Below are 144,179 nucleotides of genomic sequence, written 5' to 3'. Positions count from 1 at the left end.
GACCTCACTCCAACTCCATAACCATAATTCGCGTAGCCTTGCCATGAGCACATCGGCCAGACAGGTGTTTGACATCACTCACTAGATAGCACCTCACAACATATACAAGTGTGAGTGTTCCCAAGCCACTCCCTGAGGTAATACAACAGGATTAATTTACATATATGCATACTGCAATCCTATGACCGTTGTTGGCATGTCAGTGTATGTCGTCTTGATTGTTTGCTTTAAATTCTTCTAGGGTGTTTTCACACATTTTAGAGCTTTCTTTTAGACTCTGCTCCATTTTCTTCAAGAGTTTGACTGACGTCGGACTGAGTTTAAAAGCTGTTTTATGTTTTCTAGTTCATACCACAAAGCAGGATGTGTCAGTTTAGCCAGATAACTTAAGATCAAGGTCAAGTCTGTCCATTAAAAAAATAATTAAATTAGAGGCATTCCTATTGGTTGAATCCTCAATTTTGGCTTCAGATTTCTGGCTCACTTAAAAACCCTGCTTTATGGTACATACTCCCCCTGGTGGGTTCCAGGTGGGCAGGAGCTCTAACTGGTTCTTTGCATGTGTTGTTGTTGTGCCCCAGTTGGGCTTCCCAAGTGGACCCCAACATTACTGTCAAATTTAACCTCACACGCTCCCATGGTCACATGATGCTTTTTTTCCTCTTTTTTCCCACATTATTTACTATTTTAAGTTGTGGTCTAAAAAAAAAAAAATACAAATCTTGTTTCACTACCTTTTACTGTTTGAGTTTTGGTAGCCATCGAGAAGAACATAATAACAGAAGAAGGCCATATATTGTAATTACACTTACATATTTTCGCATATACTTATTTATCACAGTTTTATATGGTCAAGATCAGAGAGCAGAGTCAAGCTATCCCATAGTACCACTCAAGCAGACAGGGTTAAGGATCTTGCGCAACGGTGGTAGCTTAGCAGGACCTCACCACTCTGTGATCAATAAAGTAATCATTTAACCACTGAGGAACCACCGTCCTATGACTATGAGTGGCACCAGATTATAAGGTACATTATCAATAAATGTCTATTTTTGGTCTATTTTCATACAAGAGATGCACTGGATTATAAGGTGCATTATGCAACACTAGTAAGGAACAGGGGTGTCGCCATGTTTTCCTTTTAATTAAAAAAAACTGTAAAGCTAAGCTAAGCTAAGTAGACAAAACTGTAATTCTTATAAAAAGAACATTTTCTTTCAAAGTGAAATAAGCACTGGATGTTAATCTACACAGATGTCTCTTCTGAAAACTGTTTGTTTGGGAGAGTGAAGTGCTTTAGTTTATTTACAGTAGCTTAGCATTTCAGATTTCCAGATTTCCACTTAGGCGATTGGTCCTACAGAGCTTTTTTTATTAAGGTAAACATGCAGGCTACAGTCCAATATACTCGAAAGAAATAGCATTTAGTGCAATTAGCGAGTAATGCTAGTGCTGCTGCAGCAGAGCTAGCTAGGGTTAGCCGCAGGCTACAGGGATGATAATACACACCTCTGAACGGCAAAAGAGCTAGCGCTTCGTGCAGTTAGCAGCTAATGCTAATACTGCTCCAGTCTCGGTGCTGGAGAACTAAACTGAAACTCCTTTATAACTCTGTACTTTAGCAGAGTGCCTTTATTTTGGGAAAATTAAAGGATTTTAAGTGCACCTTATATTGCGAAAAACACAGTAACATTAACAGCCCCTCCTCCTAATATAACACTCTATAAATACAACTTCTACCTTGCTCATGTTTTCACATTAAGTCATAGCCTACTCTATAAACAACCTACTTAATCTACTTAATATACCTTAATCTAATCTAATTTTAATCTAATATCTGGCAATAATTCCCAATTCAATCGCACTTTTTGCAGACAGTGAACACCAGCACAAAGTTCTTTATTCTATTCTATTCTGTTCTATTCTTGATTAATCACAAGCTAATGGCATCTGTAATCAAGCATGTTGCAAAAAATATGCACAGGAAGTTACGGAATACATGGTTTTATTGCATAAAAACAAACCTGCCATAATGTGCTCCTCCTCTCCCACTTAGATCCCAGAATCAGCCATGCGTGCCACTCAAGTGTGAAGTGTGAGAACACCTTTACATTCCTGAGATTCTTTCTTGGAAAATGATTAGGTCTAGGTGGAAGAGGTGTGGCTGGTTACGCTCATTAACACTTTTAGGCAAAGCAGTGGAGAGCAGTTAAAATACCCCAGCTTTGAAAAGAAAGCCACAAAACCATACTTAGAGCTGTCATGCTCTTCATGTGGTTTATCACATATCTAGCTTTAATAGAGAACAAACCACAGCATGCAGTGTGATTTAATTCACCACAACCTGCAGTATTAGTTTAAAATTGTACTGTATACACTAAAATTATGCCTTTTCTTGATCTTATACGTCAAAAATAAGCATAGAATCTTTACTGTCATTATATGTGATACAGAAAGGTCAAAAGATTCACAATGAACAATGTCTACTAGGGGTGTCACGATTTCGATATTTCATCGAAATTATGTCATGGTCTCGAGCCTCGAAGTCGAAAAGAGGAGGCTCTAATTGTTCTATTATTTTGTACATCACTGTTCCTGTATTTTTTTATTATTCATTTTGTTATGTTGCGCATTGCTGTTTTAATAGTGCACACTTCTGCTACCAAATAAAAGCCACTAGATGGCATTACATATATATCTTAATTAAATTATTTAAATTTGATCATTAGTTTCTACTGTGGTGTATTACAGATCACTTGTATCACTTTGTATCACTTATATCAAACCGGCCTTTTGAAATAAGCCTCTCTGCTGTAAGAAAAAAGAAAAAGGAAAATCGAGAATCGAATCATGACCCTAAAATCGGAAATGAAATAGAATCGAGGATTTAGAGAATCGTGACACCCCTAATGTCTACACAAGCAGCAGAAATGGTGATATAACTAAATACCTGTTGTCAGGGTGAAAGTGTATGAATTGCAGTGTGCAAAAAAAAAATATGCAAGTACTACTACATTACAACATAACAGTTATGATATACACCAGTAATGGAATATGAGAAAAGGTAATGTCTATACAGCTGTGAGGTAAGTGGGCACTTAGGCTATGTTCACATTATCAGGCTGAAGTGACTCAATTCTGATTTTTTGCTCAATGTGGCTCAGATCTGATTTTTTTATGACTGTGTGAACGTGCCAAATGCAGTTTTCTCAAAGCAAATCTGAGCCACTTCCATATGTGGTCTTAAATCAGATATGTATCCGATCCATGATGTGAACTGTCAAATCAGAATTCATGCGTCTTTTTGCTTTTACGCATGCGCTACGTGCTTCTCTCTCATACACACAAACACATCTCTTGGTGCAGCTGTGCAGCTATAGCTGCAAAAACAGCAAAAGCAAACAGCCTGTCCTTTTTTCACCTCCTCGACCTGAGCATGTACTTCAGACCAACTGTTTGCAGGCAGTAATCAGGCCTGGTTGTGGTTAGTAGTAAAATTAATCTCAGCTTTACATAAAGTGTGATTAATCATACTTAATTAATTAATTAATTTATATATTTACTTTATGTTATGTTTTTTTGTAATGTTCAAGTTTGTTTCATAATCTGAAAAATGTAAGTATAACAATGCAAAAATAAAATAAATCTTTAAAGGGGCAAATACTTTTTCATATCATATTAGCAGGATATGTGCAGCGCTGCAGGCTGATGAAATGCATTTAACTAAAAACTCTCAGCACCGGTGTTCAGGGTCAGTACACCAAATCTACTGTTCTGAAGCTCTGAAATTCACACAATGTAACCCATTTGGAGAAATGCCACCCCAGCAGAAAGGTCCAGAAATCTCGGCTCGTTTTGCAGGCTGACAATCTTTTGTCAGCCTTTTCCAAAAGTCTGCTCCAAATTTCTCATCCTAGAAACAACGGAAAACTCCATTCCATAAAAACATGACCTGTTTAGAAATTGGAAAGTGGGCTAGAAGTAGGCCAGATACGTAGAGACAACATATATATATATATATATATATATATATATATATATATATATATATATATAATGAGTTAAATCAACGTTAATTTTTTTCGTCGTTATGTGTATTGAAATAACATTGATCTCTGGCGTCAGAAGTAATGAATTTGTGCACATTGATTTTGGGTTGATTCAACATGGATTTAATGTTATGTTTTTTATGTATTGTTTGTAAGTACTGTCCTAATTTGGTTTTGCCTCTGAGTTCGACTAGCCTAAGAAATATATTTAGCTCTATCCGGATGGGATTAGTTTCTCAGGGGGTCCTGGGGTAATTTTCTCTTTTATGGGGAGTCCTCTGTGATTTTATTCCTGTCCAGAACAATCATGTATGTGTTTTTTTAGACGTCCTCTGAGAAAATTACAGGTTGAAATACCTACAGTTTTTCTCTGAACTCCGTAGTCCTCTGATGATTTTATTCCCGTCTGGACGCACATCTCTAAGTTTTTGTCACCTCGCTTTTAATAAAAAAGCTATTTGTCCACTGCCATGCACATAATCACACTTTAGACTTGCGTTTCCACGGAAACCCACGTAAACACAACAGCGAGTGGAAATGGAGGAGTTACTGAACGCGATGTCATGTGACCAAAAAAGCCAAAAAACTCACTGGTCCATCTGTTCTCTTAATTGCAGTCCGGATGCAAGAGTTTTATCACTGAGTAAAAGTGTAAAATATTTTCAAAGAAGTCCCCCTGAGAAACTAATCCCTTCCGGATAGGGTTTAGGACTCTATGTTGTCCTGCCGCTCAAAAGGATGGTCTGCCCTAATGAAAAAAAATATATACTTAATTGTACTTAAAACATGTTGAGAAATGTCCTAAGTACGCTGTAAATATACTAACAGATTTATATACGTACTTAAAATATATATTATGCTTTCAAACTTTGATTTTAAAAAGTACAATATAGTGTATTTTTAAATAAATAGACTACCAATAAGTACACTTTTAGTTTAATGTAATTCAGTAAACTTCTACAATACTTATTTCCAAATATACATTTGTACATTTCTCGCAAAGTGTGTTAAAAACAACTGTTACAGAACTTCACTTAAACTACAATGTATCATGTAACTTTTTAAAAAGTAAATTAAATTACTACGATTAATTAAAAAATTAAAGTAAATTTGTAACATGCTAAAAATTGTAGTACAGTATATTAAAATATATTTTCATACCCAACAAAGTATACTTGAAGTGTGCTACTTACAAAGGACAGGAACAAGAGGCATATTTGTACTGTAATGTAAATAGATCACATATATTTAACATCAATTCTTAGTACATTTCTAATATACCTGGTGTATAATAATATATGATAATATATAATATAATGATACAGTTGTAATACGCATTAAATGTATTGTAATATTACTTTAGTTATTTAAAATAGTTCCATTTTAGTACAGTTAAGTACACTTAGTGTCACACCTCCCAATGCTTCTACTTACTTTTCCACCTTCACAAACTCCATCTCCCAGAATGCACCTCTCAGTCATGTGTCTCAGCCAGCCAATTAGCACCTGATTGTTAGATCAGCTTCACCTGTGTTCTGAGTATGTTTGTCCTGTTCTTTTTTTAAGTATTGCCCCTGTTTATCAGCTGCATATTGAGTGTTGTTTCTTTGTTTTTCCTGTATGATCTATTTTTTGGCTTATGTCTCTTGGCTGTTTTGTTCTGGTTCAGATCCGTATTTCTCGTTTATTGTTTACCCCTTTTGGACTGTGATTTGGCTATGGTGTCACTCCTGTTTGTGGCGTCACACTTAGCACAATTTAAGTAAGACTTTTGTACTATTTTTATACAATGCAAGTATAATAAGTACAAAAAAGTTGTTCTATTTTATCATTCTTTAAATATACTGATTAATAATAAAGTGGCTACAAGAACACTTTAGTGCACTATAGCATAATGATGCTTAGTGTACTTTAATCTACTTTTTTCACTAGGGTGATTGAATGTGCTTCTGATTTTGACTCGTGCAGCTAAAATGGATAATCAGATTGATAATTGGATTGATCTCAATTAAGTGTTTGTAATAGACTTACTGAATTGGATTAAAACCACAATTCACCCCTGTCTTAAATGTCAGAAGTTCAATACTAACTAATGCTCATGAGGCAATATTAAAGTGACAGTCTGTAAGTTTTGATGATTTGGGGATTTTAAAAATGTATAATTTATTCAGGGTTCATTCATAAGTCTTTGCTATCAGGGTTTAATTTGAGGTCTCTCGGGTATAAGCTCTTTGTGTTCAGTAAGTTCAGTTCAGCAGGCCTTAAACCTAATGTCCTGCATTCTTCACTGCATGCCTCCAGGCCGTGTGTTTACATAGCACTGTGATTATTCTGTAAGAGAGCAGATCGTCTGCACACTAGTCGTGACGCTGCTTTTGTCTGTCAGGTCTTTGTGTAGTAGAGGAGGGGCAGATGTGGCACGCTGTACTCATCCTGCTGAAGAACGTTCCCCGTCCAGTCCGGCGTGTAGAGCCTCATGCCTGATCAAACTGCCATTACTGAGGATTCCTCTTTTTCTAGTTCCTCTTCTGCAGCTCCGCTGAGGACATACCGTCACGCTTTTAATGCAGCACTGTGACATCAGACCTGAGCATCCCCACCCAGTTTAGAAACAGGACCTATTTTTAGACTGTGAGAGCATTCTTAAAGCTGCTGTATGACCCTATGAATATATTATTTTTTTCCCAAAATCTATTCAGATCTAGGGTTGTTTTTGGCCTATTTGTGTCTTTATATGTAATAATAATAATATGTAATATTTTTCCCCATGATTCCGTTCATGTTCTCTGCATTACAATAATTATAGAGCTCTAGTATTTTTAAGAAATAAAAATATATGCCAATATATTCTATTGTTTTGGTTACATACAAAAGCTTTTTACTACTGCTTTCATTAAGGCCAAGAACTGTACGTACTTATGGCTACTGTACCCATAGAAGCCTACTGTAAGTGCTCTACTATACTATACTATACTATATTATACTTATATAACACTTTTTATACTTATACTTATATATTTATATACTATATTATACTTATATAATACTTTTTGTCTGATTCTTTGTTCTGTAAAGCTGCTTTGTGACAATTGTAAAATGCACTATATAAATTTATTTAAATTAACCAAACTAAACTATACTAAACTATAGTATGCTAAACTATACTATACTAAACTATACTAAACTATACTATACTAAACTATAGTATGCTAAACTATACTATACTAAACTAAACTATACTAAACTATACTATACTGAACTATGCTAAACTATACTATACTAAACTATACTATACTATACTAAACTATAGTATGCTAAACTATACTATACTAAACTATACTATACTATACTAAACTATACTATACTAAACTATGCTAAACTATACTATACTAAACTATATTATGCTAAACTATACTATACTAAACTATACTATACTAAACTATGCTAAACTATACTATACTAAACTATACTAAACTATACTTTGCTAAACTATACTATGTTAAACTATACTATACTAAACTATACTATACTAAACTATGCTAAACTATACTATACTAAACTATACTATACTATACTAAACTATACTATACTAAACTATGCTAAACTATACTATACTAAACTATACTAAACTATACTTTGCTAAACTATACTATGTTAAACTATGCTATACTAAACTATACTATACTAAACTATACTATACTAAACTATGCTAAACTATACTATACTAAACTATACTAAACTATACTAAACTACACTATACTAAACTATACTAAACTATAGTATGCTAAACTATACTATACTAAACTAAACTATACTAAACTATACTATACTAAACCATACTAAACTATACTATACTAAACTAAACTATACTAAACTATACTATACTAAACCATACTAAACTAAACTATACTATGCTAAACTATACTATACTAAACTATACTATGCTAAACTATATTATACTAAACTATACTATACTATACTAAACTATACTATACTATACTAAACTATGCTAAACTATACTATGCTAAACTATACTAAACTATACTTTGCTAAACTATACTATGTTAAACTATGCTAAACTATGCTATACTAAACTATACTATACTAAACTATACTATACTAAACCATACTAAACTATAGTATGCTAAACTATACTATACTAAACTAAACTATACTAAACTAAACTATACTAAACTATACTATACTAAACTATACTAAACTATACTAAACTATGCTAAATTATGCTATACTAAACTATACTATACTAAACTATTCTATACTAAACTGTACTATACTAAACTATACTTCACTAAACTATACTATATTAAACTATATTATGCTAAACTTACTAAATTATACTATACTAAACTATACTATACTACACTATACTATAAACTATACTATACTATATTAAACTATATTATGCTAAACTTACTGAATTATACTATACTAAACTATACTATACTACACTATACTATAAACTATACTATACTATATTAAACTATATTATGCTAAACTTACTAAATTATACTATACTAAACTATACTATACTACACTATACTATAAACTATACTATACTATATTAAACTATATTATGCTAAACTTACTGAATTATACTATACTAAAATATACTATACTACACTATACTATAAACTATACTATACTATATTAAACTATATTATGCTAAACTTACTAAATTATACTATACTAAACTATACTATACTACACTATACTATAAACTATACTATACTATATTAAACTATATTATGCTAAACTTACTGAATTATACTATACTAAAATATACTATACTACACTATACTATAAACTATACTATACACACTATACTATACTAAACAACTGTACTATACAATACTATACTATACTATACAATGGCAATACTCTACAGACATCTTGCATTTAATAAATTAAGTTAAGCCTTGTTGAACAAATTAAAAGGTTTTAGTTGAATGTACTTAAGAATTTATTTCAATGCATTAGAGTAGTAATACATAATTATTAGTGCATGATACTACATATTTTTTTAGTTTAAAAAATGTTGGTCTTTACTTACAATAGTGCTTGACTAATGTTAACCTGACAAAACAGTTTATTTATAATCTCCCATTAATATTTATGTACTTATGTATAGAAGAGTTAAATTAATACAGTACCGTTGAATGAAAGTAATACTATTTACAGTGTAACTTGCTCTTATAGCCTACAACACTGAAACAGCAAGGCTCTTAACCATATATGAAACTTTTCACTCCGGTGCTGAGTTTTTTTTTTGAAGTTGCATGAATCCCCTCTTCAGAATAGTCTAAATAGTTTAACAGAGTAAACTGGTTTAAATTGGTGTACATTTCTGTAATATTACTTTATCGCTTTAGTCTACATGATTCTTTCACTTTCTACATTTACATCCAAGGTTTTAAGCGGATGTTCTTATTGTCCAGAGTGACTTTAAAAAGTGATTTTCTTTACTTAAAGCCCAAGAACAAAAATACCAGTTATTACATGGTGCTGCTTTATTGTTATTGAGGAAAACAAAACGCATGAAGTTTTGCCTTCTATTCTTTAATCTTTTGCTTCAAACTTGTTTAAACAGCTTTATTATTTAAGTGCTGATGAACACAAAGCAGTAACTTCACAACAAGCAGATGAAATGAGCTTTGGTGTTATTCCCAGGACACTGCTTTAGTAAATTATTTCTTCAGTTTTGCATTTTTCACACAAAACATGCCACATAAAAAGCTACACTGAAAAATCTTTTGAAAAATGTAAAGTTCCCCAAACATTTCTCAGCCAGTGCATATGATCATTTTAAAATAAATTATGAAATAAGAAAAATCAGCATAACTTACAAGTGTAAACAGCTTGAGATAATTGGTGACTTAATTAATAGCATATTAAATATTTTACATCTCATCAGATCAGTGAGTAAAATATTCTCTACAGCGTTTCCACAGCTCAGGATTCACGGCTCCTGAATGGAGCAGGTTTTTGCACTATGTGACTGATTTACTAGGTGTGTGTGTGTGTGTGTGTGTGTGTTCCAGGAGCCAGCAGAGCTTTATGGAGAGGAGGTGGAAGGACGTGAGGGTGGGGGATTTTGTGAGAGTGCTCTCCAATGAGATAATTCCCGCAGACATCCTGCTCCTACACACCTCCGACCCTAATGGAGTGTGCCACATGGAGACGGCCAATCTGGACGGCGAGACTAACCTCAAACAGAGGAGAGTGGTGCCCGGCTTCTGTGATACGGTGAGAACATAGTGGACACCACACAATTCAGAACACGACAAAAAATCATAAGAAAAATACAATAAAAATATTAAAATGGATAAATATCCACTATATTCAATTTTTATTCAATTTTATTTCATTTATATTCTTTATTATTATGATCTATATTGCTATCTATCTGTCTTTCTCTCTCTCTGTCAGTCTATCTGTTTGTCTACGTGCTTGTCTGTCTATCTAACTACAGTTTATTGCCAAAGTATTTGCTCGTATGCCTTCGCATGCATATTACACTCATTAACTCACTCATTAGGACTCCCCCTATCACTAGTGGTGCCCCAACACACCAGGAGGGTGAAGACTAGCACATGCCTCCTCCGAAACATGTGAAGTCAGCCACCGCCTCTTTTCTAACTGCTGCTGATGCAGCATCGCCGAGTAGCATCACAGCGAGCTCGGAGGAAAGCGCAGCGACTCGGTTCTGATACATCAGCTCACAGACGCAGCCTTGTGCTGATCGACATCACCTTTTGAAGTGCTGGGCTCTCTCAGGGCTCCGGTACAGCTACACGAACAAGATTCATACCAGTGATCTTCTGATCACAGTGGCAGCGCTTAGCTAGCTTGACCACTCTGAGCCCCCTGAAGTCCCATTCTTAATCAATAGATTGTAAAATTATGTTGACCCACCCTTTACAGCTATAACAGGTTTAGCTTATCTGAAAAGGCTTTCCAGAAGGTTTAGGAGTGTGTTTATGGGAATTTTGACCATTCCTCCAGATGTGCATTTGTGAGCCAGACAGTGATGTTGGAGGCCTGTCTTACAGTCTCCACTCTAATTGATCCAAAAGGTTTTCTATATTAGGCTGAGGTCAGGACTTTTGGTATGATGAAGCATTAAGAGTTCCTTTCACTGGAACTAAGTGGCCGAGCACAACTCCTGAAAAACAACCCCACACCATAATCCCCCCCTCCACCAAACTATCTATCTATACTATATGGATAGACCTTGCTTGGCATTTTATCTGTCTGTCTGTAACACCTGTCTGTTAACCTCTCAATAACAGCAGCAGTGTAGTGCTGTGTGTTTCAAAAAGACAGCCCATACAGTGTATCTATCTATCTATCTATCTATCTATCTATCTATCTATCTATCTATCTATCTATCTGTCTGTCTGTCTGTCTGTCTGTCTGTCTGTCTGTCTGTCTGTCTGTCTGTCTGTCTGTAACACGTGTCCATTCACCTCTCAATAACAGCAGCAGTGTAGCGCTGTGTGTTTCAAAAAGACTATCCATCTATCCATCCATCCATCCATCTATCCATCTATCCATCTATCTGTCTGCCTGTCTGTCTGTTCATCCGTCTATCTATCAGCTATAAATCAGTGGGAACTGCACTGTCATACCTAAACTGGTCTCAGTCAGACTGAGAACATGTGTTAAAGATCAAAGGCAGCCCCCTGTAGTGTACATTCTCAGTGTATGGGCTGTCTCACTGACACACACAGCACTACACTGCTGCTGCTGTTATTGAAAGGTGAACAGACAGGTGTTACAGGTTAGCTGACCACGCCGTTCATCTTGTTAGCTTTCACTCTTTCAGATGCTATTGTTTTCTCACACTCGGCTGTTGTTCCATTGTATAATATTGTAAAACTATTGTATGACCATCTCAAAAAGTCCTTAAGCTGTTAATCAAAGCACTTTAGGCTCTGTCTAGATCTGGGCAAATGTCAAATATGCCAACTATACAAATACGTATTATCTTTTGACCACCGCAATCTGCAGTCAAGTGCGTCAGGCTTAAGAAATCTGTGTGTGTGTGTGTGTGTGTAAGAGAGAAACAGAGAGAGAGAGAAAGAGAGAGTAACAGATGAATTGGTCAAATGGTGAAATTTAAATTCAGATTCTGGATTAGTGTTCACCTTACAGGAGTTTTTATCATATAATTTAGATTTATTGCTTTATACATTTGGGTCAAGTCAACGCCATTGTGAGCGATTATACTTTTGTGTTGGTGTGTCTGCATCACTTTGCAATTGCATCACCAATACAGTATTAGGGCGGCAGAGGTAGAAATATGAAGGTGGGCTGTATTCCCTCAGCAGCCAGAGTCAGAGTAAGCACAATTGACTATGCTCTCTCTGGGCTGGTAGATGGCTCCCCTCATCTCTGTCCCCTCATCAGTCCCAGTGAGATGATGATTAATGGTCTAGTTTGGTCAGGTTAATTACACTGTATACTGCAGTTGTATAAAACAGCATCCATCAAACTCAAACAGCAACATCATACCCTATGCAGGTCAACCAGATTAACCAGATGAACCAGATTAATCAGATTGAGCAGTCTTAACTGGCCTTCTATTTTCAGTTGGATTTCTTAACCTCATAGTGAGTCACAGTTTTTAAACATAAATCTTAACTAAAGTCAAGGTATCAGGATACATCTTGTATTTTATGATGCCCAGCTTTAGTTCAGTGATTGCACCTACCACAGTGACTTCATCTCCCTTGAACTTTTCCACAATTTTGTCCCTTTACAACCACAAAATTTAGTTTATTGTATTTTATTGAGATTTTAAAGGATAGACCAACATAAAGTGGCTTTGTAGAGTGGAACAGTTGCAATCTTTTGGGGTAGGTCTCTACCAGCTTTGTGCGTCTAGAGACCTTTTCTAAACATTTTTTTCTATTTTTCTTTGCAAAAAAGCTCAAGCTTGCCTTGTACAGTTCTGGAAAAAATAAGAGACCATTTAAAATGATGAGTTTATTGATTTTACCAAATTGAAAACCTCTAGAATATTTAAATAAAGAGGACAATGGAACAAACCAAGCTGAACTGCTTGAATTTTTGCACCAGGAGTCCCAAAAAGTGTGTGAAGACTGGTGGAGGAGAAGATGCCAAAATGCATGAAAACAGTGATTAAAACCAGGGTTTTCCACCAAATATTGATTTATGAACTCTTAAAACTTTATGAATATGAACTTTTTTTTTTGCATTATTTGAGGTCTGAAAGCTCAGCAATTTCTCATTTTCGGTAAACAAATGCTCTAAATGGCAACATTTTTATTTGGAAGAAACAGAATAGAATAAAACAATAATGTTAATATACCTATAAATGGCAAACTGTATTTAGCTGTATTTAGCCCCATCCATCTTCCCACCTTCCCATTTTTGCTTCACTTCACAATGATGTGCTACTTTGTTCTGGTCTATCACTTAAAATTTGACTAAAATCTCAATGAAATCAAGGGGTCACTGTACATATGGTTCAGTTTATCAGCATACTGTAATGATGAAATCCATCTGTATAACACTGTAGCTGTTGTTAACTGCTGTGGTACTGTTGTGTGTTTCAGAACTCCACATTTGAACCCCTGAACTTCAACAGCATCGTTGTTTGCGAGAAGCCTAACGACAACCTCAACCATTTCAGCGGCTTTTTGTGAGTATCAGAGCGTCCTCAACAGTCAATTTCATGCACGATCAACCACGTCCAGCCTCCGCTGCCTCTCTCTATTTGCCTGATCCATACCAATGAACGCCGGGCGCAGTGTCCGAGCTGTGTGTGTTTTTTGGCGGGCCGTTCCCTAACAAGGGGAAAGTGGTACCAGCGGTCAAATTACCGTCACGCCATCCAGAGGAGAACGTCCGGGGACGTGCAGGCCGTGAACTAGGCCAGGAAAGCAGATTTAGCTGCATTGTGCGCGCTGGAGCAGCTGGAGTAACTGGGTTATGGCGTAGCGGAGAGACAGCGTGACGCTGGGCTTTGTTTAATGTGGGCCTTTTCCCCTCTCCTCAGACTGGAAGACAGTAAGGCCGCAGTAACTTAATTAGCCTGCTCGTTACGGCCCTGAGAAGTGCATTTGTCTGCGTTATGGGGTGGTACGAGACATGAACAGTAATTAACCCCTTCACCTCTAACAGCCCATATGGACCCACCTTTCCAGTCCTTACTGTCATTACCCACATCACTTACACACTGTGCTCACTGCAGCTGTGAAATCATTTACAACAACTGGGGAATTAGAAGTGGAGATGACGTGATGTCAATTTTACCTCAGTCTTTTCCAACAAATGAAATATAGAGCAATCAGATTCATCAGGACAGGTGGACAGTGTACATTGAATGAACGGGCAGTAAAATGTGGGGTTTCTAAACCTGTAAGGCAAAGGAGTAGAAAAAGATAACCTCAGACTGAGGTAATGGTGCATAGCAACAAGATGGGAGGGCTATAAAAGAAAAAAAGAAAGTGCTTGTAGTTAAACATACCTGACTTAATAAAGCTTATTGAATTTAATGAACCTTATTTGAAGGCCACCTACATTTTAGGCTTGATATATATATTTTTTTTGTAAAGCAGTATTTGGATGTTCTTGACAAGCTTATGCTAATACTCGCAAAATGACATGACAATATCGTAATATAAGTTTTAAAAATGATTATATGGCCCTCAAACTCAAAAGAGGTGAAAGTCAGTTTTTTTCAAAACACCTTCATTCAGCAGAATTTAGTAGACATGTAGACATATTATGTAGCAGAAATTGTCTTTCATGCCTCATATAACTGCTTTTTCCTGCCTCTCATAAACCATGTCTATGAAATATTGTAATATGTAATATTTAACAATCAATTGTAATTAATTACATGCAATATATATATATATTATATAGTTAGGTTTTTTTTATAGCCTTATATATTTTCTATTCTTCTGTGTTTTGATTTGTCTGAGTATGTTTCTTATTGTATTGTGTTGTTGCTGCTGGATGCCTAAATTTCCTTAGGGATAAATAAAGTATCTATCTATCTATCTATCTATCTATCTATCTATCTATCTATCTATCTATCTATCTATCTATCTATCTATCTATCTATCCATCTATCTATCTATCTATCTATCTATCTATCTATCTATCTATCTATCTATCTATCTATATGTTAATGTCATGTTGAGAGTAATAGCATAAGCTGTTCGTGAATGTATAAATATTGCTTTATAAATGCATTATTCAGTGCTTAGTATGTGTTTTAAATTCCCTATGTAGCACTTAAAAATGATGGGTTTCTTTGATTTTACTAAATTAAAAACCTCTGGAATATAATCAAGAGTAAGATGGATGATCACAAGCCATCAAACCAAGCTGAACTTCTTGAGTTTTTGCACCAGGAGTAAAGACATAAAGTTATCCAAAAGCAGTGTGTAAGACTGGTGGAGGAGAACGTGCCAAGATGAATGAAAACTGTGATTAAAAATCAGGGTTATTCCACCAAATATTGATTTCTGAACTCTTAAAACTTTATGAATATGAACTTTTTTTCTTTTCATTATTTGAGGTCTGAAAGCTCTGCATCTTCTTTGTTATTTCAGCTAATTCTCATTTTCTGTAAATAAATGCTCTAAATGACAATATTTTTATTTGGAATTTAGGAGAAATGTTGTTTGTAGTTTATAGAATAAAACAACAATGTTCATTTTACTTAAACATAAACCTATAAATAGCAAAATCAGAGAAACTGATTCAGAAACTGATGTAGTTTCTGATTTTTTCCAGAGCTGTAAAGTTAGAATAAAATACAAAAAGGAGAATAAAAAACAATGTCCAGGGAAATAAGTATTAGCTAAGGCCTTCCCTGTCCTCTGGATCCTACACACAGCAGCAGGAGGAATTTCCATTTCACTTGATGTCTGAGAATAAATGTTTGAGAGAAGGAAACCTCTCAAAAAAAAAAGCCAGATAAACCAGAAGAGGCCCAAACTAACACGGACATGTCGCATCAGAATTGGATGTATTCTGGTACTGAAATGTGTGTGTGTGTGTGTGTGTATCTATGCTGTTGCAGGGAAAAAGGCAATAAGAAGACAGGTTTTGGCATTGAGAGCCTCCTGCTGCGTGGATGCACTGTCAGAAATACAGCTGATGCCTCAGGAATAGTGGTGTACGCAGGTACAGCGCCGTTTCCACGCATTCTCCATTCTTTTTAAAGACACAGAAAAAAAGTTTTTTTCCTCAGCCCAACTGTAGTCAATCTGCCAAGCCATGTTTGACGACTGGCTGCACAGGTTACCCAAACCATCACAGTCTTGCCTCAGACCATGTTGAGATGTTGGATAATTTTAAAGGACTGACATAATATGATACAATGTTATCTGTAAAAACGCACAAGAGTGCTTATATTAATGCTAATCCAAATAATTGCACATATATTTGCATTTCTTATTAGCTATCGTATTTTCGCACTATAAGGCACACTTAAATTCCTTAAATTGTCAGTTGGTCTTACGTATAAATCTTACCAGTCAGGTATTAAGGAGCAGTAAAGCAACTCTGCTAAAGTACAGCTTTATACAGGAGTTTTAGTTTAGTTCTCTAGCAGTATTAACATTAGCTGCCAATTACCGCTAGCTCTTTCGCCATTTAGAGGTGAGTATTATCATCCTGTAGCCTGCTGCTAACCCCGGCTAGCACTGCTGGAGCAGCATTAACATTAGCTACCAACTGTGCTAAGCCCTAGCCCTTTTGATGTTCAGAGGTGAGTATTATTGGCCTGTAGTCTGCTGCTAATCCTAGCTAGCACTGCTGGAGCAGCATTAGCATCAGAGGTGAGTATATCAGCCTGTAGTCTGCTGCTAACCCTGGCTAGCACTGCTGGAGCAGCATTAGCATAAGCCGCTGACTGTTCTGCCGTCTAATAAAATGTCAAGTTTTGGGACAGTTTTAAAACAATTCTTCAAACCAAATCAGGCTCAAACCTGGCTTAGGTTCAATTGGTGATTCTTTTAAACAACAGAATTTTGTATTTTACTCATGTAGAAAACTGCTCATATGCTGGAATGAAAGGCAAATCAACACCTGCCAGGAATATTGGCATTATTGCACTAGTGTAGGAACTAATGGATTTCACACAAAAAACATCAAGTCCTCAATGCAACTGTTAAACATTTATTAACTGGCTGAAGCTAAAAGGATGACGATTCAAAACAGACCTCAAAATCTACCACAGACAACCTGGAGAAATGCAAAATTCAGCTTATAGAATGCAATCTCCTGACCTAAATATAGAATTCATATATTAATCATGAATAAACCTTAGGCAAGCTGTGCAGAGAGACAGCATGAGAATATCTTAAAATTAGAGGTCTAAAAAGTGTGGATAAAATTCAACTACAAGAACTGAAACTGAGCTTTTTAGCTGCTACAAAAAAGCCTTAGCTGTGATTTATGCCAAAGGGGGTGTTACTGACAGAAAATATGAGGCTGTTTACTGCTACTCAATAAATAAATAATTCATAAATAAATAAATAAATACAAATTTGGCAAAGTGTTGCATAATACTTTTGCATGCAACTGTAAACTGTACAATTTCTTGTTGTTACATTTGTTTAACGCCTCTTATTTAAAAATATGATTTATTTCATAAAACATACTTGGCTTATTGTGCTTGCTGGTGTAATCTGTAAATAATACATAATAAATTATTGATTTATAAATACATCATGTAGTTCTTATAATGAAGTATATGTTATTAAGTCTGTAGGTAGGACGCTTTCAACTAAAGTTTTAAACCTATTTCTGTTTAATCTATGATAAACTGGATGGTCCAACATGACTCTGATACGTATACTGTATTTTTCGCACTATAAGGCGCTCCGGATTATAAGGCACACTGTATCAATAACCCTCTATTTTCTCGTCTATTTTTTTTTTATTCATAAGGCGCACTGGATTATAAGGCACATTTTAAGAGATACTATAAGGAACTTGTAATTCAGCAGGTTACAGGGGGTTACTAATTAAATAAAGTAAAGCTAAGCTAATAAACAAACAAGTTTAGTCAAGTCAAGTGAGTGCGGTTAGTGGGTAATGCTAATGCTGCTCCAGCAGTGCTAGCCGGGGTTAGGAGCAGGCTACATGCAGATAATACTCCCCTCTGAATGTGGAAATAGCGGTTAGCAGCTAATGCTAAATCTGCTCCAGTCTCGGTGCTGGAGAACTAAACTGAAACTCCTGTATAACTCTGTACTTTAGCGGAGTGGCTTTACTGCTCCTTGCAACCTGACTGGTAAAATTCATACATAAGACGCACTGGATTAAAAGGCGATTAAAAGACAATTTGTGGGAAAATTAAAAATTTTTAAGTGCTTTATTGTGCGAAAAACACCGTACTAATTTACATTAAAGTATGCAATGTTTCTCTCCTCCTTTCTGAAGATTTGAAAAGGTTTGTTCTGATATTGATGATACAGTATTTCTTGATTTTAGTAATTTCCCTATTCTGCTAAAAATTACACTCACATGCCAAATGTCATGGGACAGAAACTAATGTTGTGTCCACTGACTTTAACTGTGTCTCGTGGAAGCCAAATAATGCTGAACTAACCTTTAAGATATGTGTGTGGGTGTGAGATCTCCTGCATTAATTGCGAATGTTTGGATTTCTGCCAGAGTGGTTTCCATGGACAATTCTAGCCAGATGATGCCGGTCACAATAATTACCACCCACTGCACTACTGTCCACTGTGTGTAGATTGAGGAATGTTAAATGTGGATTGAGAAATGGAAAGTCTCATCTTATCACCTCACCTAAACTTAAGCAACTTATTCAGGGGTGGTCGTTCCTGAACAGTGCCCTGAGGTAACGAATTGGATCAATTCACACACTGCTATCCCATGAGATTTGGCATGCCAGTGTATAATCAGCCCTAATCTGAAAGGATTGATTAGTTGATTTGGTTCCATGTTTAGATCCATTATTAGCTCTGCCTAACAGACAGTGTTCATTCATTACAGGCCACGAGACCAAATCCATGCTGAACAACAACAGGCCGCGGAACAAGCGCAGTAAACTGGAGAGGAAGATGAATATAGAGGTCTTCTTCTGTGTTCTGCTGCTCATCTTCATGTGTCTCATCGGAGCTGTGTGTAAGTGCAGAGGAAGAGCAAGAGGAGGAGGAGGAGGAGGAGGAAGTTCTCTCTGCAGACACTTTACGCTGCAGATCACTAACACACACACACACACACACACACACACACTGCAGCAGAGGGAATGAAAATGTAAAGAAACGCATCACGATCGGACCCCCGGTCACAAAGTGGGGGTCCGTGTGAGCAGGAGAAGCTAAAAGCTGTGCGTTTTATTCAGCCTGAGCCTCACAGCGTGAAGGATGATCCCGCCGCAGATAAAGATACAAAGTGCTTTTATGACCTTGTGTAGAAAACTCATTCTACAAGAGCCAGAGCTGGGAAGGACAGGACAAGATACCCAGAATAACACACACACACACACACACACACACACATAAACACTTAAAAACACACATGGACACACAAGTCTCTAAAGAAATGGCAAAAGATTAATCTCTCTCTTTCTCTCCCTCTCTCTCCCTCTCTCTCTCTTTCTTGCTCTGTGTATCAATACCTCTCTCTTTGTCTCCTTCTCTTTAACTGTCTCTCTGTCCCTCTCTGTATCAATACCCCTCTCTCTGTCTCTTCTTATCTATCTCACTCTCTATATATCAATAACTATCTCTCTCCTTCTTTCTGTCTCTGTGCAAAACAATATCTATCTCTGTCTTTGTCTCTCCCTCCCTGTCTCTCTCTCTGTATATAAATACATATCTATCCCTCCTTCTCTCTTTTTCTTTCTCTTTGTCTCTCTCTCCCTCTCTCTTTGTCTCTCTCTCTCTCTCTCACACACACACACTCTTTCTCTCTCTCTCTCTTTCTCTCTCGCACTCTCACTCTCTCTGTCTTGTCCTCTCTTGCTCTCTATATATCAATACCTATCTCTCTCCCTCTCTCTATGTCTCTTTGTAAAACAATACCCCTCCCTCTCCCTCTCTCTCTCTCTCTCTTTTAGGTCATGTGATCTGGTTGGAGTCTTTTTCAACTATCCCAATGTACTTCATCCCAAACAGTGACGGGACGTATACCTCCTCAGCTCTGTCAGGTGTTAACATGTTCTTCACCATGATCATCCTCCTGCAGGTACTCACTCTGCCTGTATCTGTAATAATCTCTTTAGGTTCAATTTTTGATGTAAAAAAAATGATCTTTTACCTAAAAAAATATAATATATAATTTTTTTATCCTCAAAACTAGACTTTATAATACAATTACTAATAATAATACAATCACAATCAAATTCTAAACAATTATCCCACAGCTCATTTTCACTCAGCATTGTGATTGGCTAAGACGTCCCAATATTGCATAAAGTGTTCTTCCACCACATACACAAGTAACCCTGCAATGCTGCTGTAATGACCTTCATAATAATCTTCATTTAAAGTATTCTCACACTGCCTCCCCACGCAGGTGATCATCCCCATTTCCCTCTACCTGTCGATCGAGCTGGTGAAGATGGGTCAGGTGTACTTCATCACTCAGGATGTGGATCTGTATGATGAGGAGAGGGACATTCGGATGCAGTGTCGTGCTCTCAACATCACAGAGGATCTGGGCCAGATCCAGTACATCTTCTCAGACAAGACCGGGACCCTGACTGAGAACAAAATGGTGTTCCGCCGCTGCACCATAATGGGCACTGAATACCCCCACAGTGAGAACGGTGAGTTTAGCATAGTCCAGTGAGCAGTTCTAGACTCTCTCTCTTTGTTTTATGGGACAGTCTGCACAATCTATGGGTGTAAAACATGGAAGTGTTTCCTTTAAACAGCTGAGAAAGGTTTAAATACAAAGCTAGCTGAATTGATAAGTTAATCTCTTTGATTTATTCTTCCTTCCATTGTCAGAATTATCAAACATTGTATTAGAGGTATACCTTTATAGTTACTAAATGTAAAAGTATAAATTAATAATAGTTTTTATTTTCTCCACAGACGTGTAAGCTGGCTCATCTGATAACACTTTATATGCTTTCTTTTGCCTTTGAACTCAAGGTTATACTCACTCACACATGTTTAGCAGCCTATATACATATAAAAATTAAGCACATAGCCAATATATATATATATATATATATATATATATATATATATATATATATATATATATATATATATATATATACAGCTCTGGAAAAAAGACCACTTAGGAGACCATTTTACCAAATTGAAAACCTCTGGAATATGATCAAGAGGAAGATGGACGAGCACAAGCCATCAAACCAAACTGAACTGCTTGAATTTCTGTACCAGGAGTGGCATAAAGTTATCCAAAAGCAGTGTTCAAGACTGGTGGAGGACAACATGCCAAGATGCATGAAAACTGTGATTAAAAAACAGGATTATTGCACTAAATATTGATTTCCGAACACATAAAACGTTATGAGTATGAACTTGTTTTCTTTGCATTATTTAAGGTCTGAAAGTTCTGCATCTTTTTTGTTATTTCAGCCTTTTCTTATTTTCTGCAAATAAATGCTCTAAATGACAATATTGTCATTTGTTGTCAGCGGTTTATAGATTATAAGAACATTGTTCATTTTACTCAAACATATACCTATAAATAGCAAAATCAGAGAAACTGATTCAGAAACTGAAGTGTTCTCTTCATTAGTTCCAGAGCTGTATATATATATATATATATATATATATATATATATATATATATCTTATAACCGTTTATTTTATCAGTTCTTATAACAGTTTTTTTAGGAACTCAAATGTTTTCCTAATGATTTATTAGTGAGCCGATTAGTATGATCAGTGTGTTAAAGCAAGGCAAACAGCAAACTAGCCCAGTCCTACACAGGTCTGCCACTGCTCCAACACACCTGATTCAGCTCGTCAGCTAATTATCAGGTCTTTTGTGTGAGGAGTCCCATGCTGGAGTAGAAAGAGGCACACTGTGCCGTGCTATAGAGCTCTACAGCAGTGCACAGATGGATCTGCCCAACTTCTGTTTATAGCCTTTCCCCAAATGTTCTCACCTACCTTTCACTTTGAGAAGCACCGCGGCTCTGCAGCCTAATCGCCTGCTCTGGCTGATAACACCTTCTCCTCATGCTCTGCAGCCACACGCCTGGCCCTCCTGGCAGGGGAGACAGACGCGGATGAAGAGGTTATTTACCAGCAGAACAGACGGCCGCCTCTTTTCTCTTTGGAGGAGGCCCAGGACGGCCCGGCACGAGCCAGCGCGCGCCTGCCCGGCAACAGCAGCCTTCACAGGTCAAGGGTCACAGCAGGAGCCTCCAGCTGCATGGCCTTCAGCAGCCCAATGGTGAGATATACTATAGAGTTCAGTGGAACCCAGATATTCAGACTGGGTTTTAGACGATTCTCAGATACAGTACGTTTGTAGAGCTGAAGCTTCACATTCAAGTTGCTCACAGTCCAGTGTCTAAAATCTGTGTAAAAAAAATACATCAGAAGCCAGAGTCTGAGAAAACACAATTGGCCACGTTCTCTCTGGGTGGGTGGATGGCACAGGTGTCTGTTGGATGACGTATTGAAGCTGGGTATCCGGCACTTTCCTCTGAGTGCAATTGCTGCCTGGTGATGCTGTATTAGTGTTATTTGTAAAAAAAAAAAAAAAAAAAGGTACTGGCTGACTTCACATGTTTTGGATAAAGCTAGGCACTAGTCCTCTCAATACATGGTGGAGACGGGGGATGGGGGAATGGGGTTGGTGTGTGTGCTCACTGTGTACCTCTACCTCACTCTACCTCCAGCTTAGTTATGTTCTGTAAGCACAGTCTACAGTGTGACTCTTTTTTAATATGCAGGTAATGCAATTTTAGATGTTAAATTACATACAGTCATATGAAAAAAAGCATACCTCAGGCGACTCTGTTTGTGGCGTGCTTGCAGAAATGGCTTCTTTCGCATCACTCTCCCATACAGCTTCTCCTTGTGCAAAGTGCGCTGTATTGTTGAGTGATGCACAGTGACACCATCTGCAGCAAGATGATGCTGCAGCTCTTTGGAGGTGGTCTGTGGATTGTCCTTGACTGTTCTCACCATTCTTCTTCTCTGCCTTTCTGATATTTTTCTTGGCCTGCCACTTCTGGGCTTAACAAGAACTGTCCCTGTGGTCTTCCATTTCCTTACTATGTTCCTCACAGTGGAAACTGACAGGTTAAATCTCTGAGACAACTTTTTGTATCCTTCCCCTGAACAACAATGTTGAACAATCATTGTTTGTTTATAGATCATTTGAGAGTTGTTTTGATGAGCCCATGATGCCACTCTTCAGAGGAGATTCAAATAGGAGAACAACTTGCAATTGGCCACCTTAAATACCTTTTCTCATGATTGGATACACCTGGCTATGAAGTTCAAAGCTCAATGAGGTTACCAAACCAATTTTGTGTCAGTAAAAAGTAGTTAGGAGTATTCAAATCAATAAAATGATAAGGGTGCCCATACTTTTGCACCGGTCAAATTTTGGTTTAATGCATATTGCACATTTTCTGTTAGTACAATAAACCTCATTTCAATCCTGAAATATTACTGTGCCCATCAGTTATTAGATATATCAAACTGAAATGGCTGTCGCAAACACCCAAATATTTACAACTAAAAATGATTAAGATTAAAAGGGGTGCCCAAACTTTTTCATATGACTGTATATGCTGTTATCACAATTATTTTGATTTGCTTATCGTATTATTATCAGGTGTAAAAATCAAGCACATAACCAATAAATCTCCACAGATTTTTATGGCTCACCATAAAAAAACTCATTGACTTCCACGTGTGGTTCTGTCAGGTCGACACCTTTGCCATAAGTCAGTTTAGTGAAATTTCTTCAAGAAATGAGTTTTCATGGCCGAGCAGCTGCACACAAGCCGAAGATCACTGTGTGCAATGTCAAGTGTCATTTGGAGTGGTGTTAAGCACGCAGCCACTGGACTCTCGAGCAGTGAAAAGTGTTCTCTGGAGCGATGAATCACGCGCCACTATCTGGCAGTCTGATGGACAGACATCTTGTGGTTGCTAGGAGAACTCTACCTACCAGACTGATGGAGGAGCAATGATGGGCTGGAGTTGAATGGGTTGAATTAGAGGACGAGTAAGGTAGAGTGATATAGAGTGATATAGAGAAAGGTAGAGTGAGGTAGATTGATGTAAAATAAGGTAGAGCGAGGGAAAGTGAGGCAGAATGAGGTAAAGTGAGTTAGAGAGAGTCAGAGCGAGGTAGAGTGAAGCAAAGCTAGGTAGAGCACAGTAGAGTAAAATAGAGTGAGGTAGAAGGAGGCAGAGTGAGTGAGAGCGGGGTAGAGAGAGGCAGAGCAAGGTAGAGTGAGGAAGAGTAAGGTAAAAATTTATTAGAGTGAAATAGAGTAAGGTAGTGTGATGCAGAGTGAGGTAGAGCGAGGTAAAGTAAGGCAGCTTGAGGCCCAGTGAGGTAGAGAGAGTCAGGGCGAGGTAGAGTGAGGCAAAGCTATGTAGAGTGATGTAGGGTGTGGTAGAAGGAGGTGGTTGAGTCACAACAAATTAGAGTGAGATAGAGGAAGGTAAAGTAATGTAAAGTGAGGTAGAGCGAGGTAAAGTGAGGCAGAATGAGGTAGAGTGAAGTAGAGAGAGTCAGAGTGAGGTAGAGTAAAGAGAATGAGGTAGTGTGTGGTAGAAAATTGTGTAAAGAATAAAAAGCATGGACAATCAGACACTTACAAATATTGTTTTACCAAATATAAAAATCTAGAGGACAAGGCCGTCACCAGAGAAGTTGGTCTTTCAGTTGAGCATGCTTACCTGTTAAGCTATTTTCAGGATGTAGTGATAGGGGAAACTGCTGCTGTTTACAAATCTAGACCTAGCACACACAACGACACAGTGAGCACATGTGCCCAGAGTGGTGGGCAGTCATCACTGTTAGGGTTAGGAGCCTTAATAATGGGCCCAACAGAGACAGAGGCAGCTTGCCAAATCTGGGTATCGAACTCATAACCTTGTCATCAGTAACATAGTACACAGTGAGCGCTGAGCCACCACTGTCCCAAAAAATGTTTGTTATAGAGCTGTGTAGAGTGTAATGATCCTTTACATTGGTAAAGACTTTTACATCAAGTGAAGATTGCTTGTAGAATCAAAAAATATATGGCATCACTGTGTAGAAAGTGTAGAAACCTGTCATGGAATTATCTGTTAGAAGACTGACTGGCAAAATGTAAAACAACTAAGACAAATATTCCTATTATTTTTTTTTTATATTTTAAATTTTTTGTTCCATTTTCTACCCATTTTACAAGGCAAATTACCCAACTCACTCATTGAGACTCCCCCTATCACCAGTGATGCTCCAACACCAGGAGGGTGAAGACTAACACATGCCTCCTCCGATAGATGTAAAATCAGACTTCGCCTCTTTTTTAACCGCTGCTGATGCAGCATTGCTGAGTAGCATCACAGCGTGCTCGGAGGAAGGCGCAGCGACTCGGTTCTGATACATCAGCTCACAGACACCTCGTGCTGATCCACATCACCCTTTGGAGTGAGGTGGGGGGAGAGAGCGCCATCTAATCACCTAGAGAGAGCAAACTGCATGCACAGGCCTTGAACCAGCGATCTCCCGATCATATTGGCAGCACCTTAGTCCGCTGGACCACACGGAGCCCGAAAAGTTATTTAATTTTAATTACAGAAATATATGGTGCTTTGAATTCTATTTTATGGTCAATAAAATATTTAGATTCTCATGGTAAGTCATAGATCATCCCGTTTATAACGACCCATAGGAATGTAGTAGTAACTGAAGAAACACCATTGCAATATATTTGAGTCATAATTTCAGACAGTCAGAAAATTACAATCAATTCCTGCTGCACTAAATCATTTCTGAACAAGCAGTACAAATATAAATATTTCATAGCGCCTGAATCTTTCCCCGGCGACTCGTGTTTGTGTCCCGAATCGATAAAGTAATCATCGCCCCCAGATTTACTGAGGGCACCCAGCAGAGTGGAGCTGTGGTGAGCTGTGATGTTTACGAGAGGTACTGGCAGGTGCGAGGGGCTGGCGTGGAGCGGGCCGGTCTCTGTAAGCGGACGGATCCAGCATTAGCGCTCTTTCTCCCAGTCTGTGCTGCAGATGGTTGGGCAGCTTGGTGTGAGTGGGGAGCGCGGGGATGCTGGCTCCGAGGCCCTCGGTGTCTGTGTGCCGACATATGGGCCTGCTGCGGTGCATTAAACATGGCCTACTGCTACCCCACAGCCTCCTCCGTCCCACAGCACCTTCCTGCCACTCCGTCGTACGATATTTCCGCCGCGGGGAGCCGTATGACACAATGTTGAGATGCGGTGATGTCAGCGAGTGTGTGTTTTTGCCATAGCTGACCGCTGAGGCTGTTGGCCATCGTCGTCTTGGACAGGAAGCGAAACGTCTTTCCAGACCAGACTGCTCCAGCTGATGGAAGCTACGCTTATTTATTATGCTTTATTTATACTCACCCAGCGCTTTATTGGGAGTGCTGTTACTGTACTGGATTCAGCCTCCTTTTGCATGAAGAACCGACTTGGACCTTTGGTTCTGAAAACTTTCCAAACAAATATGTTAGATTCTTTATTAATTTGATGTGGTATTTATAATATTATTAAGACTTTTCACACCTTAATCACATTTTATTTCCCGTCATGCATGCTTTCAATCTGTAATTAGAGCAATTAAAAGTAAAGGGTGAACAATTTTAGTGAAAATTGCCATTTTATAAAAAAAAAAAAAAACGTGAAAGACCTAGAGTTGCAGACAACTTGAATTGTTCAAAATGATTATATGTATGCCTAAATGAGTGCTATCCTGAAGTAGTCTTCTTGCTTGCACCCCGCCTCCCCTGATGTGCATCTGCCTAACTTGGCACCTCATTGGCCAACAGATTTGATTGAAGCATTGTTGGAAAGGGAAGGTTTTACAAGCATTGGCTGTATGTGTATAAGTGAGCATGTATGTACAATAGAAAAACAAAGTTAGTTTGATTTTTGGTTATTTAAAAAAATAATAATAATTATATATATATATATATATATATATATATATATGTGTGTGTGTGTATACTCTGCCTGACATGCAAGGGTAGACCAGAAAAACTCATTAAAAATTTATTTTCCCATTTAGTGCCTAGAGGAAAAATCCACTCGAGCCAAGTTTACTAATTAATAATTCATATCCAAATTATACATTGTTGTAAAATTTTAACAATGTTATATATTTAACACTTCACATCTCTTCACTGTAGAAGCGTGGGTTAGTATAATGTAAGTGTGTTTAATTGGTCAGTAAAGTATTCCGTTACTGATTATACTGTTGCTGTCACACAAAACTCATGTATGTCCATAAAAGGAACGTCTTAACGTTCAGTGAAAGTCATTCCATTCCCAGTCATTTTGTATAATTTCTAAATGTTTATTCATAATTACATTATAAAATAATTGTACAAAACAACTGTCAGTCTCTAATTATGTCAGAAATCACTTTAAAAATAACTTTAAATCCTGAATTTAAGAAAAGTGGCCATCATTCTGCAATGGGTTTTCTGAACGAAAGAACGAAAGAAAAAAAAACTGCACAGGACTAGGTTTAATCCCATATTATAAAAAGTAGGGTTGTCAGTGTTCAAAGCATTAACATTATAGTAAGAACTGCTAGCTAATATCACCCTGGTTTACTGGAAGACTCAGGGTTCCTCAGTGTAGCACTGTTGGGAGGCATTAGCCGCTAACCGTGGCTAGCGCTAGTGGTTAGCTGCTAATGCTAATGAGGCTACACCGATCCTTAGTGGAAGTAAATGGAAGGGTTTTACTCTCTCTTTTCAGGAGAGAAATCTGTGTAGATCTACATCCAGCACTCATTTCAATTTAAAAGATGTATTTATTTATGTAATTAAGAATTACAGTTTTGTTTATTTAGCTTAGCTTAGCTTAGCTTAGCGTTACAGGTATCACCACCCAGCAGCAGGACCTGCTGAAGGAAAACATGGCGACACCCAGTTCCTTACTAGTGTTGCATTGTGGGCATTATAATTCAGTGCACTTTATAGTGAGAAAAATACAATATGTATTATTATTATTTTATTTACTACTTTCTAATCATATTGATTAAGGAGCTTACATCACATCGAAAACATTATATAGTCAGATTGTGCTTGTGCAATGTATTTGTTTCAGATTTTAATCATCTTTAATGTGTTTTTATTCTTATTCTGTTTGTTTTTGTTTGTTTTTCGTCCGCTTGTACAGGAAACGGAGGTGGTTCCAGACGAGACTCTGCTCCACCTGATGGAGAACGAAGAGGACAAGTCCTACCTGGACTTCTTCCTGGCCATGGCCATCTGCAACACCGTGGTGGTTTCCACCGACACGGCCCGGAGACAAGGGGTGAGAGTGTGCAGACGCAATGACCTTGCTTTTACCGCTTTTACCAGGCGGGGGGCGGGGCTACGGCTCTCACAATCTGAGTCACGATGCAGAAAAACGACCCTCATGTCAGAATAATAACGCTAATGGCACACCATGCAAATGACTCCTCCTGCACACGGAGTACATGTGTCTCGGAGCCCGACGCCCCGAGACATTGTTATTACGGCCCCTCGTATGACTAATTCTGCCTCGGCCGGTGGTAAACAGCTCACTGGCACGGTGAATAATCAGGAGATTTAAATTCGCTCACAAGCAGTCATAGATCTCTCGTCCTGGGCAATTACAACTTTCTCCAATTAGAGCGACGCTCCTTCCCACTTCACCCCTTTCCTCGCCTCTCGAATGGGCGTGAACTTAATACAGGAAGGTTGGAGGAAGCCGCTTCCCTCTCGGAGCTGGTCAGGGCTAATTTCCTAAATTGCTCTTGAGGACCCGGACCAAAGCACTTTGTCCAGAGAACAAATTATTTTTGGCCCCGGAACTGTAACGTTGAGAGATTCATAGAGGGAATCGCATCGTCCCTAATTAATCTGATTAGCAGTGGTGCATGATTGTATCAGCCTGGGTCCATCAGAACCAAAGTGGCCGTCGCACCCTGTAGGGAAGACGCAGGAGATTAGCCACCGGCCAGACATCCCAACTTCACTAACAATAACCCCGTTATTGGCTGATTGGTTCCAAACATGGCTGCCAATTAGTTGCAAACTCAACCCTGAAGTAAAATCAGAGCGATTTCTATATCTGAACTCAGTGATCTCTATTTGTATTACGAATAAGATCACACGGCTGATACTGAACTGAACTAACGGTTATTAAAGGATCCTAATACTAAACTATAAGCCAGTAGTTTTATAAACTGTCACTATATAATGGCATGGCAAAAGTCATGGGATAACACCATGTAAACTGTTCATAAAGTGTTACCTCTAGAGACAGCTTGGAAATACCCATACCTGTATTTGTATTGTAAGTTGAGGTGTTGTGAGGTGAGTTGTAAAGTAATAAGAGTGTCTAAAATTCTTAAATATGTGATCATAATGTACAGCTGTGGAAAAAATAAGAGACCATTTAAAAATAATGAGTTTCTTTGATTTTACCAAATTGAATTTTTGCACCAGGAGTAAAGGCATAAAGTTATCCAAAAGCAGTGTGTAAGACTGGTGGAGGAGAACATTCCAAGATGCATTAAAACTGTGATTAAAAACCAGGGTTATTCCACCGAATATTGATTTCTGAACTCTTAAAACTTTATGAATATAAACTTGTTTTCTTTGCATTATTTGAAGTCTAAAAGCTCTGCATCTTTTTTGTTATTTCAGCCATTTCTCATTTTCTGCAAATAAATGCTCTAAATGACAGTAATTGTATTTGGAATTTGGGAGAAATTTTGTCTGTAGTTTATAGAATAAAACAACAATGTTCATTTTACTCAAAACATAAACCTATAAATAGCAAAATCAAAGAAACTAATTCAGAAACTGAAGTCTCTTATTTTTTTCCTCTTCCTCTTATATTCACAAAGTTTTAAGACTTCAGAAATCAGTATTTGGTGGAAAAAACGTGGATTTTAATCACAGTTTTCATGCATCTTGGCCTGTTCTCCTCCACCAGTCTTACATGCTGCTTTTGAATAACTTTATGCCACTCCTGGTGCAAAAATTCAGCTTGGTTTGATGGCTTGTGATCATCCATCTTCCTCTTGATTATATTCCAGAGGTTTTCAATTTGGTAAAATCAAAGAAACTAATAATTTTAAGTGGTCTCGTTTTTTTTCCAGAGCTGTATATATACATATATATCAAATATCAACTATATAATATCCAAATGTATATATTTTTTTTCCTTTCAGGTCACAGGGCGGCGTAACTCTGCCCTCTCCAGCAATCCTCTGGAGTGTATGGAGGGTCTTTTCAGTCGAGCTACATGCTGTAAAAGGCTCCGCAAGTCTTTAGAGAAACTCACGCGCAGGAGAGACTCTCACGTTGAGCCTTTTGACATGGGCCAGACATCCTTCTATGATGTCTCTGCTTTCACCAACTCTGTGGAGGGCTTTGATGAGGATGAAAATGCACCCGGCCACCGCAGCAATGTGAACAGAAGACCCCGGACTGGAAGCAGCGCTGCTGCACCACTGGAAGTGTGTTACGAGGCCGAGAGCCCAGACGAGGCTGCTCTGGTCCACGCGGCCAAGGCCTACGGCTTCACCCTGCTGGAGCGAACCCCTGATCACGTGACCGTCCGATTGCCTCACGGGAAGGAGCTGAAGTTCAAGGTGCTGGACGTTTTGAATTTTGACCCAGTCCGGAGGAGGATGTCCATAATAGTACGCCATCCTCGCACCAGGGAGATTATCATGTATACAAAGGGAGCAGACTCTGGAATCATGGAGCGTCTGCACAAGTCCTTTGAAGGTAGGAACCAATGGTACACTTCAAGAAGTTATAATATGGAGAAGGTCAATATCAAGGGATATCAAGGGAGGTCAATATCAAAATCAAAATCATATCGAATCACAGTATGCAGTTGTAGTTGTGTATGGATTTTCAAACACACTATATCTATTATTAATGATTAGTTTGTATGTAAAGATTGGTGTCAGAAGTGGTTCATTTAATGTTTTGTGTTTGAACTCCACCTGCTAGATAGTAGTTTTGTACCACTGTTCTGATTGAATATTTTTTTTTATATTGCTATTTTATTATTTTAAAAAGTGTTTTTAGTAGACAATTTGATTTAAACAATTAGTAAAACGAAATATATGGCCTTGATTACAATATCGCAATATTTGGCATTTATTGAATATTCCTGGTACATGATTGATATTAATAAAAATGAATAATTTGTACAAACCCTGGCATTATTACTAATTTGCAATGGTCAGAATTGCAGTAAAGATGTTAAACAGGAGGGCTCTAAATGGTCCAGTAGGCTAAGCACTGCCAATATGATCAGGAGATCGCCGATTCGAATCCTGTTTATGCAGCTTGCCATCGACTACCGGAGCCCTGAGAGAGCACAATTGGTCTTGCGCTCTCTGGGTGGGTACAGTAGATGGTAATCTCTCCCCACATCATTCCAAAGGGTGATGCCGATCAGCACAAGGCGTCTGTGAGCTGATGTATTAGAGCCGAGTTGCTGCGCTTTCCTCCGAGCGCGCTGTGATGCTACTCGCCAATGCTGCATCAACAGCGGTTCAAAAAGAGGCGGAGTCTGACTTCACATGTATCGAAGAAGTGTGTATGTGCTGGTCTTCACTCGCCTGGTGGTGGGGCATTACTAGTAAGAGGAAGAGTCTTAATGAGTGGGTTGGGTAATTAGCTGTGTAAATTGGGAAGAAAATGGAAAAAAAATAGAAATAAAAATGTATATTAGATGTAAAACAGACAAGTGATACATTGTATAGATACTGTATATTGATAGTGACACTTTATACAGCCTTAATTGATATATATATAACAATACAAAAAGCCATAAAACATGTTTCCAATCTGCTATAATTCCCTCAGACCCTCGAAAAGCTGCGACTGAGAGCACAAATGTTGCTGCTGAAACCCAAGGAGATCTAGACATGTATGCAAGAGATGGCTTAAGGACCTTGTGCTTTGCTAAAAAGGTAAAGGACTCTTTTTCTTAAACCACTCTTTTTCTTTTTTATTGACACAAAATCCAACTCATGGATTGAAGACACATGCTCAAGTCCTTTGACTCTGTATGTAAGACTAAGCATCAGTTTGTCACTTATATAATGTCATTGTCTTATATAACAGCAGCTTCACAGGCCCTCAAATAGAGCCCTGTGGTACTCCACACTACATACTAAGGGGGACAGTTCCTGCATTAAGATTAACAAGTAACTAAGAGTAAATAACAAATCAGATGTTTTTTCTTTTCCTATTTCTTCAAATCAATTTTTTTAAGGTGGTGAATGAGCAGACCTATTCAGCCTGGTCAATTAGGAGACAGGAGGCCCTGGCAGCTATAAGCAGGAAAAAGGAGCTGCTCATGGACACTGCAGCAGATATGGAGAATAACCTGACACTGCTGGGTAAATCGACAAACAATGATAACTGACGCATTTACCACTACATACCCCATACAGCCCTGCTGGTGTATAAAAGTATGTGTAACGCCACAGACGGGAGTCAGACGCTCGCGGTAAAAACAAAACGAGGCTTTATTAGAAAGCACGTAAGCAGATAGCGTAGTCAGATAACACGCGTGGGTCAAAGCCAGAAGCACAATCAACCAAAACATCAGAGCCGAATCACAAACCGAAAACGAAACCATAAACCAGAAGCAGAGTTCAAATAACCAGAAAATAACAACAAAAACAGAACAAAAGGATAAGGCAAAAACGGAGTCGAAAAGAACAAGTAAAGGTCATACACGGGTAATACAGACAGGAAAATAACGCTCAGTATATCGCTGGTGAACAGGGAAAATACCTCGCAACAAGCGAGACAAACAGACAGATATTTATACCTAAACTAAATGACTAACACCTGAAAACAATCTAAAATTCCGGTGACGTTGATCGCACAAATGAGCCGCGGTTGGCTGAGTCCGAACACGTGGTGTTGTCCGGTGCATGCTGGGAAGTGTAGTTCCGGACCGGGGATTGTCCGTAGACGGGAACGGCAGAGTCAGAAAAAAGGACTACAGAGTCTGTGGTAGGCGTCACAGTACCCCCCCCCCCCCCCGAAGAGTCCGGGCAGGCCGAGGAGCGAGGCTGCCCGTGACGACTCGCAACCAACTCCCCGGTGACATCTCCGGGCGACCTACTGATGCCACGTCGTTGCTGGACAGAACTGGACTTCCTTGGACGACCTCTCGGACGGCTACCAGGACGGGCACCTGATGAGCTCAAAGACCTGTATGCAGGACGGCCCCTGTGGTGAGTGCTGGATGAGCTGGGAGATCTGAGTCGTGGCCGACCTCTAGGACGAGGAGCCGGTTTCTCGGGGTGACGCTGATGGAAGTCAGCAATCAAGCCAGGATCTGCCACATATGATGCAGGGATCCAGCTCCTCTCCTCTGGACCATAACCCTCCCAGTCGACCAGATACTGCAGTGTGCCCCCACGTCGCCGCGAGTCCAGCAACTGTCGAACAGCATAAACAGTAGACCCATCGACAGTCACCGGAGGTGGGGGAGTCTCCCCAGGCGTAGCCTCGTCCAACGGACCTGGAATAACGGGTTTGAGCAAAGAAACATGGAATGAGTTTGACAAACGTGAATGAACAGGTAAATCTAAACGATAGGTAACTTCATTAACTTGTTTCAAAATTTTGTAAGGACCAATATACTTGGCAAAAAGTTTTTTGCTTCCCTCTGAAGGACGAAGGTCACGGGTTGACAACCAGACTCTATCTCCAACTTGATAGGAGGGGGTCTCTCCTCGATGGCGGTCCGCTTTGGCCTTTTGTCGACGAAGGGCAGCATCAATACGCTGATGAGTAAGTTCCCACACCTCCTCACTTCTCCTCATCCAATCATCGACGGCAGGTATGTCAGAGGCGGCACCAGACCAAGGCATTATGGGGGGTTGATATCCTAATATGCACTGGAAAGGGGTCAGTCCTGTGGTAGAGCTAGTGAGGGAGTTTTGAGCCATTTCCGCCCAGGGAAGAAAACGAAACCAGTCTGTTGGATTCTCAAAACAATACATTCTAAGGAATTTACCTAGCTCCTGGTTCATCCGTTCACATTGACCATTAGTTTCTGGGTGATAACCAGAGGACAGACTTACAGAGACACCTAAAAGTTCAAAAAAGGCTGACCAGACCTGAGAGGTAAATTGAGGGCCCCTATCAGAGACAATATTCTCAGGAATGCCAAAAATGCGAAATACATAGTTAAACAGGGCCTCAGCCGTCTGGAACGCTGTGGGAAGTGATGGAAAGGGAATAAATCTAACGCCACGGGAGAATCTATCAATGACTGTAAGAATGGTAGTGTAAGACTGAGACAGGGGAAGATCCGTGACAAAATCTACAGCCAAATGAGACCAGGGACGACTGGGAACAGGTAAGGGGACTAGTTTGCCAGCGGGCAGAGTCCTGGGGGTTTTGCACTGAGAACAGACAGAACATGAGGACACAAATTTGTGTACATCACTAGACATGCTCTCCCACCAGTATCTATTAAGCAAAAGTCGCTGAGTACGGGTCTCACCAGGATGCCCAGAAGTAATAGATGAATGGGCCCACGTAATCAAACGATCTCGAAAGTTAACAGGTACATATAACTTATCTGAAGGGCACTGAGAAGGTATTTCAATATCCTGTAAAGCCCTCTCGATCTCATCATCGACCTCCCATCTGATACTGGACACGACCACCCCGGGTTGTAGGATGGTCTCAGAGGAAGTGTCTTGAGGTGCCTCATCAGTATACATACGAGACAGGGCATCAGCTTTAACATTACGAGAACCAGGCCGATAAGTGATAGAAAAATCAAAGCGAGAGAAAAACAGGGACCAACGGGCTTGACGAGGGTTTAACCTCTTGGCTGAATTCAAATATTCTAAGTTCTTGTGGTCAGTTAACACCATAAACGGATGGTTAGCCCCCTCTAACCAATGTCTCCACTCCTCAAATGCGAGTTTAATGGCCAGAAGTTCTCTATCACCAATGCCATAATTTCGTTCAGTGGGTGTGAGTTTGTGGGAGAAAAAAGCTACAGGGTGAAGTTTCTGAGGATCCCCTAATCTTTGTGATAAGATTGCACCTACACCGGTTTCTGAAGCATCAACTTCTACTACAAAAGGCTGACTAGGATCAGGGTGTTTAAGGACAGGAGCTGAAGTGAATGAATCCTTAAGAGTCTGAAAAGCCTGCTCAGCCTGACTAGACCATGTCAAAGTTTTGGTGGCTCCTTTCAAAAGAGCCGTGAGGGGAGCAGCAATACTGCTGAAATTTCTAATAAATCTTCGATAAAAGTTGGCAAACCCTAAAATTTTTTGAAGATCTTTAACTGATCTGGGTCGGGGCCAACTGACAACAGCCTCCACCTTGTGGTCATCCATGGTGATACCCGTGGGACTAATGATGTAACCGAGGAACGTGGTGGAAGGGAGATGGAACTCACATTTTTCACCTTTGACGTATAACTGGTGCTCAAGCAGTCTAGTGAGTACCTGACGGACCTGACGAACGTGATTTTCGAATGAATCTGAATAGATCAAGATATCGTCTATGTATACAATGACAAACTGGCCAATCATATCACGAAAAACATCATTGACAAAAGCCTGAAAGACGGAAGGGGCATTACGTAAACCAAAAGGCATAACAAGGTACTCATAGTGCCCCCTAGTGGTAACAAAAAGCGGTCTTCCACTCATCACCTTCTTTAATTCGAACTAGATTATAGGCACTTCTAAGATCAAGTTTAGTGAAAATAGTGGCTCCTCTTAACTGTTCTAAAGCTACTGGGATAAGAGGTAGAGGATAGGGATATGGTTTAGTAATCTGATTTAGCCCTCTATAAACTATACAGGCACATAATCCTCCATCTTTTTTTTGAACAAAAAAGAACCCAGAAGCAGCTGGAGATTTGGACGGTCGGATGAAACCCTGAGCTAGGAACTTCTCTATGTATTCTTCCATAACTTTCTCCTCAGCCTGAGTAAGGGGATAAACTCTGGACTTTGGTAGAGTAGCTCCATCAAGGAGCTCAATAGCGCAATCATATTCTCTATGAGGAGGCAATTTAGTGGCATTTACTTTGTTAAATACTTCTTGGAGATCCTGATATTCAGGAGGGATCTGTAACTTAGTATTAATAGCAGGGTTCTCAACAGAAGTGGCACCAACAGACAAAACAGGGGTAGTCAAACAGTTCTCCAAACAGAAGGGGGACCAAGAAAGCAGCTCTTGGTCTGACCACGAGATCAGAGGGTCATGCTGTTTTAACCAGGGCAGACCTAAAATTATGGGAAATTCTGACGTGTCTAGGATGAGAAAACTAATAAATTACACATGTAGAAAACTGGTGGCTAACTTAACTGGCTCAGTCTTGTGTGTGATAGTTCCAGTACCTACAGGACCCCCATCCAGTGCAGAAACTTTCAGTGATGCTTCCAACGGCGTTGTAGCAATCTTCAGCTGGTCCACGATGGTCTTGTTTATGAAGTTTCCTTCTGCACCGGAGTCAATCAGGGCTGAGAAAACAGAAACAGATGGAGGGCAGTGGAGAGTAACGGGTAACAAGAAAGACTGTGAAACTAACCCCTGAGTGGGAAGACTCACCACTTTAGCGCGTGGAGTAGGATCCACGCGCTTTCCAGGGGTCAGCGCCTGACGTCTATGCGGACGGGACTGACAATCACGTAAAACGTGACCAGCCCCGCCACAGTACATACATAGACCACCATGTAAACGACGAAGTCTTTCCTCAGGAGACAAACGAGATGAGTCACACTGCATGCGTTCCGGGGTCCTGTCTTCATCACGGTGGTGCAGAGGTGTTTGAAGGGGATGAGGATGAGTGGAAGTAGTGGAAGGTCTATGAGTAACTGGACCAGCGTTTTGAAAAAATTTACGGGGTTTACGTTCACGCAATAACTGATCTAACCTAATAGCTAACTTGATCAAATCATCCAGAGACAGATTATCATCTTTGCAAGCTAGCTCTGTAAGTACATCAGCATTAAGACCATTACGAAACATCACCACCAGGGCTGGCTCATTCCACCCACTACTAGCAGCCAGTGTCCGAAACTCCAAAGCAAACTCAGCCACAGACCGATTACCCTGCTTAATTTTAGCCAGTAATTCTCCACTAGACTTTCCCTCGTGAGGGTGGTCAAAAACAGTACTGATCTGATCAATGAACTGTTCATAAGTGCATAATTGTAAATTAGACCAAACTGCTGTAGCCCAATCTAGTGCTTTACCAGTCATACGGGAAACTACGAACGCAATACGTGAGCTGTCGGGGCTAGGAGGAGAATTACTAAAATAGATAGAACACTGCAACAGAAATCCCTTGCACAAATTAGGAGAGCCATCAAACTTATCAGGTTTACTCACAGAAAAAACGTGACTAGTAGGCTCCTGAGCTAAAGCGGGGCTGGGAGCAGACTGAATAGCAGCAGAAGCACCCAAAGTTTGTAACTGAGTAGATAAGTGCTTCATACCTTCAATAACCTGGGCCAGCTGGTCCTGCTGATCTCCCTGACGCTGAGCCATAGCAGTAACAGACTGAGAAAATCCTTCAAAAAGCTGCTGGTGTTGTTGTAGCATCTTATTCTGATCACTAACCGCGTTTTTAAGAGCCTCGAAGTCCGCCGTCTGCATAATGGCGAGGTATTCTGTAACGCCACAGACGGGAGTCAGACGCTCGCGGTAAAAACAAAACGAGACTTTATTAGAAAGCACGTAAGCAGATAGCGTAGTCAGATAACACGCGTGGGTCAAAGCCAGAAGCACAATCAACCAAAACATCAGAGCCGAATCACAAACCGAAAACGAAACCATAAACCAGAAGCAGAGTTCAAATAACCAGAAAATAACAACAAAAACAGAACAAAAGGATAAGGCAAAAACGGAGTCGAAAAGAACAAGTAAAGGTCATACACGGGTAATACAGACAGGAAAATAACGCTCAGTATATCGCTGGTGAACAGGGAAAATACCTCGCAACAAGCGAGACAAACAGACAGATATTTATACCTAAACTAAATGACTAACACCTGAAAACAATCTAAAATTCCGGTGACGTTGATCGCACGAATGAGCCGCGGTTGGCTGAGTCCGAACACATGGTGTTGTCCGGTGCATGCTGGGAAGTGTAGTTCCGGACCGGGGATTGTCCGTAGACGGGAACGGCAGAGTCAGAAAAAAGGACTACAGAGTCTGTGGTAGGCGTCACAGTATGGATAGCTGTGCATATTTGATGATACACTTGATTGAAATACATGTGTCTGCCTGTAGGGGCCACTGGTATTGAAGATCGCCTTCAGGAGAACGTTCCGGAAACCATCAGGGCCTTGAGAGAAGCAGGCATTCAAGTATGGGTCCTGACTGGAGACAAACTAGAGACAGCCGTCAATATCGCATACTCCTGCATGCTGCTGGACCACAGGGACCTGGTGTTTACCTTCAACACAGAGAGCAAGGTGCTATAGTTGTTAATTTAGGAACAGATTTCTGGACAGGGATTAAGCCTAGTTGTACACTATATTTTATTTTCAATGGAAAATCTCCATTCAAAATTGTTTGTAGTCCAAGACTAGGCTTATTGTTTTGAAAAGTGTGCATTATAATCCAGTGCACTATATGTATGAATTTTACCAGTCAGGTTGTAAATAGCAGTAAAGCCAATCCACTTGAGTACAGAGTTATACAGGAGTTTTAGTTTAGTTCGCCATCTCCATCTAACGGCACTAAGTGCACTACTAGCTCTTTGGCCGTTCAGAAGTGAGTATTATCGACCTGTAGACTGCTGCTAAGCCCCGCTAGCACTGTTGGAGCTGCATTAGCATTAGACACTAACCGTGCTAAGAGCTAGCTCTTTCGGCATTCAGAGGTGAGTATATCGGACTGTAGTCTACGTGTTCACCATGTTAAAAAAAGCTACATGAAACCAAACCAAGGCGAAAGCAAACCAACATTAATTAATTCAGACCAACTATTGATGTGAAAACACTCTTAAAGGTCTCATTCCATCATTTTTAACTTCATTTTAAAATGTCTAGTTATGGTCTCTAGCAGTGATGGGAATAACGCTGTTACTTTTTTCAGTAACGAGTAATCTAACTAATTACTCTGACTGTAACTATAACGCCGTTACCATTTCCAACACCCCGTTACTGCACGTTACTTTAGCCGCACAGTTAACTATTTTTTTTTTACTTTTTACTTCGCATACAGACAAAGGCGCAAGTGTGTGTGTGTGTGTGTGTGTGTGTGTTGTGTGTGTGAGTCACAAGGGATGGGAGGATGAGATAACTGTGCGCACTCTATTCATCTGGCTTATGAAACACACTCTTCGAAGGTGGGGGGATGGTTACGGGGGTGTTTTGTTACGGAGTAACAAAAGTAACGCAATAGTTACTTTTACTGGTAACTAGTTACTTTTATAATGGAGTAATTCAGTTAGTAACTCAGTTACTTTTTTGGAGAAGTAACTAGTAACTATATCTAATTACTTTTTCAAAGTAACGTGCCCAACACTGGTCTCTAGTATGATTGAATGCCGTGTGAGCCGTTTTTTGAGTGAAAAAAGTGCTCAGGTGTTTCTATTCAGCCCTGCTTTAGAGGTCTCTGAAGAAAGACAGGATTTGACATAACATAAATCATAATTAATGGAACACGAAACTATTTCCTTTCCTGTGACTTTGGGCACATCGGTTTACATTATGAATTACAAAAATGGCTTATTGAAATCACTTTGTTGTCTTCTTATAGCTTTGTACAGTTTTGTGTGCATCACAAACCCAAACATAATATATTAAAATAAGACTACCCTTGTAAAGGGTTTATAAATGGTTTATAAACTAGATTATTAAGTATTGTTGATTAGGTTGTAAATGCTTTAAAACCATTGACAAGCAGTGATCCGTTGTTTGCTTAGTCATTTAATTCAACTGAGTCGTTTAATTTATAGTAAAGAGTTAAACATACTTACAAATATATTAATATGACAAGTTTAATGCTGATTGATGGAAAACACGAAGTAAGATCTAAGATAAGTAAGTATCTAGAAATATCTGAGGTTTGACAGCAGAAATGAGTGTGGAATCACTACTTTGTACTTCATTTTCTTAACATACTGTTGTCATTTCTATCTATGTTGTTGTTTATTTATTAACTGCTTATTAATGAGTTTTAAATTATCTGCCGCCTAATTAATAACATTAATATTCCCCTTTATAAACCATTTATAACCCCTTTATAAAGGTAGTCTTATTTTAAAGTGGTACTAAACTCTTATATATGAAGTTAGGTGTAATGAATCTGGCCCAGTGTTATCTTTCTAAATGGAGAAAAAAACTGATACATTTCAGGCTTCAAGATGGCTGCTCTTTTTATTTTTAGATAATCCCACTGTTTTCTTTTATTGCGTTCCTCTAGGAGATTGCGTTTGATTTCTGTTGGGCCCATCACTTTAAGCATCTGAGCACTCCATCCTCCAACCTATTAGCCTGCATGCAGTCAGGCTTTACTGCTCCCTCTGAGAGAGCCCTGCGCAGTAGAAAGGGCTGCATTTAGTTTAACTAGGGCAGGCGAGACTTGGTGCTGTTCGTCACTGCGGGCCCTCAGGGCAAGAATTCCGTGAAACCCGCGGTTAGACATCTACGTTTGCCTGTAACAAGGCAGCAATTTGACAGACATGCTGTTTCTCTATGCATTTGCCTGCATCCCCGAGCTCTCAGTCTGAGAGGCCAGGGTGGAAGTGAATTTGCAGATGTTGAAAAGGCTCGTTTTGCTGTGCTGTAATCCCATTTCCACAGCGCTGAGGAGGGGAGGAGACAGCTTCTGTTTCAGACGTGCACCACCCCTACCCACCCCACCCCATCCCCCTTACCCCTTCTGCACGTCTTTTTGACACAGCATCCTATTCAGCTTCTTTTATGTTTGTTTAGTCAGATGCAGCATTTAGGCCACAAGCTAGCGGAAGAAAGGAAGGATAAAACAAATACGTGAAAGAAGAAAGCCAGCAGTGGACAAACAGCTTAGGACCTACTGTAAAACACCTTAGAGTTCAGTAACATTTAATAGACATGCATTTGAATGTAAATTGATTGTTAATTGATCATCTATGAGTGGACTATCCAAATAAAGTGACATCCAACTTTTTGCTCCAGGGGTGGCAAAGCAAAACTGACCCTGCTCTTTAACCCAGGCATTCTATACAGCTTCTGTTTACACCAACTAGTTAGCATTAGCTATCTTGTCTAAGTAACTGTAGGTTTAAAATGGGATCTCCGGTGGAAATATAACCTAAAGATATAGCAATCAGTAATCTCAAATACACTTGTTTATATGGTTGACATACTGTATTATTAAAATATATCAAGTCAGGTCAAGTCATGAGGCTTTTATTGTTATTAAATCTGAGTACAAATACACAGAGGACAGTGGACAATAGAGCGAAGAGATGACAAAAGCTGGTTGTCTAGCGTTAGCTTTCAGCCTAGCACTGATCCCAGTTTGCTTCTCTTGGCTTTGATTGACTTAATTGCTACCTAAAAGCAGCATGCTACATGCAATTAAACAGTAGTTTTAGTAATTATCCATCTTTGGATGCAAATTTTGGCCCATTCATCTGATTGATTGAAGAACAAAGATGCACAGAGATACCAAGGCTCTTGCTCCCTAGCTGGGAGGCTAATATCCTTTCTCCCATGCTGGAAAGTGTTGAAGTAAAGGGCCCTATCTTACACCCTGTGCGACCCACTTCGCAATGCTCATTGCTAACTTACATCATGCCAACAGTCACACCTTTTTTCACACCTTTCACCAGCTGCGTTTACATAGCAACAGCGCTCGGAATATCTACACCAGTGGACGTGGTGGTCTTGAAATAAGGTGTGTTCAGGTAAATGTCTGGCATATTGCTATCTTGGCAACAGAAAACACAGATGCACCACTGACTGAAACCTACCTAGGCAGGTGTCAACAGTCAGACGTTCATTGCTATGTTAGCAGTACATTTTTTAACACAGGCACATCCCCAACACAGAGGTACAGAGGTCAGTTTCCTCTACTGAGAGATGTTAAAGATGTCCGATTAGTTGCATCATTGAAACAGCAATACACCATCCAATGACAGAGCACAACTGGCTCTCAAAGGGAATGTCAAGTGACATGCTGATTGGTTTATTGCATGTTATGCCCAAAATGCATGAATAATTGAGAGCATTAGTACATGAATTAGTACCTTTTACATGTTTCAAGCTACTTTCAAGATACTTTTCCCGTTGTTACGATAGCAAAGACACAATGACACCCTAAATTAAGCTACATGGTTCACGACATAGATCACTAAAATAGGACCTATAGTCTTGGAGCTCCAGTGCAAAACTAAAGAAGCAAGTTAGCTAATAATAAAAAGAAAAGAAAAGTGAACAACTTATTGTCCATTTCTTATCAGCACTTACTCCGTATACCCAGCCCACATACCGCCATAGACCAGTGATGACTTAGTCTGAATCTGAATGCTGGAATCGAGCCACTACTGGCTAGAGTCAGACAGATTTGGGCCAGAACAGAACTGCTGTAGAAACATTTCACATGGTAGGTTGCATGTGAGTCACATTACATTCATTATACTGTAGGCTTGTCCGCGTGGATGTCTCAAGACGCAAGATACGAAGGATATTATGCAAATAGTTTACCAAACCACTCCTCCGGAGGCCACTGTCATTCACACAGCTGGATTTAGTCAAAGCGATGACACCAGAGTGGTCACAGGCCGAGACAAGACAGTCTAGACATCAGTGACATGGCCGCACACTTTTCCCCTGGCTGTGCTGTAAATATAACGACCTTAGAGTGTGAACAACACACTGCTCATTGTGGTGATAGAGTGAAGGTAAGGCCAAGCTCCCTCATTAACTCATTTTAACTTCCTTAATAATGTATTTATCCAAGCTTACACAACTTTCTTGACTCATCATATGTGTCTTGGCTGATCAACTACACTAAAAAAGATCCTAGCTCCTTGCTATTTGGAATTAGTAGGGCCTAAACAGGCCTTTTTTTCCACTTTCTCCACAATTTAGAAGGCCAATTACCGAACCCACTCATTAGGACTCCCCCTATCACTAGTGATGCCCCAACTCCAGGAGGGTGAAGACAAGCACATGCTTCCTCTGATACATGTGAAGTCAGCCACCACCTCTTTTCAAACTACTGCTGATGCAGCAATACCGAGTAGCATCACAGCGCTAAAACTCGGAGGAAAGCGCAGCGACTCTGTTCCGATACATCAGCTCACAGACACAGCCTTGCGAACATCACCCTTTGGAGTGATCTGGGGAGAGAGCGCCATCTACCCATCCACAGAGAGAGCAAGGCCAACTGTGCTCTCTCAGGGCTCCAGCAGCCAATGGCAAGCTACATGAACAGGATTCGAACCGGCGATCTCCTGATCATAGTGGCAGCACTTAGCTGCTGTTTATTTCAATAACATTTAAAAATGATCCTTGCCATTTGGAATCAGAAGGACCCAATTAGTCCAAAAACAAAATATTAGTTTTCTACAGTAAGTAAATAAAATAGTTTCAAAAATTAATTGGATGAGATTTTTACATGGACTGGCTGTAAAAACTTTTGACTGGGATTCCCGCCATCTTGCTTTCAATCAATTGAGTGTGATGTTGTCATGTGACCACTAGATGGTATGAGGAGTGTCTCCATATGAGAACAAAGGGTCAATATCTTAAAAACGTAAAAACTAAAAAAAGGATTATGATGCAGAGAAGCAGAAATGTTATGTCCCCATATGAGGACGCAGGGTCCCAGGAGGATACAAAGACCTGACAACTAAACAAACAATTTAGAAGCCAAAAGTCACATGACAGGAAGTAGTATTATGTTGAATGAATTTTGCCTTGTCCATTGAAAGCTAGATAACACTTACTACACTGACCGGTTGGATATGTAATATCATCTATCAGTCATTGCTCCATCTCTGAAAATTTTACGTTGCCTTGCTATGAGTATGTTGGACAGTGTTCAACCTTACTCACAAGACAACATCTCACAATTGACACAGGTGTGGGAGTTCCCAAGATGTCTTAATGTGTACCAGGAAAACATCATAGAAGGCATTACCACCCACAGTGGACAGTGCAGTGGTTATAAGGTTATGTGTCAGTGTACAATATATTGTTGCTAAGGGAGTTTATTTATGGTAAGGGAATGACTGCATGTATTTTACCTTCTGTGATCTGCTTACATGATGAGTGTAAGGAGTGTAAAGAACAGCCCTGACTGTCTTTTTTCCTCCTCTCTCTCTCTCACTCTCTGTCTGTCTGTCTGTCTGTCTGCAGGAGGTATGCAGTACCATGTTGACTGGGATTCTGGAGGACATCCTGCAGCATGAGAAGCAGGAGAGGGAGTTCAGCATCGGGCTGGTGATAGACGGACGCACCCTGTCTCTGCTCCTGGACGATGACCTGCAGACGCAGTTCGTGGAGCTGTGCAGTCACTGCCGCTCTGTGCTGTGCTGCAGGGCCACTCCTCTGCAGAAGAGCAGGGTCGTCACGCTGATGCGTCACAGGCTCAAGGTCATGACTCTTGCTATAGGTAATGCATGAGTGAGTCTTTTTAAATGGGACTTAGATGGTTATTGTGCAATAATATTTCAGTATATGATGTATTATTATTATTATTACAGAGTAGACATGAGCGTGTCCATAGCTACAGATTATGTCAGTCAATCAATCAACCTTTATTTAAACTGTAATAACCCTCATTTACAATGTAGCTGAGTACAGAGTACACACACACATCTGATTTTGCTGTTTATAGGTATATGTTTGAGTTAAATGAACATTGCTGTTTTATACTATAAACTACAAACAACATTTCTCTCAAATTCCTAATAAAAATATTTTCATTTAGAGCATTTATTTGCAGAAAATGAGAAATGACTAAAATACCAAAAAAGATGCAGCGCTTTCAGACCTCAAATAATGCAAAGAAAACAAGTTCATATTCATAAAGTTTTAAGAGTTCAGAAATCAATATTTGGTGGAATAATCCTGGTTTTTAATCACAAGTTTCATGGCATGACATGTCTTGGCGTGTTCTCCTCCACCAGTCCTACACACTGCTTTTGGATAACTTTATGCCACTCCTGGTGAAAACATTCAAGCAGTTCAATTTGGTAAAATCATATTTTTTAAGATCTGTATATATATATATATATATATATATATAAGAACATAGAAACCAACTACAGGTGTGAAAACACCCTAAGACCATTGTGGACCTCGTTCCTGCTCGTTACTAATGGACAGTAGAAACAGTTACTCCAACAAAAGCAGAATAAACTTTTTTGCTAACACTTTACAATAAGTGTAGATTAATTAACAGTAATTGTGACAGAATGTCTCAACTATTATTATTTGACAATTTATTTTTGTCAATTTATTATTAGTTACATAACTAATCAGTAACTATTCAGTATTGGTTAATAATTTTTGAAGCATTACATTTAACAATGTTTATAACGTTTATATGTCTATAGTACTATTATTCGTGCCCCTTAGTGTAAGGGCCCTTGACTGTGTTGTCCATGTAGTGTGCAATTTTTTTGTTTGTTTTTTTTTTTTGCAGGGTTGATCTGTGCTGCAATATGTGGGTTCTGCAATCTGTTTCTAGTGCCATAAACCAGCCAATCAGTCTGTTTCATTTTGAAAAATAACAGGGTTGGAAATCGGCTTATGCATCAAAGAACCATTAAAACTGCTTTTATAACCATTGATTTCGGAAGAAACAGTAAACACTATTTCTGGGTTTCGCAATACTGTTTATAACTGAGACATGGAAAATGTTATGGGACCTGATACCAATTTCCCATGACTTTTGGCATGTCAGTGTATTTATGATTTTGTATATAGGTTTGATAGCATTGATCAGTCATCTTCACTCTAAACACTGAGATCACATTTCCTCTGCATCTTTAGGTGATGGTGCCAATGATGTAAACATGATTCAGGCAGCAGATGTGGGCGTGGGAATATCTGGGCAGGAAGGGATGCAGGTTTGTGTTGCCCTTTACAGACTCTCTCTCACTCTCTCTGTCTCTCTTCCTCCCTCTCTCTGTCTCTCTCTCTTTCTATCGCTCTCTCTCTCTCTGTGGATATTTTCAGAGATGCAGTTAAGAGGATCAAATGACTCATATAATTCACTCATCCATTGTTGAATGGTATTGAACGGTGTTTCTGCTTCTGACTGGCTGTGTGTGTTTGTGTGTGTGTGTGTGTGTGTGTGTATGCGTGTGTACTCATAAGGCTGTCATGGCCAGCGACTTTTCAATATCTCGCTTCAAACACCTGAAGAAGCTCCTGTTGGTTCACGGTCACTGGTGCTCCACACGGCTGGCAAACATGATCGTCTACTTCTTCTATAAGAATGTGGTAAATATCACACGTCACATGACTGCATTATTTTCTTATCTCAGGGCAAATAAAAAAAAAGCTTATTTAGGATTATGACTTATGATTTTAAATAATAATGCGAACAAAACATCCAATCATAATTTCCAACAGAAGCATATCCTACTGAGGCCTGGCCAGTTTCTGCACAGTTAAAATAGCAATCCACCAAAGTCAGAGCACACCAGGCTCTTAAAGGGAATGGCAAGTGACATGCTGATTGTATTAGAGTATTAGTAAAGCATTTTTTGCACTATAAGTCACACTTAAAGTCCTTTAACTCTCTTAAAAATTGTCAGTGCACCGTATGTATGAATTCTACCAGTCAGGTATTAAGGAGCAGTAAAGCCACTCCACTGAAGTACAGCTTTATACAGGAGTTTCAGTTTAGTTCTGCAGCACTGAAACTGCAGCAGTATTAGCATTAGCTGCTAACGGTGCAAAACGCTAGCTCTTTTGCCGTTCAGAGGTGAGTATTATCGGTTTGTAGCCTGCTTCTAATCCTGGCTAGCACTGCTAGAGCAGCATTAGCATTAATCACGCAAATCGATAGCTCTTTCGCTATTTAGAGGTGAGTATATCGGTCTGTAGTCTGCACGTTTACTGTGTTAAACAAGCTAAGTGGGACAAACCACTAGCTAATATCGCCATGGCTTACCGGAACACTCAGGGTTCCTCAGTGTAGCTGAGTGGCATTTCTGTCCCGCTAATTCTAATGCTGCTGCACCCAGCCTTAGTGTAAATCTGGAAATCTAAGCTTAATGTAAATAAAAGGAAGCCTTACCTTTACTTACCTAAATAAACAGTTTTCAGGAGAGAAATCTGTGTAGATTAACATCCAGCACTCGTTTTACTTTAAAAGCAAGTTTTTTTAAGAATTACAGTTTTGTTTACTTAGCTTTACTTAATTTAGTTACCTTCCCACCACCTAGTAGCAAGATCTGCTGAATTAGTAGAAAAAACATAGCGACACTCCTGTTCCTTACTAGTGTGGTATAATGCGTCTTCAAATCCGGTGCACCTTATGTATGTAAATAGACAAGAAATTTTACATTTATTGATAGTGCACCTATTATGCGATACATGCCTTTTGCATGTTTTGAGGTATGCAATGCATACTTTTCCCATCATTACGATAGCAAAGACACACTGACAAACCCTAAACTAAGCTGCACAGTGCACGATTGACTGCTGGCCTATAGATCGTTAAAATAGAGCCATCTGTGGTAATAAACACAGAGTATCATTTGCCATCCACGAGTCTGGTTTATTGCATGTCAAAATACAAAATACAACTAATGGCAAGATGGCAATACTTTGCAAAATCACTAGTGAAAGGCACAGATAGAAATACACACACAGCTTAAGACACTTTTATTTCTTACTATAAAGTTCTTTCAACCACAGAAATATTAAAAGCTTTTTTTCTAGGTCTCAGGAGGATGTAATAGTACAGTGTGAATGAACACCGTCATTCAGCACCTTCCTCCAGTTTGACCTTGAGATGATGCAATGAATGCTTTAATTAGTATCTGTAACCCACCCCTCTCCCACGTATCTCCCACCCACCAGGCCTACGTCAACCTCCTCTTCTGGTACCAGTTGTTCTGCGGCTTCACCGGCACGGCCATGATTGACTACTGGTTTATGATCTTCTTCAACCTCCTGTTCACCTCCGCTCCGCCCATCATGTTTGGCATCATGGACCGGGAGATTTCGGCCTTCATGCTGCTGCAGCTTCCACAGCTCTATAAGAGGGGTCAGCAGACTGGGGTTAGTGCACACACACAGACACACACACACAAACATACAATCGAGTTTGGTTCTACGAAAGATCCATTTTTTTTTTTACTGTGAGCCCCTTTTGTAGGGTTCAAAATATTTTGCAACCCCCCCCCCCCCCCCCCCCAAATTATCAACTTGTCATCACTTAATAAAATTACTTGATTAAATGAGATTTAAAAAACTTTCTTAATATGTGACCTAAAATATTTGTGTACATATCTTTGTATTTTACTGTTGGCTTGAGGTCAGTGTAACATTTAGCAGTTTAATTTTCTGACTGTATCAAGCTTAAATTAAAAATAGAAAATTGAGTATAAAACTTAATTTTTTTTCTGTTCAGTATAGTAAAGATGAAATGGGTTTTCATTTAATTTTTTAATTATTTAGTTTTTAATTTTAGCCTTCCGCAAACAGAATTTCAATAAAAATAAAAGTTTTATCTTTTCTTGATTTTCAGATTTGTCCATCTTTGTGTCTTGTAACACATATCTGATGTTATAATCAAACTTGCAAAATGCAAAATATCAGAAACCAAAGAAAAAAAAAAAAAAATATATATATATATATATATATTTTTTTTTTTTTTCATTTTCCTTGAAATTCCAATTGTGAGAGGCAGAGATTAACAAACTAAAACTGGAAAAATTGATGAAAACTTATTTCTTGTGCACATAGTTTACTAATTTTGCATTTAGTTATGATTAGAAAATTAAACTGCTAAATGTTACACTGACCGTTTGACATCACATGGTTACAATTTGAGAAAATTTAATTACATTTTTTTGAGATGCACCTGTAGTATTAAGCCCTATCTGCATGGGATTACTTTCTTAGGAGGTACTGGGGCAATTTTCTCTTTTATGGGGGTCCTCTGTGATTTTTTTTTATCCTGTCCAGATCGACCATGTATGTGTTTTTCTCAGATGTCCTCTGAGAAAATTACAGGCTGAATTAACTACTGTTTTTCACTGAACTTCGTGGTCCTCTGGTAATTTTATTCCTGTCCGGATCCACATCTCTGAGTTTCTTCACCTCGGGTTTAATAAAATAGCTGTTACACTTTGGGTGTGCATTTCCACAGAGATCCCATAACAAACACAACAACGAGTGGAAATGGAGGAGCTACTGAACATGATGTCACATGATCAAGAAAGCAAAAAAACGTACTGGTCCTCCTGTTTTGTCAATTGCAGTCTGGATGCTTGAGTTTTATCACTGTGTACAAATGTGAAATATTTTTCACAGACGTCCCCCTGAGAAACTAGTCCCGTCCAAAGAGGTCTTTTTTTAGTGTGTAGTATGCAATTGGGACACAGCCTTAGATTCTTGAGTAAAGTTTTTACAGTGTTTGGTGAAAACTGTAAAACTGTTATAGCTGGTTTTCAACATGACTGTAAAAAAAATCTATTGTCTGGTGTTGTCAGCTGAGTTTGAGATACAGATGGAATGTCATATTACAATTATATGCTGCTATTTCTAAGCACATATGTGAACACTTGATTATTCCATGTGTTGTGGGTAATGACAGGCCTGCGCTACAGAGACGTATAAACACATGAAAAGTGAAGAGCTGCTATTGTTGTGCATTTATCAGAACAATCACTGGCATACTGGTGTATCTCAGCTGGATGAATAATTCTCTCTCCGTCATTAGAGCTGTATCTTACATTGCATATGTTTATATATTTACATAAGGCAGAATGCCACTAAAGCTGCTACAATTTGATACATCCTTATAAAGCATGCAACTAGCCATCAAACAACATTATTCACTTGTTTTTCTGCCACATAAATTTTAAAAGAGTACTTCAAAATTGCTGTTGTTGCTAATGTTGAATGAAAGCTTGTCAGGACACGTTAGCTTTACGCACAGGAGATCATGCTAACTTTCCCCCACTAGGTTTCATGCAATGTTGACCACATTAGCATTTCTAAGTGAAGTATTCTTTTGTCTTGATGTCTTGTCTGACATTATGTTGAACAGTGACACGATAAGGCTGTGTTATGAGACCGGATCTCACCGCTGTACTGTTGCATTTCAGGGATACCGGCGCTCTACTTTCTGGATCGGGATCCTCGATGCCTTTTATCAGAGCTTTATCTGTTTTTTTATTCCATACTGGGTAAGAACACTGAAGGCTCCATTTAAGTTGAATACTGAATATTGTCCTTGTTGTTTCTTCTATACATGTTCTGGCAGTGTGTTGACCCGCGCCCTCTTGACCTTGTGTTTTAAGGCGTATGAAGGCTCTGATGTTGACATCTTCACTTTGGGAATTCCCATGAACACAGTCTCTCTCTTCACCATCATCCTTCATCTGGCGATCGAGATCAAGAGTTGGGTAAGTCCTTCTTACTCTAATGCAGGGGCTTCCAACCTGCCCACAATGAGCCGGAGTGGCTGCAGGTTTTCATTGTAAAGAATCAGCAGCTAAACTCATTTTACATTTAACCCTTGTGTGGTGTTCATATTTTTTGTAACTCGTTTACTTTGTTACTTGTATTTAATTCAGCAAAATTAAGCATTTTTACATTAAAATGCTTTACACATGCTTGCTTCACCTAAATTGCAAGCAATATAAACAGCTTACATGGTAAATATTTGCCCTTTACCTTTCTTATGTTACATTTCTTTTAAAAAGTGCTGCTCTTTTTTTATTAGTTTTTTTAATAAATTGTAAAAAGTGAATTAAACTAAAGATCTGAATAGAAAATTTGTTTAGTTTCAAATTTACAAATGAAGCAATGTTTATTAGCCCTTGGCCAAACATACTGTCTGTAATATAAATGTGTGTGTGTGGGGGGGGGGGGAGTTTAGTTTTGTGACTGGTGTAGCTCACTATATATTGAGCAAGGAGCAAGTATTTGAGATTCAGCCAAAAACATGGATGTGTTGGGACGTCAGTGTTTTTTTTTTCGTAAAGTTTTACTTTCCCCATCCACACGACAACACAAACATTTTTGAAAAAAAGTTTTTGAAAAACTGTGGCCACAACAGCTCTGCAAACTTTTTTTTTTCAGCCAAGGCTGTCAATCACTTTTTTCGTAGGTGCAACCCCACCTTCTTAAGATAACTAGCTAGTTACCTGTCAGCGCGACTACAACTCAGCTACTCCAAGTAATGAACAGAAAGGGCGCAACGAGGGTACTGCATACATCCATCCTGGTATAGCCAAGGCTGTCAATCACTCTATTTTTTAAGCCTGAAGTCTGAAAGTATAAAATGTGGCAATATTAGCAGAGAGAAAACTAACTGCTGCCTGGTCAAAAAAAAAGTTGCCACCAAAAACATATTCTAACATTTTGTTGGACTGCCTTTAGCTTTGATTGGGGCACGCATTCTCTCTGGCATTGTTTTGCTAAGCTTCTGCAGTGTCTCAAGATTTATTTTAATCCAGTGTTGCATTTATGACCGCTGCACAAAGCTTTTCCAGCACATCCCAAAGATTCTCAATGAGGTTAAGATCTGGACTCTGTGGTGAACAATCCATGTGTGAAAATGATGATCTCATGCTCCCTGAATCACTCTTTCACAATTCCAGCACCATGAATCCTGATATTGTCATCTTGGAATATACCCGTGCCATCAGGGAATATAAAATCCATTGATGAAATAATCTGGTCTATATTCAGTATATTCAGGTGGTCAGCTGACCTCATTCTTTCAGCACATACTGTTGCTGAATCTTGACCTGCAGACCAACTGCAGCATCATATTTTGTACCTCCTACCCCTTGTTTTTGAGTGTGGCCTCTCCTATTTCTTAGGGAGAGGTTTTCCCCTCTTCCCTCAAAGAATTGGGATAACACTTTAAGCACCATATATATATATATATATATATATATATATATACAGCAGTGAAGCTTGAGCAACCTAGCTGCTGGTTAATTAGTTTGCTTTAGGGCATCGTATGTCTTCAGAAAGGGTGCAGCAATTAATTATTATTGTCCATTCCTCAATTCCTCTTTTTTATTTCTCCATTCCACCTTAAATGCTGCAGCCTCCGCCATCTGTTGTACCACTTAAGGTGGAATGGGAAAGTTGGTTAATAGTATTTTTTTGGATGCTTGATATGAATAAATTGGCCTTATAACTGAAACTACCAAAGGGTCATGTAGCCCTAACACTTTCCCTAACCTATCCCTCCAGCCTAACAAGAATTGGGACAACGTACCATTAGGCATGCAGACACAAAACAGACGTAGGGCTAAATTGTAGGGCCAGGGCATTAAATGAGATTTGCCTTTAAGAAGAGAGAAATGAGATGAAAATGGGCATGTCTGTTTTGTCATTGAAACTTATAAAAATGAACGGGGGTACTCATCATACTGCAACCAGCCAGCAGAGGCCCTACACCTGTGAGGGCTTCACTTTTTGGAGACACTGCACTATATATCTCACTGTCTATGCAGTCAAAAACCTACATTTTATATTCATCCAGATATGTGTGACATGAAACATAATCTTCCAAGTTTACCCTGCTCTCCTTCATCTATTTCTAAAGTTAAATCAGGTGTGGTAGAGCAGAGAACTCACAGGCAGAGGCACTGCCTGAACTGGGACTGGGAAGCACTACTCAGCCATTGTTGTCAGCCAAGACTCATTTCCTAACTGCTGGTTTGGAATAATGGGTCATTACTGGTGCTAATGATGTCTCTGCTTGTTTGGCTGCTTGTAGACGGTGGTGCATTGGGTGATCATGGTGGGAAGTGTGCTGGTCTACTTTATCGTGAGTCTGGCCTTCAGCGCCCTCTGCATCAGCTGCAACCCTCCGTCCGATCCATACTGGCTCATGCAGCAGCAAATGGCTGATCCCATCTTCTACCTGATCTGCATTTTAACCACCGTCGTAGCTCTGCTGCCAAGGTAATCCAGTCACATTCACTTTGATTGATCTGTGGTTCTCAAATGTTATCAAGTCACCCATGATTAGGCTAAAATCTACAGGTACTACCTAGGGCTGGATAATATGGGCAGAATTTATATTACAATATAAGAAATACATTTAGCCTTATGTCACAATCACCCTTAATTCACCCTACTTGTTATCTCTTTTGCCAGTGACACCACTTGATGGCTCTACCAGTTTGCCCACTTTTCCAAACTGCAAGCTAGTATGGTAGAATTTCTAATTATTGTTTCTGGTTAACGCAGTATGATTACTGAGACATTACAAAGGTCTGAGACAGAGCAGAACCACAGTAATGCAGTATAGTGAGTCTACATGGCATTCACTTGAATTCTATATTCATTTTTCAGCTATTAATGGAGGCAGAAACTAGTGTAAATTACTTTATTTCTTTTATATATCTTGTGGAGTCCCTCAGGGTTCTATCGTAGGGCCTATAGTAATAATTATAGCACTGTAGTTATGCAAGTTAAGAACTGACTGAAATGTGGGCTTACATACAGAGTTGCATATGAGTTAAGAACTTCATGCAAACAACAGTACTGATATAATGTTATAAAAATGACAGGAAAAACCTGGCATTTCACACTATAGGGCGCACTTAAAATCCTTTTATTTTCCCAAAAATTGTCATACACCTTGTGTATGAATTCTACCAGTCAGGTATTAAAGAACAGTAAAGCACTCCGCTGAAGTACAGTGTTATGAAAACGTTTCTGTTTAGTTCTCCAGCAGTATTAGCATTAGCTGCTAACCACACTAAGCGCTAGCTCTTTGGCCGTCTAGAGGCGAGTATTATCGGCCTGTAGACTGCTAATAACCCCGGCTAGCACTGCTGGAGCAGCATTAACATTAGCCACAAACTGCTATTCCTACAACTAGTTACAAGTTACTAATGTAACATAAAATGCGCCTTATAATCCGATGCCCATTATAGTGCGAAAAATATGGTATCTCAATTTGAGACAATTCTCAAAGATACTCCAGAAGAGTATAAAATACTCCTAAATAAGCAAATACCAGGGATTATAGATTTATTGTTTTCAGTATCACAGAATTTCCAGAGTAATGAAGCAGTAACTTTAGTACGGCAAATTGGGGGGTGAGTCTTAGGGAAGTTTAGAGTGCCTACGTTTCAATTAAAGTATCGGTATTTGACACCACATATTGATAACGTATTGCAAACGAAAACTATACGATCTATCGTGATACCTATATTTTTTCCACCCCTGTGTACCAGCTAGTGATGTTTTAGGTATTCCCAGAGGCACACATTGGTTTGTACAGTTTAAGAACTACAGAAATAGACTTATGTTTAGTGTCAATGGAAAAGTGACACAAAAGTGGCCTGTGTTCCACACAAGCTGGTTATTTTTAATGTTAACTCACTTGACTTTTCTTGCAGGTACTTCCTACATGCTTTGAGGGGGACATTAATGCCATCTGATCACCTCAAGGCGAGGCAGATAGACCAGCTGCCTCCACACCGCCGCGACCAGTTTCTCAGAGAGTGGAGAAACCTCCAAGAACTGTGTGCCTCGTTCCCCAGTGTGTCCCAATCTACTCACAGCACCATCAACACCCCAGACATCTAACAGGCCTGAAGCACTGCAATGTTGAACTGGAGCGGATGGGCAGCTTTTAACAGATGTTTGGTGGGATTTCTTGGGGCACGGTGCAATGGAACATTATGTTTTGGTGTGAGGGAAACTTGAAACTGATTTGCACACCAGCTATTTGCACACTACCGATTTGCACATGTGCCATATTTGAGGGAGATTCTACTGAAAAGTGTAATATGTACTAAAATGTACTATTTTAACTGTTCTGTGTAAACAGAGACATTGCTGCGTCGTTAAACGTCACATGATGTCAGTTCAGCTGAGTGGAGGTACACGCAGAACAGCTCGAAGCCGTTTGTTTGCAGCAGAATTCTGAATGTGCTTCCTTCAGCCTCTTCTCTTCTAACAAGCCTCATGGATAAACGCAGGAAGCTGATCCAAACCATGTCCCTAAGGTTTTTCAAGGCTCCAGGCAAAAGTTCAGACTATTAGGCGGCACAAGCTGCGCTTGGCTAATCGATACATCTCCCACAGTTTCTCACCAAAAAGGCTGCCGCTGCCTCTCCGGTCTGACTGGGTGCTTCAGTAGCGCTCGCATCCCAGCGAGAAACCTACTTTCCCCTCGTCATGCAGGGCGCATTTGTATTCACGAGCGCTTCGAGCTGCTCATGAAATAATTGAGGTTTGCAGATGTTACGTAATATCCTGGTATTTTCAGTTCATGCATCCGTATTGAGAGCATGTTGGGCTTGATGGAGAGAGACAGAAACACAAGCACTGCAGGAAGATTTAAGAGCATCTCTGGCTTTGTTATTACTCGTAATTCTTAATTATTTAAAACGAGACTTGAACAGACTGCTTGTGTTTGCGTGTGTGTGTGTGTGTGTGTGTGTGGAAGAGAAAGAGAGTGTGTGTAAAAATAATCTGCCGAAGCAGAGGACACACGTCTACCCCCCCACCCTCTTGTATTTGAATACTTAATTGTATCTCTGACGTCCTTCTGACGTTCCTCACTCTTGAAGGGGTCAGTGATGATCCCACTTGTATGGCCAGGCAAGCCGATGAAGCCCAGGGAGTATTTCACTTTTCCATCCACGTCTCGCTTAAGGGTCCTCTGTAGCTGAAGCTTGCAATAAAAATGGGTCTAGCACTGATTCGATTTGGAGAGCTCGTTGCATTTTTATGTAATGATGTCACAGCCCTTATCAGTGGGCCAGCTCTGCCATCTTGTGGTGGATCCTGGAACGGCTCGGACGTGCTCGTGAGAGAGACAGGAGGAAGAGAACAAGATGGATGATGTTTCAATGTCAAAAGAACAGCTTTGTGCATTTTTATGCTACACTGTTATCTGGCTGTGGGCAGGGTTTGGCTGAGCTCGTCAAATCAATAAAATTCATTAAATGATCAGTCTCTGTGTTCTACTCTTTCAGCCTTTTGCTTAAATGACTCTTAAATATAATTTTTGCACAAGAGGCAAAACTGTATTTTAAAATCACATAATATAAGCAGAATAAATGAATAAATAAATGATGTGTCACAGCTTGTCCCTGTAGTGGTGCCAAAAAAATAGGACACTCTGGAGCAGATAAACATTACATTACCTACCGGCATTATACCTAAACCCAGGCAGGTGTGGGCTAGAGAGGTATAAAGCCCCCTATTTCTGAGCTGTAGAGAAGTGGAGCTGTGTTCTCTGGAATAAATAAACCCCGTCCAGTTCTTTTAGGATGAGCTGGTGATGCAGCGATGAGGTGGGAAGGTGAAAATCATCCAACATGAAGACAGTTACTCCAATGACAGCAGGATAAACACTTTTTTTCTTTCAGTGGAAACATTTAATACGCATGTCTCCCTGTTGTGTCCATCTTTTAGTGAGTCATTTCTATAATAAAAAATAAGCCCATTTCAAATACTGTCTTACAAAACTTCCTTTCCTTTCCAAAACTGTTCCAAACTTGTTAGTGTGAGTTACACAGGTATGTGTGGTTGGTGTTTGATTGGTGTAGTGGCTGGGTTGTAGAAGACTAGGGTTTGATTCCCTGGCTGGGCAGCAAGAACAGTTCTGACTGTACATTCTCCTGCCTGTGCAACGTCACATTTTTTTTATTAATGGAATTATGTAACTACATAAAATAACCTTTCATATTTTTTCTTTTTTGTACCTTTTGTAGGTTTTTGTTCTGATTTTACAAAAAGTATCATCCTAAACATTTGATAGAGAGGTTAATAAAAAAAATATGGCACATTTATTTAGAATTTCTGTTTTTTTGAGATTTGTATGCTGATTTTCAGTTGAAAGTGTACATTTAAGAAATATAAGTCTTTAAATTTAACAAAAAACACGTGTTTTATTTATTATTGCAACCAAAAAAAGAGATCATCACATTGCTTTTTTTTGTGAGGACATTAAAGGGTTAAGATTCTTCAGTTCTGCCTTTACATAAACTGTTCAGTCTCCAACAATACACCTAACACTGAAGTCTGTATAAAAAAAATACAAACAAAAGCAGAGTTGTTCATAGTCGTAGCAGAAAGTAAGAAAAGCCCCTATCAAAAGACAGCTTAATCGTACTGACATTCAATCCACAAAGGAGACAGAACAAAACAGAGTTATGTAATCTCTGCAGCTGAGAGAAAGAGGGAGAGAGAGTGAGGGAGTAAGAGAGAAAGAGAAAGAGAGAGAGAGGGAGCAACGTCTGAGACTTCACCTCTTTTACTTACCATACACACAAAACTGACTCTACCTGTTCTGCTGTGGACCGCCCACACCTACACCCTGCCCTGACTCTGCACACTTCTCCTCCTTCTCCTCCTCCTCCACAGCTCCTTCCTACTTCCTAATCCTGTATGGGGAGAGTGTCAGGGAGGGGTTTAAAAAATGCAGCTGCAGCAAGAGGACACTACAGGACTCTCTCCACTCTCTACTGCAAATGCCTGTCTGAGCTTCATGAATTATTCTGTCAATATCTCCAGCCTGTATCGAGTAAAAGTCAGATTTCTGTGAGGAGGGTGGTCTGCCATTATGTCCGACTCCCTGAAACACAACCTCGGTTAATAAAACATAAAGTCACATTTCCACTTGAACTGACATCTCATTCCTTTACGCAGCTTGGGGGCCTTCAAACAAAAAAAAAAGGTGACCCCGCCAAAAACATCCCCAGTCCCATCTTCTCTGTCTGTCCAAGATATTGACAGCTCATTTTGGATGGACTTCATGTGTCCTATCCACAGTTTTTGTCCAAAAAAAAAACATGCACACCCAGTCTGGTGTGTCCGTATCATTATGTCCAAGCAATTGTAATGTGTGTATGTGTGTGTGTGTGTGTGCGTGTGTGTGTGTTTGCATACGTATGTCTGTACTTGTACAGCTCTGGTAAAAAATAAGAGACCACTTAAAAATGATGAGTTTCTTTGATTTTACCAAATTGAAAACCTCTAGAATATAGTCAAGAGAAGCTGGATGACCACAAGCCATCAAACCAAGCAGGAGTCGCATACAGTTATCCAAAAGCAGTGTGTAAGACTGGTGGAGGAGAACATGCCAACATGCATGAAAACTGTGATTAAAAAACAGGGTTATTCCACCAAATATTGATTTCTAAACTTCATGAATATTAACTTGTTTTCTTTGCATTATTTAAGGTTTAAAAGCTCTGCATCTTTGTCATTTCTTTTTCTGCAAATAAATGAACTAAATGACAATATTTTTATTTGAAATTTGGGAGAAATGTTGTCTGTAGTTTATAAAATAAAACTAAAATGTTCACTTTACTTAAACATATACCTATAAATAGCAAAAAAGTGGTCTCATAATTTTCTACAGAGCTGTATATAACACCACTGTCCTGCAAAAAAAAAAAAAAATATATATATATATGTAACATACACAGTCATGCCAAAAGTCATGGGACAACTCACTTGTGTCCAACAACTTTAGCCACTTTTACTTTCATGGAGGCTGAAGAAAGCTGCACTGACCTGTGGGATATGTGAGTTGGGGGTTTTCTGCGTGCGTCACAGGAGCACATTTAGTGCAAGACTCATTTTGCCAAAATGCCCTATAAAACTCTATAACTCCTTCCATATCATGTGACACTATTGCTCTTATTATTATTTGGTTAATATGAGCAATAGGATAATAAAAGAGTGCAATAATCTGACATGTTTTTTTTACAGGATATTTAATATTTATTATATTAATTAATATTTATTAATATTTACAACCACAATTTCCCTCTGGGATCAATAAAGTATTTATGATTCTGATTCTGCGTTCATAGTGAAGGTCATTTCTACAAGAGTCCCTTGTCTATTAGACTAAAATTTTAACCAGGAGGTAATGCCTTCTATGATGCATTACCAGTACATATGCAACACTGGATTTATAAACGCTCCAGAATTACTTGGAATAAAATCTTTTTTACATAAAAACTTTCTGTTTTGAAGATAAAAGATTTTTGCGTGACAGTGATCATATACAGTACTGTGCAAAAGCCTTAAGCAGGGACAACCTTTGAAGGTCACTAAATAAATACCATAAATATATGAAATTATAATAATATAAGTGAGCTGCTTAGAAGCACACTGTATACTCCAGACACTGTATTACAGACTTCTTTAGCTGCAGTAGAAATCCCTGTGCTAAATTATAGAAATTTAATAAATGTGATTAACGGCAAGGTTTCTTTAAGAGAAGAGACTTTTAGATGTTCTATGTTCTAAGTTATTTTAGATGTTCTATGTTCTAAGTTCTTTTAGATGTTATATGGCTCTAGGTTAACAGTTTCTCAGTGACCTTAATCAAAAATTTAAACAAAGCTGTTAACTTCTTCACTTACCCTTATTCTAATTTTTAAGAGTTTACCTTAATAATATAAAACCTCTCTATAGTCTCCAGGATGTTACAGCTGTTTCATTTAAGGTGGGGCAGAATTAGTAGCTGGTGAATAAGAGTTCTATTATTTTAGTCTGTAACATGATTTGTATTTGTTGCAAATCATAAACTGAAATCTTCTGATTAACAAATGATTTCTTAATTATAAGTCGTTTGTGAAAAAGTAAATATATTTATTTAAATGTTTTTCCATAGTGAAATAACACATTTAAAATTAAGAGACTGATGGTGACCATACAGTTTACCAGGAAACTGGTGAAATGTTACTTCTTCTGTCAGTTTGGTTCATTTAGAAACCTGATTCACACAAACCAAAGCAGATTCAGCAGCTTGTGCATTTAGCTGCCTGATTCTTTTATTTTTATTATTAAAAACAGTTAAATTAATATATTAGTTTAACAAGCCTGTTTGAAAAATGTAGTAATGTAATGGGCAGCAGAGGGCGCTAAAGGGCAGGGTGAGGTCTAGAAATACCCTTGATTTGGATGAAACATTTGCACAGTACTGTATGTATACGTATGCATGTATGTGTCTACCAGGTGGGCATCATGTCAGGGAACCAGATGCGTCCGAGATGTTTGGACACCTCGCTGTGTATCTGCTCCATGCTGTAGCTGTTGTCCGGTATCAGCACCTCTTCCATGATGGACAGCTGGCTGAGGCGTCCACCACACATCTTTACAAACTCCATAAACCCGCTGCAGGTGACCTCGCACTCTCCCAGGCCGATGGCAGTCAGGCTCTTGCAGCGCTCAGCGATGCGGATCAGCTCCTCGTCCAGAGGCTCCAGCCTGTTGGCGCACACCACCAGCTCCACCAGGCGCGGGCAGTTCAGCCCGATGCGCCCGAGCATGTCCTTACTGACAGCCCTGCCAAAGTACAGGTGCGTGACGGGCGTCTCCTCGCAGAAGAACGGCTCAAACTCCTCCTCGTACAGGAAGAAGTACATGACGATGTTGACCTGTGGCGAGTGGCGGATGAGGGCGTCCCAGCTGCTCTTCTTGATGCTGTGGAACTGCGTCTGTCCCGGGTTCTCGCTCACCACGTCGATGCGCAGATGCTCCAGGTGCACGTGCTTCTCGGAGGACAGCGCCAGCAGCAGCTCGTCACTCAGCAGGTGGTAGTTGAGGGCCAGCTCCCGTAGGCCGTGGCACTGGTCTGCCACACACAGGATCCCTGAACGAGAACAAGCACAACGGGTGGTGTTGTTAGAGGGTCTGCTCAAAATATTCATTTGCACCGTATCAAGAAAAGTTGTGGGTAAAAAAAACATGTCTGTAATTTCCTAATATTAAGTTTTGTGTTATATATAAGGAGGGAAGTGCAATATATCGAGATTTTAAGAAATAAACATATTTTCATAAGATATAAGATGAGACAATATCATTTATATTGATATCATTGATATCAGTTAGCTCTAGATTGTTTATTTTCTCCCAGTGTCTCTGTATGATAATACACCTATTTAAATGGATTTTATATGCACTTTTTATTCTTTTTTTTTTTTGCACTAGTTGTATTTTTTCAAAAGCTACTTGAAGTGGAAAAAAATCTTGTTTATAAATAATATGTGTTTTGTTAGTAACTTAAAGGGTTAAAAAATATTGAGATATATATCATTCATCGCCATTCAGCAATAAAATATTGCTATATTATTTTTTATCCATATCTCCCAACCCTGTATATTAGTTTAGATTTTATTATATTGTATTGTGACTCTTGTATTTTACTGAATTTCGGTAAAGCTGCTATATTTGATTTGATTTGTTTAATCTCGACGAGGCAAAATAAGTCATTTGTGAATCTTTATGGAGTTCTGAAGACCCGTTATTGACTATTATATTATTATAATTTAATTAACATTATATTATATGACTATATTACATATTATATGTATTTTACAAATGCGTTCTTAATCTGAAATTTTTTTTGTGTTTTTTTTTTTTAGATGAACTGAACTGGCTTGTATTAGGTATTGTGCTTAAACATGATATGAGAATACATGCACAGTGTATGGGATTTTAAGTGTTTTAAGATACAGATTTTTGGAAAATATTCTCAGCAGAACAGTCTTCAGTCATTTCTGAAATCTTGTCAGTTTTATTGGGCATAATTCCCACATAATTCCCAAATAGGTTTAGGCGTAACATAAATAGCAATATTAACGCATACCTGCAGGAGAGACGTGTGGACAGCTGCTCATCTTTAAAAGCTTCAGGGTGTCACTGTTGTTAGCCACCAGAACCTTCAGGGAGGGGTCGTCGACAGGCGTATCATCGATTTTTATGGACGACAGGGACTTGGAGTTCACAAACACCACCGTCAGCGCAGACACGAAGTGTGACTGGGGACAGAACACACGAGCAGACATGCAGAGTCAGCACCAGGGGCTTTTCACACCTTCTCCATTGAGCCATCAAGTCACTGGAGCTTGTTGAATCTGAGCACTATGACAGCAGGAAGGGGGTAAAGTGACTGCATGCACAGTACCTGAGAGACATCCATAAAGCTGGGCCGTGCCGTGGAGATCAGGCCCAGAGTTTTAATGGTGCAGTTCACCAGCTGGGACAGGATGTTACACGCTGCCTCTGCGGACTCCGTGCAGCTGTCAACCTGTAGAGCAAAAAACAGACATTTAAAAAAAAACTGAAAACACTGAAGCTTACATCTGAGAGAATTTACTCATAAAAAGTAGATCAAATGTGTAGGCCTTAAGTCTTACAAGTAAAGGTACTACACAGAATTTTTTTAGCAATGCTATAGAACATTAATGTAGTTCCCAACTTGGGGTCTGTGCCCAAATATCACAGGGGGGTGCAAGGAATTGTCTGCTCTGAGGTGCACACATTAAATAACATTGAAACTAATAAATGCCCCCCGACACGCTACAATGAGGAACCCTGAGTGTTCTGGTAAGCCAGGGCGCTATAAGCTAGCATTTTGTCCTACGTAGCTTATTTTAACATGATAAAAACACAGAATACAGTCTGATAATACTCACAGTGAAAGAGCTAGAGCTGCAGTTAGCAGCTAATGCTAATACTGCTTCAGCCTTGGTGCTGGAGAAACTTCACTGAAACTCATTTATAACTATATACTTCTGAGGAGTTGCTTTACTGCTCCTTTCAACCTGACTGGTAAAATTCATACATAAGATGCACCAGATTATAAAGAACACAGTCGATTATTGGGAAAATAAAAGGATTTTAAGTGTGCCTTATAGTGCGAAAAATAAGGTATATAAAAATATTAAATAATCAAGATTAAGTTGATTAGACGTTCTGAATGTCAATTTTGTCCAGTCCTACCATGTGGGACTCAGACTATGATTAATAAATGGAGGACTGCATCACCCCTCCTGTTTCTATCGGAAAGTGCCCTCCATCACCCCCAAACAGGCTAAAACGAGCTCTGTACAGTGACTTGACTAAGAACACCCGAGAGAGCACTTTATACCACTAAAAGTGCTGTAAATTCATTCAGCACATCACAAATTCTGCTTAACGCTCTAGAATGAATGTAGTGTTTGTGAACTGCTGGCCTTTAGACTGCTCCGCAGTCCACATCTATTAAACACTGCCACCATATCAGATAAGCAGCAGTAAGTTAACTGCTCTAAATGAGCTCCAGAGGAGTTATGGTGGCCCAGCAGGCTTTACTGTGTGTTACAGAGTGTGGAAATGCTGAGGAATAAAGACACTCAATCTCATGCAAAACCCATGATGTAAGTCCTCTGATCACGTCCTCCAGCAGCTTTTCATGTGATCTAAAGTCCAGGGCACGCTGACCTTACAAACGTCAACAAACAACACAGGCCTGCTGTCCCTGTTTCAGCTGCCCACAGAAAGTCTACTAATCTTATCCCACATTCAGAATGTTCTAGAATATTCTAAAACGTTTACATTTCCCATCTTCACACTGTTCTAGAATATATTCCAACGTTCAGTGATCTATAATGTTTGTTCCACATTCACACAGATCTTTAATCAATTTTCATGTTCAGAGGGTTCTAGAATCTTTTCCAACATTCAGTGTCCTAGAATGTTTTTCCACATTCACCCGTTCTTAAATCAACTTCCATGTTCAGAATGTTCTAGAATTTTACCAACATTCAGTGTCCTAGAATGTTTTTCCACATTCACCCTGTTCTTAATTCACAATGTTCTTGAATCTTTTCCAACATTTAGTGTCCTAGAATGTTTTTCCACATTCACAGTGTTCTTGAATCAACTGCCATGTTCACAATGCTTTAGAATCTTTTCCAACATTCAGTGTTCTAGAATGTTTTTCCACATTCACCCTGTTCTTAATTCAACTTCCATGTTTACAGTGTTCTAGAATCTTTACCAACATTCAGTGTTCTAGAATGTTTTTCTACATTCACCCTGTTCTTAATTCACAATGCTCTAGAATCTTTTCCAACATTCAGTGTTATAGAATGTTTTTCTACATTCACCCTGTTCTTAATTCACAATGCTCTAGAATCTTTTCCAACATTTAGTGTCCTAGAATGTTTTTCCACATTCACAGTGTTCTTGAATCAACTGCCATGTTCACAATGCTTTAGAATCTTTTCCAACATTCAGTGTTATAGAATGTTTTTCCACATTCACACTGTTCTTGAATATTTTCCAACGTTCAGTGTCCTACAATCTTCTGCCATGTTTTGTTTACACTGTTCTACAATCTTCTGCCATGTACAGTGTTCAAGAATAATTTCAACAGTCAGTGTCCTAGAATGTTTTTTTCACATTAATAACTGTACCTTTTTTCTTTTTCTCCCACCACTCACGATTTTCGCCCTGTCTCACATTCACACTGTTCTTGAATCAACTGCCATGTTCACAGTGTTCTAGAAACTTTTCCAATATTCAGTGTTCTAGAATGTTTTTTTCACAATCCCACTGTTCTTAAATCAGCTGCCATGTTCAGTGTTCTAGAATGTTACCAATATTCAGTGTTCTAGAATGTTTTTCCACACTTACACTGTTCTTAAATCAACTTCCATGTCCACAGTGTTCTAGAATCTTTTTTTAAATATTCAGTGTTTTAAAATGTTTTTCCACATTCACACTGTTCTTGAATATGTTCCAACACTGAGTGTCATACAATCTTCTGCCATGTTTTGTTTACACTGTTCTACAATCTTCTGCCATGTACAGTGTTCTAGAAGATTTTCTATGTTTGTCATACAATCTTCTGCCATGTTTTGTTTACACTGTTCTACAATATTCTGCCATGTACAGTGTTCTAGAAGATTTTCTGTTTGTCATACAATCTTCTGCCATGTTTTGTTTACACTGTTCTACAATCTTCTGCCATGTACAGTGTTCTAGAAGATTTTTTTCCCATTAACACTTTTTTTTCTCCCACCACTCACGATTCTCGTCCTGTCTCACAATCACCCTGTTCTTGAATCAACTGCCATGTTCTCAGTGTTCTAGAATCTTTTCCAACATTCAGTGTCCTCAAATGTTTTTCCACATTCTCACTGCTCTTATATCAACAGTGTTCTAGAATGTTTTCCACATTCACACTGTTCTCGAATATGTTCACCAACTTTAACAGTGTCCAAAAGATTTTTGATTTTTTGACATCCACATGGTTCAAGAATCTTCTGTCATGTTACACTGTTCTGAAATGTTTCCAAGACTCAGACTGTTGCTATAGTGTCCTATAGGGTTACAAGAATATATATATATATATATAGCGCATAATTTACTGTCAATTTTTACAGTCTGCATGTACTGTTCTTTGCTGAAGGAACCCATATTGTACAAATTTCCTGGTAATTATATTTTATTCATCCTTAAGGCACACTTGACATTTGTGTGAGTTCATGCATCAAAAACAGTCATCATTAACCTTTTGCAGCCTTGTTGTTTTGCTCAGAAATAAACAGCCTTTTCATCAGCTAAAGTGCCTTTATATATCCTTTATATATATATCCTTTATTCTTTATCCTTTACACTGTATCTCATTCGAGAGGAATCAAAAAATCTCACAGAACTAGAATCTTTCACAAGGAAGAACTCTCAACTGACTCTTAGCAGTTATGTGCTTGTGCTTAGACTGTGACAAGTCTTAGAAAGACAGTGACAAGCTGTGATTCTGTGATTCAAAGAGGGTGTTACTAAGCACTTATCATGCAGTTTCTGCACTTTCTTTAGGCCATTTTAATCTTCATTTTACGAAAAACTAATGAATATGTCCAAGTCTTCTTTTACGTCTAAAATCAAAAGTCACATTTACTCACTTATTTAATGCCTTATTGAGATATTCCTGAATCCTGGTACACACAACACTGTTGATCAAGAAATGTTAAATGCCTGCACAACTTGTGTTGTAAATGTAAAAATGTTCTATGCATACAGCACCCATTGCCATGCCTTGTTCACAAGATAACACCTCACAACTTATACAGGTGTGAGCTGTCTCCTGAAGTAGCAATTCATGATCAATTTAATTTGCTTCTATCCCATGTCAACATGTCACTGTATACTGACCAGGATTTTACATATCCGGACATTATATACTAATTTTAAAAGGTATAAACATTGTATCTATTTTAAATGTATTAATTTGCCAGATTAACCATATTTAATCCCTTACTCAACATTATTTATAACAGTGGCTCTCAAACTGAAGCATCAAGGTGGTGCACTAGATGACCTAAAAAAAATGTCTTGCATTAAAATATTGAGGAATAAAATTTATAACATTTCCAGCTGCAATTTTCACAACAATAATGTTGTTTGTGTTTAGTGTTTACCTGTTAGTCACCCATCAGTCCTTCACTCGCAAAACAAAAAAAAGTTTTATAATAACTTTTTTCAGTTTCATTGGCCTGAGTGTAAAGCCCTGTGGAACGCCACAACATATGCTATATCAACCAAGTCACCAACAGTTCACAACAGTTTCCGAATTACAGTTAATACATAAATAAGGTAGTAAACACTGTAGTTCACTCTTGTGGTCTTGTGGCCAGCAAACAACTCCAGTAAAAAAAAAAAAAAATAAATAAATAATAATCAGTCAAACAACTTACCATACTAACTTACAGACTGAAAAAGCAGGCAAGCTTCACACAACAGGTGAAGAACAATTAACTAAAGATATGGAGACTTGTATATATGTGTGTGGATAACACATCTAGCTTACTGTGTATAAGCATGTGTGGGGTACATGTGTTCCTGTAAATTGTCTTGTAGGTGGTACTTGGATTCCATTTGGTCATTGGTGGTCACATGGTCTAAAAAGTTTGAGAACCACTGATTTATAAAATACCCAACATTAAGAAGCTAGCATTTAGGTCAGTGCATTCTGGAATAAAGGAACAGCTCTGCTTTGGAGGTGAGTTAATGCTAAGGCCGGTTTTACCTTGAAGCTGACGTACTGCAGGTGCTGAGCGTGTCTCTTGATGATCTGCTGAATGAGGTCAGGGTGTGTGGACCTCAGGTAGGATGTGGCTGGCTGATTCAGTTCAAACTCAAAACACCTCCAAAGTTCAGGGATGTGAAACACCTCGTTCCAGCGGCGGCACACGGACGAGGCCCGCGCCCGGTCCACCAGCGACAGGTACTGGAATATGTGGAGAACAATGTGATGGGGCAGGTTGCCCCAGTCCTGGGCATAGCTCTGTAAGGTGAACACCCCCTGGCCAGTCTTCTGTTTCTTGGCTCTGCTTTGAGTAGGGCTAAAGCTCTGGCACTTTGCCGCAATGTTTACTCTGCCTCGTTTCATCCTGTTGAATAGAAACATGGACATGGGTCAGGACTGTGACTCATACGTCCCATGACTCGACATAAGTCTGTAGAGCACATAAGACCTTACGAGACCTGTTTATAAGCTTGTGAGGCCTGGCTATGAAAACAAAACCTGTTTATAAACAAATAAGATATGTATATGAAGACAAAACCTGTATGTAAGCACAAGGGAACTGTATATCATCATGCTTGAGAGTTAAGAACATGAAGCCTGAATATTAGAATATTATAATATCTATATATGAGAACATGAAGCCTATATATAAGCACATGTCATGTATAAACATAAGAGAAGTATATCAAGTCCTTACTGTGGAAACATTAGACATGTTTGTGGATACATTAGACCTGTGTGCCTAATTTATCCTCAAATATTAGGTGTGTACGTCAACATGAGACATGTACATAAACACACACAAGTAGGCCTGTCACAATAATCACCGACTTATTGTACAATATACACACATAACCTCAGTAATTGTTGCTGACCTCAATATGTGTTTATTAAACATTTTATATATTCCAAGTGTTTAAATACGTTTTTAAAATGGAAAATGGAAATAATTTCTAAGGCTTTGGGACCCACACCACATTGAGAGCTATTATTCACAAATGAAGAAAACACGGAACAAAGGTGGACCTTTCCAGACGAACAAAATTATTCCAAAAGGGCATGGACAACTCATCAACAGTGCAATTTTTGGAAGGTGTGTGTCCCGTTACATCTGGCGTAAAACTAACACACAATTTCAGAAAAAGAACATCATACTGAACGTAAAGCATGGTGGTGGTACTGTAATGGTTTGGGCTGCTTTGCTGCTTCAGGGCCTGAAAACTTGCTAAAATAGATGGAACCAGGAATTCTGCTGTTTACCAGACAATCCTGAAGGAGAAAGTCCAGCCATCTGTTCATGACCTAACCCAGCTGGTCACCAATGTCAACAGACCTTAATTTCAGGTTCAATGTTGGTCATGGGATTAAATTACATAAATTTTATGTCAGGATAATGTCTAATACTGTTACGTGTCTGCAGGGAAAGCTCAGGCGTACTTGGGTTCTGTAGCAGGACAATGATCCAAAGCGCAACAAGAGCACCACTGAATGACAAAATTAAGGTTATGGAGTGGCCTATTCAAAGTCTGATTAAGATGCTGTTACACGATCTTAAACCGGAATCCAATTTGGCTGAATTAAAACAGTTCTGCAAAGAAGAGAAGTCAAAATTCCTCCACAGAGATGTGAAAGACTAATTGCCAGGTATCCATAAAGCTTGATTGCAGTTGTTGCCGCCAAGGGTGACACAAACAAGTTATATGCAAATAAATGCTCTAAATTATTTGGAATTTAGGAGAAAGTTTATAGAAAGATAGTTAATAGAATAAACCAACAATGTTCATTTTACGCAAACTTAAATTGTTCCAGAGCTATGCGTGCATATATATGTTATAGTTAGCAAACTAACTGTTATAAAGTCTGTCTAGGTTTCGTACAACATTATTCGATCATACAGCTATGTGTACTAAATATATAAATATAAAAATATATAAATATGTATATATATGTACATACACATATTGCTAGCTGTATGAACAAATAATGTTGTTATAAAGTCTGTCTAGGTTTCATACAACATTATTCGTTCATACAGCTAGCTATATGTATTAAATTTATAAATATATATATATATATATATATATAAATATGTGTATATAAATAGCTGTATGAACGAATAATGTTGTACAAAACCTAGACAGACTTTATAACAGTTAGTTTGCTAACTATAACAATTTAATTTAGTTCTGTAAGCTAACTAGGTAGCTAGCTAAATTGCTAACTCGGTTAGCTAATAGCTAGTTAGTTAGTTAGCTAAGCTAGGTTAACGTAATTAACTAGCTAATCAAGAACGGGGGTAAACACTGACCTGGCACAGTAGTATTAAGCATTACTAACACCAGTTATTTAAAAAAAACAAAGTGAACAGCGCCTAAACCCATAGTGAGTGACTGAGAGAGGAGGAGGAGGAGGAGAAGGAGGAGGAGGAGGGTAACGGCTATAAACTTACTTGTTTTAGGAACCTTTCCGATGAAATCTCATAATCTTCTCCAATCAATAAACAAAGGGAGCGTTTATTCCACCGCTGGGACTCGACTCATGACAAAACTGTGTAATTTTGATCCAAAAAATCGCTGAATAATAAGAGCAACGCCACCGACAGCAGCGACAGCAGCAGCTGTAGTGTTGCTAAGCTGAGCTTCTGGCATCGGAGCCACACTACTGAACAACACGCGTGCACGCGCGGGCACGTGAGCGCGGGAAAACATGGACTGACCGACTGACTTTCTCTCTCTCTCTCTCTCTCTCTCTCTCTCTCTCACTGACTCTCTCTCTCTCACTGACTCTCTTCTCTCTCTCTCTCTCTCTCTCTCTCTCTCTCTCTCATTGACTCTCTTTTACTGACTCTCTTCTCTCTCTCTCACTGACTCTCTTCTCTCTCTCTCTCTCTCTCTCACTGACTCTCTTTCACTGACTCTCTTCTCTCCCTCACTGACTCTCTCACACACTGACTCTCTTTCTCTCTCATTGACTCTCTCTCACTGACTCTCTTCTCTCTCTCACTGACTCTCTCTCTCTCTTACTGACTCCCTTCTCTCTCTCTCACTGACTCTCTCTCTTTGTCTCTCACTGACTCTCACACACTGACTTTCTCTCACTGACTCTCTCACACACTGACTCTATCTCTCTCTCTCTCATTGACTCTCTTTGACTTACTCTCCTCTCTCTCATACTGACTCTGATACTCATCTCACACTGGCTCTCTCTTCTTTCTCTCACACTGACTCTTCTCTCTCTCTCACACTCACTCTGGCTCTTTCACACTCTCTCTGACTGACTCTCTTTCACACTGACTCTCTTTCTCTCACTCATACTGACTGTCTCTCTCTTTCACACACTGACTCACTCTCACACACTGACTCTCTCTCACACACACATTGCCTCTTTCTCACACATCGACTCTCTCTCTCACTGACTCTCACAGACTCTCTCTTGCACTGACACTCTCTTTCTTCACTGTTTCTCTCTCTGCTATGCATACTATGCTAATGACTGCACTGCTCTACATTGCTGCTTATAATAGATAGAGACACAATCTTGGCTAAACATCCAAATGTTCCCTCCAAATGTCTGTGGACACCGCTTATAATGAATGCCGCATTACTCAGCTACTTTAAAAGGCACCAATCGCTGACAGAGATGTGCAAATGCACACAAACATCCTCACCACGCACACAAACACACATGCATTTCTTTATTTAATTTATTTCCTATATTGTAGAATAATATTAAAGACATTTTTTCATGATCATCTACTGTTTTTATTGACCTGTCCCACTGCTCATCTTATTTCAATAAACAAAAAGTTATTGTCTATTTATTACCTACATTACAAAAATAAAGGCAATTTAAGTCCAAACTTTTGCCTGTACTGTAAAGAGAGTCTAAATTCATGCTGGAGAAGATAAACATGAACCTATTGGCACCAGATATGGGTATATATCTCCATCAACATGTTTATATACAGATAAATAAATGTAAGTAAAATATTCTATTAAAACATATTAAAGAAAATGTTGTAAATTTACATTTCATTTCCTTCCTTTTTTCCTAAACAAAAACCCTACACCAGCCGGTGTTTACTCTTGCTTTGCTGTCGCCATTGTGGCACGTACACCAATTCATCATGTATGTGTAAGCTGAGAGTGTTTTAAATATTATAATAAACTATTTTGCACATGCTTCATGCTTGTGGGGTAGTTAGTTTACAGACCCCCTGTACATGCCTCTGCCCCTCCTTTCTGCCCTCCCCCAGGGTAATTTATGGGCGGGTATAAAGCACCCACACTGAAAGTAGGTCAGTGTGTCAGATACACACGACAGGCTGCAGAATGCGTAAAGCTCCTCACCATCTCAGTGTAATCAGTGTCTGCTGCAGTCTGTCTGAAACCTACAGCACAGCTCAGGGCAATACACACTGTTCCACGCTGTTATACTGCATTTAAACTGTGTGCTACAACAGTGTCCAACTAACAACATTAAAAAAATGTTACCTTAAATTCAGAGCTACCCCAAATGCAACTGTACCTTAAACCAATTACTTACCTTAAATTCACTGTCACCTTAAATCTATCACGTCCCCTTAACAGGACAGGATTTTTGTCATTAGTCTGACTGGCATTGCACCACTAAATCTTGAGGATTTATATTCAAGCATTACATAAAAGCTTGTTATGTTTGATAAGGAACATTACTCAAAAAAAGCATAATTGTAATTGTAATAAAAAAAATATTTAAGTAAATCTGCTAATGTCAAACTATAATAAATAAAATCATAAAATGAGCTATTTTCTTATTGTCACGTAGACCCAGGCAGGAAGACGAGGAGGCGGACACAAGTGCAGGTAGGGTGAAAATAAATAATAATTTAATAAATAAATAACAAGATAACAAGGAACAAGTAACATGAAACAAAGATACACAAATAACCAATAACCAAAACAAATCAAAGAACCTAAACTAAACCAACTAGAGATAATAAATAAACAAACAGGGAATATATACAAGAATATATAAACTAGGAATCAACACAAGCAGGGTATAAACAGGGAGCTAGGGAACAAGAAATAAACAAGGAAATAAACTATAAACAAGAAACAAGGAACCAAGAGAGACACTGAGAAACGTTATGAAAACACAGAGAGATGAATGACAGGTGAAGGTGCAAAGACCGACAGAGACAAAGTGGCAGAGGAGGGCTATTTAAAGAAACAGGAAACGCACTATAATTGGAAACACCTGGGGAAGGGGCGGAGCTACAAATGAGACAAGTGGTGGAAAGGTACTGAGATGGGAGACACAGGGGAGCATAGGTCACGTGGGGAAGACACACAGAGACACGAGACGAGACCAGGATGTGACACTTATCTTCATTTTAAAATCTATATTTTTCTGAATACAAATCAAACAGTTCATGTCTTCCAAATCTTTAGTTTAATTATGTTATTCTAGTTATTATAGTCTATTTTCAAACCTGCAGAATTTGGGTTGATTCCTGTTACTGATCTGGAATTATTAAGTGGAGTAGAATGTGAACAGGCAGCTTCTACATGTGTTTTATAGGAGATTTCAAAGCCCTCAGATTTTCAGAATGTAAATAAATCATTTTACTGCAGAAAAGAGGGTTTTGTATCACCTACACCTGTAGCCAGTATACAGGACAATGCATTTTAAGGGGTTAAATCACTCCCACTTTAGATTGTGGTAAAGCTGTGTCAATACTGCTATTTATGTTTAAATGTATGTGTACTGTAAATAATAGTTAAATTGGTGTAGACAGATGACTGTAGTGTGTAGTAAAGCTGCTTAAATACTGCTGTTGGATCCCAAAACCCATATACGGTGGAATGAAAATACTTTTGTCTAACAGAGCTGAATACTCAAACATTTAGCTATAGTCTTGGGGCTCTTGTATACTCACAATGCTGTTAGAAGAAATGTGCTCATAAAAAAATATGATAATAATAATGAGAAGTAGTAGTAATATAAAATGTCAATTTCTACACTGCAAGAACACCATACAAGCTATAACAATAGAATACGAACAATATAGATCCATCTTAATGACTGGTATGTAAAGTGTAATACAAACAATACATTTAAAGCCATTCAGCAACACTGAATTCAAGTTTTATTAACTTAAAATCTAAAAAGTGCCCCAAAAAAAAAATGACATCAGTGATCAATATAGTTTGGTGTTGATTTAACCCCCTTATTTGCATATTTTAGTTTTTTTTTCTCTTCAAACATAGTATACCATTTCATAAAGGACTTGTTTATTAGCTAACTAATTAGTTACATTACATTACATTACATTACATTTTTATCAGATGCTCTTAATCCAAAAAAACTCAAAATAATGATGTACATTTAGCAATAGAGGTTGTAGAAGTTTAGTCAGGGCCTAAAGGAGGTCAAGTCAGGGCCTAAAGGAGGTCAAAGGGAAATATTGGAATAGAGGAGGAAAAAGCAAGTGGAGCAGGAAATGTGTTAGGAGAGAAAGTGCTTTTTGAAGAGCTCTGTCTTCAGGAGTTTATTAAAGATAGTGAGAGATTCTCCTGATCTGGTAGTAGAAGGTAGTTAGTTAGAGGTGTTAGGAGAGTAAGTGCTCTTTGAAGAGCTCTGTCTTCAGGAGTTTATTAAAGATAGTGAGAGATTCTCCTGATCTGGTGGTGGCAGGTAGCTTGTTCCACCATTGGGGAACTCTGTATGAGAACAGTCTGGATTTATTTGTGTGAATGTGTGGTAAGTGAATGGCATATATATCTCTAAGCAGTAAGGGTAAATAGACTAAAATGTCTGGTCTGTATGATTAAGCAAACAAAACAAGCACAACCAGGTTCAAGTCTAAACTGGTAGGAAAGGGAGAGTACATACCAAAAATAGCCTAATCGTCTTTTTTTCAGAAAAGGCCAGCAGGTGTATGTACGCTTGGCTGCCCTGGTGTTTGCTCCTATTAAGTTTTCAGAGCAGGAGTGCTCCTCCTCTGCCATGGAGGGATGCATGGAGAAGACAAGCTCAGCTCTTCAGTCTACAGCTGTCCTGGTACCCCTTTGGTATAGAGGCTTGATGTAGCTGGTAGATTAAAAAAATATAATAAACATAATAATAGATAAAAACTAGGCAGTGTAGTTCCTGTAAATGCTCAGCAGTATTGCTGTGATGAGGAGTTGCTAAGATGGTTGCTATGCAGTTGCTAAGAGGTTCCTATGGTACCCGTATCTGGGAATTGCTAAGGCGTTGCTTTAGTGGAGTTTTTGGTTGCCAAGTGAATGGATATGAGTGATATAGTAATATAACAAATATAGAGGAATTTTAATCTTCACTTTAAAGTGCATTTGGTACATTTTATAACATTTTCTTTGATGTTTTAATAAACTTAAATCAAACAAAGCATATTACAGAATCATCACAATTTATTTATATTTTTCCATCACAGCAATTATAAGAAATTTCCTTTTACACCAAGTCTACACATATTCAATGCCCATGCATGCATTATGCAAATATTATTATTAAACAATGCCTAATTAAAAATGTTAAATTGTCTAGGGGTATTTGTTTTTTGTTCTGGAGTACATTGCCCTTTTAAGTTTACAAATGATTTATATAAAAATCACATTTGCAGGAATATTAATTTAACTGCTTACCATTTTGCATCTGGTTTTCCAAAGCTTACTGTTCACAATACAGAGAATAGTGCTGCTTTTATTATATGTCATATATTTATTCAGCGCTAGAGGTCGTGCTTTCCTTACTACTGACTGCCTTCATTAATCCCACATTGGGAAAATGTGCAACGTCACAACAGTGCAGATGACAGAACAGAAGTGTTTGGAAAAATACAAACAAAATATACTAAAATATACAGTACCAGTCAAAAGTTTGGGCACACCTCTTCTCATTCAATGTGTTTTATTTTTTAAATTATTTTTTACATTGTAAAGGAGATTGTTGTGGACTTCAGGAAAACTCAGTGTGCACACAGCACACTCTTCTGTCCATCAACAGCACTGCAGTCAGATCACATATGTTGTACTTGTATATGACGGCACAAATGTCCTACTGAACAGCGAAGCCAAATATAATAGGTCGAGCTGATTAATCTGCTTGACCAGATTAGCTCTTGACCAAGAGGGCAGAGTATGTTTTAGTGAGTGTGATGGTTTAGCTGATCTACAAGATTCCTGAGATTTTTATACTCAGCAAATTCTAAACAACCAGGCTGAGATATTTACAATAAAGTAAAAAAACTTTCCTCTATTCAATTTATCATACATTCTTTATTCCAGCGCCCCCCGTTGGCTTTATCTCCCCTAAAACATACAAATACATATATTTTTAAATTGATTGACAAGACTAAAATATATACAGCTCTGGTAAAAAAAAAAAAAAAAAAGAGACATTATGTTTTCCTTGTTATGTTTTCCAAATTGAAAACCTCTGGAATATACTCAAGAGGAAGATGGATGATCACAAGCCATCAAACCAAGCTGAACTGCTTGAATTTTTGCACCAGGAGTGTGTGCATAAAGATATCCAAAAGCAGTGTGTAACACTGGTGGAGGAGAACATGCCAAGATGCATGAAAACTGATTAAAATCCAGGGTTATTCCACCAAATATTGATTTCTGAACTTTATGAATATGAACTTGTTTTCTTTGCATTATTTGAGGTCTGAAAGCTCTGCGTCTATTTTTTTATTTCAGCCATTTCCTATTTTTTGCAAATAAATGCTCTAAGTGAAAATATGTTTTATTTGGAATTTCGAAGAAATGGTGTCTGTAGTTCATAGAATAAAACAACAATGTTAATTTTACTCATATACCTAAACCTGGCAATAAAACTCTTGAATATAGTTGCTCACCACAGCAGTAAAAATTAAACTATTATATTGCACATAGTAGGAAATAGTTAAAAAACTATAAAACCATGTGAAATTTATCAATTTTATAGGGCTGGTGTGTGTAAAACAGAGAAAGTGGTGTTTGTGAATGCTACTCTTTGGTCACACAGAGGGAAAGCTCTGGTGGAGGTGGCAGGAGTGCAGGTTGTCACGTGCTGCTCGCCGCTGGTCAGTCAGTCAGTCAGTCAGTGGCAGCTCTGCGCAGTTTGTGGCAGCTCTGCGCAGTTGGTGGCGGGTGTTGAGTCTCCTGAGCGCGGTGTGTGTGGATGTGGGCAGGTCTGATTAATCTGTTGTGAGAGGAGACTCGGGCAGTGTGACAGCTCCACACGTACCGCCGGGCTCTGCTCTCTCACTGCGGGGGAATGGTTGACCCGGTGTCGGCGTGGTTTCAGCCTTCAGCCGGCGGCGAGGAGGAGCGCGGAGCTCCGCGGGTACTGAGCGCTGTTAGCCGTGGAGGCTAGAGTTAGCTAGCCTAGCTCTGTTAGCTAACTAACTCTCTCTATCAGAGGATTTACATCCCATACCAGCCCGAAGAGATCTCTACAGGGCTCTCACACTAAGGTAAATACAGCACAGAGTTTATAATCAGTGTAAAATGCGTGTTTTGTGTGTTAAAAGTTCTGTTATAGACTTTAATATAAGTTAACTCTCAATGTTAGCTTACATTAGCTTAGCCCAACTCCCAGCGTTTACTACTTTACGTTACGTTACTTAACTAGCTTAGCTAACGCTAGTTTCGGTTGCCATGGATCTGATTTTGGGCTAAAAATTAGATTATTGACTCGTTTATCTTTTGTTTATGGCTTTTTACCTTTTATAAACGATTTAAATGCCATTGTAATCTGTTTGTAACCATTATACTTAGCTAATTTAGCTGCTTTTGTGAGCTGTTGCACAACAGTTAAGCTGGAATAGTTTGTAAGTAGTAAAAAAAATAGACAAAGTATATGCAAATTGAGACATATGAGCTTATATTAAACAGAATAAATCTGTTTTCTTAATGAGATTTCTTAAAATAAGTCTCAAAACGAGTGAATTTATACTTAAATCAAGCAAAAGTCACTGATTTTTTGGTATAAATTTAGACACAAGAGGTAGAATAACTTGACTGGTCGCTTTTTGTGCTTATTTTAAGTTTAAATGACTTAAAATAAGGTGAACCTTCAAGGTAAGACTGATTAATTTATTAATCATAATTTCTAAAATATTACATTTACAATTTGAAGGAAAAATAAATAAAATAAATAGATTATCAGTGCTTTTCCTATTTTTCATTAAAGGGAATTCTGTATAATTCTTTATATGGTTCTTTATGTAGTCTTCATTAATAATGAAAATAAATAGTATAGTTCTGTACTAGTGGTTCTATACATAGTTTTATGTAGAACCCTGAACATTTTCCTTTAATTATCCGCTCAGTGTTATTTGTGTTATTCTGTTTATTCACTATTTGTGTTTTGCTGTGAAATTAGTTGCTGTAACAAATAATGCCAGGGGGATCTTTTTTTATAAAAAAAATATATATATATATTTTTAGTTTAATTTAGTATGACTATATTTCATACATTCAGTGAAAACAGAAAAATCTGTAATTTTTTGTTTATTTCGTAACAAATACCGTTTCTTTTTATTGTGTCAAACATTTTTGTGATATTATTGTGTACGATACAATATGGCACACCCCTACTTAAGGCATTAGGGAATAAATGTTCAGAACGTGAAAAATCTGGGGTTGGCAATGACCCAAAGTTACTGTGCCACACACAATAAAATTACATTTCTTCTTAAATACGTGAAAAATTAAATTTCCTTAGGATATGATGAAATATTTACCCATTGTGTAAATTATTGGCTACATTTAAAATCATTAATATACTTCTGATGATAGTGGTCATTTGTTTGAATAGTTAAGTATATTAAATATTGTTTAAGTCTAACATGAAATGAGCTGTTAAGCTTATATAGAGTAAAAAGTGTAACATATCTAGCTTTTTATTAAGCAAATATACTACTTTAAATATAACAGCTCATATAAATAAGTTGCAGTGACCCTTCTCTAAAACATCACAGTCATTGTGAACGATTCATTTTCTTGTGGATAAAACAGTTTCTTGGTCATTTCCTTCCTTTTTATAAACATTTAACATTCCTCTGTTCAGCACAATGGTCTTGTGATTCTCCCACAAGCTGTTCACCAGTGAGCCATAACATTAAAACCACCTTTCAAGTGGTGGAACATACAGATTAGGCAGCGAGTGAACATTTAATTCTTGAAGTCGATGTGCTGGAAGCAGGAAACATGGGCACGAGAATGAGCATCTGAACCACTTCGCAAGAGCCAGACTGTGAGGGCTAAACAACTGGATCAGAACATCTACACAACATCAGACAGGTCTTGTGGGTTTCTCTGTATACAGTGATCAGTACCTACCAAAAGTACTCCTAACAGCCAGTGGATAACCAATGGACCGGTAACCAGGTCATGGGAGCCTAAGGGTCATAGATATGACCCTTGGAAGTCCCATCTCACAACCCATCTCACAGGGCGTTAAAGTACCTGTTGCTAACTTTACTCCTGGTCTCAAAAACCACAGGGCAGCATAAGTCTTGTGGAGTCCATGACTCAGGGGGTCAGAGCTGCCTTGGCTGCACTGGTGGTTTTAATATTATGGCTAAACAGTGCTTTCATACCTATTAGAACTTATTTGTAGGAGGTAGGCATCACAAACACAATAATAAATAATACAGTCTGTTGGAGGACTGGATTAGAGATTTACAGAAGATTAATTTCCACATATAGTTATTAAACCTGTGGAAAAAGTGTGCAAGTGTATTACTCAGCTAATCTGTGGGCTTGGGTTTGGCTGTTAGTTTGTAAAGCTGCCCTTACTGTCCTCCCATGAGTTTCTGAAGCTGTATTGTGTTTCCTTATGTTTTCTTCTTCACTAACCTGATTGGTTGCATTCTGTTAAACATATTACATGTGCTTTGTTGCACACCTTTATTGTCAGTAGCTTTTTTTTGGATGGGGTTAGTTTTTCATGAGGAAGGGAAGTAATATGATTTTACTACAGGTTGTCTGTAAAATTTATGACTGATTCACATGGGATATAAAATCTCAGCATAAATGATTTAGATGGGAGTGGCTACTTGATTTACGCACTTCCATCATCCACAAAGCACAGTGATGATAACCAATATTATAGCCACTCACAGTTATACAAAACAAAATTTTGGTTAGAAAAATTAAAGTTACATGTTTATAACACTTTTGAGGGGATAGGCTATGCTGCACATCTGACAGCACCCTTTTAACATTCAGTATATACTTTACCTGCTCAAGGACAGGGGTGGGTGATATGACCCTAAAGTAATATCATAATATTTCAGGGTATAATATAACAGTATATATATATATATATATATATATATATATATATATATATATATATATATATATATATATATATAAAACAGTATTCTTGAGAATATGAAAAACATAAATTATTTTATTTTATTTTTAGTTTACTTTAGTATGACTATATTTTATACATTCAGTGAAGACAGAACATCTGTACTTTTTTGTTTATTTCGTAAACAGTAACTTCCAGACTCACAAATTTGCAAAAGAGTATATAGTGCAGCAAATTTAGTGCATTCCTGTAAACTCCAAACAAAAAATAAATACAGTAAACAGTAGGGGTGTCACGATCTCGATATTTTATCGAAATCGAATCGAAATGAGGTCACGATCTCGAGTATCGAAGTCAAAAAGAGGATCGACGATCCCTCCCGCGCGCGCTACGCAAATAGCGCAGCGCGCTACGCAAATGGCGCGGCACCAACACAGCGCATCCTATTCATTTAAATAGAGATAGCCACTGCATGAGCGCAGTCGGCGGGAGTGTGATCACTGTTTTTATCTGTCCAACGGGGGAGGGGGGGCGGGGGTTGGGCGCGCAGGTTTTGTATCTGTATCTAACGGAGGGGTGGGTGCGCGCAGGTGAGAGCGTGTGAACTCGCTGAAATGCGTGTGTCAGTGTGACTTGAGAACACTGACTATAGATCACAGTGAGGTGGATTAAAAATCTTAAACTTATAATTGACTACACCTGTTGCTTTCCATTGAATTAAAAAAACATCTTTCTCTCAGATAAAGTAAACACAAGCGTGTTTCTGACTAAAATAAAAGCTTTTCAGGAGAGATATAAGTTATGTGTAAATATTTATAAGACAATACCCACATCACTTATCTAACCAGCCTGTACTGATTTCTGCCCCCCAATAATGCTTTCAATAACCTCTTGTAACCCCTGGGAGCCAGGGGTTACACTCTAATAGCCTTTAATAGTCTTCAGTAGCCTTTAAAAGACTTACCTGGCGGCCGTGGTGTGTCCACTAAACTCCGTAGTTATAAACATCCTGAGGTTAGCAGCGCGCTAACTGACCTGTTTATAATGTAATCCGAGCAGTGCCTCCGTGTCGGCTGTTCTAACCTGCTGCTGTTAGCTGCTTGGGCTGAAAGATGAACTGTAGTGAGCTGTATTATCCGGTTAGTGGGGTTAAAACCTTTATTTGTTTACAGAAACAGTAAAAACGGACTGGCTGAGCTCTGTAGCCCGTGGCTGGGCTGTACTGAAGTAGTGACTGAGTGAAGAGAGCGGGGCTTGTGCTGCTGCTGCTAGTGGTTGGATGAAGAACTGCAGCTTCATGTAATGAGCAGTTTCACCAGCCATCCACACACAGCTCTGATAAACTGCTTGTTTTAATAGTGCACACTGTTGCTACCAAAAAAAGTCACTAGATGGCATTACCATATATATCTTAATAAATAATAATAATAATATTTATAATATTTATAATAATAATAATAATAATAAATATATTATTTAAATTTTATGAGGCATAAAATAATAACAAGAAAAAAAAACAAGAAAATCGAGAATCGAATCGAATCGTGACCCTCAAATCGAAAATGAAATCGAATCGAGGATTTAGAGAATCGTGACACCCCTAGTAAACAGCAAAACAAATACAGTTTCTTTTTATTGTGTCAAACATTTTTGTGATATTATTGTGTACAATACAATATGGCACACCCCTACTTAAGGCATTAGGGATTAAATGTTCAGCATGTGAAAAATCAGGGTTTGCCATGAACTTAAATGACCCAAAGTTACTGTGCCACACAGTAAAATTACATTTCTTCTTAAATACGTGAAAAATTACATTTCCTTAGGATATGATGAAATATTTACCCATTGTGAATTGTGGATTCACACTTAATTAATAGATAAAGGTTTTTCAGTGGCTTATATAAAAACTGTCAAATTGGCCAGAATATTTACTAATGTGGTAGCATGCAGTCTGTGAAAATTAATGACATGTTGAATTCAGACAGGAATGAAATCAATGAGAGACTTCAGTAATAAACACTTTACCCCACATCCACATATAAAGCTAATTCCAGCAATTAATGGCTTAAAATGGTGTATTTATCAGTGTTATTTTTTAACAAAGAACACATTACCGGTAGATGTCTTTTCTTGTATTGTGTGGATTTGTAATATAATCTGACTGTTTTGTTTCACTGTTATATTACACTACAGTGTATATTTATATCTTCCTTTGGGATTTCAGGCTTCCGGTATGTTTGAGTTACTGAGTTACAGCAGCTGCTGTATTGTTTATCTATAGTGTGGAAAGAAAGGCTTTATTCTGGAAGATATGAGTATGTGAGCTTTCAAAAATCATATAACCTACTGTTTGCTTTGCAGGGTCACTCTGAAAAGCTGTTTATGTGCAATGACTGACACCAGTTGCTTTATCTGTTTCACCTTAAACCCTAATATTCTGTGTGTGTGTTCCTGCAGAGTAAATCATGGCTCAGAGCGGTGGCCTGTGTTCTGTGACCCTCACTGTGGAGGGGATGACCTGTGGCTCCTGTGTCCAGACCATAGAGCAGCAGATTGGTGGGCTTTCAGGAGTTATTCATATAGAGGTAACATTTATTTACATTGTAATGTAGCGCATTTTATTTTCAAGTTTGGTCTGTATAATGCTGAGGTCATGGTCCAGTTTTTTTTATATTTATTGTGTAAGAGTGAATAATGATGTGTTTATATAGTGAATATATATATAAAAAATTCAAGCAACTTCTGAGCTTTAGAATAAACTTTTTAGAACAGTCTTTTTAGTCTTTTAATTTGAAGATTCTGTAAAATGTCAAAGGTTATTTAGTTGTGATGAGTGTTTAGTACATGGAACGGATAAACTATGATTCTTTTTCTGTAAATATATATATATATATATATTTACACACCAGTAAACATACATTCAATACTATAATACATACACATAGGCCTGTCACAATAATTACATTATCGACTCTTCATACAATATATTGGCATAACCTCAATTATTTTATAACATAAATGTAAATGAGCGTGTATGTCAACTATAAAACACTGCTTTTTTTTATTTTTTATATATAAGGTATAGGCCTGTCACGATAATTACATTATAGACTTATATATGTGCAATATGCAGATTTTTACTTAGTAATTAGGTCTCATTATGTTTTTCTTAGCGAGAAGAGCACTTTAATATGAATTTATGACTTTTTATGACTTTAAAAACAGCAAAGGTTATTTGTAAAATGTTTTATTGCAATTCAATTATCTGAATATTCCTAAGAATTTAAAATAGTACTCTTTAAAACTATGCAATTGTATTATTATGCTTTTTAAATAACAAATCAGTGTCATAAAATGGTCTTAAAATGACATTAATATCATTTATCGCAATTAGTTTTTGGACGATATATCGTCTACACAAAAATAGTTTTTGCAACAAACCTACATACACATAATGACCTACAGTGACACTATAACTACTGGAGGTTAACAATAGATCTTTCCGCCCTTTTCGAAATATTATATTTCACAAACCATAAAAAGCATCTTTTCATTTGCTAATAGTTTTAAGTAGTCTTATAAAGCTTGGCTGTAGACCATTATAGAATCAAAATGTCTGGAAAAGGTACTAAAGCCATTTGTTCGTTAACATAATATTAGGCTCATATAACTGCTTAAGAGACTGTTGAGGCCGCCATAAGGATCTTCTTTAGTATTAACTTTAAATTAAAACCAGAATCATCACCTAATAACACAAGTGCTGGATATAATCACAGTCTGATAACCCCCCCCCACCCCCCCACCCCCCCCCCAAAAAAAAGGTAACAAGCAATGAAAGAACACATTTATTAAAAAGAGATTATCAGCAATGAGTTTCATCTGAAAAGCAGGAAGAGGATAGACCATGATTCTTAAAAACAGGCTTGTTTCAAAAGTTCAAAACTGTTACATGGCACTATTGGCATGACATGCCATGCCCACTAGCAAAGCTGCAATGCTGTAAACTGGGTTTGCTAAAGCATATAGTGGTGTTCATACTGGAAAGCAGCTCATCATCTGCAGACTCTGATTGTTACGAGAATGCTGGTTACTATATGAACCAGACCTCATGATCACAGGGTTTCTTATGCTAGTGTCTCTCATTCTGTTGGAACAAAGCAAACCCAGGGGATGTGAGGAGTTGCTAGGCTAAAAAACCAACCCAGCTATTCAGCTGCAATCACTTTACCTAACCGCACACCACACTGAAAGGACAAAGAGAGGAAAGCTAAGCTAAGCGAATATATACAAATATAATTAGACGCTATTTTCTGCTGCCACTGTAAGCCTTTGCTTGGTGTAAACCAGCCAATCAGTGCTGAGCTCAACTTTTAAGCCCTTGTTAAGAAGAAAATTAGTTTGTTTTTAATTCTGAGGTGAAATAACTGTGTTGTAAAGTGGGTTGTTGAACAACTGAGCATTTGCCACCCTATCTATACTCATGCTGTTAATACATCAGACAACCACTTAAAACAGGGTCCTAAATTGAAAGGAGAAGACTATGCACAATAATGGCTCAATACTGCACAAATGGTGGGATATTATTTGTAAGCAGATGCCATGTTGAGCACTACTTTAGTATGGACTTAAATTTTTAATGTACCCAATTGTCTAATTTGTCCTCTCTTTATATACATATGCTAGTAGTTAAAAGGAAATGTAAAGCCTCCAATTTAATGTAGTACAAAGGATTACTTGTATAATTTTTAGCGACTTTAGGTTGACGATCATGTTTTTTAAAAAAAGATTACGGTAAGAAACACTGAGGCTTTTTTCAGAGATGCAGTTGTATACACTGAAATTATTATACCCATGTAAATCCCTCACCCTGTGCTCTGACCCTGACTTTCTAAATAAAAAATAAAAAAATAATTCTACTGTACAAGTGTAATGATAAATGTACTTAAATTAAAAATGAAAATGACCTTAATTGAAAACACCAGTTGACATTTTTATTGGACTGACATACATTTCACAACGAATGAACTATTTGTGGAGTTTGAGATTAGGAGAGTTTCTGTTATACTTGTAACAGAAATCTGATTGTGTTGTTTGAAAATGCTGTTTTTCCAGTATAGTAGCAGCTGCAGGCAACATGAGGATGTTTAGTTTGTTTCTTACTGTACATTTTACAAATACAGACTTAAAGTTTCCTCTGAAATCTCATGAACTCTTCTGCTGACATCATAGTGTGAAGATCTCTGTTTTTTTTATGACTTTCTGTCTGTATGATTTTCAGGCATAAATCACTATACAATGATGCAGTTGACTAACTGTGTAGGTGGTCAATATGTAAACCTTTAAAGGAAAACTCCGGTGTAAAATTGACTTTGGGTGTAGTAAAACATGATAAAAAAGTACTTACTTTTGTTGAATAGCACACCTCTGCTGTCCTACAGCTTCTCTCTTTATAACGAGCACTCTTCACAACGGCCGTATCGGGGCATAATTTGCCCGGATAAATCGTTTTTTACATTGTTATCCAGGCTCCCAAGTAGCTCCACACGTCCTTGGTAGAATCCGGAGAGCCCTGACATTTAAAACAAGACATTAATAACTTTAAGAAGTGCTCTAGAACCTTCATAAAAACCAATGTTTACATGCTGTAACGCTATCTTCAGCTCTGGGTGCCGCCATCACTGTACTGATAATGCAGAGTCTATTTATACATATCTATGTTATTATCAGTACAGTGTTGGCGGCAAAATATGCCGCGATGCAGCTGTTATACAAAGTGCTGGGCAAAAAGCACAAAATGACTGTATCTCAGGAAGCTGTAGGAGAGTGGAGGTGGGCTACTCAAAAAAGGTAAGTACTTTTTAATACGTTTTACTACACCAAAAGTCCATTTTTACAGTTCTCTTTTAAATAACCACAGATTATCACACTTTACTCAGCTGTCACTATACATTAAGACACATGTTTATTAAACATGTTTAGTGTGGTCAGTATGTTTTTATATCCATGTTGAACGATTTGTTTTCAGTAATTTAAAACCTGATGTCTGGGAGAGCTGCTAGTTCGCCGTGTAATAGATGGCTGTGTTGGTTGGATTTTTTTATTTGCATGTGATTTGATAGCTGTGGTTCTGCAAAGCAATTAAACTGAATAAGCCCTGTGTAATGTTTATGATTTAACTGCCCTGTTAACGCATATTTATTAATTCAGTGCTAAATCATGTTCAGCCTGTTGAATGTGAAAAAAACATTGAAATTAACCCTTAAATATAGGTATTTTGTGTGGGTGATCTCCTTAGTTTACACTGTGTGAAACCATTTATGGTCGAGTACAAACTAGTGAAGTATTGCTGTTCAGGATCTTTAGGTGTCCAAGAAAAACAAGCCCCCATCCTTAATGCTCTCAAAGCAGTTTAAATCAGTGGAAGCATGCTTAATGATCCTAAATGCTTTGGTAGAATTAAGCATGGGGAGAGGGGGGTGGGAGTGTCTTGATCTCTGTGTGTGAAATGTGTAGTAAATGACAAATATCCTAGTGTTGTTTTTACCCTATTTTGTGAATAAGGCACATGTTCTTAAGATTATTTTTTTTGTAATGTGCCACACATTTTGACAAACAGATTTATTGGCCTAAAAATAACTGAATAGACTGAATAATTTATACAAAACAGTGACTAATTTATCAGTTTGCAGTAAGACACATTGCAGTGTTTCCTCTAACATTAGGATTTTTCAGCTGCGGTTGCAGGCGCACACTCTGCCCTTCATCCGTTCTAGGCGATGCTGCAGGAGTAAGGAAGAACTGACAAATGTCTGGATTAGGTTCATTTTTACACTGATAAGACAAAAAAACATTAAATAAAAAAAAGATAAGAATACACTAATGCAACAAAATAAAAATTAAAAGTTTATTATTGCATTCGATATGGTATGGCACACCCCTAACTGAGATATTAAAATAATACAAGAATTTTATCCAAATTTTGACAGAAGTCAATGATCCCAAATGCTATGATGCTAAAAATGCAGTCCAAATATATCCATATATCCATGATTAAAGTAAAATAAATTGTACTGGATAGATCTAATCTGTCTTTGGTAGATATATAATAGGAAATAAGAACAGTATGAATTTTTTGTTTTTTTTGTTTGCTAAAAAAAAAACGCAAAAAAGTAGTACCATGATGTTATAATTAGGGGTGGGTGATATGGCACCATATTTCAGGGTATAATATTCACAATATTTAAAAAAGTTTGGCGATATTATTGCGTACGATATGATATGGCACATCCCTATCGTCTAGCATCACTTATCGCACTCTGTGTCAGTTTAATACGTATTTACGAATTGTTCAGAACCATGGCAGAAATGTTAGCTGAACTAACTTAACCTAAAGCATTTTTTTTTACCAAAAGTCTGACTTTCTTTCTCTGTGTTGAGGAGCACTGCTGAGGTAAATTTATGATTGTAATGCAGTAGCGCTGCTGAAATGTATTGGGTTTTGTTGGTATTTCTGCTTGGATATTAAAAACGTTAAGTGATTTGTAATTGTCTTTTAAGCAAGAAAAAAATAAAAGAAAGAAAACCTGTATTTGGACTTTGTGGCCATGTGTTTGATTTTAATTGGTTTGGGCAAATGAAATAATTTTTGTAAATCTGTATTGTTTATAGATTACAGATGTTTAAGAGAATTGCACCAGAGCACTAAACATTGTGTTCCACAGCCAGAGTAAAAAGTGGAGTAAGCTGTGAGCGTCTGTGGGTAATGTTCTGTGCTTTTCTCCGCCATAAAACTTCTTATCAATGTTGCGTAGATGTTGTAAACTCAATCAGGCCCCGGAGTGAGTTTCCAGGAATCAGGTCATGATAGTGGTACTTGGTATTAAGGGTTCTGCATGAGCAGCTCAAGAGCAGTATAGAGTAGTGATAGGATTTAATAGTGTCTTACCCCTCAGGGGGCTGTCGTGTAATTGAGGAAAGCCATTCATCTGTATGGCCCAGAGATACCAGCAAATTGTTGTTAATTTGTTCTGCCCTTTTCCTTTATTGTTCTGTTCCCCTGCAGGCACAGGTCAGACCAGCAGATAATGTAATTATGTGAGTGTTGGAGACGGGGCTTTGCTCTTAAGAGCGTGTGTAAGAAAGATTTGCCCTTTGCCAGGCAGCAACTGGTTGTGTCAGGGCTGGTCAATATCGTCACATGTCTGATACTATTAGTCTTTTAAGCTTGGGAATTATGTTAGTGCTTGTGTTTAAATGTAAGCTACTTGTTGTTTGTGGTGTTGTCTTACAGGCCTTATTTTTGATTAAAAAGTAAGAGGAACAAAGAAGTCAGTCATTTACAGAATGTACAGAAGTACAGCAATTATCCATAACATTAAAACCATCTGCCCAATATTCATGTGAGCAAAGCTTTTCAGACCAATCGAGGCATGGACTTCACAAGACATCTGAGAGTGTCCTGTAAGTCCTGCAAGTTATAAGGTGGGGCCTTGGACAACATTTGACCCTGTCACAGGTTCACTTTTGTCTTTACTTAGAGCACTAAGTTATGTAGGTCTAAGATTCTTCCAAGCCCAGAGATGTCAACGCCACTTCTGGTTAACATACAGCTCTGGGAAAAAGATAAGAGACCACTTAATGATGTTTATCCTTGATTTTACCAAATTGAGAACCTCTGGAATATATTCAAGAGGAAGATGGATGATCACAAGTCATCAAAACAAGCTGAACTGCTTGAATTTTTGCACCAGGAGTGACATAAAGTCATCAAGCAGTGTGTAAGACTGGTGGAGGAGAACATGCCAAGATGCATGAAAACTGTTTTTAAAAACCAGGGTTATTCCACCCAATGAATATCTACTCAAGAATATGAACTTATTTGTTTTCTTTGCATTATTTGAGATCTGAAAGTTCTGCATCATTTTTTTGCAAATAAATGCTCTAAATGACAAACGTTTTATTTGGAGTTTGGGAGAATTTGGGTGTCTTATTTTTTCCAGAGCTGTATAGTTAACATGAGGCTTCTGTTCTGCACAGTATAGTTTGGAGTGATATTTGAGAACGTCACTTCACATATTATAGTGCTTAGTTTTAATGTTAATACTGATTGGCACATATCATGATTATGTTTGATGCTGTGATATTTGTGATGCTTGTAGATGTGTTTGTCTATGGATACAAATGCAGTAAAATGAATATAGTACAACAGTTAAGCTCTTTCTAAAGATTCTGCTGTTCTATGTTATCAAGTGTTGTACAAATCTTAACGTATGTCTGATGCTGGGCCTTTTTAAAGCAATAGAAACTCAATTAATTAATTACAATACAGATTAAACATTGCTCATTGGATCAGATTCATTTATCTCAGTATATAAACCAAGAAAAGCTTTCTTAGCTGTGGTTGTAGACTTGTATGGAGGCCTAGATTCCATTCAACTTCTCCTTTTCCCCCCTTAAACATGCTGACGATTTGCTATGTGCCTCACATGCAGTCCTGTGCTTGAGGGTCAGGTGACTGTCAGTGAATCACAAGCTCTGAGTGTGTTTGAGGGTCGTAGAGTTCAGTACACATGCTGAATTGATGTGTGTGAAAGAACACAGTTATTCACGTTTCATTACTGGTTACAGGGTCATCACTGCTCATGTTTTACAGCTTTTATCTGCTTTCATTGGGCAGTTAAACTGGCTGGAGAGTTTGCTATTGAAAATGGACCCAATTAAAGTGGTGCTCACTGTACGTGCCGCTCTTTTGTCTTGTTCTGCAGGTTTCCTTGGAACAGAAGAACGCCACTGTGATATTTGACCTAGCCAGCCACAGCCCAGAGTCTCTAGCAGATGCCATTGAGGACATGGGTTTTGAGTCAGACGTGACCAACGCTTCCCCGACCACCCCTGTACAGACAGAAACCCGGGTGTACCCCACGACTGGCTGTAGCGCAGAGGCTCAGCGGCAAGCTCACGCCCAGCTGGCCCAGCTGAAGGGTGTGGTGGAAACCCAAGAAAGTATTGAGGGCAAGGGCCTGGCAGTCACCTTTATTCCGACAGTGGTGAGTCCAGAGCGGGTCCGTGAGGCGGTGAGTTGCCTCGTTCCGCAGCCTGCGAGTACCTCAGAGCGGTCGACAGGCCGTGGCTCCGGCAATGTGGAGGTAGTGAAGATGCGGATTGATGGAATGGTCTGCCTGTCCTGCACCACAACCATTGAGGGCAAGATTGGGAAGTTAAAAGGGGTGGAGAAGATTAAAGGTGATTTAAATTCTTTCTTTGTGTGGCTTGATTACTATTAGTATTCATTTTGCTATTTAGCTCAGTGGCTCCCAACTCCAGTCCTGAGAATACGCACATTTTAGTGTTTGCGTAGCTCAAACAAGCCCATTTTAGCATGCTAACAATACAACTCTTAGGTTGTTTGCACATCTGGAAGTCCAGACCAAAGCCTGAACCAAGGTTTGTGTGTTTTATTACATTGTGTGCATTTGTTTTGAGTAGTTTTGGTTTTATAGTGTAGATTAGCGAGCACACTAAATAACTTTGCTACATTCTTCCACCCACATCACCTACATGGGCTGTGTCTCTCTATTCTTAAGATTGGCATGAGTTTTCTTTCCATGTGTTATGCTGAAAGTTGCCTTCATGCCAAAATCCAACTTCCTTTAAGTACACACAGTTTATTTTTGTAGTTTTTAAGTAAGGGTTAATCAGCAGTTACTGTAAATGCATGAATTACCAGTGTAATCTGTTAGATTTTGGCGCAACACTGGTTATTTTTCTTCTTCTGTTGTTTAATAAGTGACGATAGTCTGCCAACACGTTCTCTTATTGGTTTAAAAGTGTGAGGCACCTAAAAAGTGTTTTCACACTGCAACCATATAGGACCACGGTTTAGCTGATGGGTTGTGGCATGTATTGCACCTTCTATTTTCGTTCAGACCACACTAAAAAAAAGGTCAGGACTAAACAATGTAGATGTGAAATTAACCTTAGTTCAAGTTTGACATTCAAGGATGGCCGATTTTCTTTTTTCTTTTTTCCTCTTTTTAAATGTATAAACAGTAAATTCCCGACACTATACACTCTACCAGTCACACAGCCCCCCAGATACCATGCCTGCTTGTGGTCTGTATATAGTTTGTCCAATGGGACCCAGTATGTTTTGTCCACAAATTTCATATTGGCCCAACGTAGGAGTAATTCAGACTGTGACCGCAATGTAACAATGGAGCCCATTTTGGAATCCCAGCTAGGTCCATGTACATACCCACTCAAAGCCCATGCTCACCTGAAACCCATCAAGCCCACATTCCACCCATGTGATCCCCACATTATCTTGTTGACTGGGCAAGTTTGGTAAGTAGGGGTACTCCAGAACCAGGATTTGAAACCAGTATATGAGCTGGCTAGAATGGCGCATGTCTTTGAACTTAGACCTCTCTGCATATTATGTTTATTTTGTTCCTTTAAAAATACAGTCAAAATAAAGAACAGTTACGTCCGACAAACCAACCTAAAAGCTCTGTATTTAGAAAAAGTTAGTAGGACATTGCAGGAATGGTCGTGCCAAGAAACTGATAACCTTTAATTAGAATATTTTGTCTCCTCCCATCTCAGTAATGCTGCTGTCTTTGGCTACGTTCACATTACCAGGCTGAAGTGACTTAAATCTGATTTTTTACTCAATGTGGCTCAGATCTGATTTTTTTTTCACGGCTGTGTGAACATGCCAAATCATATTTGAGTCACTTTCACATGTGGTCCTAAATGCTGTTACGCATGTGCTACGTGCTTCTCTCTCTAACCCACACAGCTATAACTGCAAAATCAAACTGTCTGGCCTTTTTTCACCTCCTCGACCTGAGCATGTACTTCAGACCAGCTGTTTACTCTCCACTCCAGCAAAAGATGCTCCACATATGAGCTGCTAACGCATCCATTTCCTTTTATAAAGTCACGAGTCATCTCTCAAATAAAATGTTTTTTTGCTGTTGGTAAAGAAGGCGACATTTATACAGGTATCAATGTGCACGTGAGGCGTTTCAGGGACAGATTCGTTCACACTACATGAGGATGTAGGTCACTTACATTTGTGAATGTGAACTTGAAAAAAAAAAATTTGATTTGAACAACATGGCTTGTAACGTGAACGTAGCCTTTATTTCTAACAAAAAAATCTTTGGAACTGCTGCTCTAATGTGTATTTTATGTGTTTTATTTTCAGTTGGTCTCGAGTCTCAGGAAGCCACGGTGCTCTACTTACCTTACCTCATCACAGTGGAGGACATAGTGAACCAGATTGGGGTGGCAGGATTCAAGGCCTCTGTGAAATCCAAACCCCGCCAGCTGCAGCTCTCCTCAGTGGAGCGGTTGCTGAATGCCTCACAACTGAGTAGTCCCACCTCACCAGAGGAGAAGACCTCCACACAGGCCCTCGAGTCCACCACCACCACTACCACCACCACTATCACTACTCTGATTAATGTGTCAGGAATGCACTGCAACTCCTGTGTGGTGAACATCCAGGACAATATAGGCAAAGTGCGGGGGGTCAGCTCAGTGCAGGTCTCTCTGGAAAAACGACAGGCTGTAATCCAGCACAACCCAAGTATTGTGACTGTAGCTGCACTGCAGAGGGCTATTGAGGCTCTTCCTCCTGGGAAATTTAAGACCCAGTTAGACGGCCAAGACGCCACCTTGCCCTCGTCTCTCTCAGAACCGTCCTTGCTCCAGCTTTCTGAACAGCCGCTGGCCTCCACGGTGCAGATCCACATAGAGGGCATGACCTGTAACTCCTGTGTTCAGTCTATTGAAGGAACCATTTCTCAAAGGAAAGGTGTGAGATCTGCACAGGTGTCCCTGGCCAACCATCAGGGTACGTTTGAGTTTGACCCACTTCTGACCGCACCGGAAGAACTGCGCGCCGCCATTGAGGAAATGGGGTTTGATGCTTTTCTGCCCGGTGAGCTGCTCTCTTTTTATTTTTAATTTTTTTTTGTACCTTCAACTATTGTAGCACATATTAATATTGATGATTTTTGTGTTTGCAATACATTATGTTTTTTTGGAATTTGTGGTGTCAGATATCAGTATTGTTATTAAAATATATTAAAAAGCAAATTCTATGAAACTGACGCCAATAAATCCTTAATTTCTGGTATTTGCTTATTAAGGAGATTTTTTTTATCCTCATTAGTAACACAGATGCCATGAAGTACCATAAATAATTGTGATTTTGATCTTGATCAGAATCACAGTATCGTAATTTAATCGATATCATGGGCAATGTATTGTAATGATATAGAATCGTGACATGCCCTGGGATTCCAATTCGTATTGTAAAGCATATTTTATGATCTTAAATTAATTAACATGTTGCCTGAGGTTAGGGTTTAGGTTCATCTTGTTCTTGGAAGGCTGACTAAAATATGTGCCAAAAAAGCTTTTATTGACTTGAATTCATTAATTTCGGATAAAGGCCTGCTAAGACCTTCTGGCTCTGCACTGCAGTTTAGTTGTGTAAAACAGGTGCAGTGAAATTTCTGGTCCTCCACACTCTTAGAGATAATTTCTTTTAAAGGATCTTCAAGCTAGGCTATAATAGAACCACTTTTGGTTCTGTAAAGAACATTGATTTGTAGAGTTAATTAGTGTACCTGTAAATGAGTAAAAAAATTATATAACAAGTGAAGGTTAATACTGTTCTCACATGCACAGTTATATTAGAAACATGGTTCTTTATTAGAGCTGGTTATTTATAAGAGACCACTTAAAAAAAGAGTTTCTTTGATTTTACCCAATTGAAAACCTTTGGAATATAATCAAGAGGAAGATGATCACAAGCCATCCAACCAAACTGAACTGCTTAATTTTTGCATCAGGCATGGCATAAAGTTACCCAAAAGCAGTGTGTAAGACTGGTTGAGGAGAACATGCCAAGATGCATGAAAACTGTGATTAAAAACAGTAACACTGTTAATAATGATAATTTTGGTAAATTAATTAGTTAAATTAATATCTCACTGTTCACAAACATGGGAAAGCTTTACATAAAAGGTGGGTGGGCAAAAATGAAAAAGAAAATGTAATTATAAACTTTCAGCATATCTCTAATACAGGTAAGTATGTTGATGGATGTATAGATAGATGGATGGAGACCTTCTATTGCACCTGAACACAGCATGTTTTTAATTTCTCTCATATGTGTTCCACAGAGACTAATTCACTAATTCCAGTGAAAAGCCCTCCGTCTATAAGGAGCTCACCCTCCTCCCCTGCGCTGTCCACCATAAAGGAGAAGGAGAAGGAGCTGGAGAGTGACACAGAGGCAGGGTTGAACACACATTCCAAATGTTTTATCCAGATCGGGGGCATGACCTGCGCCTCCTGTGTGGCCAACATCGAGAGGAATCTGAAAAACGAGCACGGTAAGCTGAACTGTTGCACAATGAGCTCTGTGGGATCAGACACTGAAGCTTTCTAAGATGCTCAGATACTTTACTACAGCATGCTGGAGGAATCTGTCTCTGCATAAAGAAAAATCTAAACTATACAGAACCTGTTAGCAGCATTAGACAAATGAGACCAGGGTAATCTGGCTCCACCTCTTTTCATTCATTGTTGGCAGCACTGACATAGCTTTTCGGAACAATCTCTAAACCTTTTGGGTTTTCAAATAAAATGTATGATTACAATCTTGTGACCAACATTCAATCCCCTTGTTTGACAAAATGTGAATCTGTAGTACTTTTAATATTGTATAAAATACCATTAATATACTTATAGAAATGCTACAGTAAGTCTTTTCACAATAACTGTTTTTTTTTTCTTTTTAATTGATGTTATACAGTACCAGGCAAAAGTTTGGATACAGCTTCACATTCAGTGTTTTTCTTAATTTCACAAATAGTTTATTTTAAACATTGTAGATTAATATTCAAGACATAAAAACAGTTGAAGTAGACACAAAATTACCTAGTATTTTGTCCTCCACATTAATACCCTGATCTAAACCTGATGAACTGAGATAGTGATTTAATTGGGATGAGCTGCAACTTTACAGTGTGAAGGAAAAGCAACAACTATTGTTCAGCACCTCCAGGAACTCCTTCAAGATGCTGAGAAAACAATTCCAGGTGATTCTACCTCATGAAGACACTGAGATTAAAATACCAAGAGTGTGCAGATCTGTCCTCAAAGATAAATGTGCTACTTTAATACTGCATATGTTCCTGTATAGCTTTAATATAGCCTTCAATATTAAATTTTCATGTAAAAAAAACATAAAAAGAAAGAGATGCGTGTCCAAACTTTTGACAGGTACTGTATTGTTCCAGGATTTTTTGTAATAAATGATATGCAATGATAACAAAAAATATATATACTAGCTCAATCAAGTTAATGTGATCTCTAAAACTCAGTGCTCAGAAATAGTCCTGACTATTTGTACCATATAACGATAGAGCAGTGGTGTTTTCTGCAGTCAGAGCTGTGTGCTATAGTGAAAAACAGCAAAACAACAGTAATCAACCATTTAATCAGGCATTTAAATGGCTTTTTAAAAGATAAATAAGAGCGTTTTTCTTGGATTAAAAGCTTGAATTCAGCTGTAACTGGAAATATCTGCACAAAACTGTGCTGGACTGAGGTGCACAGCTTTTGACACATGCGTTTACAAGCACGTGCCCAACCATGTGGATGGAGAGCATGCGGTTACCTCCTGTTTACATTTTAGTTTTTATTTTAAGAAATAATTGGTGTATGGTTATTTAGCTCAGTTAACTTGGGAAATTTCGCAGTTTATGATTATTTAAATAGTTTTATTTCCTCTGCAGGAATACACTCAGTGCTGGTGGCACTAATGGCCAGTAAAGCAGAGGTGCGTTACAACCCTGCAGTCATGGACCCTCTCAAGATTGCAGAGTGCATCAGAGAGCTGGGCTTCACCGCCTCCGTCATGGAGAACTACGATGGCTCCGATGGCGCTCTGGAGCTTGTGGTTGGTATCTCTGCTGGATTGTTTGATTGTATGGTGGAAGGAGGCGTGTTTGGGCTCTGTGACAGCTCTGTGTATTTACCCAACAGATCAGAGGTATGACGTGTGCCTCCTGCGTCCACAAAATCGAGTCTAGCCTGATGAAACAGAAGGGAATCGTATATGCCTCGGTTGCCCTGGCAACAAATAAAGCCCACGTTAAATATGACCCAGAGGTGACCGGCCCAAGGGACATAATCAGACTGATTGAGGTGAGACTTCAGGCTTGTGCTGTTTCAGGATGTGATGGATGTAACATGTTCTGATGTGTGATGTGCATAGAACAAACGACATCCACTGAAACTCACCAACACCTACAAAAAAAAGTAACACATCAAAGCAACATTTGGTATAATGTATGTATTAGTTCGTTTATTTCTTTATTCTCTACCATTTGCTTATTTATTATTTATTTATTTATTTGTCCTCTCCCATTAATTACTACATTATGTCTACCATCATTTTGTCCCTTTTCTTTCCCTATGTTATGTTATGTTTGTTTTCTTTTTTGTTTTCTCTTTTGTTTCTTTCTTCTTCGTTTCTTTCTCCTTTATCTTTTTTTATTTCAGTGAATAACTAATTAAAATAAAGTCTTAAATAGTCCTCTAACGGGTGGTGATGGGATAAAAAACAAGGAAAATAAAATGAATTGCAGAAAACTCCATTTGCACAAAGTCCATAGCAATTACAGTTTGGATTTGCATGGTATGTAATTATAGTGGATTTAGGAGTGTAGCTACAGTAATTATATGGTATTCTATTTTTTTTTATCTTTCTTTATGTCTCTCCCTCTTTTTGTATACATTTATACATTTACTCCCTGATTTACAAGGCCAAATAACCAACCCACTTATTAGCACTCCCCCTATTACTAGTAATTCCCCCTATTACTAGTAATGCCCCAACACCAGGAGGGTGAAGACCAGCACATGCCTCATTGATACATCACAGCACGCTCGGAGGAAAGCACACCAGGTGCCTTGTGCTTACTGACATCACCCTTTTGAGTGATGAGGGGAGAGAGCGCAATCTACCCACCCAGAGAGATCCAGGCCAATTGTGCTCTCTCAGCTGATGGCAAGCTACTTGCACCAGCGATCTCCCAATCATAGTGGCAGCGCTTAAACCACTGCACCAATCGGAGCCCATACCTTTCCCCTCTTTATTTTCATCTCACTTTTTAATCTTACTAATCTTAATAATAAACAAGTATTTATGTCATTCTCACCTTTATTCTATTATATTTTAAATCATAAAATCATGGAGGATCAGACGAGGCCAGTGTGTCTGCAGTGTTTTTATGGCCAGCTATAGGGTGTGTGTGCAGAAACACATCAGTAGTGCTAACATATACATACACTACCTCAGGGGGGCGCTATGCAACAATAGGTGGAACAAACTCTAGCTTGTAGGACTGTCTGTTTAAATGAGTGAAAAGAATACTATAGGGTTGTTGCTTTTTCCCCTGTTATACTGAACTCCTACAGAACAGTGCATTCCATGCAGTAATAAAACTTAAATCATAAGTCCTGTGACCCTTTACATTCCTAGAAGGAGTTCACGTAATGTGCTTCTGATTACTAAAACTTATCTGGGGTCTCTGTGCCATAAGAAAGTTCCACAGTTCAAAAGTAAATAATATTTAAGTACATTTTATTGTTGTGTTGATCATGAAATACTTCTTGATTGACAGAATTTGGGGTTTGAAGCTTCGCTGGTGAAGAAGGATCGTTCAGGAAGTCATCTGGATCACAGTATAGAGATACAGCAGTAAGTGAACAACAGTTTTGTTTCAGTGACTAATGAGATTCATAAGGTTAGACATGTTTGTTTTCCATTGCAAAAGCAGGAAAATCCCAGAGTAAAGATCCATGCTGGTTCGTGTTGAATCTTGGTCCAGTGTTTGGATAATGATAAGGTTGTGCTAGGTGTGCAGTGATAACAGTGAATTACGTGTTTGTCACACAGATACACACAACTTTATATAGATTTTTACCCCTCCCCCCCTTTTTACCCCCTTAATAAATTCAGGATATAATCTCTTTTGTTTACATCTAAAACATCTGACGTGTGTTAACATAATCATGTACCGTAAAGTGGGGTATAAAATATGAATGTAAAATATTGGTTTAAAACTAGAATGGCCCTGAGTCAATTCATGAATAGAAATGTTTTTTTTATAGATTAACTCAGGAAAACAAGGACATTTTATGTTAAACTGTAAAAATACTATTCTTAAGTACTGATTTTTTGTATTGATTTGCTACCATTGTGTATTTTTTGACACTGCTACGTTCACTTCCTTTTATTCTTGATTTGCCGCTCATCAACAGTACTGCCATGCAGTTCGCTGCCATGCACACAGTTTGCAAAGATTTTTGCAGTTAGCACGTTTCTTTGCTAATTTTAGAATTCAATTTCCTATTTTGTGCCTATTCAGCTATCTGAGTCTGCTGCTCCTACATTTCAGATGTTTTCAGAGCAGGGTTGCCAGATTCAACAAAAATATCCAGCCCAAAGTACGTCTAAAACCCACCCTTCACAAGCTTAAACTAGTCCAAAATATATGTTTGTCACACATTTGAAGCAAATGGCAAAACTCTTATGTGTACAACTATTTTGTTTATAAGGAATTTATTATCAGTATTACTGTTTATCTGTTTAAAAGTCATTAATAATATTGTAACATTATAGTTTTATCATAAAATATATCATTAAATAGTAACATACCTAGCAAAAAAAAACAAAAACAAATTTTACTTACTCGTTTATGTTCTCGCCCCTCCAGTACTCCTCTTCTCTCCTCTTTAACATTTTTTGCCTTGTGATTTCTGGTTTCTGGTAACATTGTGATCTCCCTCTCTTATCTCTTTCTCTCTCTCTCTCTCTCTCTCTCTTTCTCTCTCTCTCTCTCTCTCTCTCTCTTTCTCTCTCTTTCTCTCTCTCTCTCTTTCTTTCTCTCTCTCTCTTTCTCTCTCTCTCTCTTTCTTTCTTTCTTTCTCTCTCTTTCTCTCTCTCTCTCTCTCTTTCTTTCTCTCTCTTTCTCTCTCTCTCTCTTTCTTTCTCTCTCTCTCTCTCTCTCTCTCTTTCTTTCTTTCTCTCTCTTTCTCTTTCTCTCTCTTTCTCTCTCTCTCTCTCTCTCTCTCTCTCTCTCTTTCTTTCTCTCTCTTTCTCTCTCTCTCTCTTTCTTTCTCTCTCTCTCTCTCTCTCTCTCTCTTTCTTTCTTTCTCTTTCTTTTTCTCCCACTAAAATGAAAACTGAAATGAAAACACTAAAACAAAAATGAAAATACCATTTTGCCTATTTTTTTTCCAAACTTGTGAAAATTCTATGACAAAATAAAAAAACCAAATTACATCACTCGACTTGCAATTTATTTTTTCGCTTGAGCATTGATTATATGTGACAAAAATAAAATTGTATGCTGATATTTTTTTTTTTTTTTTTTTTTCGGCTGAGGTCATTTTTAAGAGTAAAAAAAGGCAACCCACCACCCCTAAATTTTTACCCGAGACTGGATTGTCAAACAAGCCCAATTTGGTGGGAAAAACGCAAACCTGGCAATTTGCAAAAGTAATAAAATTCTGGGAATATGTTTTTTATTTAAATGACTACCGTGTTCTCACAGGGTAGAACTGACATCAGGACTCATCATAGTAGATGCTCAGTGTGCGGGATCAAACTACAGTGTGTTAGATATTTTATGTTTGTTGTCGTTGTTCTCCAGGTGGAAGAAATCCTTCCTCATCAGCCTGGTGTTCTGCGTTCCTGTTATGGGAATGATGATCTACATGATGGTGGTCGACCACATGATCGTAATGTCCCACCATCACAACGCCACACGAGAAGACAGACAGATGTACCACTCCCACATGTTCCTGGAGAGGCAGCTCCTACCCGGCCTGTCCATCATGAACCTGCTCTCCTTCCTCTTCTGTGTGCCTGTGCAGGTAACTCACAGTCCAGCATATCATCTCTGTTTTAACAAAACATCGTCGTCGGCATCACAGTCTGGAAAGACCATAGATTTCTTGTGTCTGAAGTTAGTTATTCACACAGCGCCTGCTGTGACTGAAAAGGCCAATCCACGAGAGGCAGACACATGTATATGGGTTTTGTTGCTGGTGGGGGTGGTGTCTTTTTTTGGTTTCATTCTTCCCCTCTTTGCTTCCTGGCAGTGGGCCATGGTGGTTTCATATTGTAGCAGCCTGAGAAAATTAAAAATAATAAAAGAAGCTTAAAGGTTTGAAGCTTAACAGTAATGATATGGGTGATGTTATCTGGTATCTTCTAGCATCATAAAAAAAATAAAAGGCCTCATGTGTTTTATTCCTCAAGTAGACCTGATTTTTCTGAGCAAAGAAGGCACAGTGCTCTCATACAGTTTATGTAGTCCAAACTACAACAGCAGCACAATAGGGAAATAGGCAATTATATATACAGCTCTGGAAAAAATGAGACTACTTAAAAATTATGAGTTTCTTCGATTTTACCAAATTAAAAACCTCTGAAATATAATCAAGAGGAAGATGGATGATCACAAACCATCAAACCAAACTGAACTGCTTGAATTTTTGCACCAGGAGTAAAGGCATAAAGTTATCCAAAAGCAGTGTGTAAGACTGGTGGAGGAGATGCCAAGATTTATGAACACTGTGATTAAAAACGAGGGTTATTCCACCAAATATTGATTTCTGAACTCTTAAAACTTCATGAATATGAACTGGTTTTCATATTCTTCAGCTCTGCCTTTTCTTATTTTCTGCAAATAAATGCTCAAAATGGCAATATTTTTATTTGGAATTTGGGAGAAATGTTGTCTGTAGTTTATGGACAACAATGTTCATTTTACTCAAACCTATATCTATAAATAGCAAAATCAGAGAAACTTATTCAGAAACTGGAGTGTCTCTTAATTTTTTCCAAAGCTGTATATGGTCATCATGCAATAATAGTTATATATTTTTTGCCATATACCATTTAGGCTATATTCTCATTACAAGCCTTGTTAATAAATTTAGATTTTTTTGCTCAGTATGTATTTGGCTATCTTGGTTGTTAACAATAAATAATAAATGTATACATGTAAATGTGTCCTTCATCTGTCTGTAATGGGAATGAGCCTGCTCCTGAAACAGCATACACACATAACAAATGAATCAGTGCATGCATTCAGAAAAAAGATGCATGAAATCTGATTTTAAGGCAAACAAATCTACTTTATGCCAAGTTGGTCATGTTGGTGATCTTATACAGATTAAATAGAATATTGTTAAATTTTGTATTTCATTGTATTTCATTGATTATCAAATATGTTGTACATATAAAAATGAAATGCTTACTGCAGGCTACAACACAGAATTATATAATATGAGCTGCAGAGTCAGTACACCATTACATTGTCTACATTGTCTTTGATGTTTTGGAGTGATTTGATTGTCCAGAAACTGAACATGTGATTATTTTTCTTTGCAGTTCATTGGAGGCCGTCACTTTTACGCCCAAGCATATAAAGCTCTAAAGCACTGGTCAGCCAATATGGACGTGCTGATAGTCCTGGCCACGTCCATCGCTTTTACTTACTCCCTGGTCATTCTGATGGTTGCCATGATTGAGAAAGCGAAGGTGAACCCCATCACCTTCTTTGATACGCCACCGATGCTCTTCGTCTTCATCTCACTGGGCAGATGGCTGGAGCAGATAGCCAAGGTACAGTCCCCCAACATGTGATGGTATTATTACCTGTTGCTTTGCTTCATTGTTTTTAAAACAATAGAGAAGTGGTTCTCAGACCTCATGGATCCCATGCTGATCAATGATTAATGTAACCTGCATCAAACATTATGCCCATGCCCAATTAAAAAATATATATATTTTAAGCTTCACAGTGACTATGACAATGACTATTCATTTACAGTGTAGCTGAGAGTACATACAACATATGGAACATGAAAATATTTACACATGGAAATATTTACACATATTGGATGCAAAGTAAATGGACTAGGATAAAAAAATAAAAGACCACCTAAAAATGATAAGTTTCTTTGATTTTACCAAATTGAAAACCTCTGGAATATAATCAAGAGGAAGATGGATGATCACAGGCCATCAAACTATAAAACCAAGATGAACTGCTTGAATTATTGGATTAGCATAAAGTTATCCAAAAGCAGTGTGTAAGACTGGTGTAGGAGAACATGCCAAGATGCATGAAAACTGTGATTAAAAACCAGGGTTATTCCACCAAATATTGATTTCTGAACTATTAAAACTTGATGAATATGAACTTGTTTTCTTTGCATTATTTGAGGTCTGAAAGCTCTGCATCTTTTTTGTTATTTCAGCCATTTCTCATTTTTTACAAGTAAATGCTCTAATTTACAATATTTTTATTTGGAATTTGGGAGAAATGTTGTCTGTAGTTTATAGAATAAAATAACAATGTTCATTTTACTCAAATATATACCTATAAATAGCAAAATCAGAAAAACTAATTCAGAAACTGAAGTGCTCTCTTAATTTGTTCTAGATCTGTATTTATATATTTAAATAAGCTACAAGAATGTTATTGTAACAAATTGAAAGTTTAATTGAGTAATGGAGTAATAAATAAATAAATAAAACTGTGCAAATATATATATATATATATATATTTTAAATACAGTGTCTGAAAATACAGTTACATTTAAATGCATTTTTCATTATACAATTTTAATACAATTAAATTGTTTCTGTAAAAAATATTTAAAACATGTTACTTCTATTTGCCTGATTAGCTTGCATCAACTTTCTCACATTAATTTATTGGATCAAACATTCAGAACAAGAAATCATAATCATAATGTTTTAGCTGATTATTGTTTTGGGGATATCCTAAACTCCCCCTGGTTTCCCCCCCAAGCATTTTCTCCAGCTTTGAAGCAAATCATGTGACTGCTGCATGACTGTGGCTCTACAGTCACACAACCTTTCTTTGAAACTGTTTAAGCAAAACACTGCTTATGATGCTATAAATTCTGTTGTGTTCTTTAATACTCTTCCTGTAGTAGAATTAGCCTTAACCTTTTAATCACTGCTCCTGTGTTAAATTTCTCCCACAGAGTAAAACGTCTGAGGCTCTGTCCAAGCTGATGTCCTTACAGGCGACTGAGGCTACTGTTGTGACTCTCAATGGAGATACAATGGCCGTGTTAAGGTACATTTTCTTTCCCCTGGTACCCTGCTTTACTTCCAGCTCTCTGCCACAGAGACTTAACATACTACTCCAGTCGTTTCCCTTTTTTTTAGTTTGATATCAATAAAGAAGTGATGAATGACTTTATGGGTTTATTGCTGCTATCTACTGACAGATTAGAACAATCTGTGTTTGTGCACTTCTTCTTCATATCTGTTTCTAGGCTTTAATGACCCTATGCAGGCCAAAAAATGGATTATTCTGAGCTGCAGCTTTGGAATAAAAACATAATGGTGTGCTTCCATTATGGGGGGGTGGTGCTGATGTGCTGTTAGCAAATCAGAGGCAATATATTTGCATGTATGAATATTTATAAGCAAGAGCCGAAATCCTGTCTGCCTTCAGAGACCACTAATTCAGGGACATAAAGCAGAGCTATACAGAAACAGTGGAGCACTGTTTAAACGATGGAATGAAAAATTAGACGTCATGTGGCCACAATAAAGAAAATTATTAATAAACTTCTCACTGAATTTATCTAATTACATTTTGAGCTTGGTATCAATATTCAGAAATGGGTCTGGGCTCTTACGGGTTAAGATGGACAAAGATTATTATGATTATGGTTGTTTTTTTTTTTTTGTATTTATCTCTCTCTCTCTCTCTCTCTCTCTCTCTCTCTCTCTCTCTCTCTCTCTCTCTCTCTCTCTCTCTCTCTCTCTCTCTCTCTCTCTCTCTCTCTCTCTCTCTCTCTCTCTCTCTCTCTCTCTCAGTGAGGAGCAGGTGGATGTGGAGCTGGTACAGAGGGGTGATATAGTCAAAGTGGTTCCAGGAGGAAAGTTCCCAGTAGATGGGAGAGTCATTGAAGGACATTCAATGGCAGATGAGTCGCTCATCACAGGTAAAGCAGCCACTTTTATCCTGCTCATATGAAGTACAGCATTAAAGTTACAGAAATGTAGAGTAGATTTGAATTACTTTTGTGTATAAATTTTTAAGTATTAAAATGCTGTTATTAGAGGATATTATTTTCTAAAACCATCTCATGCTACAGGTGAAGCCATGCCAGTAACAAAGAAACCCGGGAGTACAGTGATCGCTGGTTCCATCAACCAGAACGGATCTCTGCTCATCCGAGCCACGCATGTAGGCACAGATACCACTCTCTCACAGATCGTCAAACTGGTGGAGGAGGCGCAGACCTCAAAGGTATGCATTTAAAAAAAAAAGTTTCAAAGTTCAAAAGTTTGTAATCAGTTACAGCTTTAACCTTTCTTTTGTGTTCAGCTGTAAGGAATAGCAATATTCCAGCAAAATGTTCTCAGATCAGATCAACTCATGTTTAACCATGTGTACCATCCAAAAGTAGATATAGAAGAGAATAATTTGTTCCACAAACATTGTCTAAATACATTTTTCATGATAAATCACAACTAAAATTCGCCCAATTAAACTTTATCTGTTTGAATTTTATATTATTTATATTTCTTATATTTATATTTTGAAGCCTCACTACTGGGTCAAACAGTGGCAGTATTTTTTATTTTTTTCAAGATTCCACTGCAGCTTAGCACAAAAGGTTTTACGATCCACGATAAAACAATAGGCTTAACTAAAATCCGTCACGTTCTGCATAAATATCTTATTCATTTGAGAATATTTTTATTTTTAAATTTATTAATGATCTGCAGCTCTCTTAGTCATTTTGGAATGATTTGTAGTTCTGGGCTGAGTCTAGACCAAAGCTTCTTAACACAAAGATTATTCTTAAACGGTTGAGTGAGCATTACTTTAAACACCCCCTCTACCAGTTAACCCCCTCGACTCTCTTAACACTAAGATGCTTTTTGGGAAACTCTAGTAGAGCATGGCTTTTCTTATACTCTCAGCCAGATGGTTCTGTTTAAGAACAGCATAGTAGACAAACACAGCTTTTTCATGCTTAGTCTAACCTTAGCGTCCAACAACAGCGTTTGTTAATCAATCAGCCCTTAGTGACATAAAACCAAGCTTAGTTCTCCACACTATCACATGAGATCTTCTTTCTTCAGAATGCGAAGTTCCTTCTACTTTTTAATGTATTTTTGTTTGCCTGCATCTGTTCTGATTTGGAAGTTTTTACAGTATAAGATTTACTTAAAGTAGACATAAGAAGCTTTAAATACTGTTTTTGGGTGCCTTAAACCTTGAAACTCTATTATGTATATAAGTATGCTGTATATCATGGCTGCACAAACTGACGTTGCAACATTTTCACTAGCTTTTATTAGAAGTAATTTATTTTAGATGTCTTATTGTATTTGCAATTTCCTTCCTATTTCTGAGTTAGTAGTAAAATAAACTAAGTTGGCAGATGTAACCTGGCTGCTAAATATACTGTATAACATGAGAACACAGCAAATTTGTTTTAAGCACATTCTAGCATGAACTATTTGTCTTACGTGGCATTGCAGACCTATAGACAGTTCCTTCCAAACGTATTGGAACATTGAGGCCTATGGGTGGGTTCAGGTAAAAAATGCTTTCTTCTGAACTGTGTATCAGATCCAGATGTAAATATCTGTAAATAAAAACTGAAATGTTGATATTTTGTCACATAATCATATTTTAATGTGAAACCCAAATGTTTCCAGTCTACAGCAAAAATAATGGCAATGGCCTCACTGTTCCAATACATTTGGAGGAGACTGTGCATATACAGCTCTGGAAAAAAATTAAGAGACCACTTCAGTTTCTGAATCAGTTACTCTGATTTTGCTATTTATAGGTATATATTTGAGTAAAATGAACATTGTTATTTTATTCTATAAACTACAGACAACATTTCTCCCAAATTCCAAATAAAAATATTGTAATTTAGAGCATTTATTTGCAGAAAATGAGAAATGGCTGAAATAACAAAAAAGATGCAGAGCTTTCAGACCTCAAATAATGCAAAGAAAACAAGTTTTTGTCATGCAGTTTTCATGCATCTTTGCATGTTCTCCTCCACCAGTCTTACACACTGCTTTTGGATAACTTTATGCTAATCCAATAATTCAAGCAGTTCATCTTGGTTTTATAGTTTGATGGCTTGTGATCATCCATCTTCCTTTTGATTATGTTCCAGAGGTTTTACATTTGGTAAAATAAAAGAAACTCATTATTTTTAGGTGGTCTCTTATTTTTTTCCAGAGCTCTATATTATATATAATTATTTGGAGATCAGTGATTTTAACATTGCTGCTTGTTTTTGGACATCCTCTGTTTTCTCTCTCTGCACCACAGGCTCCTATTCAGCAGTTTGCAGATAGGATCAGTGGCTACTTCGTCCCCTTTATAGTAGCGGTCTCCGTCCTCACCCTCCTCGCCTGGATAGCGATTGGATTTGTAAACTTCCGTCTGGTGGAGATGTACTTCCCTGTGAGTGCTTTAAGCTTCTGTTTGTGCTCAAACACAACCTGCACTAATCCAAGCAGCTCCAGACTTGTTCGGCTGTTTCAGTGGCTGGCATACATGCCATGTCTTAACTCTCTCTATTACTCCTGGGTTCTTTACAATTCTGTGCAAGATAATATTGTTTCTAAGTAGCTTAGGGTTCATGATGTATTAGAGCCTGATTTACTTAGAGAGATGTGGCCTTTATATGGTTGTATAAGTGTCAGTTTGCCAACTTTTGCTCAGCCATGTGATAAAGGTGGTCTGACTGGAATCTGCTAGGTAACAGAGCTAAGGGTGTTAAAGTTGCTGTACTGATGACTGTGTCTTTCTGCAGGGCTATGATAAGAGTGTGTCTCAGGCAGAGGCCATCATTCGCTTCGCCTTCCAGGCCTCCATTACAGTGCTGTGCATCGCCTGCCCCTGCTCTCTGGGTCTGGCAACTCCCACAGCAGTGATGGTGGGTACAGGAGTCGGAGCTCAGAACGGAATTCTTATCAAAGGAGGCGAGCCTCTAGAAATGGCCCATAGGGTGAGCAAGAACGGCACCATATCTGTCTGAGGTTGTTTTACACACTGCTAGATTTCATTTTTTTCTTCAATTTATTACACACTACCAAGATTGTTTTAGTATTTTTTTTCTTTATTATACACCACCGGATTTTATTTTATTTTTTTTAGAATGACACATTTTTAGTCAGTATTGTTTTATTGATTAAACGTCCAGATTTCTTAGTCGAAAATTGTATTTATTACACAGCACCACAGTTCTTAGTCAAAAATCATTTGTAGTTATTATACACCATCAGGTTTTTATATTTATAACACGCCACCAGATTTCATTGTCATTTATTTTTATTACATACAACCTGATTAGTTTTTTTTTATTTTTTTATACTCACCACCCAAATGTTTAGTCATTTTATTCCCCTAATCATTCATTACTCAGGGTTTGTACGGTCATGAAAAACCTGGAAAAGTCATGGAATTTGAAAATAGCAATTTCCAGGTCTGGATAAGTTTTGGAAAAATAAAAATACCCAGAATGTTTTGGGAAAAGTAACTGAATTTTGGTCTAGAATCTTTGTGTTTCTGTTTATCGATGGATAAAAGCTATTTTGAGCTAAAATATACATCAGCACAGAGTTCATTTAGTAATTTATCTCTACACAACAGAGTTCTCAGGATCTGACACACATTTTATTATTATTATTAAAAAGTGTCAATATTCTATCTGATTAATTTTAGACCTACTGTAATCAATTTTAATTATAGTTGTAGTTGATTTTTGGTTTTATTGTCCATGTCTGCACTGATGTTTTAAAAATTGAATGGTCAGAAAAAATTGCCTTGAAGGCATGAAAAAATTGTGAAAAAATAATGGAAATTTATTGGTCAAAATGTGGATGAACCCTGATTACTGGATTTCTTGGTCAATTAAAAAAAAAAGTTTCACGCTACCAAATTTCTTAATCAAAGTTTTATGGGGATTCTTGCAATATCTGTTCTCTGCCAAAAATATGACTTTTTTTTTTCCTCTTTCTCTCAGATTCAGTCTGTGGTTTTTGATAAAACTGGCACCATCACATATGGAGCTCCTAAGGTGGTGCAGGTGAAGATTTTGGTGGAGGGAAACCGAATGCCTCGCTCCAAACTTCTGGCCATTGTTGGCACGGCGGAGAACAACAGCGAGCATCCACTCGGGGCAGCAATCACCCGCTTCTGTAAACAGGTCTGTCCTTTAGATTAGTACCTCTGTTTATCCTGTATCTGATTGTGTTGAGTAGTGTTTAACTTGGTTTCACTGTGTAACCTGTGCTTTCAGGAGCTGGGCACAGAGATGCTGGGCACCTGCACAGATTTCCAGGCTGTGCCAGGCTGTGGCATCAGGTGTCATGTGAGCAACACTGAGAACCTGGTAAAGAGGGAGGACAGTGATGGGGAGGAGAACCAGCGCAATGCCATCCTGGTGCAGATCAGTGACCCCAGAGCCAGTTCCAACGCACATCCCCTCATTATGGACCCGGAGCCACTCAGTGAGTCCTACAGCATGAATCTAAACTAACACTAAAACCCAAATGTTCCTCACAGAAAAAAGTACCAGCTAGGCCTGTTCATAATAATAATTTTTCTTGGACAATATATGGTCATTTTATGACCATATTCTTATAAAAAGATAATAAAATAGCATAGTAATAAAATGACAGCCTTTTTTAATGCAATGAATGAATATTCACATACCTGATGAATAAAAATAAACATTTTTTTTAATCAGTGTCAAAATACCAGCTCAATTATTGTTCATAGATTGATTAATAAATTAATATTATTCATGTTAGTGGTGTCAATCGATAAAAATAATTTAATCAGATTAATTGCAACAATATTGTGTGATTAACTGCCATTAATCGCACTTGTTCTTCTTAAGACGCACATTTTTATAATATTCAAACGTAAATAACGGAATAAATGTACAAAATGTAAAATTCAATTATATTTATATTAGTGTTGTCAATTAAAATACTAGTATATACATACTTGTATGTTTGATGGGAGATAAAGGCAACATGGGACGCTGGAATAAAGAAAGTATTATGAATTGAATAGAGGAAGCTTTTTTTTACTTTATTGTAAACATCTCAGTTTAGTTGTAAGGATTTCTGAATTAGAACTTAATTTGCTGAGTATAAAAGAGTGTTTTCACACCTGTAGTTGTGAAAGTTTCTATGGTCTTGGTCAGTTGATGAGTTTGTTTATTTGGAGAGTGTTTCTCCCTCTGTTTGGTTTGGTTTCACACAGGTATAAACCTAAACCACACAAGCACATTGTCTCCTCTGATTGGTCAGAGCTGTCTGGCATGGGAGCAAGAAAGTAAATATAGTAAGAAGATTCTGTGTTCCAGAGTGTGTATCTGTGCAGTGTGAAGCTGCTTTAACACAGAACGCACTTTAACTGAAAATTTGCCACTGCGCTTTCAAACACAGTGTTTTCAATAGGACGTGCAGCACAGCTGCAAGCAGTGAATGCTGAATGGAGGAGAAGCAGCGGCAGCATTTGTTCATTGCAATATATTATCTGACAAATATATCAGATTAAACTGCACTTTATTAACAGTTTAGTTCAATTATAAAGGAGTATATTTGATAGCTGGGACAGGTTGAGACCAGATCACGTGCTGACCACAATCAAACCGTTTCAGAGCTATTGTCTTTTGGACCGGACCGAGAAACCCATGCATTAGGTGGGGGCAGGACAGATTATGTCAGAAGTTGGGGTCAAACTAATAATAACGCACAACAGATTCCAAATTAATCGTATGCATTTACACTTTAATGCTGACAGCCCTAATCCTTATATTTTACAGTAAGTCGATAATGCAATTGTTGTGACAGGCCAAGAAACAGCCATATCAATATACAAGCTCCCACAGTGAATATCATAGATGTCCAATTAAAAACATGTATCTCTATTTTTGTAGATTTTTAGTTTACTACATAATTTGAACATATATAATGTCCCTTACACTGTGTTAAAGTCCTTGATGAACGAACCAATAGAAATTCTTTAAAATTACCAAAAATAAACTCCTTTTACATTGACTTCCATTAAAGTTAAGGAAGATTTTATCTCTCTTTTGTAAGGATGCTGTTTTTGGAGATACATGTTTTTCATTGGATAGGGACAATATATAATGTATTTTTTGTGGGTGTGTCTACATGACACTAATCTTGATTATTAATGATTGTGCTTACAAAAATTAAGTATTATTGTGTATAAAAAGTGTGGTGTTCTGTGATTTTTTATATAATTTGATCATTAATGGACAAATGGCATTTAGTAGTTAATAAATAATAACTTTAAAAACAGTGTTTACTTCATTGTAATTCTTAAGTAAAAGATATGCATACTTGTTGGGGCAGCACTGAGGGCTTTTCAGATTAAAAGTTCTCCACATTAAAATATTTATATGCCATATATTATTCATGTCTGTGGAGTCTCTACTGTAATTGTGATGTCTATAGATTTATAGCTTTATGAGTGAAGCTAAAGCTAGATGAGTGAACCTGTTCTGTTAATCTGTTCTGTTAGCTCTGGTCCAGTCAGCCTCGTACACAGTGCTGATTGGGAACAGGGAGTGGATGAGACGCAATGCTCTGCACATTCGGCCTGATGTGGACGAGGCCATGACGGAACACGAGAGGAGGGGCCGCACTGCTGTACTTGTTGCTGTGGACGGTTAGTGCAAAACCATTAACCCATAAATACTCTAACTTTTTAAAAAGACAGTGCAAGTTTATTTCGATAGCACCCTTTATACACTAAGGCAATTCAAGGTGCTTTACACCAGAGAAAAAAAAGAGAGCTGCAAGACATTATAGTTAAAAGAATAAAAACTAATAACAAATTTAAATAAAAAATATTAACATGAAATGTAAAGATCTCATTCCATCGTTTTTTATTTTATTTTAAAATGTCTAGTACTAGAGACCACAGTGAAAAAAGTGCGCTGGTGTTTCTATTTAGCCCTGCTTTATTCGGCTTCAGCACTGTCTGTCGGAGGTCCGGAGCCAAGGTGGGCGAGACCATAAAGTCGCTGGTTGACGTCGGCTTCTGAGCCTTTCCTGATTGACTCGTTTTTCTGAGAAATTTTATTTTTTAGACAGCGGAGACTGAGGAAGAGTTTCATATGCAGCATCATATACAACTCAGAGAGACCTATAGTATTTCACAAAGAACATTTTCGCAGGAGACCTTTACGACTTAAGTTAAAATGAAAACAAATTGAAATACAAGAAATAAATAAATAATTAAGGATTAGTAGTGTGCAAAAATAGAGCAAGATAAACAGTTTGAAAAAATAAACAGAAACAAGATAACTGTTTTCAGCTTGTTCTTATAAAAGAGGTTACAGTCTGAGCACATTTTACAGCTTCTGGGAGATGCCAGCTGACTGCAGCATAATGGCTAAAAGCTGCCTCGCCATGTTTAGTTCTGGTTGTCTAAAACTAAAACATGTAGCTCTTACTTTTGCTCTTTTTTATGGTTTTGAAGAGTGTGTGGATAAACAGCACTGAATAAAATATTTGCTTAACTATTCTATTTCTATTTCTATTCTTTATTTAGAGTGTATAACAGTTTGTTAATTATAAATGTTGTTATTATGTGTAGTAAAAAAACACCTGTGCGTTTTTTTGTTATATTTGATCAGGTGAGCTGTGTGCCATGGTTGCTATAGCGGATACAGTAAAGCCGGAGGCTGAGCTAGCTGTTCACACTCTTACCTCCATGGGTCTGGAAGTGGTGCTGATGACCGGCGACAACAGCAAAACTGCACGAGCCATCGCTGCACAGGTACAGTACTCTCTGTTTAGCAAATGTAGTAAGTAATATTAAGGTTTCTGCTCTATTGCCTTGGTAAGTGTGTAGCAGTGCAGTTGAATTGATTTCCAGCAGGTGGCGCCATTCCTCTGCATAGTACATTACTCTGTGCAGAGTACTGAGTTTTTTGTCTATTAAGCACATTGTTAAAAAGCATTTTCTCTCAGGAGTAAGAGAGTTTTTACTATAAAAACTTCAGCTCATATTAGAACAGATACAGGTAAACATAAATACTGTAAAAAGACACAAATATTTCTTTCAAGTCTGAAGAATAAAGCTTGAAAAAAAGCAACAGACATTGAGTTAACACCCATAGTCAGCTCCCTAGCTGTCTTCAGCTCAACTGATTTACCATCATTAAGCTTTGATTTGCCAATAATAAGTATAGATAATACTAATCTCTCATGAAAAGAGCTTTGGATATGTTTAAATGAACACAGTGATGTAAAACTGTGAGACATTGTATGAATGTTATTTATTTTAATTATTTATACCAATATTAGTGACTTAGTGAGTAAATAACCACTTACTGCCCAAATAAGGAGCTTTTTCAGTCATAGTTTATAAAGGTAATTAAAACATACATATATACACAACCTTATGGACCCTTTTTCCCAAGCAGGAATGAGGCCTTGTGCTAGACTAAATTCCCCATTTAAACTGCTGTGTAGTCAAAGACTAGTATTAATCATTGTGTGGAAAACTGCCTCTATAAGTTCATTTTAGTTTATATCTGGAGTCATATTTATTTTGTATACAACATACCTAGATAAAATAACAAAACTCAACGTAAGGGAAAACATAAAAACAAATATAAAAAACGCTAACAATATAACAAAATATAAGAAATCCTGATGGCAAGACAGAATAGAACACTCAAATTCCTGAGAGAAAAAATGTTTTTTTTTTTTTAATTGGGCCTTAAAATATCTACTGTGGGTAATTCCTTAATAAAAAGGAATTGCCTGGAGTGGTTGCCTTTGAATGTCAGCAGAGAGAAAGAGGGATATCTAAAAAAGCTAGTGGTTGGAGAAGAGAAGAGTGTAAGGGGTCAAATTAAGTTGAAGGAGGTTGGCCATGGAAAGCTTTAAAAACAAACAGTTAAGCTTTAAATTCCACTCTGTATTTTACAAACAGTAACAGGGGTAAAGCAAGTTGCTGTAGTCAACATGAGGGGATATAAATGCATGGATAACTGTTTTCAGGTACTCAAAAGACAAGATTCTTTTGAGAAACTTCCTCTAATAAGTGCTAATTTGTTTTTCTATATTTTTCGCACTATAAGGTGAACCAGATTATAAGGGGCATTTTCGGTAAATGTCTATTTTCTATTTTCATACATAAGGCGCATTGGATTATAAGGTGCATTATGTGACAATAGCAAGGAACAGGGATGTGGCCATGTTTTCCTTCTAGTTCAGCAGTAAAGCTAAGCTAAGTAAACAAAACTGTATTTCTTAAAAACGTAAAGCGCTTCCATTTATTTACAATAAGCTTAAATCTCCAGATTTCCACTGAGGCTGGGTGTAGCAGCATTAGCAGCTAACAGCTAGCGCTAGCCACCTGGCGGCACTACACTGAGGAACCCTAAGTGTTCCAGTATGCCAGGGAGATATTAGCTAGCGATTCGTCCCACGTAGCTTATTTTAACACTGTAAACGTGCAGACTACAGTCCAGCATACTCGCCTCTGAATGAGGAAAGAGCTAGCTAGCACTTAGTGTGGTTAGCGGGTAATGCTAATGCTAATCGGGGTTAGCAGCAGGCTACAGGGAGATAATACTCACCTCCGGACGGGGGAAAGAGCTAGTGCTTAGCGCAGTTAGCGGGTAATGCTAGTACTGCTGGAGAACTGAACTGAAACTTCTGTATTATGCTGTGCTTCAGTGGAGTTGCTTTACTGCTTCTTACAACCTGACTGATAAAATTAATACATAAGGTGCACCGGATTATAAGGCGCATATATTTGACATTATTTGACAAAGGCCACAGCTCATAGGCTAAAACTTGTATAACCCTACCAGATTCAAATGATTTAAATTGATTACTGATTATTGTTTTGTCAGTAATTCTTCTATATATACAGTGGCTGAATATACTCTGCTGTCTGCACAGGTTGGCATCAGGAAGGTGTTTGCGGAAGTGCTGCCCTCTCACAAGGTGGCTAAAGTAGAGCAGCTGCAGCAGGCTGGGAAGCGGGTGGCCATGGTGGGCGATGGAGTGAACGACTCTCCTGCACTAGCAATGGCAGACGTGGGCATCGCCATCGGCACAGGCACTGATGTGGCTATTGAAGCAGCTGACGTTGTGCTAATCAGGGTGAGAGCTCTCAGTCTGGTTTATACCTTGGACTGAACCCTAGGGATGTGCCATATCGCATCGTACGCAATAATGCCAATAACATTTTTGAATATCGTGAACGATATTATCGTGAATTATCGTGCCATATCACCCACCCCTAATAATTACATCAGGGTACTACTTTTTTTTTTTACTGTTTTTAGCAAAATAAAAATGTACACTGTTCTTATTTCCCATTATATATCTACTAGAGACAGATTGTATCTGCCCAGTATCATTTATTTTACTTTAATCCTGGATATATATGGAGATATTTTGAGTGCATTATTATTAGTATCATGACATTCTGGATCATTGACTTCTGTTTCAAATCTGATAAAATTCTTGTATTTTTAATATCTCAGTTAAGGGTGTGCCATATCATATGCAATAATAAAATGTAATTATCATTTTGTTGCAGTAGTGTATTTTTGAAATATATATTTTATTAATTCATTGTTTTTGTCATATCTACAAAAGTATTATCGCGAAAATACTATGAAATATTGTGATATTATTTTAGGGCCATATTGCCCACCCCTACTAAACACTGAGATCAAAGCAGGAGTTTTTATTAGCTTTTATGTGCTATATTAAACATAGTTAAACATCTTCATTGCTGTTTACTGACTGATAAAGTGTTTCTTTTTGTCTTTTTTATCTGTCTTTTCTCAGAATGATCTTCTTGATGTTGTTGCGAGCATTGATCTCTCAAAAAAGACAGTCAAGCGGATCCGTATAAACTTTGTATTTGCACTAATCTACAATCTTGTGGGAATTCCTATTGCAGCGGGTGAGTGAATGCAAGACATGCATATACAAATGGCATATTGGCAGCTGTCCTATTAGTGTGTCTCAATGCAACTTACAGGGTGCTATTTTACACTCTGTGCAGGGCGTGTCGCAATGTTCATTGATACCTTACACTACGCAAACAGTCTTATTTTCACGCCTTGCACCTGTGTTGTATAATAGCAAAGACGCTTATAAATATGCTGTTCTGGAAGTGAGGTCTGTTCAGGTAAATTTCTGGCGTATTGCTATCTTGGCTATGGAAAACACAGATGCGCCACTGACTGATTTGAACCCTGACAACAGTCACCCCTCAAAATAAAACATTACTGTTATGTTACTGTTAGTAATGTAGTCACTTACCTCTGCTGATAAGCACAGAAGCGCTAAGCCATTAAAATAGCAATCCGCCAACGTCTGAATGCGCCCAAAACACACTCATGATTATTTAAGAGAATTAGTAATCCGTGTATCATTCGTTCATTTGATATTCAATTGAGAATCAAAATCGGAAAATTAAAAAACCAATTCGTTTTTTCGTTTTTTCGTTTTTGAATATAATACCAAAAAACGAATAACGGCTTGTATTTTGTATTTTTATTTGGTTATCCAAACAAAAATTGGAAATTTAAAAAACGGACCAGGAGCCGAATTTGATTTTGATTTTGAACTTGACCCATTTGTGTGCCCCGGAAGTTACTGATTTGTTTATTCTTGGTGGGTTTCTGTTGCGCGGGAGTTCACTGCAGTGTTATCTACACAGTCTGTATTGCTGTAGGCTTTGGATGGAGTTGAGGATGGAGAGTTTTATCTTGTTCAGAGGAACTAAACGCGTTGCAGTGAAAGAAGACGATATGACAACAGAAAATACATGTCTTTTTCGCTTAAGGTCGTGTTGAACACAGAACCTTCTAACACTCATTGCAGAACATCGCTGGATCCCCATTTGCTGCAACGTGCACGAAATCTCTTCATGCGTCTTACCACCTTCAAAAAGATCTTTAATTAGGCCAGAATGTGGTTCCAGTCCGGCCATGCTGCCTACAGCAATACAGACTGTGTAGATAACACTGCAGTGAACTCCCGCGCAACAGAAACCCACCAAGAATAAACAAATCAGTAACTTCCGGGGCACACAAATGGGTCAAGTTCAAAATCAAAATCAAATTCGGCTCCTGGTCCGTTTTTTAAATTTCCAATTTTTGTTTGGATAACCAAATAAAAATACAAAATACAAGCCGTTATTCGTTTTTTGGTATTATATTCAAAAACGAAAAAACGAAAAAACGAATTGGTTTTTTAATTTTCCGATTTTGATTCTCAATTGAATATCAAATGAACGAATGATACACGGATTATTAGTGCATGTCTTTTCCTGTCATTAACGATAGCAAAGACTTGCTGACACAACCTAAATCAAGCTTCACAGTGCACAGTTGACCACTCATCTATAAATCACTAAAGTAGGGCCCACAGTCTTACAGAAGAGTTGGGAATTGCTGTTTATTTGACCCATTTTGTGGATTGTCTTAGTTTTCGGATAAGTGAACACATCCTCTACTGAGAAAACAAACGTTTTATTCTCAATATTTAATTATTTTAGTCACTTCACAAAACAGAACAATAACTAAATACAAAATGACAACATTACTAAATACAAAGTCATCCAGCTTCAGATTTGACACTACATGTGGGAATAATATTTATTTTTAAAATGCTAGTTTAAAAGGCTACATTTTTTTTAACTGTTCAAAATCTACTTTCTATATGAAAATCCCCAGAACAGTGAAACCTTTGTCTCTAGAATTTAAATATGATAATCTGCACATTTTAGACTCAATTTCTAATAATTTCTAAAATTAAAGTATTAAAAAGACTGTGTAGTAGTGTGTGTGTGTGTGTGTGTGTGTTTACTTAAAACAAGACATTTGTCCAAGAGTGCTAAAACTTTGAAACTGGATCTCAAATTGTTCAAATTAACAACAGGTAAATATTGTTTATTAGTAATTGGTTGTTAAGTAACGCAGTAGCATTATCAGTAAACCCCAGTGATTTAAAGCAGCTGTCTGCTCATATGAGTATAGAACAGTCTGGTCTCATTAGCCCTGTATTAAATGAGATCTTGTGTACTGTGATCCAGGTGTATTAATAGCTGCTTTTGTCTGCAGGTGTTTTTATGCCAATAGGTCTGGTGCTGCAGCCCTGGATGGGCTCTGCTGCCATGGCAGCCTCTTCAGTCTCTGTGGTCCTCTCCTCCCTGCTGCTCAAATGGTGAGTGTATCTAAGCTGCAAGAACACAGTCTGCCTGAAACACAGCTCATTGGGACTGTGAGTCTGTGCTGTGTTCAGTGCTGTTGGAACAGATTTTCCTACTTTCCTGTTTACTGTCTATTCACGTATATATCTTCACTCACATATTTCATAATCCAGCGTTACAATGACTTTCCGAACGTTCAGGTCAAGGAAGGTAATTCCCTAAAATGATCAGTATAAAAAGTTTAATTACTACTACTACTACTAAATTAACTCTGTTTGTTTATTTTAAATATAAATGTTACAAGACATATCTAGACCTATTACAATGAGGTGTACAAGTGGGTCATAAATATAAATCTGTATATAAGGAAGAACCTGTAAAGAAGTAGATTTGGATGTTTATATTCTTGTTGCAAATTTACTAAAACAGTGGGGTTTTTTTATTCGCCGACTTTAAGCAATGTTATACAGGTAGATTTAGAAAGAAATAAATATTTTATATATCCAATTAATGCCATAGAGGTTTAATATAATTTAATAAAATTAAGGGCATTTCCACACTTGAAGTTAGTGTCTCTGGTCTGAATAAGTTGAGCTTGTTTACTTGAAGTGTTTCTCCCTCAGTTTGATTTGTTTTTACACAGGTATAAACCTAAATTCAGCAAAATGCACCCCAACAAACCATGTAAACACATTGTCTCCTCTGACGGATCAGAGTTCTCTGATGCAGGACCAAAAAAGAAAATAAAGCAAGAGGCTCCTGTGTCACAGTTCCAGCGCATATAGTTTTAAAACTTTCAAACAAAGTGTTTTTAATAGCTAGCATGGCTAGCATCCGAATCACATGGACGTGAGGGACCGCACACAACAGCTTTGCATGGAGCAACAGCAGAGACAGTGTTTGTTCATAGCTATGGTAATAAATCAGTTTAAACTGCACCTGCACAGCCGTTTTGCTTAAATAGTTTGGTGAGTCAAGCGAACCACTCCAGAACCCAACCAAGACCACCTCCTTTCACGGGTGTCGGTGGGATTGTATTGATCAAACCAAAGTCTGTATTACAGGATCAACTAGTGCTGGTGTAAAACACGCTAAAAGTGGAGATTGTTCTAGTCAGTAGTCAGTGTCTATATAAGGAATGTTTCCTTGTAATTGCAGAATTATCAACATAACATAAAACATTACTCTTGTCCAAATTCCTTTCCATAGTCTAGTGTAAGTTTTACCTTTTATAGATCACATTTTCTGTAATTGAAATATAATTATTATGCATTTATCAGCTGGGCTATAATTTTTTTATTGTAATAAAACTGTTCTGCACAGAGTGCATCTAAAACGTGTAGAGAGCTTTAAGTTTGTTTTATTAAAACCAAAATATTGCTAAACTGTGCTTTTCATTTAGGCAGTAGGGGTCATACTGTAGGCATCTCAAGATAAAAGATTCCAGTAATTAAAAGATAAATTATTGTTGTTCAATCACCTTCCGATTTTCTTCAAATGTTACATATCAAACTTTATCTACATTAATGCAGCATCAAATGACTGATTTCTATGTGTAGATGTAGTGAATTTAAAGGCATCCTGAGCAGAGAATGAAGTCACACACCCTCTGTGTGTGTGTTCTCTGCTCTTTGTTTTTATAGTTGGTCTGGCCGCATGCATGTTAGTCCCACCCTGTGGAAGAGTTGGCCCTCTCCACGTTGTGTTTTGCCCTCCCCAAGAGGCAAGGCGGTGAACGCCCACACTGCACTGTGCATGCAAGAGGGTGGAGTGCAGTACGCAACATTCAGGTGTATTATAAGCCCGGTTGTACTTGGTAACAGTAGAACTATGCATATCGTGCAGGAGCAAATCAATACCATTCAGTTTGTTTTTTAAACACGTCTAATCATGTGGTCTTCTCTTATTTTCTGTCTCAATAGTTACAACAAACCCAGTGCGGAGAAGCTGGAGCTGCAGCTAGCCGGGCTTCGCAGGCAGGGCAGCCTATCAGACGTCAGCGTTCACATCGGCATGGGGGAGCTGCGGCGCCAGTCGCCCAAACTGAGCCTGCTGGACAGACTGGTCAACTACAGCCGAGCCTCCATCAACTCCCTGCGCTCGGACAAGCACTCGCTCAACAGCATGGCCCTGAGCGAGCCCGATAAACACTCGCTGCTCATCGCCGGAGCCCACTGTGAGGAGGAGATGGTCTGAGGGGGCGGGGCTCCGAGCAGCAGTGCTCCAATGATTCATCATCAGGAGCTGCATGGCTTCTTTTCACACCTCAGTGCCTGCAGAGCAGTGGAGAGACCAAAGCTCAGTCCCTGGAGTCTCATCCCCAGATCTCATCCACCTGCCCACCTGTCCTGTCCACCATATCCGCCAGTACCACTGCGCCAGCCAGTCCCTCCCAAGGCCTGGTGGGAGCTGGGAGGTCGGGGGTTGTGAGGCTGTGGAGAATATGCGAGAATATCAGTGTCTTTTTCGTCTTCTCAGTGCAAATTTAATTTATTTGCGTCGCTCAAGCATTAGAGAAGCGTGTGTGAGCGCATGTGCAATGGTCACGTGGCTGTTTTGTAATGACAATCTACTACTTACCGACCAAAAGAAATGGGACGTGCCATGGGCTGATATGGAAGTCTTTTATTTCTGTGGAGAGAGAAAAATGACTTCGTTTATTATTCTGTTTTAGGATTGTAATGGAAAGTATATTTATGATATCCTTTATTTATACTTTATCATGTTAGTAATGGAACAAAGGATGTTATTAAGAGATATTATTATAATTTTATTATTTATCCAAATATTTTCCACTTCCTTTCTCTCCGTACTTGAATGGGAGTGATGTAGTACAGTAGGAAATGAGAGAATTGCCTAGAGTATCAATCAATCAGTAGAATAATAGCTACAGTAAGTAATTAAAACACACACACACACACATACATACACACATACAGTAGTTACACTTGCCATTGCCAGGGTTCTTAACCTGGTGCTCTCTATCGCTCATTCATCATTGGGACTTTTATAATAAATTATCTGACAAAAAAACAAACAAAAAAAACATTCCAAAGAAAGCATCCTGCCTCACGTCTTACATCTCAGAGGAGGAAGCGGAGGTTCTGGACACAGAGCAAGAGATAGCCTGGATAATTAGCATGGAAAAAATATCCTGCAAGTCCTGCAAGGGTTCTCTCTTGAGCATTTATGTGCACACGCGGAACGTGGACCTCTCTGATGAGCCGATTGATGCAGGAGAAGAGTGAAAACAAATATATCTTGATGTTTAGAGCTGATATTTAGTGGATTTCCATCAGCTATGCCTTCCAGTTCAGCGGGTCAGCTGTAAATGTGTAAATGACAATATGGCAGCATCAATATAGCAATCTCAAGTGCTTCAGACATTCTTATGGTTGCTTTCTAAGTGTTTTGGCAACATAGTGCATCAGAACACAGATAGGTCTAAGAGAGTGGTCAGAAAGAAAATCTGACTTACTTGTTTGTGCTGGTGCCAATTTGTGAAGAAAGAAAAAGTAATGAAACTTAAGATTCTTAAGATTCAGACCCCTTCCACACTTTTTTTTTAAGACAAATTGATTTTCTGCATTTTTTTTAATTATTATTTTCTTTTCAATTCACACAAAATTAAAAATGCTTGTATGAGCAGACTACCCCTGTATGGGCTGACAGTACCGCTAAAAAGAGAGATCAACACACCATGAAAAAAGTAGAAAATGTTCATAATATAACAGTATTACATTTATTCAAATGTGTAAATCTGACATCTATTTTTATCTGTATGTAGGCACTTTAATTTTATGACTTATATCATTCATTATTTAAAGAGTTAGGAGACTTTTGAGATTCAGCCAGAAACATGCTTGCATGCATTATGACGTCAGCATTTTCATAAACCTCTCTTTTCCCTCTCCACTCGATAATGCTGAAAACTGAGTTATAAAGATATCTCCACTTTGAAAAGGGCATTATCAAAAAGCTCTGTTTTTAGTATGTGGATAAACTCTCCTCACTAAATAATGACTTACTGATTACTTGGTGATCACACACACACACACACTAAAGAGGCTGACTGGGAGCATTGTGAAGGACAGATAAGAAATGTATAAGATACTTATGACATTGTCAAAAGCTAAATATGATGTGTTTTGTGGTGTTGTAATGGATAAATGAGAGGAAACTGGCGAGACACAAAGGGGGTCATGTGACATAAAACACTAATAAGCCATGAATAGCTTTTAAATCACTCAGCCAAAGACGCTGGCATGATCACTGCTTAAATGAACTCAGTTGACTTAATTTATATTATAATAATTTGAATTTGTTGGACTTGGAGAATGCAGGCTCTCAAAGTTCACTGTGTAGACAGTGTAACCTAACAGGTGGCTCTACTGTATCACTCTGAGGTAAAATTGTCTGCAGGAGAGCTAGTTCTACACTGCTAGGCCCAATCCTATTTCACCCACCATGTACCCCTACCCCTTCTTTTCTAGTGTAACCCTTCCCATTGGAACAGAGTTAGAAGGGAAGGGAGTGAAATCCTCTACCTAATAATTGGGACAACCATTCAAGCCCCCGATAGATACATCAGCAGGAGTGCTAAAGTTTAGTAGTTTAGTAAACTAGTTAACTTTAGCATTTTAGCATTATATGTCTTCAGAATGTGGGGAGATGGTACAGAAATTAATTATTATTGTCCATTTCTTAATTCCTCTGTGATGGGGAGCTGAAATTAGCTTTGATTTATTTAATTTTTCCATTTCCATTTTCACCATTTAAGGTGGAACTGGAAAGTTAGCTAGCTAGCTATCTAGCTTCTAAGACAAACTAAGACAAAGTGATCTTTTTCATGCTTGTTATGAAGAATTCGGCCATAAAACATTGAAACTACACATTAAACTATGGCAATATAGTGCTAATCGTCACTTTTAACAAGGAAAATACTTACATTTGTGGGCTTCTAACCAGGGATTCTTATACCCCTCAGTTTGAAGTGTGCATCTGAAAAATCTCTGTATGAAGGGCTTACAAGCCCTATCTGTTTCCCTAACCTACCCCTTCAGCCTAAAGAAAATCAGGACACCCCTACCCCTCGGCGTGCACACTCAAATCAGAGGGGTAGGGCCAATGGGTGAAATGGGATTGGGCCCTGGACTTGTAGACCTCTGGGAATTGTTCCTCATTTGGCTAGAACCGTTTTAATTGATGGGACACTGTTAGGCAGTTGTGCCACTTAGTAGCCCTGACTTATTTATTTACATTAAATATTAGCATAGTTAGCATTTAGCATATTCAGTTATTCTGTTCCTTTTCATTCCTCTTAGTAAAGGATTTTAGGGCATTTAGTGTTAAGCTCACATACACTATATACACACTATATGTCCAAATGTTTGTGGACACCAAATGCACACATGCACACACAGAATGTTTAGTCACTGTAGAGTATTGCCAATAGAATAGGACTCTCTGGAGAAGATTAACATGAACCTACTGGCACTTTGCCTAAAGAAGCAGTGGAACTGTGTTCTCTGAAGTGATGGAGCTCCATTCAGTAATATTGGGATGAGTTGTAGGGGAGTTGGGGGTGAGGTGGGATGGGGATCATCCAACATCCAGACCTTACTAACCTTAAACCCATCATATCCAGAATCAAGCGTCAGTTAGAGTAGTGGAACTGTGTTCTCTGAAATGATAGAGCTCCATCCAGTACATTGTGAGTAGGATAAGTGGGGGTGGTAGAACTAATTCAACATCAGAACCTACCTGACATCAGTGATGCTCTTGTTTTGGCTGAATGCAATCAAATCCTGACAGCCATGTTTCAGCATCTATGTGGATGATACATTAGCAAATTTATCAGTCTACAGGACTTGTCTCCAAAATGCATCAGGCTTGTTTAGATGCTTCTTTGAAAACGTCTTTATTGGCTGTTCCATGAAGGTCATATTCGTGCAGGTATCACTGCACGGTAGAACAGTGCACCACCACCACTCCTGAGTCTACTAAACCTTCCTGAAGGTCTTATAAAGTCACACAGGTTAGAGTTCCACTGTGTAGCAATTTAGTTTGTGAGTATTTAGTTTGTAAAGTACCGAATACATTGATTTGATTTCAGAGAAACCCTGAAGTCACACATACACACTTTGTGAAGTATATAGAGAACTTCTCAAGTACAAGCTTTAAGCTATATTGGCTGCAGTGTGTAAGAAGCAAGTCTATTTTATGAGGTCTCTCAGCCCTACAGTGCGTATTCTCTCCACTCGCTCATTGTCTCCGAACCTTTCCTTCAGAATCGGATGAGTATTGATGGCGGACTTTCCTCTGGGATATGTGCCTTTGTTAAAAAACAATGACCTCGTGAAACGCGGCCGCTCCTCACAGCACCGTGTTCTCACATTACCCTGTGTGAAGAAGAAGAAGGAGAAAATGGGAGTTAGAAGAGGGGAAGCGGTGTTACTGTGCCTTTTTATACTGTGTTCACTGTTTTGAAGGATTTTTTGGAAGGCCACAGAGGAGCAGGTTTACTGAAGTAGGCCTCCCTCCTTCTGCAGAGTCAATGCATTTATGAGTTAGTCTACCGTGGCTTCACTGCACTCGGCTGTTATTTATTGCTCTTCTTGCCGTGTATGTGTTTGTATTTTCGTATGCTGAAGTCTGACTGAAGCTGAGTGAATGTGATGTTTATTACGTGCGTCGGCTGATGTGTGTTTTATAGTTGTAATGCATCAATCTTTCAATAAACTGCAGCTTATCAGCTTCATTCTGTTTGTTTGTTTTTTTGATTGGTGAACGGATATAATATTGTTTATACATTAACATGCCAGTCATGGAAGTCATAGCATTTTATAAATTGATCATGAAGTGTTACTTCAGGAGACAGATTGGGAACATTAGAAAGTTTCAAAAGCTTTTATTTCTATTTTTTTATCCCCATTTTCTCCCCAATTTACACAGCCAATTAGCCAACCCACTCATTAGGACTCCAACTATCACTAGTGATGCCTCAACACCAGGAGGGTGAAGACTAGCGCTTGCCTCCTCCGACACATGTGAAGTCAGGAACCGCCTCTTTTCAATAACATCACAGCGCACTCACCGGAGGAAAGCGCAGCGACTCGGTTCCGATACATCAGCTCACAGATGCCTTGTGTTAATCGACATCACCCTTAGGATGTGAAGAAAGTGCACCATCTACCCACCCAGAGAGAGCAAGGCCAATTGTGCTCTCTCAGGGCTCTGGTAGCTGATGGCAAGCTACATGAACAGGATTCGAACCGGCGATCTCCTAAATACAGTGGCAGCGCTTAGCCTGCTGGACCACTGTGAGCCCACCAACACATGTATAAGCTGTGAGGTGTTATCTTGTGAGTGAGATTAAACACTGCTCAGTGTGCTCATGGCAAGGCAACCTGAATTACTATAGTTCAACCAGAAATACATCACAGAAGGCATTACCACCCACAGTGGACAGCACTGGCAGTAGTTGTTAATGATTGTGACCAGTGGTGTCTGGCTAGAACTGTAAATGCAAACAGTTAAGCATCTATAGAACAAATTATATCCGCACTAAATGCTGAAAACACCACACGCACACCATTGTGGAGCTTCTGTGTGGGGCGTGGCACAAATCATGGGACACAGTGAAAGTTCTTATCTAAGGCTACGTTTACAGTACAAGCCACATTGCTCAATTCAGATTTTTTCCTCAAAACAGATTTGGCTATCTTGATGGTTCACATTCACAAACGTAAGTGATCTGTGTGTAATGTGAACAAATCTGTCCCTGAAACTCCTCACATGCGCACATTGATATGTGGATAAACGTTGCCTTCTTCACTAACCACAAAAAACATCATATTTGAGAGACGACTCGTAGCTTTATAAATGGAAATGAATGAGTTAGCAGCTCATATGTGGAGCATCTTTTGCTGGAGTGGAGAGTAAACAGCTGGTCTGAAGTACATTTTCAGGGCGAGGAGATTAAAAAGGCCAGGCGGTTTGCTTTTGCTGTTTTTGCAGCTATAACTGCACAGCTGCACCAAGAGATGTGTGGGTACGAGAGAGAAGCACGTAGCGCATGCATACAAGCAAAAAGACGCATGAATACCGATTTGACCGTTCACATTCATTTTGCATGTCAATGGATTTTTGCATTTTCAAATCAGATTTGAGTCACTTCCATATGCGGTCCTAAATCGGATAAGTGATACTTATCCGATTTAGGACCGCATATGGAAGTGCATCTAATCTAATTTGAAAAAATCGTATTTCAAATCAAATCAAATTTATTTATATAGCGCTTTTTACAACTGGTGTTGGCACAAAGCAGCTTTACAGAAGCATGATTACCGGACAAAGAATCAGGCAAAAACATTAAACATAGAAAATACAGAATACAGAACCCCCAGTGAGCGCGGAGGCAAGGAAAAACTCCCTCAGAGCTGCAGGAGGAGGAAGAAACCTTGGGAGGACCAAGACTCACATTTAAAGGGGAACCATCCTACCACTGGTCAAACGGCTTTTAAATTAAAATTTAAAAAGTGTTTTATACATCCACATAGGTTTTATATATTCAGGAGTATAATAGCGCCATTAATGGCTTGGATTTATTCTGTATTGGAAAGTAAGATGGATGATGAGCAGCTGATCTGTGGTCGGTGATGGATGGAGAAGAGCTGACTTCAGAAACTTCCATCAGTCTGGCTGGACAGGAGACGCGAGAGCCTGAGGGTCCAACATCCATCGGTAGCAACATCCATCGGTAATCCATCGGTAATTTGACACGTTCACACAGCCATGAAAAACTCTGATCTGAGCCACATTGAGCAAAAAATCAGATTTGAGTCACTTCAGCCTGATAATGTGAACAGCCTATATTAATATTTGAAACATTTATTTATTTTTTCATTGATGCAGTAGGACTATGAATAAAACCCCTATGAAATTATATAAAAATGTCCAAATGTTTATGGAACCCCTTTAAATAATTTTTAACATGCTACTTGAGAATGATGGAGCGCCATTTAATATTTTTGCATGAGTTAGGGGTTTAGGGATGAGGTGGGGTGGTGATCATTCAACACCCTGACCTCACTAATGCTCTTTTTGCTAAATGCAATCAAATCCTCACAGTGATTCACCAAAATCTAGTAGAAACAGTAGAGACAGATGCTCCAACAAAAGCAGACTAAAGTCTATTTAATACTCTTGGTTTTGAACAGTGAATAATAATGTGTCCCAATGATTTTTCCCATACACTTGAACCCTTTCTGACAATAAAGTCAATGTTGCTTTAAACACAGCTGATGTGGTGTCAGGATGTTAAGTTATATAATGCACACATGCACAGTGTTCACACTGGAAACGTGTACAGTTGGGATTGCCTGGATTCAAGCTTGCCTGAGGGTCATATAAACTCCAGAGGTAATCAATTGGGATGAATTACACATACACAGATCTTTACCAGCTATTGACACTGACAATCTGGATACAGAGGAATCCTTAGATGCTTCATTTAATCACACACACACATGCACACTGACCGGCCACTTCATTAAAACCACCTCCCGCATTCACTGTCCATTTGACCAACTCCATTGAGCACTTTGTGGTATAATTGCAGACTGTAGTCATTTTATTCTGTTTCTCTGTATGTTTTATTATTAAATCAAGGGATCAAGGGTCTGGAGGAAGAGTGGAGAGACCCACAGTCCAAACTGCTTGAGGTCTAGTGTGAAGTTTCCACCAATCAGTGATGGTTTGGAGAGACATGTCATCTGCTGGTGTTGTTTAAGTTTAATCAATGATTGTATTTCAGCAGGGGAGGCATGAGGATTCCTGGAGAGTTAGTTCATACCTTGTATCTATTGTTTATGTATTAATTGATACTTTTGTATTAAACTGAATTTATATACTTACTTATCTATATATTTACAGCTCTGGAAAAAACAAGAGACCATTTTAAAATGTTGAGTTTCTTTGATTTTACCAAATTGAAAACCTCTGGAATATAATCAAGAGGAAGATGGATGTTCACAAGCCATCAAACCAAACTGAACTGCTTTGAATTTTTGCACCAGGAGTGATCCTGGTGAAAGTTATTCAAAAGCAGTGTGTAAGACTGGTGGAGGAGAACATGCCAAGATGCATGAAAACTGTGATTTAAAACCAGGGTTATTCCACCAAATATTGATGATTTCTGAACTCTTAAAACTTTATGAATATGAACTTGTTTTCTTTGCATTAATTGAGGTCTGAAAAGACTGCATCTTTTTTTTTTAGCCATTGCTAAAAAAATCAGCCTTTTCTGCAAATAAATGCTCTAAATGACAATATTTTATATTTTGAATTTGGGAGAAATGTTGTTCAACTTTTTAAACTGAATTTTTTTTAGATGCACTAGTCTAGTATATATAAAACATTTACATTTTATTCATCATTCATGTATTTATGGGTGTAATTATTAATATAAAAATTATGTATACATAATTAAAGTTTTAATTAATTATTGTATTTCAGCATGGGAGGCATGATGAGTTCTGGAGAGCTAATTTATACTTAGTATGTATTATTTATGCATTTATTGATACTTTTTACTTTTTATGGAGTTGAATTTATATAGTTTATATAAATGGTTTTGTTTGGTGTATAATATCTCTATTGTCTCCTAGGGCCCCATGTGGGTGTGTAAGCGCGCGCGAGCGCGTGTGTGTGTGTGTGTGTCTGAGCTGTGGGAAACGGAGCAGCTTGTCGGTGGCGCGCATGCCCGGGCTGAATGCGGTGCGCGTTCACGCGGACAGAGGGGGCATTAGAGAGGGGGGAGGTAAGTTTTGTTGAGTTTGAGGGAGAAAAACATCTCAGCGCGGTGTGAGAGAGCTCAGACAGAGCTCTCCTGCTGGACTGGAGCTTCTGCCTGGCTGCTCTGTGGATCAACAGGCGGGGGCAGGGTAAAGCATGGCCGTGTCTCAGGGGCTGATCCTCGCCTTCCTGCTGGAGCGAGGAGGTCGGGTGAGGAACTCCGAGCTGCTGAACGCCTTCAGAGACTTCCTGAGCTCCAGCGAGCCCGCGGAGCGGAGGAGGAACCGCGACCTCTTCAAACACTTCGTCAACAACGTGGCTGTGGTCAAGCAGATCGATGATGTGAAGTACGTGGTGGTGAAGAAGAAGTACCAGGACCTGGTGCAGGGTGGAGGAGGAAGGGTGGAGACTGAGGAGAGCAGCTGCAGCTCCAGCAGCTCATCATCTCTACAGCCATCAGGCATCACCACCCAGCAGAGGACCAGCTTCTCCACACGTGAGTTTCAGTATAAATCCAGAGAGTGAGGATGCTTTCAGATATCCTGCTAAAAAATTAATAAATAAAAAGCTAAAAAGTTTACAAGATTGGTTAAACTAGATGACCAGCTTAGATCTTGACCAGCATTGGGTATCTTCTCCTATGAGGTTTTTACTTGGTTTAGCTGGTCTACAAACATGCACTGTGTTTTACAAACTATAAAGCTCACCAGATTAGAACACCACACCATCAATCAACATCTATTTTCTGGCCTTTTTTTATATATAAGTCGCACCTGATTATAAGCCTTATAAACATTATGCGACACTAGTAAGGAACAGGGCTGTCTTGCCATGTTTTCCTTCTAATTTAAAGTCTTTTAAAGTCAAACGAGCGCTGAATGTTAAGCTACACAGACTTCTCACCTGGAAGCTCTTCATTTGAGTGAGTAAAGAGCTTCCGTTTATTTACAGTAAGCTTAGGTTTCCAGATTACCACTAAGGCTAGGTGCAGCAGTATTAGCATTAGCAGCCACGGTTAGCACGCTAATAAATGCCGCTGGACAGCACTACACTGAGGAACCCTGATTGTTCCGGTAAGCCATGGTAATATTAGCTAGCGGTTTGTCCCACGTAGCTTGTTTTAACACTGTAAACGCAAAGGCGACAGGCCGGTAAGTTAATACTCGCCTATGAATGGCAAAAGGGCTAGCGTTTAGCGTATTTAGCGGGTAATGCTAATGCTGCTTCAGTCTCTGTGCTGGAGAACTAAACTGAAACTCCTGTATAACGCTGCACTTCAGCAGAGTGGCTTTACTGCTCCTTACAACCTGTGATATCATAAATACAAAAGGTGCACCAGATTATAAGGCACACTGACAATTTTGGAAAAATGTAAGGATTTTAAGTGCACCTTATAGTGCGAAAAATACGGTACACAATACATGATTAGTATAGCAATACATGATTAGTATATATGATACTTCACAAAATCACTGAGGTGCTCAGTGAACTCCAGCACTGTGGTACAGTGATAGGATGCAGCACCTGTGCAACAAGTCCAGTCGTGAAATTTTACTACTCACTACTAAATATTCCACAGCCAACTGTCAGTGATATTATAACACAGTGGAAGAGCTTCAGAGTTCATCACTACACACCTCCAAACTTCATGTAGCGTCAGATTAGTTCAAAAATAGTAGAGAGACTTGTGTGCTTGTGTGTGTGTGTGTGTGTGTGTGTGCATGCATGTGATTATTTAATTGATTAGTGCCACCACGTGGAGTCATGAAGCAGTAACTTTAGTAAGCCAAACTGGGGAGAGTTTTTGAGAGTTTAGAGTGCCTGTGTTTCAATAAAATTGTCCATATTTGTTGCTATGCATCGGAGAGATTATGGTCAAACAGCAAGATGAGGCAGTTCTACCAGCATGACCAGCATAAGTAGGTAGTCAACCAGCCAAACTAGTTGGTTGACTAGTAAGACCAACTAGACTAGATTGGTCAGCCAGCTTGGTCTTGCTGGTGGACCAGTCCAGTCATGCTGCACGGGATGACCAGCCTGAACACCATGGCCAAGCATCAAATGCAACATGCACTATTCTGGTCACTATTCTAGTATTTTCTTACCAGTATATGGAATGTTTTTGATTGATGGTTTAGACCAAACTTGACAACAAGTGTGAACAGTTTTAATGTCAAGACTAGATCATTTGAAACCATTACAAGGAAAACCAGTTCTTGAGCTGGATTTTGAGCAGGGTAACAATGTTTGTATTTCATATTTGTAATGTCCAACGTTTGTTTTTTATAAACCCCACAAATCCAGATTCCAGCTGCTGCATTGGCCATACCGAGAGCCTACCCAGGAAGATACAGCTCCAAAGGAGACGTTCTGAAGGTGCTGAACGTGCTGACAGTGGTGTGATCAGTTCTCGCGCCAAGCCCCCAACCAGCCTAGATGATTCCTACACTACTAGAGTGCTTAATGTGTCAAATACTGGGAAAACTGGCAAAACTGGGGCTGTTTTTGCTGTTGTTGCAATCAAATCACCACCACCCCCACATATGAGATGCATTTCAAGGAGTGATTCAAAGCGTGATTCAAAGCATGATTCAAGGTACAAAGTACCAAGTGATGATGACCATGCACTTCAGCAAGAGATCCCATTCCAGCGCTTTCCGGCTGAAAAAGCTGTTTTTTCGAAGAGTATGTCACATCCGATTGATGGACATCAGTATCGATCATTAAGAAGCAAAAGGAGGCCATCATTGGTGTCCAGTTCACCAGCAACAAAACGGGGCACCAAAACAGGGTTCGATGCCAAGGAACAAGCTCCAGTTCCCCTGGAGCCGAGAGAGCACGAATGGCTTCTGAAGTCGGCCACCGGTCGGTGGGGTCAGGTGTCCAGCCTCCTGCTGCAGGATGTCCATCTAGCGGAGAAGAAAAGCTTTGTGTCAGGCTTCACAGTTCTCCACTGGGCTGCCAAGAAAGGCAACAGCAAGATAGTGCGCCAGATCCTTGATCTTTCCAAGCAAGGCGGCTTGGAGGTTGACGTAAACGCCAAGAGCCACGATGGCTACACACCCCTGCATGTTGCAGCTATTCACAACCATGTGTCAGTGCTAAACGTGCTGGTGCACAACTACGGAGCCAACTGCAACATCCGAGACAACAGTGGCAGAAAGGCCCATCAGTACCTGCCCAAAGATGTGTCAACTGATGTGAGGGAGATGCTCGGAGACCCTCACGTTTTTCATCGTTCAGGGCAGCGTCGGCACTCAGTTGATGATCAGCAGCTCTCGGACGTCTCCAAAGGGTTCCACTCATTCAGCAAGCTGTTCCAGCCCAGCACAGGGCACAAAAAGAAGCCTAGACACCGGCCAAGCTTCCACTTCATCAGCGATGACCACGACGAGAACAGAAAGGACTGTGGGACTTACAGCCGGAGACCATTGCACTAAATCTAAAGATAAATTGACCACTTACTACAGTAGATGCACTTAAATTTGACTGTTACTCATTGTTTATTAATATATAGTGTTATTTATAGTATAATTTAATTTTAAGTAGTGAGAGAACTCACCCAGTTTCACCCAGATTGCGAGCAAGTTGCTGCTGTCCAGTGTCCAAAAACACTGTCCATCTCCATTTTTGTCAATTTTTCTTGTTTTAAGCCTGTAGCTGTTGTACATGAACACTGCGTAAATAATTCTGGATAATAGACCAATAGAAATGCTCTTCTTAAAACACCTAATCAAACTGTATTGTATTTACTTACATTTAAAGTTAGGAGCACTTTTCCTTTTCCTGTAAATTCACCATTTGAAGTTTTTGATTAAACAGCATCAATGCATCAGTCTACTGGCTTGATAAGCTTAGCACTCACCTGACAGTTTTCCACTGCTGGCCCAACCTCAGACCACCCAGGTAACTTTATCATGCACTAACACTATTTTTTTATTCCTCTGAAAACAAACAATTATAAGTGCACAGAGACCTTTTTTTAAGGCAAATATTACACACAACCAGTAGAATAAAATAGTCTGATCTGTATTTATTTGATGCGTTCTAAATTTTATTAGAAATTAATCAAAGGTATATTAAAACTGTACTGATTGTGTAAACAAACGATAAAAAGAGGCTGTATAATACTCATCATTACCACTGGTGAGCCACCCAGAACACTTTGCCATTAGCGGGCCAACAGTTGTAAAAAATAGTTTAATTCATTTTAACTACAGTGAGTTCATCGAAAATGTCTTTTAATATTTAGTCTCAAAGCAGTGAACTTTGTAGGTAGTGAATTTTGCAGGCATCCTAATTCTACTTTGCTAAATTTCTACATAATTAACACATTAAGGAAATGTTTACACCATGATTTTAGGCCAGATTTTCTGTTTTTGGAGATTGAGGACAAAAGCCTTTAAACGATCTGACAACTCCAGAATTGTATAGTAGTATGGACTTGGCCTAATTTTAGAGATTTTATTTTTACAATGGTGAAGAAAACCAGGGGTTACCATGACAACAACATAAATATAGCCATTTTACCCTCACTTGGCATGACCTATGGAAGCTCAACAATGCTGCATTGACCTGTACCATTGTGTGCCTGGGGGGGTTCTCCTGAATTCAATGTAGATGTGATTATCACATGGACAATTCTAGCCAGATGTCAGGATGTTGGTTGGAGTTGATTCTTAAACTTTCTTAACTCATCCCAAAAGTATTGGGTGGTGCAACATCACTCCAGAAAACACAGTTTCACTGCTCCACACGCCAAGGCAGGGGGGCTTTTTAAAATTGGCATTAAGAATGGAGCCAACAGGTTCATGTGTATCTGCTGTTAAAGTACTGAGTTCATCCAGACTAACCGGCTTTACCACTTCACTTTGGCCAGTCTATTTTTCAGCAGAGCCATCACACCCACTGTAAAGAAATCTGAAACTCCATTAACTCTTTTACGCCAAATCACTCTCATTAACTCAGCTTACAAAGCAGACTGAATTCTGAAGAAATTTATAAATTTAGAGTTTACCTATATCTGAACCAGAGACTCATTACTTATTGCTTGTATTCTAGAGTTATCTTTATTTTTAGACAGTAATAAATCTGTTAGATTTAAACATAAGATTGTAATATTAAGAGTTAATAAAGCACTTGTGCTGTTCTGCTACTGGATTGGCTGTTGCTCACGTTCAGTAGAAACAATGTTTTTCTGTGTTCTGTGAATGACTGCTTGCCGAATCTACCATATCTGATTCTGTGTATGAGTGTGAACACTGAATGTGTGTGAGAATAAAAGAGGAACACTGTTCTGCTCTGCGTGGGCTGCTGGAATGTTGACCCTTCAATTTGTTGCCCTTCTATTACATTTGCACATTTCGTGTTGTTTCTATAACAGAGTGAGCAGAAGAATAATGGATGGATGGGTGGAGACTTACTATCTGATGATTTAATGACTCCTATTTAAAATCACTTTTAAAATTCTTAATCACTCTTAAAATTAAAGATGGTCCAAATGGTTCTTTAAGCGATTCCACAAAAACATTATTAGATCTGTTTAATTTACATTTTTTTTAAATAGAGGTTTTCTGCACAAACAACACATACAAAAAGGTTCAGCCTAAAACCAGAACTGGTTCTTCTACAGCATTACCCAAATTAATTCTCAGGGTTTTTTTTAGACTTGTCATTTAATGAGTTTCTGGACTCAGAACATTTTCTTCTTGGTTTGGTTTCTTTTCACACATGAAAAAATCTAAACTCAACCAAAGGCATCACAACAAGCCATGTGAGCATGTTCTGTTCACTGATTGGTCAGACCTGTCTGGGGCAGAGCAAGAAATCCTTTTCTTAACACAAACAAATAACTCCAGAACAAGACCTCCTCCTTCTGAATCACTTGAATAAGAGCAGTAGCTAAATATAAGAGCCGTTCTTTAAACTGCAAAGAACCAATTAAGCATTCAGATGGTTTCTAACTGTATATACCTGTTCATCTTAGAAGTGCCAGCTTGTGTTTGTTTGTTAGAAACACACTAAATTACCTTTATCCAATACAATCTTAAAAATAAAGGTGCTGCAATATGTTCTTTAAATAATTTTTTTTTTTTTTTCTAATTTTAAGGCCAATTACCCAACCCACTGATTAGGACTCCCTCTATCACTAGTGATGCCCCAAAACCAGGAGGGTAAAAACTAGAACATCCAATACATGTAAAGTCAGCCACCACCTCTTTTCCAACTGTTGCTGATGCAGCATTGCAGAGCAGCATCACAGCGCACTCGGAGGAAAGCGCAGCGACTGGGTTCTGATACATCAGCTCGCAGACGTCTTGTGGGAAGAGAGCGCCATCTACCAACCCAGAGAGAGAAAGGCCAATTGTGCTCTCTCAGGGCTCTGGCAGCTGATGGCAAGCTGCATGAACGGGATTCGAACCAGCGATCTCCCAATCATAGTCGCAGCACTTTAGTATGCTGGACCACTCATAGAATAGTATTTCTGTAAAGGAGATGTGTGAAAGAAAGAGGTTTAATGTAGTGGATGAACAGCTGCCGAAGCCCTGAGAGAGCAGAGTTGGCCTTGCTCGCTGGGTGGGTAGATGGTGCTCTCTCCCCACATCACTCAGCACAAGGCGTCTGTGAGCTGATGTATCAGAACCGAGACGCTGCGCTTTCCTCCGAGTGCACTGTGATGCCTCTCAGCAATGCTGCATCAGCAGCTGTTCAAAAAGAGGAGATGGCTGACTTCACATGTATCGGAGGAGGCATGTGCTAGTCTTCACCCTCCTGGTTTTGGGGCATCACTAGTGATAGGGGTTAGGGTTAGTTCTAATGAGTGGGTTGGGTAATTGATTGTGTAAATTGGGGAGAAAATAGGGAAGAAAAAAGAAATAAAATAACAAAAGGAGTGGATGAAAAGGTTCTTTTTCTTTAAAGGTGCCTCCCACTTGCATCCTTTTTACAAAAATGGTTCTTTCAAAACCATCATTTAAAGAACTCACTGTAGCACCTTTATTTGTATCAGTGTAAATTATTTAGAGCTGGCATTTCTATGCTACGTCTGTGGTTTTATTAACGTTTAAGAGTTGAGTAGGTTACATATCACATATCACAAAGTTTTTTCCCAGCAGACAGGGGATTTAGTGTACTGCTCATAAAAGCATAGTAAGCATTGCAGAGCCTTTGTCCATACAGTCAGTGATGCAGTCCTAATTTCGCAGCGCAGCTCCCCCTGAGGCTTGTGTGCAGTGTTGTGTCCTGGTGTGCATGCCCTTGACTCGGGGCTTCCCGGATGGGGTGAGGAGAAGTGTGGTGTCTATTAAACAGACAGAGAGAGTGCACGTGGGTTCAAACATGCAACAGAAAATCCTTATATGCTTCATTTAACCCAGCTCATCTAATCTGCATGAATATGTATTTTCCCCCAAGTTTAAAGCTGAAATTAGACATCTGGCCACAGCTGAAATAGCCAAAAAGCTAAATGAGGTAATCATTGTTGTTCATAGATATTTCTGATATTTACAGTAGTATATGGGCCCTAATATAAGACCTAAACAGTGAGTCAACAAATACATTAAGATACGTTAGTGAAGATACAAACTACCACTGGTCCTTTTTTTATTTGTACCAATACCAACACACCAATATTGTTTTTAGTATTCTTCATTTAAAAATTACTGATCTAGTTAAAATGTTTTTTTTTATGAACCCCTTCACTCAAGAGTAGTATCTAAAGTTAACTTTCATAATTATACTGATCGCACTCTCTACTACCCCACTGGAAGATACACAGTGTGTGTGTTCTTTCAGGATGGATGTGTTACAGCATCAAACAATGTTCATTTTCTTTTCTCGTAAAGTGTATTCAGAACAATCTGCTGATTTAAGTGTGATGCTAAAATCAATTAATGTCAACATACCATCTCTAATTAATTGTATTATTTTGAGTCAGGTTTAAGTTTGTTTTGGTGACAGACCTAAACCATCCAACTCAATACCATACGCTGGTCAGGAGCTAAACTGGTTACCCAGCATTATTTTGACATATAGTCCTCATTTGTAGATACTATTCAGACCCAAAGTTAATTAATCAAGTTAATTGTAATTATTTGTAGGTACTGAAAAAAAAACAAGTTATTATTTCTAGATGCTAAGTCAGATTTTAGAAAAATATATATATATATAACCACAATGGTTCCCAGATTTATGCACCTGCCTAATTTGTTTAAAGATTTTTTACACACTTTCTGTAAATCCTATAAACTTTTTTCCCTTCTCACTGTGTTCATCTGCTATATGATGTGTTTAACTGAAATTGTTGATCTGAACAACCAGTGATTTATAAAGGAAAATCATGAAAATTATCAGGGGGGCACAAATCTTTTTATACCACTGTATAACCAATTTTCTAAATGCTACAACAAAATGTAGAGAAATTATGTTTAAAGCCTACAGTCATTATTTATAGATATATTTTAACATATAGCTAAGTTAGCTTGTTAACTAGAATTTCTAGAAAAGTAAAATAAGTAATATTAAGAAAGTTATTTTTGGATACTACCTAATAACTTATTTTAGATGCTAAGATAATAAGATAATAAGACCTTATTTTACTATGTTGCTAGGTAGACTAATGAAAACCACAATTTGAAAAAAATATATACATATAAATTATTATTTTAATTAATTAATTAATTATTAAATTATTATTAATATAATCCTTATTTTCAGATGCCTAAGTCAGACTTTATAGAAAATAAGTCAAATAATAGCTAAGTGAATAATATAGAGAAAATATTTTTCAAAATGATTATTTAAAAAAGAAGCTGGTTAGCTAAATGTTAACCTAGCTAACTGACTAGAAAGTAATTCTATGTGAAAGTAGAGGGGAAATAAGTAATAAATTTAACATAATTGTTAGTTTTAGATACGACATCCAATTCTAGAGAAAATCAGCAATATTAAGACATATTCTACACACTAGCAAAGTCAATCATACAGAGAAAATAAGTCATTTATTTTAGCATATAGCTAGTAATTATTTCTATATATTAGCTATTTAGCTTATTAGCAATAGCTAAAGTTAGCTGACTAGCTACAAATCATAATTTGGAGAAAATAAGTTTTAATATAGGATTATTAGTGAAAACACAGAAAAATTATGAATTAGTCCAGAATATTATAGTTATTTTTAGAAAGTAAATTGATGAAAAGTAATTATTTTAGTTTAAATTTAAGTGAAGTCAGAATTTAGAGGAAATTCGGTTTAAATTAGAGACTATTCTAAATTAAAAGTCAGTCAGGTAAACAGAGCGGGCTGAACACAGAGAATACCCGCCTGTTTTGGCCCGGATTTACATCCTCTTCTATATCAGCGAAGTGAATAATAGAGAGAACATATTTTTAAAGTCATTATTTAAAAAAAGAAGAAGAAGCTAATTAGCTAATTGTTGTTTTTAAAATGTTAACCTAGCTAAATCACTAGCCTAAAACAGAATTTGGAGAAAGTAAGTCATTATTACAAAATTCTACCTAAAAATAGAGGGAAAATATTATTTTAGATACTCAAAAGTACAAAAACATTACAGTTGCTAGCTAGACTAATGTAAACCACAATTTAAAAAAAGGTAAATTATTAAAATATAATTATTATTCCAGATGCAAAGTTAGACTTTATTAAAAAAATATTTTAGAATTTCATTATAAAAAAAAAGAAGATAGTTAGCTAATCATTGTTTCTATAATGTAAAACGTTAACCTAGTTAACTGACTAGCCTAAATTAGAATTTGGAGAGAGAAATTCATTATTAGTAGATTCTAGAGGGGAAATAAGTAATTAATTCAACATAATTATTCGTTTTAGATACTACATCAAAATCATTATAATTTATAGAAAATAAGCATAATTAAGAAATATTTTCTCTAATTCTAGACACTAGCGAAGGCAATCACATTTAGCATATAGCGAATCATTATTTCTATATATTAGCTATTTAGCTTATTAGCAATAGCTAAAGTTAGCTGACTAGCTACAAATCATAATTTGGAGAAAATAAGTTTTTATAACTGGATTATTAGTCAAAACACAGAAAAATAATGAATTAGTCCAACATATTATAGTTATTTTTAGATAGTAAATCAATAAAAAGTAATTATTTTAGTTTAAATTTAAGTGAAGTCAGAATTTAGAGGAAATTCGGTTTAAATTGGAGACTATTTTAAATTAAAAGTCAGTCACGTAAACAGAGCGGGCTGAACACAGAGAATACCCGCCTGTTTTGGGCCGGATTCACCTCCTCTTCTACAAAGAAGTGAGGGATAAATGTATAAATATATGTTTTTTAATAATATTCGCTGAATTCTCTGAATTATCCCCGGTTTTCTGGGTTTTTCAGCGTCACGGCCGGCCGGGTCGGGTGTTAATTAGGGACCGGTGTGTGAGTGAGAGGGCGGCGGAAGTGTATCCGGGGCTGATCTGAGCTCTGCGGGCAGTAAGCTGAAGTTAAAGTGTGCCGGTTTCTCCGCGATGGCTCCGCCGCCGTGTGTTCCGTTCCCCCGCTTCACCGCGCTGGTGCCGGTGGCGGTGGTCGTGCTGTGGGTGGTCGCGGGGTCGGGCCTGGCGCTCCTCGGTAACGGGGTGCAGCCGGACAGCCTGGCTCATCACGGGAACATCCTGAGCCCGCTGCTGAAAGCCCTGTCCGAGCAGGAGCCGTGGGGGGCCGCGGAACCCCGGACCCGGCCCCGGCCCGACTCCCGGTACGTCCGTTTCATGAAGCGGCTCTACAAGCTCTCCTCCAGACCCGAGAGGAGCCACGAGACCGAGCAGCTCTACAACACCGTGCGCCTCATCACCCCCAGACAGGAGTGCCTGAGCCACAGCACAGGTGGGGCTGTACACACACACACACACACACACACAGATATATAAACAGATATACAGCTCTGGAAAAAAATAAGTTCAGTTTCTGAATCAGTTTCTCTGATTTTGCTATTAATTCTCACAAATTCCAAACAAAAATTTGTCACTTAGAGCATGTATTTGCAGAAAATGAGAAATGTCTGAAATAACAAAAAATAATGCAAAGAAAACAAGTTCATATTCAAAAAGTTTTAAGAGTTCAGAAATCAAAATTTGGTGGAATAACCCTGGTTTTTAATCACAGTTTTCATACATCTTGGCATGTTCTCCTCCACCAGTCTTACACATTGCTTTTGTGTTGGTCATCCTCTAGTCCTTCATCAGTGCTCACAGGATGCTAACCACAGTTCACGCATGTCCACAGGATTCTGTTGTCACAGGACGCTGTTTCTGGACTATGGACTAGACACTTAGTCCAGCAGTGTTAAAGTTGTTGGTGTATCTCTTTCCAAGGTCTATTGTTTACATTCTTCAGCTGTTTTTCTGCTAATAAAGTCTCGTTTCTTCATAATTGTGTAAATTTTTGGGACAAAGTAAACCCATCATTAATTAAAGCATTCATTTAAAGCATTGGTGTTGTAAATTACATGTACTCCTAAGAGTAAAGTAAGTCACAAATCTACAAATAAAGCTCAGTCATGAAAAAAAATATATAAATAAATAAAAATACCATGATATACCTTGAAACTGTCAGAATCTTGCAAAATACTGTGGTACACATTTTTGGCCATACTGCCCAGCACTGCAATAATAGCTGCTCTGTGGTGGTTTTCTCTCCTTTGGGGTCCTGATCATTGAGGAACAGGGTGACCAGAGGATAATAAAGTATGCAGAAAAACAGATTTAGGACTACAGGCTGTAATTATAGAAGTACAAAACATTCCATATGATTATATGATCATATGATTCCAACTGACTTTGGATTGAGTAACAATGTCTTTTTTTTCTCACAGACTATTTCACACAGGACATCTCCTACAGCTTGGACCGCGTCCGAGCCCAGGAGCACCTACTCAAGTCTGTGCTACTCTACTCCGTCAACCACAACCTTGCAGCCTCCCTCGCCTCCATCTGCTACCTGCACGTGAAGGAGCACATGCCCTCAGACGACCGCTTCTGCCTACACCCCCACAGCTCCTCCCGCCTGGCCACGGCAGTCACCTTCCACGTCCGGTCGGAGAGAGCTGGTCGGCGCAAGTGGGCAGAGGTGGACGTGACCCCCTTCCTCCAACCGCTGATCCGGAGCCACAGGAAGGACCTCCACCTGCTCCTCAACCTCACCTGCCTAGAGCACGGGATCCACGGACGCCCTGGTAGAAGCCCCCTGGAGCTCTCGCACGTGGCACCATCGCTTCTGTTGTATCTCAACGATACCAGTGAGGTGGCCTATCGGAGGAGCTCTGCACACAGCAGGTTCGGAAGCTTCAGATCAAATCACTGGGATGCAAAGCCCCTCCGGCACGATCACCATTCCGGATCAGAGCAGCACACATGGAGGGATCGCAGGAGCACTCTGAACAGCACTCAGGAACCCAATACCAACCTGTCCAGCTACGAGTTCCCCACGGATGAATGCGACCTCTACGACGTCAGGGTGAGTTTCAGCCAGCTCAAACTGGACCACTGGATCATAGCACCCCACAAGTACAACCCCAGGTACTGCAAGGGGGTCTGCCCCAGGGCAGTGGGCTACATCTACGGCTCGCCCGTGCACACCATGGTGCAGAACATTATCTATGAAAAGCTGGACTCCTCCATCCCCAGGCCTTCATGCGTTCCTTCAGAATACGACCCCTTGAGTGTTTTGACCATTGAGAACGATGGATCCATTGCCTACAAGGAATATGAGGAGATGATTGCTACTAAATGTACCTGCCGGTAAGGCTTAAATCTATCTGTAACAAGAGGTTTCGTAAAAAGAAAACGTTTGCACTTACCGTACAAATTTCAGGCGAGACGCTGAGATTGTTTTCTCACTGTTTCATTCACCATAGCCATTTAATCCATCCCGACAGTGTTAGTTGAATGACCTCGGTAATATTTTCTCATTTCTCTCAAAAAGTCACGTTTGTGTGTATAAAAAAGTTGAGCAGGTGACTAGATGAGAAAAAAGCTTTATGTTTAACGCGTATGAATACGATTAATATTAATATTAATTAATAATACGAAGTTAATTATTTAATTTATGTTCTTGGTGGTTGTGTCTCAGTTCTCCGCATGCTTGAACACAAATGGCAGAAGTTTTAAACAAATCTAGTTCTGGACCGATTATGAAAAGTGTAGTCCTGTTCTTCTTAATGGAACACTTTTACAGTCGTTTTTAATACCTGTGGATTGCAGCGGTTGTCGGAACGGCAACCTCTCTCTTCATGATGTCCAGAAAGTAAGTTGCCCTAAACTAAGGACAACTTGATGAGCGAATGAAATGCTCGAAGGCATTTGATCATTGTGTGCCAAACGGTTTATAGCAGAATACATTTAATGTGTGTATTTATGTCATTTGTCTGTGTGCCTTGTTCTGGTTGGCTCTGATTTCACACCAAAATATGATCTTTTGATAGATTCATAAAAAAAATGTGAAATAAAAAAAAACAAAGCAAGCACTCTTGAGGTTCTGTTAATGTTTATTTTTTTTCCAGATGGCCCTGGAATTTCAGCTGTACGGTCAGAGATGTACAGTAACGAAGCAGTACTACCTCACTACTCACTACAGTGGCTTGCAAAAGTATTCATACCCCCTGAAATTTTCCATATTTTGTCACATTACAACCACAAACATATAAATATATTTAATGCGAAAGAGGTTTAGGTCTGGACTTTGACTGGGCCATTCTAACACATCAATATGTTTTATTATACTACCATTCCACTGTAGTTCTGGCTTTATGTTTAGGGTCATTGTCCTGTTGGAAGGTGAACCTTCGCCCCAGTCTTGAGTCTTTTGCAGACAACAGGTTTTCTTCCAAAATTGCCATGTATTTAGCTGCATCCATCTTCCCATCAACTCTGACCAACTTCCCTGTCTCTGCTGAAGAAAAGCAGCCCCAGAGCATGATGCTGCCACCACCATGTTTCACAGTGGGGATGGTGTGTTCAGAGTGGATTGCAGTGTAAATTTTGGCCAAAAAGTAAAATTTTGGTCTCACCAAAGCACCTTGTTCCACATGTTAGCTGTGTCCCCAACATGGCTTCTGGTAAACTGCAAACAGGACTTTTTATGTTTTTCTTTTAAAAAGGGTTTTCTTCTTGCCACTCTTCCATAAAGACCACATTTGTGCCGTGCACGACTATTAGCTGTCCTGTGCACACATTCCCCACCTGAGCTGTGAATCTCTGCATTTCATCCAGAGTCACCATGAGCCTCTTGACTGTGTGCTCTTCTTTTTCGCTGCTCTTCTTTGTCGGGCTGTAAGTTTAGGTGGACAGCCTTGTCTTGGTAGGTTTACAGTTCCATACTCTTTCCATTTCTGGATAATGTATTAAACAGAACTCAGTGAGATGTTCAAAGCTTGGGAAATCTTTTTATAGCCTAAGCCTGCTTTAAACTTTAAACTCCACAACCTTATTCCTGACCTGTCTGGTGAGTTCTTTGGACTTCAGGATGCTGTTTATCTTCCAATATTCTTTTAACCAACCTCTGAGGCCGTCACAGAGCAGCTGTATTTGAACTGAGACTAGATTACACAAGGGTGGACTCTTTTTAGTCATTAGCAATCATCAAGCAATACGTTTGCACACCATACTTTTCTGTTTTTTGTTAAAAAATAGTTTTTTTGTTGGTCTTTCACATTAAATTCCAATGAAATATATTAGTGTTTGTGGTTGTAATGTGACAAAATATGGAAAAGATTAAGGAATATGAATACTTTAGCAAGACGCTGTATCTGTACTTTACTGGAGAACTATGTTTTTCTCCTGCTTCCAGTTTTACTTCATGATACTAATTCCTGTTTCATGAAATATTGGCATTTATACTTGACCATGTTCTCTCTGGGTGGGCAGTTGCCTCGCTCTGCTCTACTCATTATTCCTGTTGTGACACTGTCCAGCACAGGCGTCTGTTAGCTGATGTATCAGAGCTGGGCTGCTGCTCTTTCCTCAAGTGAGTTAATGGGTCTGACATTACATGTATTGCAGGAGGCATGTGCTATTCTTCACCGCCTTAGTATCAGGGGTATTACTAGTGATGAGGAAGTGCATATGAATGGGGAATGGGCAGCAGTACTGCTGTTTACTGTAGAAAACCTGGAACAATTTCAGACAGACGAGAGAGTTTTAGGAATGAATGTGGGAGAAATTTGAGTCCATTAAAACGATTATGTAAAATAGAGCAGCAGGGGGCGGCAGAGTCACTTATTTTTCTTTCTTTTGCAGATTTGCTGTATTATCAGAATCCAGACAACAGACAACACTTTTTTTGTGTTGGACAAACTAAAAAAAGGGTTTATTATGGTCCAAAATTTCTAATAAAACAGGTGAAACAGGTTAAGGTTGTAACAGGTTGATAGTAACCCATGGGCCAAGGGATTTCTGACGATAAACATTGTGTAGAAAGCTCTTAATGTCAGAGACCTTTTAATAATAATAAAAAATACTCAATACTTAATTTTATTGATTACAATACTTTTTGCACCTTACACTCAGTTTAGAGCAAAAACTGGATCCTGCTTAAAATGATGTGTGTCAATGCTTTCAGTCTTTCGGTCAAATGTTTAGGGGCCATTCCACTGAATGGGTGTCATTTCTGTCCCCAGGATATTTTAAAATACTTTAAAATACATTTTATTATTAAGCATAGTGTATTGTACATTGACCTAATTGCAAAAGTAAGATATGTATTTAAAACATTAAAAAAAAAAACTATTTAGAACACTGAAAAAAAAACATTTGTTACCTGTCTCCACTCTCTAACTATAAACTTTACCATGAAATATTTACTGCAATAATTACTGCTTTGAAAATAGTTTTTCATAGTAAATCCATAATATTTAAGTTAAAATATACATTTTAGTTATGTCCCTGGGTTTTACTCAGTCCGGTTACCGTAACACATTACCCCATCTGAAACAACTGAAACATTCTACAAGTCACATCTACAACAGGAAGTGACATCAGCTGGTTCTTCTGTAGATCATGGGAAGAACAAAATTAAGTTCCATCATTAGTTTTTTTGTATATTTGATCTTATTGTAACGATTTAATCGAGGAGCTCAATCTCAACACTCACCTAAATTAATTCTTAGATCTTATTTGACTATTTTTAAAATAAAAAAATTGGGTAAATCACTAGATGTGCTCATACTATTAGCACAGCCACCATTTAGCTATTTTTCATGTTTTTGCTAATTCTATGCTAAAAACTCATTCCTGTTACTTAAAACATAAAAAGTAACAGGAGTCAGTGCCAGTAACAGGAATGAGTGCCATTAACAGGAGTGATTTCTTGGTCATAAATCTAAATTATTTTAACATGCAGATAAACATTTCTTTAAAATAAATACTTTAAACATGCTTTTTAAA

General features: G+C 38.4%; 5 protein-coding genes across 5 annotated transcripts in view; 4 read left to right on the top strand and 1 right to left on the bottom strand.

The window, feature by feature from the left end:
* atp10b (ATPase phospholipid transporting 10B) overlaps positions 1–56,389 on the top strand; it is a 71,071-nt gene extending 14,682 nt beyond the window's left edge. Inside the window, exons 2-21 of the mRNA XM_022671997.2 lie at positions 10,109–10,313; positions 13,652–13,737; positions 16,135–16,238; positions 19,083–19,214; positions 20,152–20,279; positions 20,610–20,862; positions 22,270–22,475; positions 28,429–28,566; positions 30,458–31,019; positions 32,115–32,221; positions 32,527–32,653; positions 38,547–38,731; positions 44,615–44,870; positions 46,256–46,332; positions 46,583–46,708; positions 48,299–48,499; positions 50,554–50,634; positions 50,749–50,853; positions 53,190–53,377; positions 54,826–56,389. Of these exons, the coding sequence (XP_022527718.2) occupies positions 10,109–10,313; positions 13,652–13,737; positions 16,135–16,238; positions 19,083–19,214; positions 20,152–20,279; positions 20,610–20,862; positions 22,270–22,475; positions 28,429–28,566; positions 30,458–31,019; positions 32,115–32,221; positions 32,527–32,653; positions 38,547–38,731; positions 44,615–44,870; positions 46,256–46,332; positions 46,583–46,708; positions 48,299–48,499; positions 50,554–50,634; positions 50,749–50,853; positions 53,190–53,377; positions 54,826–55,015 (3,457 nt within the window). The 3' untranslated portion in view covers positions 55,016–56,389. The remainder of the gene's footprint in view (positions 1–10,108; positions 10,314–13,651; positions 13,738–16,134; positions 16,239–19,082; positions 19,215–20,151; positions 20,280–20,609; positions 20,863–22,269; positions 22,476–28,428; positions 28,567–30,457; positions 31,020–32,114; positions 32,222–32,526; positions 32,654–38,546; positions 38,732–44,614; positions 44,871–46,255; positions 46,333–46,582; positions 46,709–48,298; positions 48,500–50,553; positions 50,635–50,748; positions 50,854–53,189; positions 53,378–54,825) is intronic.
* Positions 56,390–57,304: 915 nt separating this feature from the next.
* On the bottom strand, positions 57,305–70,007 carry fbxl3l (F-box and leucine-rich repeat protein 3, like). The gene is made up of 5 exons (XM_022671998.2): positions 69,706–70,007; positions 67,257–67,620; positions 62,367–62,489; positions 62,049–62,220; positions 57,305–61,052 (listed from the first exon to the last, which is right to left on the bottom strand). The coding sequence occupies exons 2-5, from the start codon at positions 67,617–67,619 to the stop codon at positions 60,409–60,411; spliced, it is 1,302 nt and encodes a 433-aa protein (XP_022527719.2). The 5' UTR covers position 67,620; positions 69,706–70,007; the 3' UTR covers positions 57,305–60,408.
* Positions 70,008–76,338: 6,331 nt separating this feature from the next.
* Positions 76,339–123,362, top strand: atp7a (ATPase copper transporting alpha). The gene is made up of 23 exons (XM_022671999.2): positions 76,339–76,722; positions 82,035–82,162; positions 89,342–89,819; positions 91,789–92,526; positions 93,779–93,991; positions 95,399–95,562; positions 95,649–95,810; positions 97,292–97,368; positions 99,326–99,548; positions 101,074–101,307; positions 102,702–102,796; positions 103,549–103,676; positions 103,830–103,984; positions 106,043–106,177; positions 106,530–106,724; positions 107,742–107,924; positions 108,018–108,228; positions 110,282–110,428; positions 111,402–111,544; positions 113,686–113,889; positions 114,586–114,703; positions 116,871–116,973; positions 118,882–123,362. The coding sequence occupies exons 2-23, from the start codon at positions 82,043–82,045 to the stop codon at positions 119,153–119,155; spliced, it is 4,500 nt and encodes a 1,499-aa protein (XP_022527720.2). The 5' UTR covers positions 76,339–76,722; positions 82,035–82,042; the 3' UTR covers positions 119,156–123,362.
* Positions 123,363–127,680: 4,318 nt separating this feature from the next.
* On the top strand, positions 127,681–132,950 carry sowahab (sosondowah ankyrin repeat domain family member Ab). The gene is made up of 2 exons (XM_007253628.4): positions 127,681–128,252; positions 130,061–132,950. The coding sequence occupies exons 1-2, from the start codon at positions 127,913–127,915 to the stop codon at positions 131,194–131,196; spliced, it is 1,476 nt and encodes a 491-aa protein (XP_007253690.3). The 5' UTR covers positions 127,681–127,912; the 3' UTR covers positions 131,197–132,950.
* Positions 132,951–137,867: 4,917 nt separating this feature from the next.
* gdf9 (growth differentiation factor 9) lies at positions 137,868–141,259 on the top strand. The gene is made up of 2 exons (XM_007253644.4): positions 137,868–138,624; positions 139,613–141,259. The coding sequence occupies exons 1-2, from the start codon at positions 138,267–138,269 to the stop codon at positions 140,539–140,541; spliced, it is 1,287 nt and encodes a 428-aa protein (XP_007253706.3). The 5' UTR covers positions 137,868–138,266; the 3' UTR covers positions 140,542–141,259.
* Positions 141,260–144,179: the final 2,920 nt, after the last annotated feature.

Source organism: Astyanax mexicanus, chromosome 2 (genome assembly GCF_023375975.1).
Source record: "Astyanax mexicanus isolate ESR-SI-001 chromosome 2, AstMex3_surface, whole genome shotgun sequence".
Classification (NCBI taxonomy): Eukaryota; Metazoa; Chordata; class Actinopteri; order Characiformes; family Acestrorhamphidae; genus Astyanax; species Astyanax mexicanus.
Note: the sequence above shows the minus strand (reverse complement) of the source record. Positions and strands in the feature narration are given on the sequence as shown.

What these genes read in the sequence shown, in the direction of transcription:
- sowahab (XM_007253628.4), top strand. Translation starts at nt 127,913, where the DNA reads ATGGCCGTGTCTCAGGGGCTGATCCTCGCCTTCCTGCTGGAGCGAGGA. An exon ending in GAGGACCAGCTTCTCCACAC is followed by an intron (nt 128,253 to 130,060) that starts GTGAGTTTCAGT and finishes CCACAAATCCAG; the next exon opens with ATTCCAGCTGCTGCATTGGC.
- gdf9 (XM_007253644.4), top strand. Translation starts at nt 138,267, where the DNA reads ATGGCTCCGCCGCCGTGTGTTCCGTTCCCCCGCTTCACCGCGCTGGTG. An exon ending in GTGCCTGAGCCACAGCACAG is followed by an intron (nt 138,625 to 139,612) that starts GTGGGGCTGTAC and finishes TTTTTCTCACAG; the next exon opens with ACTATTTCACACAGGACATC.
- fbxl3l (XM_022671998.2), bottom strand. Translation starts at nt 67,619, where the DNA reads ATGAAACGAGGCAGAGTAAACATTGCGGCAAAGTGCCAGAGCTTTAGC. An exon ending in TGCAGTACGTCAGCTTCAAG is followed by an intron (nt 62,490 to 67,256) that starts GTAAAACCGGCC and finishes TTTGCTCTACAG; the next exon opens with GTTGACAGCTGCACGGAGTC. An exon ending in TCCACACGTCTCTCCTGCAG is followed by an intron (nt 61,053 to 62,048) that starts GTATGCGTTAAT and finishes GTTCTCGTTCAG; the next exon opens with GGATCCTGTGTGTGGCAGAC.
- atp7a (XM_022671999.2), top strand. Translation starts at nt 82,043, where the DNA reads ATGGCTCAGAGCGGTGGCCTGTGTTCTGTGACCCTCACTGTGGAGGGG. An exon ending in AGGAGGCGCAGACCTCAAAG is followed by an intron (nt 103,985 to 106,042) that starts GTATGCATTTAA and finishes TCTGCACCACAG; the next exon opens with GCTCCTATTCAGCAGTTTGC. An exon ending in TGTACTTGTTGCTGTGGACG is followed by an intron (nt 110,429 to 111,401) that starts GTTAGTGCAAAA and finishes ATATTTGATCAG; the next exon opens with GTGAGCTGTGTGCCATGGTT.